The 121,896-nt window shown below is 43.6% G+C and overlaps 2 protein-coding genes across 10 annotated transcripts; both read left to right on the top strand.

Moving 5' to 3' along the window:
* Positions 1-700: 700 nt before the first annotated feature.
* On the top strand, positions 701-18,664 carry sec63 (SEC63 homolog, protein translocation regulator). 2 transcript variants are annotated; one of them, XM_023836846.2, is made up of 21 exons: positions 701-954; positions 6,980-7,079; positions 8,494-8,608; positions 8,796-8,908; positions 9,001-9,062; positions 9,946-10,004; positions 10,296-10,346; positions 10,522-10,630; positions 10,747-10,841; positions 10,928-11,060; positions 11,190-11,282; positions 12,412-12,557; positions 12,651-12,798; positions 12,978-13,060; positions 13,845-13,907; positions 14,102-14,263; positions 14,451-14,612; positions 14,699-14,800; positions 14,914-15,012; positions 16,286-16,390; positions 16,489-18,664. In XM_023836846.2, exons 1-21 carry the CDS (start codon positions 834-836, stop codon positions 16,624-16,626), a joined length of 2,259 nt encoding a protein of 752 aa, XP_023692614.1. In that variant the 5' UTR covers positions 701-833; the 3' UTR covers positions 16,627-18,664. The 2 variants fall into 2 exon arrangements, with proteins under 2 accessions (XP_023692614.1, XP_023692607.1); XM_023836839.2 differs by having other exon boundaries at positions 14,099-14,263.
* Positions 18,665-20,426: 1,762 nt separating this feature from the next.
* On the top strand, positions 20,427-64,105 carry scml4 (Scm polycomb group protein like 4). Of its 8 annotated transcripts, none has more exons than XM_072702708.1 (10): positions 20,427-20,695; positions 26,469-26,556; positions 31,335-31,569; positions 46,349-46,578; positions 47,943-48,072; positions 53,155-53,355; positions 55,367-55,540; positions 60,405-60,623; positions 61,407-61,552; positions 61,888-64,105. In XM_072702708.1, the coding sequence occupies exons 3-10, from the start codon at positions 31,371-31,373 to the stop codon at positions 62,011-62,013; spliced, it is 1,425 nt and encodes a 474-aa protein (XP_072558809.1). In that variant the 5' UTR covers positions 20,427-20,695; positions 26,469-26,556; positions 31,335-31,370; the 3' UTR covers positions 62,014-64,105. The 8 variants fall into 8 exon arrangements, with proteins under 8 accessions (XP_072558809.1, XP_072558807.1, XP_072558811.1 ...); XM_072702706.1 differs by lacking the exon at positions 20,427-20,695 and adding an exon at positions 20,853-20,980 and having other exon boundaries at positions 26,469-26,552; XM_072702710.1 differs by lacking the exon at positions 20,427-20,695 and adding an exon at positions 20,853-20,980 and having other exon boundaries at positions 60,408-60,623.
* Positions 64,106-121,896: the final 57,791 nt, after the last annotated feature.

Here is a 121,896-nt window from a genome sequence, read left to right as displayed (position 1 = left end):
GAAGCCGGGTATGATAGAAAACCTACTGGACGGTAGCTGTCCAGGAGCGGAGTTGGACACCCCTGCTCTAGGTGATAGATAAAGCAAATACTCTCCTGGGATTGCTGTCTGTCATTTAAATCACCGATTTTCTGATGAAAATCCCAGTTCAGTTTCCCGTAGGCAACCAGTTCCAAAGTAATAATTCGCTTTATACCAATCTAAGTACACAACATATTAATATAATGCAACTACAAAAAAAACTACAATTTAATTAGGGTTTATTTATAAACCTATGTATTTGTCTACTTGATATGAACCGGGTTGTAATTGCCTTCATTTAGGAAAACTCCCAAAAGCCGCACAAGAAAGCCGGATGTTTTATTGTTAACATATAGCGGAGTAATGTTTAATTGCACCAGGAAGCACAAATCGATTACTTAATAAGATCTCGCTGAACTTTATGGGAAGTGAAGTTCTACACAGTCAACAGTGAATACGAAAACATTCAACGGTAGACTTCACAGCACAAGAAATGTACCTCTGTGAAACGTCATGAAAAAAACGTTGACACCTGCAATTGTACAGATGAGCATTAAACTCCAAACATATTTATTGTTCTGTGTTTCGTCTACCTCTATAACTGTAACTGACCTTCGACAATTTAGTGTGCTGTTAATAAAGTTTTTTTCAATTCGATGCTTAAGCGCGAGCACAACGCGCATGCGTAGAACACGTACTCCGATTTGCGGGGTTCGTTTGGCTGTGTCTGGAGGTTTAGACCACCGAGGCTGCCAGGGGGGAGCGAGTAGCTAAGCGGCGGAGACGACGGGGCACCTCAGCGCCGCCTCGAAATGGGGCAACAGTTCCAGTATGATGACAGTGGCAACACGTTCTTCTACTTTCTTACGTCCTTCGTCGGACTTATCGTTATCCCAGCCACCTATTACCTCTGGCCCCGGGATCAGAATGCGGGTAAGGCCTGAGATGAGAGAGCCGTGTGTCTGCGGGGAAGCTAACCAGTATACCGAGCGACCAGCGGCGCTGGCGAACCGGAGGGCCAGAGTTTTTGTGGGCCGAAACTTTGCTGCGCGTATGCTGCTGTTTTTGGGATTGTCGCTAAACAATTTAGGAGAATATTCAGCGGAAAATGTAAAGACTGACAGGTGCTTTTTGGGGGGCTGGTGCGTGAGGGCTCCCTGGGATGGCATTAGCTGCTAACTCTGGTAGTCACCCTCTGTGTACGTCGATGTCCTGATTACTGCTGCATTATCTTCGAAATTGGAGTGATAAACGTGCGGTAAGAGTTTTAAAAGTACCTTCTGCTTAGCTTTCTAGTTGCACGCCACGGGTGCCCCGGCGGCTGAAGCCCTATAGCCCTCACAGCTTGCAGCATCGCGGCGGGGCAACGCCGGGTGACTGACGCCAGGTCTTACAGAGCAGAAAGCCGTGCGGCTGCACATCGGGGAGGTTTTCTGTGTTACTGACATACCTGAGGTATCACGCGGCTGAGTATTTGTTCAGCATCCACTAAGTAGCCGGTTAAATCTGACAGGCTGCCTAAAACGTGCCATCCTTTCGTTTTATCTCAGCATTGAGTAAACTTTTGAAGTTATTGGCAGGCAGTGATGGTTAGAATTTGGCGTTTAGTTGTTTCGCCATGCACGGTGAGTCTCATAATTGGCAGTTAGGGAGATTTGAAAACCACGAAAAAGTTACTAACAATGTAACGTTCTGTGAAGTGGTTGGTTACTTGATTTGTGGTCAAGGTACAAGTGGCTAGTTTCAGTATTCTTGAAGAATCAAAAAAGTGTCAGTTGTAAAGCAAAGCAAAGATGGGTGTGAAAGAATGCGGATTGGTGCTGGACTTGGCCCACTGTACAACTGGTGGCTTCCTTATTTAATCGGAGCTGGAGATTGCAGCGTCCTCAAATATGAGCCGTGGCCTGAAATCATTTACAACCTCACAAAACACCGGTGATTTTTGTTAAGTTAAACTAGAGACTGTGTGGAATGAGCCTTTTGCCAAACTTGTCGTAGTGAATCTTTTTTATGTTGTAGTATATATTGCGTTGTTGCAACTTTTATTATGTTGAACTTGAAATTTTATCCATTCTGGGATGATGGTCATATTTTAGTTCCGGCTCCAGGTCGGAGTCAGTTTACAAGTCGTAAGTTGCAGAGTATTGTGCCGGGTAATGCACCATTGTTTCAGGCCAAGGGTACTGCATTGATTTAATTTAAGTTTAAAATGGGTAGAAATAATCTATGGACATTGATAGGGTTGTAATAGATGGTTGGATTTATCAGAAATTGATTTGCTTGTGGTTATTTCCCCACATCGAAATTCAGATTGTTTCTTGACGTCCATTGTTTCTTAAACTTGTTTGTTCTAGAGTGGCAGACTGTCAAAAATAAACAAAGGACTAAAATTATATTTTACACTTGGAAAATCTTCACCACCTCAGGACATTCTATTCAGGTCCTTGTAAGTAATATTGGGTCTAGTCACCAAAATAAAATGTGATTTCTCTGCTTTGTCTAGTTCCAAAAATGAATTGTATACAACTTGGAATATAGAATTGCTTTTTATATTTCTGCAACGTTTTCGCTTTGTGACCTGGTTGATGTGCCGCACCATCTTTGCAAGCCGCCAGTGTAAGCTATAATGAGGCCCCTGTTTGTCAAAAACGAAGGACATTGACCTGGGAACTGGATGAATGCGACTGTGTTTGGACCACCTGGTGGGATTTGATGGCACAGTAAAGACTGATGCATTGTATCTCCAGGACGGAATAATTAACCAGTAAGTCACACCCGAAAATGGCTTCCAGCTACTGGTAGTATTTATTTTCCACCTGAAGAAACAAAGCAATATATTCTCTCCCGATTCCTTTTAAATAATGAAATGGGCACTGCAGAAAGCCGCAGGCTTTGCAATCATCCTTGGGTTCTATATGCACCCCAGCAGTGCAGGTCATTTCTGTAAGCCATGTAGGTTCTGTGAAGCCCTGGTGACTCCCTGTGGAAGTTTCTGGCTCCAAGCACTTTGTTTGGGAAGTGAGTCATTCCTTGATGATTTTCATCTTGTAATGGAGCCGTCAAGTACACCTGTACTAGGTTTGTTTGTCCTGACTCCCTGTTCCATGCCTCATGGCCGAGTCTGTGCACCCAGGAAAGAATTGAAGAGTGTCAGCAGCACTCACTGGAGAAGGTCAGCCAGTCACAGGCAGGAGAATGTGAACTGTTTATTTAAGATTAGGTTTATTGTCAATACAACAATATTTCAATACACTGTATACTGTGTATGTCATTCCACACAGATCCCTCATGGTGCATTATAAAGATAAAAAATATACCAAAAAAATATAAAACAGAAATTTCACATAAATAAATCTAACTACATTTTTAAGAATAGAAACTAGTTCTATCTATCTGTGTACAGTAAACAGGACAGAGACATTACGTGAACCAAATTTAAAATGCTTAAATCCATCCCTCTTCTAGCCGGCTATCCTGGACAGGGTTGTAGGGGGACCTAGAGTCAGTCACAGGGAGAATGGGGTACAATGTCAGCCCATACCAAGGGCCATTTAGAAACAGCAGTGAGAATACCTGCAGAATAACTCCACACACAGAGCAGTGGTGGCTTTGAAACACCCATCCCTGGAGGTGTGAGACAGCAGTGAGAATACCTGCAGAATAACTCCACACACAGAGCAGTGATGGCTTTGAAACTCCCATCCCTGAAGGTGTGAGGCAGCAGTGAGAATACCTGCAGAATAACTCCACACACAGAGCAGTGGTGGCTTTGAAACTCCCATCCCTGGAGGTGTGAGGCAGCAGTGAGAATACCTGCAGAATAACTCCACACACAGAGCAGTGGTGGCTTTGAAACTCCCATCCCTGGAGGTGTGAGGCAGCAGTGAGAATACCTGCAGAATAACTCCACACACAGAGCAGTGGTGGCTTTGAAACTCCCATCCCTGGAGGTGTGAGGCAGCAGTGAGAATACCTGCAGAATAACTCCACACACAGCAGTGGTGGCTTTGAAACTCCCATCCCTGGAGGTGTGAGGCAGCAGTGAGAATACCTGCAGAATAACTCCACACACAGAGCAGTGGTGGCTTTGAAACTCCCATCCCTGGAGGTGTGAGGCAGCAGTGAGAATACCTGCAGAATAACTCCACACACAGCAGTGGTGGCTTTGAAACTCCCATCCCTGGAGGTGTGAGGCAGCAGTGAGAATACCTGCAGAATAACTCCACACACAGAGCAGTGGTGGCTTTGAAACTCCCATCCCTGGAGGTGTGAGGCAGCAGTGAGAATACCTGCAGAATAACTCCACACACAGAGCAGTGGTGGCTTTGAAACTCCCATCCCTGGAGGTGTGAGGCAGCAGTGAGAATACCTGCAGAATAACTCCACACACAGCAGTGGTGGCTTTGAAACTCCCATCCCTGGAGGTGTGAGGCAGCAGTGCCACGCGCCTAAAGGTGGCCGTATACTTCAAACGACGTCTGCACAGAATGTTTGCTCCAATCTGTTCAATTTCAATCTGTCGCCTACTTAAAACGCGGCCGCCACCTTGTTATGTCACACCCACTACCTTATGGGCAGAGGATGTTTTTGATGCAGCCGACCCACATACCAAGGGCAAACAAACACATTGTAGGGAGTGCGAGTCATTTTATAAAGGAGACAATAGCTCTTTAAAATGGAAGTTGCTCTCTCTCTTAACAGCCACTGTTAATTTAATGGTAGCAGCAGCACAGACAGGGAACACAACGATTTACACGACATTCACGGTTGCACGCTAACAACATACACCTTCTACGGCAAAATGAGTTACATCATTTACTGTCAACATAAATACGCACATTAATTTGCACTGTTTACAGTTGCGTGCGCAGTGTGGTCCAAAGCATGCCGCCAGCTGCATAATTGGTCCTGCTGACCAACCTTGTGATGTCACATTTATGTCAGCCAATTGTGGACAGCAGGTTGGATTAGAACAAACGAAAGTTTCTCAGGGGGCCCTACACAGACGGTGCACCGAAACGGTGATCATCACAATTCATACGATGACGTATCGCCAAGATAACATCGATTCCATTGTTTTTTTTTTTTCTTCTCTAGAACGATACGGTCGCCTTTACTACGCTGAGTCAGACTAATATGGTTGAGTCCGTACAGTATAATGTCTGGTTATTGTTAATGAGTAACAATGGAGTAGTTCGGATGGCAGTGTGATTGGAGTGTTTGTGTGATGAACTGAAATGTTTGTTGGTTCCCTCATACTGTCAGTGACCACAGGACTGTGAGGAATGCCCACTTCAATGTCAGGCTAATAAGGTCGAGAAGCAGCTCCTAGATCCCTCAAAAAGATCTGTCCCTCAATGTACTGCTTCCCTCTTTGTCCCTTTTTCGCCACGTGGTTGTTTGTTTGAGTCACGTAGATCATGTCAAGATGGTCTTGCCGCTGTGGTTTATACTCCACAATTATTTAAATTTAATTTTATTTGGTGCTGCACTGGTTCTCCAAGCTATCCAGGGATTTGTTTACACCTTCACTCTGTACAGTATTGTACATTCAACCCTTATTTTCTCTAGCAGTTAAATTTTTTTTTTTTGCATTTTATTTTGAACTTTGAGCCTGAATATATCATGCTGTATCTATGCTGTCTTGACACCTGTCAAGTGGATTGGTGATGGAGGTGAAATGATTACTGTATGGGAAGTACCTTGACAACGAAAACCCGTTTTACTGTCGTCAAGTCTTGCTTGGCTTGGATTGGTGTCAAACTCTATGTGTAGCAGAGCAGAACTGACAGCAGTAGTTTTATGCATATTTTTCCAACACGGTGGATTCTGACCCAAGTTCTTATCAGAGAGATGCTTCGTTCCGTATTTTTTTGCGTGCTTTCTGATAAATGTTTCCAAGTTAGTCCTGGGGGATTTAAGCAGCATTCTGTCTGATTGTCTGTCTGAGCAGCTGAGAATCTCTTGACGGCTGCTATTTGTGGAATGGGTTTGGTGAACTGTAACTCAGCATGCATGAGGCATCTGTGTAGATTCTTCTCTCCCCCCCTTTTTTTTTTTTTGTCCCCTCATCTTGCTCTGCATTTCGACAGCTCCAACAGCGCTGCAGCGTCGTTGCCGTAGAGACCAGGCATGGGTTCACACGCGTTAATAGCCGAACATGCGCTGTGCGGCCGCCTGCACACCATTCTGGGTTGGCACAGGGTGCCGATGAGACGAGTTGTAGCATTTGAGAGAAGATTTTGCGGCACCGAGGGGGTGATTTGAAGTCTCTGAATCACATTATTGAGTGGAGTTATGATGCAGTCACTGACTGTTGGAAGCCAATAGTTGCCAACTTCAAAAAATCCTTAGAAGTTAACTCTCTTTTTTTTTAAATTTTTTTTTATAGCACGCTGTTACTTGACTAGGTCAACATTAGTAAAGGTTGGGTAGAAATGGGGTGGCATCATGTTCGCTCAGCTAATACAGAGTTGTTGTATTTTTATTTCACAAGAACCCTAGCATAAGTATGTTTGAAAGTGTGGCATTTCAGTTTGTAAATCAGCAAATGGGGAGTCCGCAAATTATTCAGAAATTTGGGGCTTTGGATTTATTTTCTGTGAGTTCCAGAAGACCAGCTTTTCTGGCTAACATGACCTGGTTGACAGTTTGGTAATTGGGGGGGGGGGGGGTCGTTCTTTGTTTATGAGTGCTCTTCCTGCTGGCTCTGTAAGCTGGAGTCCTAGCCCTTTCCGAATGGTTCTGTTCCCAAGCGAGCAGAACCTAGGCAGACCAGAGCTCCTCATCTGGCTGCCGTCCATGTGAGCCCCGCGGTCAAATCTTGCCCAACACGGGAGACGTGAAACTTTGGTGGCCAGCGGCAGCGTTCCCGCGCCTGGCCCCGAGGCGTCCCAGAGAAGCCTGTGAGTGTGCGAACAGCAGCACTCATTTCCCATCTTCTGTTCCATTTCTCCAGAGCAACTGCGTTTGAAGTCCCTGAGGAGGGTGCATGGAAGATGCCTCTGGTATCGCTTGCGGTTGATAAAATCGCAACAGAGCATCATTCCCCTGTTAAAGTAAGTCTCTCATTTTTCACGTTAAATGTGTGATGTTATTTTTCCCTATTGTGGAGTGATTTGGAGGGGGGGGGGGTAGCAGGTACTGTAATGGTTAAGACTCCCCTGCTTACCTTAAGCTCCACAACTGAACTGACTGTGCTGTCTGAGTCTTTTGATCTGACGCAACTTAAAGGAAAAAAAAATACACTCGGTTGCAATGTTTAAGCTTTGCTGGCTGTGGAATGGAAACAATTCAAGTTGTTCTGCTGTCTCTGCATGCAGCGGTGGGGCCCCCAAGGCTTGGGCCCTGTTGGCCAGAAATATTCATTACACTAGTGGTGTAGGAGGCCCCAAAGTAACTCTTTGAGTAGGCTCCCAGAAACGACAAACCTACCCCTGTCTGCATGTCGGACTGTTTCACATCTCGCAGCTCACAATCTCCTGGCTTCCCCTCATTCCTGTTCCTCTCAGTCCTCCATGTGTCTTATTCCTGCCTGTTCATGGCTTATTTGCTCATAAGATTTTGGCTGTTCAGAAAATGTGCATCGCTGGAGTGAGCAGGTTACTGTTCACTTTGCTCGCCTATGTGGCACCAAGCCTCCGTCGGACGTGTAGCTGAAGCTGCACTTTCGACGCTTGTTTATCAACACAGCACCTGCTGTCCGTAAGTTGCATGAATATTTGGGAGGCCTTTGGTCTGAAATGTGAAAGGACAGAACTTTCTGTCCCCTCCATTTTGTTGCAAATCCATTTAGGCTTTTAATGAATACACGAAGGCACTTTTTGGGAAATCAATAATTTCTCCTCCTTGCCCCAGCACGCAGGGAGGTGAGCTGGTTGCCATGGCGATGTTTTCTACGCAGTGTGGCTTTTCAGCTTGCGGACTGCCTTCCCATACGGGGGAATGTTAATCGAGACTGTCGTTCTTAAGACGGCATGTTAAGGAAATGAGCCTCAGTCTTCAGCAGGCTGCTTGTCTGCTCCTTTCTTTGGCTAATCACTGGTTTTTGGTGGATTTTCAGCTGTCAGCCTTAGCTCAGTCCACACCTCTCTTGACACGTGCCACTGCGGTCCAACGAGCTATAGAGCGCTCAAGGTGTTGCCCTCCATCCCTCCCAGCTGACCACTTAAGCACTCTGCTCTAAGTATTAATTAAACCGGAGCCTTCTGAGGCTCGTTGAAGACTAGCTGCAAGCATGTGCCTCATGTTGCCTGCATGTGCCTCAGCTGCCAGAGTCCAGACTGGATTCAGGAAGGCAATAAGGAACAGTCCTGTGTCAGTCAATGAAAGTTCATTAGACTGGGTGGAGGATTGAGTTTTAAACTTGGACCATGTAACAAGAAACATTTCAGTCTCTGAGCTTTCATCCTTGTCTTCAATGTCTTAGCCTTGCGCTTCAAAATCAAATGTTTTTTTTTTCCCCTCTCACAGAAAAGCTGCCTTGCTCTTTGGATGGGCAGTGTTTCTCTTCCTTGCCTACAAGGTTTCAAAACTAGACAGGGAGTACCAAGAATACAATCCATACGAGGTTCTCAATTTAGATCCGGTAAGCCCTTCTGCACAGCCGAGTCTCGTTGCATGGCCTTCGTGTTTGTTTATGTTGAGGACGGGGTTCGGCAGCAGGCTTCCTGTTGTTTTCGGGGGTTGATGCTATTGTGACATTGATAATTAAAATGATTTATGGATAATGAATATATGACGGACAGCATTTTTGTCCTCCTGCTCGATTGTAGGGTGCGTCCATGACGGAGATCAAGAAACAGTACCGTCTGCTGTCTCTGAAGTACCACCCCGACAAAGGAGGGGATGAGGCCACGTTCATGAAGATCTCCAAGGCCTACTCGGCGTAAGAGGGCTTTGGCCAGCCAGATCTCACTACCTTGGAGCTTCTAATGGGTCCTTGTTCTTACTGAATGCCATGCTCATGTGTGTTCGCAGATTAACTGATGAGGAATCTCGCCGAAATTGGGAGACTTATGGCAACCCAGATGGCCCGAGAGGTAGGATGACATTAGCTGGGTAGTCAGTGGAACTGAGGATGTCTCGCAGTGTTTAATTGCTCTTTTAGCTTTGTATCCTCCTTTTTTAATTTACTCCTTTACTTTAAAAGGGTCATCCGGTCTTCTAGTGGCTAACAAACACCTGTAATAGCAGTCGTCTGATTGGGCCTGTGCTTGGATGCAGAATAATATCATGGAGGGATTCCATTTAAGGACAATCAGCAAAATTCATATTCAAATTAATGTTGATGTCATTAAACTTAGGGCAGCACAGTGGTGCAGTGGTTAGCACTGTCACCTCACACCTTAAAACTCTTAACATGTAACACTTCTAAAAGTCTTTATAACATAAAGGTTGCCCATTATATTGGCAAGTACCACAGAAAATTCAAGACTAATGTTTCACTTCTCAAATGAAAGATGTGCTTGACGTTATGACCTGTGATTATGGTTTACCATAACATAAATCAAATTGGTTGCAAGAGTTGTCATTTTGATGCACAATATTTTTTCAGTAACGTCTAAATTCATATTTAAACGTGCAGCTCACTGGTTTAATACACTTTGTTGTTCTCTCAGGAGACTGAAACTGAAGTCCGTTTATACCAGCCGGTTATAATTTATGGCAGTAACATCTGCCAAATCCCTAAATGCTCCTAAATACTGAGTCTTAAGCAACACTGGTGTAAAATGAGCTTAAATCGTTGACAATTTGAACACATGTAATCCTTAGCGCTGCTATGATAGAGCAGTAAATGAGCAACGACAGTGTTTTTTGTGAATCATGGTTAAAATTAATATAGAATTCGTAACCATGACCACCGTTTTGACTGGAGCGAAACTGAGTCCGCAAACATGGTGTGTGTGTCTGTCGCCCATGCAGCCACGAGCTTTGGCATCGCGCTGCCCGCTTGGATCGTGGACCAGAAAAACTCCATGCTGGTATGTTCCTCTGTGCGCCATTGAAGAGGATGCTAACTTTTTGGGCTGCGTACCCTTGCTGGGCGCTGGCAGGATAACTGACTGACAAGTGCATGGGCACCCAGCTGCTACCTATTCTCTAAATAGAAATGATGTTTTTAATTATGTGCTTAAGTTTGGAGAGCTAAAACTCTGCGGTGGCTCATCGTTGTGCTGGGTCCAGAGTTCTTTCCACGTGCGTTTCAGAGGCGACGGCAGCAAGCAGAGTCAAGCGAATGAGCCTCCGCTGGTCTTTTTTGTGTGTTTTCCCAGGTGCTGCTTGTCTATGGCTTGGCCTTCATGGTCATCCTACCCGTTGTGGTGGTACGTTACCTTTCACTTCTGCTTCCGATATGGAAAGGCTGTCCGCAGCTACAGTGACGTTTTAACTGGCGGTTTAAAACTTCCGAGGTGGTTTAATGTCAGGGTTGTGAACCTGTACCCGTAGTTACCTGTGGCAGTGATGTCCTGCCCGTTTTGTTTTTAATCTGATCTTCAGGGAACTTGGTGGTATCGATCCATACGGTACAGCGGCGATCAGATCCTCATCAACACCACTCAGCTCTTCATGCATTTTATGTACAAAACTCCCAATATGAACATGAAGAGTATGTATCCTCTGCCTTCCTGAGGTCTTGTTTAAGGAAGATTTCATAGCTGTGATTGGTGTCTCAGGTCAAGTGATCTATTTGGTCACATGGGCAGTCTCCTCCTCTCGTCCTAGGACTGACGATGGTGTTGACGGCCGCTTTTGAGTTCGACCCGCGCAGCAACAAGGAGGCCACGATCAGACCCACAGACAACATAGAAGTGCCACAGGTATGGAGAGCATGTCTTCAGCAATCCCGTGTTACCTTGTCCCGTGATCTTGCCGGCCTTTGATCACTGCACACTCGTCCTCAAAGCTGATCCGTGAGCTGGGCAACATCAACGTGAAGAAGAAGGAGCCGCCGTTCTGCTACCCGTACAGCCTGAAGGCCCGTGTGCTGCTGCTGTCACACCTCGCGCGCATGGAGGTTTCCGAGGACATCGAGGAAGGCGAGTCTGGTTCCTCTGCTCAAGTCTTTCTTTTTATCGTGACTCTTCCCCTGAGTCAATGCACTCAAGCTGTTGGTCTGAGAGCTCCCGGGATGTCTGACCGACCCTGCTTCCATTTCATCCAATCAGATCGACGATTTGTGGTGAGAAAGAGCCCAGCGCTGCTCCAGGAGATGGTGAACGTGGGCTGTCAACTCACCATGATGGCTAACAGCCGTGGAGGTGAGCCCCGCCCACCCCGCTGCCTCCACGCCCCCTGAGCCCCGCCCACCCCGCTGCCTCCACACCCCCTGAGCCCCGCCCACCCCGCTGTCTCCACGCCCCCTGAGCCCCGCCCACCCCGCTGTCTCCACGCCTCCTGAGCCCCGCCCACCCCGCTGTCTCCACGCCCCCTGAGCCCCGCCCACCCCGCTGTCTCCACACCCCCTGAGCCCCGCCCACCCCGCTGTCTCCACGCCCCCTGAGCCCCGCCCACCCCTCTGCCTCCTTGGCCCCCTGAGCCCCGCCCACCCCACCATCTCTGTGGCCCTCAAACATCTCACTTAGAATTATGGACAACTGGATCATCACCTGTGATACTTAAACTCAGGTTGTTCGATGTGTTCTGGCTTACAGACCCACTGTACAATTACCTGCTACGTTCTAGGTCTAGGTCAGGCCGGAAAGGAACGGGGCTCACGACGCAGTAGTACAGGCAGCAGGCTTGTTTTACAGGTGGTAGTGCACAGGAGGGAGGGGTACCTTCAGGAACAGCCCAGGCCAAGATAACTACACCTCACTCCATAACTATGTACACCGTTTACGACATTCCTTGGTGGTGTTAATCTGCTCTGACTGTCCAAGTCTTTAATTCTGCACCACTTCCAAATTCGTTTTTGTTGGACTTCCTAGTTACCCAGTGTATGTACCCAGTGTATGTACCCAGTGTATGTACCCAGTGTATGTACCCAGTGTATGTACCCAGTGTATGTACCCTGTTCCTTAACTGACTATAGACAAAAACCTCATCATAGTTTTCTGATCATCTAGAACAGGGTTCCCTAATTCCAGTCCTGGAGGGCCAGAATCCAATACGGTTTGCAGATTTCTCTGTCCAAACACACCTACTAAACCTGGTAGTTAGCTGGCAAAGATGTGTTTGAGCAGGGACATCTGCTAACTGTGATGGGTTCTGGTCCCTCAGGGCTGGAACTGGGGAACCCTGAAGAGTCGACCTTGAATGCACTGACCTTAAGTCAGAGAGATTGTGTGTAACGTTTTTCAGTAGTGGCGAGTTCATTTTCTATTATCTGGTTCAGTACTTGCACAACTTCAGTACTTAACTATTTCTGACCCCCCCGCCCCCACCCAGGGTTCCACGCTCCTCGGCTGATATCCATAGAGAACTGCATGAAGCTGAGCCAGATGGTGGTTCAGGGCCTCCAGGAGACCAAGTCACCTCTGCTGCAGCTCCCGCACTTTGAGGAGGAGCATCTCCGCTACTGTATCTCCAAGAAGGTAAATCAGGTTCTCTGCACCTTCGAGTCGAGTCTTTCTGGGCCGTTTTGTCCCGGCCCAAGGCCGTAACCACGCTCCCCCCCCATCGGCCAGTATAAGGTGAGGAGCATCCAAGACCTGGTGAGCCTGAAGGACTCGGATCGCAGGAGCATGCTTCGCTTCCTGGGCGAGGAGAAATACGATGAGGTCATGGGCGTGCTGGGCAGCTTCCCGCACATCACCATGGATACCAAGCTGCAAGGTAGACCTCATGCGCTGGAGTTTCTATCCTTATAGCAGTGTTTCCGATCTGCTCCTCAGGGGACCCACAGACGGTCCATGTTTTTGTTCCCTGCTGCATTCATTCAAACCCCTTCACATGATTAACCTAAATTAGAGTAGATGTTTGGAGACCATCTAAATTTTTTTTTCTTCCCCCAGTGCTTGATGACGAAGACAGCAATAACATCACAGCTGGGTCCATAGTAACAGTCACTGTAACACTGACCAGGAAAAGAATGGCGGTAAGCTGGTGTAATATGAGCGTGTGCAGCGATTTTGACATTACTGGTTAGCCTTCAGTCAACCTCAACATGCTTCCTCAACAAGGAAGTGCCTTACAGCTTGTGGGTCTCTGTACATGCAGCTGCAGATATGCCCACTAGAGGGCGATAGCTCTTTGCAAAACCATGCTCTGAAGGTCAAACCACTTAGCCTCCTGGTCATGTTTTTAGGCATGTGCGGAAGTGTTGTGCATACTTCCAGCACTAATCAGTTTTAAAGCAGAACTATGATTCACAAGTCTTTTCTAGACAGATCAGGTGGTTATCTGAAGTAAATTTTAGATCCAGTACCAAGATGGCAAACATAGCTGCATTTAACAATTATCAATTGGAAGATGTAGGAACGCTGTCTTGTTTATAAAGCCTTCCATGATTAGCTCTGTCTATGTATGCCAACACCCTTGTGTCCACACACGGTTTGTTTATGCTAATCCAGATTAATTCACCGCGTCTAGCTACAGTGTTTGATCATATGCCTAAGCGCGGCTTGTATGTGCTAGTGCAGGAAGGCTTTTCCCTTTCAGCTATCTAGCTCTATTGTTAAGGTGTGATGTCTTGTGAAGGCAAGGGCTACGAATCGCAGGAGCCCGTCGTGCTCGTTTATAGCTCAGGATCCTTCGCACCTGCAGCTGTCTGCACGCACGACGGGCTCCTGCGATTCGTAGCCCTTAAGTCTTCCTCTCCAGCCAAAGGCTAATGAGTTTTCAGGCTCCTGCTCTTTCTTTTCCATTTCCGGTGGCAAAAGGAGGTGTTTGAGAAGGAGCAGGATCCACAATGCACCGGGGAGGAGCAGCCTGCCGAAGAAGTGGTGAGACGCTATCAGATTATTGCGATCATCCTCAGACCCTGCAGGTTATATTTAAACTTTTCTGGCCACTTTGGTCCAGGTGATGCATTCGTTTGCCGTTTTGTTTACCGTTCGTTCACTGATTGATCTGAAAATATCCAAAGCATCTGAAAGGGATTCCCATGCTCCCGTTTCGCCCGGTGTCGTCAAAGCAGGGCGATGCCAGCAAGGCCAAGACTAAGGTTTGGCAGAACAAGAATAAAGGGCCCAAGAAGGCAGCCAAGTCCAAAAAGAAGAAGCTTATAAAGAAGAAGCCCGTCGTACAGCAGACCAAGGCCGAGAAGCAGAAGCAGGCCAACGGGAATGTCGCCGGGAATGTAAGCAGAACTATCAAGTAGTTGCTTATTGTGACGTGTGGCCTTGTGTGAACTGTCGTTACGTTTTATAGCTGCTTTTTTGACAATGTCTATTAATAATGTGATTACGAGCTCTCTGCTGTTAGCAGACGGTCAGTAATGTAGCTTAGGAGCGCCACGTGTTGGGTATCTTGTCCCCGTCCCTTAGGAGGCCACGCCCACGCTGAAGGAGGACGAGGATAACGCCTCTGATAGAGGCAGCGAGTCGGACGAAGCCGAAGCCAGCAAGGACACTCCCAGCGAGCGGGACGAGGAGAGCGACAAGCAGAGTGACACAGAGGTGGATGAGATGGCCGCCGATGATGAGGAGGTGAGAGCGGGTCGCTGGCGAGGGGTGGACCTGCCTGGCAGTCCTCGCACAGAGCACGCCTCTCACCGACGGCCATATCTCTGCAGGAATGGAAAGCTTTGCAGCAAAGCATCCAGCGCAGAGACCGGGCTCTTCTGGAAACCAAGTCCAAGATCACGCATCCCGTGTACAGCCTGTACTTCCCTGAGGTGGGCTGGCGTACAGCCTGAGCTGGGAGGGGGAAGTGTCACGTGGGGAGTGGTAATACTGTGATGGCAATTCTGTGCCCCCCACCCCCCCCCCCCCGCCCCCGCGCTTGCAGGAGAAGCAAGAGTGGTGGTGGCTGTACATCGCGGACAGGAAGGACCAGACGCTGGTGTCCATGCCCTACCATGTCTGCACACTCAAAGACAGCGAGGAGGTCAGTCCACTTCATCTCATTGGCCAGAACGTAGAGGACAGAGACCCTTTGCTGGTATTGCATGTCTGCACAGCCCTTAATTTTAAAGTTGAAAGCTGGGGTGGGGAACCTGATCCATGGAGGGCCGGTGCAGGTTTTTGGGATGACCTCTCAATCAGCCAGTAATAAAGCAGTGGTTCCCAACTCCAGTCCTGAGGACCCACTGTTACTGGCTGAGAGATCATCCCAGAAACCTGCCCCCGCACACCAGCTCTCCATGGAACAGGTTCCCCACCCCTTGTTTAAAAGTGCATCCGCCCTTTAATTTCTCCGTCTACAGAAGCATGTTGCCTGTATGTTGTCAGGACACGTGTCCATACGAGGAAGCCTGCATACCTGGTGATTCCCCCATCTCCCCATCTGAGTTTAGTGTGTCTGTACTAGACGGGGGAGAAGAGGCGAGACGGCTTTCCTCTTCTGTGGCACCCTTCCATAATTAGTTGCTAGGCAACCCCCGAGTTGCTGCGTAAAACTCTTAAAGGGGCGGCTGGCCTTCGGCGCAGATTTGTTTTGATTGCCACTCCAGCCTCGACCCGCGATTGCCGGCCCATGCGGGCGCACGCCGGCACCCTGACGCCGCACCATCCTTCAGCTTTCATCCACAGCGGCGCTTCAGCAAATAAACAGTTTAAATTGTCCACAGCCATTGCCATTAAAAGGGGGGAATGCACAGCTAGGAGAGTAGTGTCTCGAGGGTAAATTGCGGTTGCAGCTAATTGGCAATAAACCATCAGTAGCAGTAATCTGTTATTTTGAATGTGGATGCGCACTGACATGCTGCTCTAATTGAATCTGTAACGGACGTCGTTTTGGAGACAGCAATGCAATCGCTGGCTTTTCTTTTTTATTGTTGAGTCCTCACATTTTCTCTTGGATAAGGCAGTCTGTCTGTCTAAGGGTCTGGGGGAGCAGGACCCAGAGGGGTTTTGAAGCTGTGCTCAACAGTCCTGAGCTCCAGTGGCTAATTAGCTAAAGCTCGCTTTATGTGGATCAGTGGGAAATTTGCTGGTTTATGATGTTTAAGAAGTGATGTGTAGCCTTTCTTTTTTTTTTTTTTTCCCTCCATTGATTGATTGGGGTTCAGTATTTATGTAGCTCTGCGTTCTTATCGGGTAAATATGTGTTTGATGACTTAGCATTTTAGTATAGTACAGCAGTATTTTATTAATTTGCTAAATCTGCAATAATGCTATAGGTTAACCTGCATGTTGACTGTTGCTTTTCTTTAATACAGGTGGAACTGAAATTCCCAGCCCCATCGAAAACTGGGAACTATCAGTATTCTGTAATTCTGCGATCAGATTCCTACCTGGGCTTGGATCAGATAAAGCCGTTGAAGGCAAGTAGTTGAATCCATGTAAACCGTTTGCTCGTAAATGGTGCGGTCTGTGATTTACTGGTGTGGTCACATGATCTTCTGTCGTCATGGTGATGCAGCTGGAGGTCCTAGAGGCAAAACAGGTACTGGACAACCACCCGCAGTGGGACATCCCGGAGACGGAGGAGGAAGAGGAGGACCAGGAGGACAGCGATGGCATCGAGGAGAGCGAGGACGAGGAGGAGGACAACGACTAGCTTCCAGCATCATGGATTCACACTTCTCCACCACCACCCCCTGGCAGCCACTGAGGAGAAACCAACTGGTTTTCAGAGGTCCAGACTGACCTCTCCCACCTATTCTGTTTTTTTTATAAAATAAAAAAGTGAAACGTTTTAAAATCCAGGCCACAGTTGGTCTGAAAGTCTTGCTTATTAGTTTTGTCAGGAGCTTTAGGGTGCGACACTATTGCAGAATCCCCCCCCCCCCTTACCTCTGAGACACGGTGGGGAGAACGCATGACTTGTGGGTCTTCTGTGTGAGCAATAAAGAGCCCCCCTCCATCTCAACACAAAAAAAAACCTGGAAACTAAAACTCAAGACTCATGTGACACTATTTAAGTTATAGCTTTTTGTGCAGGGTAAGTCCGTTAATCCTGGGGGGGAAAATAGCTAATCACCAAAAAGACGCCCGAGTAAAATGAGCCCTGTCTGAACTGTAGGCGTGCACTGGATGTTGACTTTTTTTTTTTTTTTGCTGTCAGCTCCTCTGTTGCGTTTGCAGTCCTTGGGGCGGTTGGGCTGTAATTTGAAGCTGACTCCCTCAGCCTTGTAAAGTCTTAGTCCAGCAAGGCTGTGTTCGGTGAAGATTTACAGACAACAACTGGTTGCTCTTATTTTTGATGTAACGTGTCCCCAGTTACTGGCCCTAGTGAAACATCGAGATTAAATATGCCGTCATTCCTGTTGGTGGATTTGACTTTGGGTTCTGGGTCAAGCCAACATGGTCCTCATTCAGGCCCAGCGGTATAGCGATTCAAAGGGGTGATTGAATTTGCGGTTTCATAAGTAGTATTTGTATGATTTCCTCAAATAAATTGGGAATTTTTATGTTTAAAAGTTGCTTTTTTGAGTAATTATGCTGAAGCGGTGTTGTCGGCTGCCTAGCTGTTGCCACGCCGTGTTTTTGAGAGGTGTGTCTGTGTGTACTGATACATTCCTATTGGCCCTTTTCAGCTGAAGCGCCTTATAAAATTACAGACTCTCAAAATGACACTGATGTAATCTCTTCCCATATTAGTTTTATTTTTCTTTTTCCTCCTTAAAATCTGAATTATTTGGTCTCTGAAGTAAATATCTGGTGATTGTTGCCCATGCGGTAGACATAGTTGGTACCCCCAAGGATGCAGAGAGGAATGATCCACTAAACCTCACCGTAAGATGATTAGAGGTATGGAGAAGGCCCCAGGAGGATAAAGTATGGTGGTTGGTGTACAGTATGCTGGGGAGGTTTTGCAGGAGACTGAAGTCACCCCCCCTCCCCCATATGCAGCTTCATATGCAAGGCTTCTCCAATAATGTAGACCCCCCCCCCCCCCCCGCCTTGGCTTCTTGGAACATTCTTCAGATCCAAGCGGCCTATGGGAATGGAGGTAGTCTGACAAGGGTTACATTTCCACCCTATAAGAGTAAAAAGGAATTATGGGTGTGTTTGTCAACAGCTTCCAGCTGCCTCACCTGACTAATGGAAATTTGCTATTCAAAGTGATTGATTGGATGTTGTTGGGGAAAAAAAAGTATACCTAGTTGTGTGCTGTTTATAATGTTTTTAAAACGAACTGTACATTGTTTCCCTATAGATCAAGCTGACCATGTATGTATTTTCTATTTAGAAAATACTAAACTTTTGTAGTGATAATAAGGATAGTTCTTTTTATTTAGACTAAAATTGTGCTTTTGGGTGAAAAGGTTCTAGAAAGGCTGCATGTTCTATTCAGCAAGAACCAAACTGTACATCAAATTTGAAACAGGACCAGCATCTAGAATATTATACTCAAGTATTATTGATCTACGGAAGTGTAGCCTTAGTTGACACGCTGTTTAAACCGCAGTACATTCAATATATCATCTATATAAATACAATCTTTAAATCCTCACTGGCCAAATAGAAGAAAAAAAACAAATACCCGATATTAGTATTTGCAACATTTGTTTACAAGAAACTGTCATTGTAAATTGAAAATATATTATTTGTATTTAAATCATTTCAAATAAAATAATACCTTTTAAATTTGATTTTTTTTAAACTTATTTCCCAAAGTGTCTCTAACCGGTAGGAAACAACATGAAAGCTTATCGGAGAATACAAAAAGAATAAATCTCCTTGCCATTGTTTCTTATGCTTTTGGTTAATTTTGGAAAGTCCTTAAAACTCCTTATTCTGTAAGGCTTTTCCACATGTCGTGCTTACCCAGTGGTTTACCCGTCACCATCGCCCTAGGCGGCGCCGTACGTCCGGCGTTTCCGCCGTGAATCCTACATCTGCATGGTTACTACACAATTGTACACCAATATTAATCTTAGATCGTTCATTTCGCTTTTCATTGTCGTAAATACATGTAAATATATCGGACACGCGGTCGGAAGATAGATTTTTGTTCTTATATTTTATCTATTTATATGAAATACAAATTTTGTGCATGACACAGACGAGCTGCAAGCGCATATGTTAAGGATTCGCGATAACATATAGGCCTAAAATGTTAGGGAGTATGTGGTAAACAAATGGTTTTACTTAAACAGTTTCAGTTTTTTATTATAAAACCAGAGCTGAGCCATTAATGATGTCCAGTTACATCGGCAGGCAATTTAGCCCGTATTACGAAAATGCTCATTTTTGCCATTTATGTAGGCAACGATGGGCACTTTTCGGGGGAAAATCCCCCTAAAGACCACCTGAACTTCTTGACATATTGCTGCCATTGCATCAACACCAATTTCCCTTTTAATTTTTAGAAACCTTACTAAAGTAATCCAATTAGTTCATTATTATTTTAATCTCGGTAGGTTTACTGTGCATCATAATAACACTCTTCCAATAAATTTGTCCCTAATGAAGCTACTGGAAATTGCGGACGAAGAAACTTAATAGACCATGAAAATGTTCAAGGGTACACTGCATATATTTACTCTGAGATCAACTGCTCATTAAAACTACGATTTGTGCATTTTTGCACACATCAATCCCCCGTTTCTTCGAGCCTGTGTCTAAAATATTTCTACATTTTAATAAAGATACGGTGAACCTTTTAAATAAACCTTTTTTAAAAGGCGGCCAGTGCCAAAAAGGACTGAACTAGGCCTAAACAGGTTCAGTGGCTTTTAACGATATATTTCAGAGGCCGAGCATGTCTGAGCGCGCGTATTAACTTACACAAACAGTTCATATTTCTGAAAGGGATTGTATTTGGGAGATGTGATAACCTAATTAAATCTTATTAATTATTATATATTTTGGTATGGATACATCTGTATAATCGTCTTCCATACGAAACTTAAGACAAATAATTATATAAGGTTTAAATTTCCAGTCTTCCTGTTATCATCTTTATGTGTATTGCTATACTATATGTCTCAAATTAATCTCTTGTACTGAATGAAACCTGTTGTGTACACGTTGTAGGGCCTATAATCAAAAACAGATTTTTAAAATTGTGTGGGATATTTAACTGTTTAGATGTCTGTGTACCTAATTATAGAACAACGATTGCACTGACTGTTCTTCCTACTGATTACCTATATTATAGTAGTATAGTGGGAACGTCACATGAATCTTTTTCCCTGTTTATTTTGCGCCGCGAATCTCAGGTTATAAAAAAAGACGGATTGAAATTTTGTTTTACATTTCAGTTAGGCTGCCACTGCTGAAAGGATTCTGGGAGGTAGAGGAGCCGCAACATTAAAATTTTTAAGGGAAAATTTACAATGAAACATTTCTTATTTTTCCAATGTCTACCTATCGGTCTCCGTCTTGCGGCAGCCACGTAAAAAACTTATGGGATCAGCATTAATAACTATCACGTTCAATGGCGCCACAACATCCACATTCCGCACTGGGAAGCCTAAGCTGTACATTGTTTGTAGGGAAATAGGTTGCACTATTGATCGTCGCTGGTCAGACGCGCTTGTGGCCCCCGCCCTCCTGCCTCCCCCCCGCACACGGCGTTTCTTCTGAGCCACGCAGGTGCGCCGCAAATAGTTTTAGACACTTGGAAAAATCCATGAGTTCATTGATAAGGTATATTTGCATCTCAGGAACATCAAAATGTGAGTGTTTTTTACACCCCTCAAAGCACCGCCGTCTAATTAGCTCCCCCGAGTGCCAGGCAACTTGGAGACACATCCTGTCGCATCTGAACTCCGCTGCATTTCAGCCGGGCCGCTTGTGCTCCGCCGCGGCATCTGCTTTTCGGGGATACGGGCAAAATCGAGCCCGCAGTCCAGCTGCAGCTCCGGGAGATAGACGGGGTCTGCAGGTAAAGGAGCGGAATAATAATAAAAATAGAAGCAATCAAGGAAACGTCTTTTCGCGATCAACCTACCGCGGCACAGGTAATACCTCACATTCAGTCCATGCTTCATCAGTCTTCTGTTCCTAATCTTTTTAATTATTAGCGTCAGGCTGCACAACTTGAGTGCAAAACGCGGCAGTGCAAAGCAGTCATGTTTCAGATCTAAGGCATTAAACCATATTAAGCCGTATTAATTCAGAGCAGATCGTTATTTTTAAATGCATGCGCATTTTGTTCAGGTGCCGTTGCTGGTTCATCCATATAATGTTCATCCAAGCCGAACCTTAGGTTATTTTCTCTCCACACGTCCAGTATAGTCATGCTTTGGGTAAATTCTTTTAACATTATCCTAATGGTCTAAGGCATCCAGGACATGTGTACTTAATCTTGATTAAACGAAGTGCGCTGTTACCCGCACAGTGTCGAGGTATCACTTTCCTTATGCTGTTTACCAGTCACGGATAGATGGGCTCCTTAACGGGGTCGGGTTACGGGCTTAAATAATAATTTGCTGCGATAATATACGGTCCGATCGGACGTGTTATGTAGCCTTGGATCGATTTCATGGTCATGTAACAGTTGGCTCTCAAACATTGCACGATTTCTACTTGGGGTTCTTCTCCTCCTGCGGGATCCTGGCACCACACCTTACTGAGACCCATCGGAATAGCTGCTGCGATTACCTGACACATGTTTTGGGAAACGCCTGCGTCATTTATTCATACATTTATTGTTTTAAACGAGATACGTCGTTTTTAAAAAATCATATCAGTGCAACTTCATTAATTGCTATAGAAGCCTTTAAATCAACGGTAACGTTCCCAAAGACACACTAATCTAAGCCTCAATTTATTATTTTCGACCCGACGGTTTTTTTTTAATTAAGGAGTGATAAGGCAAATAATGTTTTTTTTCCTTAGCTTGGTTGATATTTGTAATGCCTTAATTGTTTTGTTGATTAAATATAGATGAGGAAAGTGCTTCGCAAACATTTTTTACTGATGGATATGGGCCATTATTCATATGAAAACAAGACAATATGTCTAATGTTCATAACGTTTTATTTTACCTTAGGGAGAAGATTGGGATTAGCTGTCAATATTTTAAAGCGTTTTCATTTATTTTTAATCCATTATGGAGAAGAATGTAGGCCTAACCTATCAAGTAATGATAGGGTAGTACTTAAATGCAGGCTAATTTCTGATAAGTTAATAGAAGAAAATAAAGGTAGGGTGGTTTTATTATTTTTAAGAATCAGTTGCTGTTCTGAAGGATGCTTTCACCTACACAGTTAAAGCCATAAATAAGACACGTATATTTAGGTTTTCGGTGATCGGTTTTCTGGAATAAACCCCTGTCGTTATCCAAATAAAGGATTATGAAACACGTTACTGAATGTTAAAATGTGTAGTTACTGAATGTGTAGTTTATATGATCTAATAGCCAATGTTAATATTCAGCCGTTATATTACATCGGCCGGGTTGCTAACTTTGGTCAGCTTTCTGGAGTGAGATTTTCAACTCGAGACCAGTCTGCACACACATGCACGTGCATTTACATGTGTGTAACAGTTTTTTTTTTTACCTTATTAATAGTCTGTAGGGTTTGATGTAGCTAATTTTAGGTTTATAATGGAATATAAAGATTTGCCGAAAGATTTCTTGCGTGAGTCTGAAAGCGTAAGAGTCACGCCAGATGAGAGTTAGCAGCCCTGTTGCCTCCTGCCTCAAAAGTCGAGGGTTCGAATCCCTGCTATGGGTGGGTGTGAGTTTGCGTGTTTCCTGACGTCAAGAAGTTAGGTCAGTTGTTATATGTAAATGGTGTGTGGTTGTGTTTTTATATGCCTTGCTGCCTTTTCTCTTATCTTGTTTTGCTGTAATCCCCCCCCTCCCTTATTTTTTGCAGTACTCTGTTTCAGTTGTAGTTTTAGTTCTTGCATATATCTGCCTTTTTTTCAGATAAGTTTCTTTGGGCATCCATTTAAACGTCTCGTTTTGGGCGTCCATTTAATCGTGTCGTTTTAGTTTACTCCCCTGAAAATGACCTCTCTTATACATATGCATTTATTTTAGGGAGACTAATATGGTTATATACGATTATGGTTTAATACTCTGATCGTCTCCGTATATTGCAGAAGGATACGGCCATAGCGCTCTCCCCTCCCCTCGCCTGCAATGGCGAGAATGTCTTTCAGTAGCTGCTCTAATGGCGATGCAGCTGTAATAATTGTTATTTATACTCTAACGTTTATTTCCAGTGATGCAAATTTTAAAATCTTATCGTCACAAACGGGTCTCGCTTAGTACAGATACGTGTTTCAGTCTGCATCTAAGCGCGTGACACCCGAGACGCCGATGTGCGCTTTTTGCGGATGTCCGCAGTTTGCGGAATTGAGTTGTTTTTAAAGGAAAGATGGAGGTGATGGATGCGTTGGTTGCATTAGCAAAAAAACTAACCTTACATCGTTTCAAGTAAACGTTAACAGAATAATAGTACTTTTCTGTACATGCTATAATTAAAGACAAAAGAAGATAATATTGCAATGATTGAAATAAGACGTATTGAACATGTGTTGTTTTTTAATATTTAATGTCTCTTTTTCGAGCACAGTTTTTTTCCTTACTAAGAATGCCATCGTTGCATTGCTTTTAGACACTTTGACCCAGGTGATCAATAGGCGTCAGCAATTCCGTGTATCTGACACTGCCTATTTCTAACGCCACCGAGCCCCGTCTCGGATTTCATAGTTATCATCTGGGCAATATGGTTTTCAGTAGCATGTATTGCTGAATACGTTTCTGCTAAGTGTATAGTGTATATAAAAGAATTAATAAAGCTTATTATTCTCACTGTGAACCTTATTGTGGTTAAATCTCTAGAGATAATTCCCATGACTGTTCTCAATATGTTATTATTTGAATTTGAGTTCATTGGTAATAGTGACATTTGAAAGAAAGTAATTTTTATTGTTTTTTTTTTATTCTGCACGTATTTATGTAAATTGGGCTGAAGTGTCGTGTGTTGCATAATACCTGCATGTAATGTCACCATTCCATACTCTATTATGTTTACCGCTACTGGAGAGACGTAAGCATGTCACACGGTGACATGGGAACAGTGACCCCGCTCCAGTGTTTCTCCGAACTGAACTTCTCTGGCTTCAACCTGTGTACCACATTAAATCTATTTTGAAAGGGGCAATCGAAATCACAGCCGATGATGAGTGTTTTAATAATTCAGTAAGTGCTGGTGCATGCAGCGTTTGGGAACACTTTGCCAGAGGTTTTAGGAAATGGCCGCAATACCACAATGCATTGCTGTCTTATCCGAGATTGCTGGTATATTGCCAGACCATTGTAAATGTAGCTTTTTCTTGAATACGTTGATATATTATCAATGAAAGAGACAAAAGATTTAAAAACTATACTGTGTAGATTTTGTCAAAATAAAGTTTTAACTTAAGCAATTTCAGTGCCAAATGAACTGCGTAATGTATAATTCGTCTTTCCAGTGTCCTATTCGGTCAGTTTTTTTTTTTTTTGCATTTCTGTTCTTTTATGCAACCCCTGTTAGTTTAATTTCCTGTATCTTATTCCACTGAATAATGAAAAGTATGTTTTTGAGGACACTGTGACCCTGTATGGGATGAGCCATTATGGTGTATTCATGGACAGATGTTTTTTTGAGGATTTTTTTTTCCCTTCAAGGGTTAATCTTGGCTGTGACGTGACAGATCTTGGGACGGAGGTGTGCTATGGGTCCTTTGTGTGTCCTTCGAAGGGGGAACCCAGCACTTTTCAGATTCTGCAGAATCACTTGTCTCCTCTGTCGGTTCCCTAGCCGCTGTCTTCAGCCAGAGTGACTTATGCGGCTTACAGTTTCGCAGTTTTTGTTTATTCAGCTGGATATATTTACTGAAGCTGTTAAGAACCTTTCGATATGGCAGCCGTTCTGTTCCTGGAATTAAAACTGCCAGTCTGGGAATCGCAGTTGTAAGTCCATCTTCATAGCTGCCTGTTGACCTGCTGCCCCCCTATGAAATCCGTGGTCCCCACCTTCCGTGCCTCTCGCTTAAGGAGTGACCCACACGTGCCTTATCCTCTTCAGCTGTGTGTGTGTGTGTGTGGGGGGGGGGGGGCTTCCTGGACTTTCTCTGAAGCGAGAACTTTAGCCAGGATCTGTGTCACCCGCCGTGTGATTAGAAGGTGAGATTTGGATTCGGAGCCCCTCAGCCAGGGCTCAAATGTGTATTTCCAGCAGAATTGCAAATAAACCGTTTCTGCCCATTTTGGGAAAGGTGGATTCAGGGGCAGCAGGGGAAGGTCTCAATCTATACTCAGGTAATGACACTCTAAACACTTCTGTGTTAATCTCCTGGCTCCAGTGGAAAAAAAAATTGGCCTGACGTGAATTTTAACTAAAATAAATGTTTAATAAATGTAGTGTGGTGTGGCTTTCAGGGTCAGGGCTGTGTGCCTGTGACCGCTAGGTTGCCGGTTTGAATCCCATGGCCGGCGGAGTGATTCCCCAGTTGGGTCCTTGAGCGAGGCCCTTCACCTCAGTTGGTCCAGGGGCTGGTTGGCCCTGCTGTCACAACATTGCTGTGGGTAAATGTCTCTGCTAAATACACAAGAGCTTGTTATCTAGCAAAGCATCTATTTAATAAAAAAAAAACAAAAAAAAAAAACAATTGTCCAGTTGGTGACCTGTTCAAGTCTTTTCTTGTGGATGCTGCTGTTGTACCTTTGAGCCAAACATTTAACCCTTTATCTCCCTAAATATGTGGCTCTGTGTTTGAATTGTTTAATATTTGAAAGTGTTATAAGTTAGAGGCAAATAAATAGGGATTAATGATAATTGAATTATAAAAGGCTCTTCTGTGCACTGGCTCCATCGAGTTTTTAAGATAGTTTTGGAATGTGGAATTTTTAATTGTGGGTGCAGTAAATTTGACAGCTTTCTCTGTGCTACATGCCTCTTCCTGATACATCTTCCCATGATGCTGTTAGATTCATCTTGGCATTTTCTTTATGACTCGTTTGCATGCCGATAAGCCCAGCATGTATAATCTCTCAAACAGCACCATGAAATTAGCATGAAAAGCTTCACCTCTTTTTGTAAAAGGCTCCAGATGTTTCAGAGAAGCATGTCAAAATAGGCCCTTTGATACCCAATCATGGTTGGCAGTGATAAATATTTATCATTTTTGCATTCGGTTACTTTAAGCAGTAGGAAAAACTACAGGCATCCATCGATGTTCCATGTTCTTATCCAGTTCAGGATCAGATTGAGTCTGTAACCTATTCAGAGGAACGCAGTCCATCACAGGACTGTCCTCACAATGTAATATATACATAAGTTACACACACACACACACACACACACACACACACACACAAGATAACTGTTATTGATTATAGATTATTTCTAAAGCAAGCACTTGTGTCTTTGTGTATAATTTGCGAGTGTCCAGCAGATCGCAGTATTTTTGCAGACTAAATTTTGACGTCCTAATTCTGTCCTGCAGGCATGAAGAGATGTATGAAAATGGCCAGTCCTCATTGACGGAGGAGCCACGTTTGCTGCAGTCTGAGACCCCTGAAACGACACAGTAGGTATTTAACTCGTCGCTTCCTTTAACCGTAGAAAGAATTAGAGGCACCGAGTAAATAAACACGGCGGGTCATTGTCACAGGGCGTTACAGTGTCACGGGGGCTGTTTTTCTCTCTCCCCTTTTTGTTCAGTGCTGTTTGAAGACTTAGCTGTCATTCAAAGCTGTTGCTATGGCAAAGGAGGAGGGACTTCATGGGAGGGTACACGGGGGCACCAGCCCAAGTGCATGTCTAATTGCATCACCCCTGGGGGCCCAGTTCCTGTTAGGGGGTATTACCATGACATCATATGGTGAAAAGGAAAAGCATAAGAAAAAAAACTGACAAGATGCCAAGTGACAATGTTTATAAAAACCTCGGGGTTAAAGATGACTCCGTCCGCCCTCAGGTCAGGGGGACAGCGGCTCCTCTTTCTTGTGGCTGGGAGCAGCGGGAATTTCAGTCCCCAAATGGCCAGGCGGGATGGGGCCTGGCGTTTTCATCTGTGTGAATCTGTATGCATCTAATATGACTGACAGAGCTCACAGTTTTCTGCCATTGTCTGTTTTCATTCGTCGCGGGATGAGCACAGAGGGCCGAAAGCATTTCAAATTCAAATATCTAAAAGCTGAAAATGCATTTCATTTAGCTAACAAGATTCACCCCCTTATCTGAGTACTTCACGGAAAGGGTCGCATTAAAATATAATTTAATAAATCTATATTAATCTAGAGATTAGAATTCATGGGGTATATTTTAATTAAAATGGTGATTAAACATTTTATTTTACAAATATAGAATGGATTTGAAAACAATGAAATACAAACCAATAAACCAAAACATTTTCTGCACTGTAAAGCCAAAGTAATAATATTACAACTGTGAGGTTATTTTTTTCTCCTTTACCTGCAGTTACAGTCTTGGGAGTGAAATAATCATTATTCCTGGAAATTTGTTGCAGATGGTTTACTGTGTGAAACATCATCATTGTTGATTGTTGTTGTTGTTATCATTGTTATTATGGCATTCCTGCCATGTTCTCTCAGTGTTAATTCTGCATTTCTCCTATCAGTTTCTTTGCTCAATTTAAATCACAAAATGTGGTGAATTGATGTTTATAAACTGGCTGTGATGTGTACCTCTGCCTTCCTTGGGGGGGGGGGGGCTGCAATGGATTAGCTTTTCCGGAAAATGGACGGATTATTGTCCACGTTAAGCTAAATTGTTCAAGTAAATTCTCGGAAATACTTGAATTCAAAGTCACCGTCCTGTATTTACTGTGCTGTTCCTTTTGATTCGCACGTTTTCCCTTTTGAGCTATAGGAAGCCAGTGGATTTTACTCCTTCAGCGCTTGGTGATAAACAATAAATGCTTAATTACACTTTCACGGCTGTGGTTGAAAGCCCCTGATCCAGAACCCGCGGCCGTACTTGAATGCTACATGCGGTGGATTTTATATTATTTACGTGAATATTTTAAAAGCCTGAACACCTTCTTTGTTGCCTGAGCCTCCCTGTTTGCCTTTTCTTTCTGTTTAACACGGTGATCCTACAGACAGCTCACCAAGAGTTTATAAACGTTTCACCACGTTGAAATACTGTAACTTTTCTTCAGCTTGCTATACATATCTGCCACATCACTCGACATAGATACGTGAACCGTCTAACCAGACGGAAGTGATTGAATTGATTTCTGTCACACTCATTCTTGTGTTACTCTGTCAGTCTCCTGCACTATGCTGTGAATATCCTTGTGCTAAATTTTGGAGGTACATACTTGGCATCCCAGAAATACTTTCAGATTTTACAGAAATGTCTTTCTGCATTCCAGTTCATATTTTGTGAGCAGTATTCCCACATTACTAATAATGATGGATGGCCAGACAGCTACGGCGCCTCAGGTTAATCTCGTTGTACCTCTTTTTTAGCATCATGAAATTGGGTTTGCACAGGTGACTTTTATATTTTCATGCTTTTAGGAATTATTGTGCTTAAACCTTTAAAATAGGCTTTCATATTTTAGCTGTTAATTTTCTATTCATATGTCTAATTTGTATTTTTGCTTCTCTGTTTTGTGTACTGTGCAGTGTTGTCTAACGCTAATTTCATGTGCCGAACAGTCACCATTGAAAATGATGAAAATAAGATTGTGTAGCATTTTTCTTTCCTACACGCCCTGTCCAATTAAATCGTGGATGATGGTGTTGATGAAAGCTGAGGGTTGATTGGTCTGCCAATTATTCTACTCAGTGTATGAGGAATACATGTGGTGGTGGTTGCGCTGGAGTGCAAGAAGGATGCAGCGTTCCTGTCAGACCTGCCCCCCCCCCAAACAGACTGAAAACTGTGTTTTGTTACCTTAGAATGATCTCCAAGCTAGAGACACACGAAAGGATATAGCAATGTGTTTGTGAATCAGGATGAGTAAAGAAGGTAGAAGTGGCCACAACTAGCCCAAAAACAGGAAGTATCAGCGGCTTAGAATGGCTTTGCACCTGGTAGCTATATTATAAACAGGAAGTTGTGGAGTCGCTTCAGACCACCATGTCATCGACATACGTGTGTTACGGAGAATGTTGTTAACTGGCTAACAGTCAGGGCTTTTAAGCAAGAATCAACACCATGGTTGAATACTTACTGACATTTTGATTTGCAGTTTTTACCACAGACATAGTATTAAAAAACAAAGCCTACACAGTTTTTTTTTTCTCAATCAAAACACGTGGTTTACATGTCTTTAGAAAAAGTGCTGAAAATGCTATTTTCATGCAATTATGGTGATAAAATTGTCTGTGCCTTAGTCTGTCTTTTTGATCAGTTTTTCATAGGAATGTTGCAAATCTGGTAGAACAAAATATATTATGAAAATGACCAAAAGCTGAACCACTGAAGCTTGAGACCTGATCACTCCAGTGCCATTAAAGACTAGTTTGTCTGAACGCTGATTTAGTTCATTGCAGAAATCAAACCTTGATGGTTTTTGTTTCTGGTAATTGCTGATCGAGAAACTGGTATCACTTGATTGGGATGGTGAGCTGAGTTGAGGTCTGTAAAGGTAAAATCTGTTCAAATAAATTGAAAGAGGAATTATCCACGTTGTATGAAAAACATCTGTTCTTTGATAGTTTTGTTAAATATAATGTTGTTTAATACATTTTTCTCCTCCCCAGCTCTTGGTAGATCGCTGCGCTGGTGGCCGTCTTTAGAATGTCACTCTGTATGATGTAATGACCCTTCAATGCTTGGACAGTCTCTGGTAACTTCGGGGATCTGTCAGGATCTTCCAGGATCCCCTGGGATCTGCTGCCATCCACTGAGACCTGTGTGTCCAGACCACAAGACACCGGAAGATGGTGACACACCAGGACTCCACCCCCCCCACCGAGCTTCTTTATCTGGCTCCAAGTACTAAAAAAAAAAAGTGGCTTTGCTTTTTTTCTGAGTTGTGTGTAATTTATGAACGTGACAAAATCTGTTGTGGGATTTCTAAGCCACAGAGGTATCACATTCGTATTATATTTAAAGTGGCTGAGCCCTGTGACTGACTGAAATGGGAACATGCCAACCAGTTTGGATTATTTCAGCTGGAATCATAAAAGGACTCGCTGGGAAATTTATTTTACAGAACGTCTGTAGTTTCTTTGTTCAGACAAGAGCGACGTGAAAGGCTTGCAAATCGAAAGAACGCTAAACTGAAATGATTGAGGATGCCTCACTTGATTTGTTTCCCCAGGAAAATTTGAGCAATTTTCCCCCTTTAATCTTTTCATTTATTATTTGTATAATTATTGAGCTTTCTTGGCTATAACGGGCCTTTTAATGGTGAGAGATGTGGTTTTATTCATATTGTGAAAACACCCTGTTGGAAACATATCCTGTTTGCCTGTTGCTTTGAAGGGCTGTATGGGCATTTTCATTTAGTATGGTATAGTATAGTGCAGTATGGTATAGTATAGTGCAGTATTGCATCACATTCTATTGTATTTTATTGTAATGTATCGCACAACATAGTTTAGTATACTACCTCGTTTTAAAAAATGCGGTGTAAACTAAATAAAAATGTAATGCAATCATTTTTAAATCATATCATTCCACAACAATAGAACAAAGAACGTATCAAATGTTAAAATTGAGAAATTTTATTGTTTTATGACAAATATATGCTCAATCTGAATTTGATGCCAGCAACACATTTCAAAAAAGTTGGGACAGAGGTTTGTTTACCACTGTGTGGCATCAGCTCTTCTTTTAACAACCCTGTAAACGTTTGGGAACTGAGGAGCCCAGTTGCTGGAGTTTTGAAAGTGGAATGTTCTCCCATTCTTGCCTGATTTCAACTGCTCAGCCAATCGGGGTCTCCTTTGTTGTATTTTTTGTTTCATGACGTGCCAAATGTTTTCAACGGGTGACGTTCACATCATATCGAATAGGCCCTGTAAGAGTGTCTTGACAGACACCTGCTTGTTGGAGTCTTTTCAGCACAGACAGATTGTTCTGGATTCATTCTGAAGGATCCAGATGAGCACCGAGTGTTTTGGACTGTGGAATTTCACAACGATGAAATCACAAAATAATCTCATTTAGTTTGAATTTGGGCCCAGATTTGCATGCACAGGTGGACAGCTAAAATACGGCATGTCTGCTTAGGTTTTTGTAGCTTGATTAATATAGTTTTTTTTTTAAAGTTTATCTTGCTTGAGCACGCTATCTGAATAGAGTCTGTGTACTTTATCTGCGGCCTTCCCCAGCGATTTCCCCAGATAAGGGCTTGGCTCCCTCTCTCTCACCGTCTGTGTTGCAGTGGAATGCTTCACTCTCCATACGACACGCCGTTGGAATGAGACTCAGAGGCCGGGACATTCAAGACCCCACAGTGTCCTGGATATCCAGCATCCTGGGCGTGCAGAGCGTCAGGCTCCGCTTGAGGCTGGACCGCCGTGACGACAAGGGCCGGGGGTGCTGGCAGCTGGTGGACCTGGGCGGCGATGAGGACGGGAGGAAGCCATGCGGGGAGGCGACGGAGGCGTTCTCGCAGAGTAAGAAAGAGCGCTTCCTCTCTCTTCACAGCTAGTTTTATTTCTCTCCAAAACGCGTTTTTTTTTTTTTTTTTTTTTTTTTGTGTGCCCGTTCTTCTGCAGACCCGAGGGAGTAAACACACTTTACGCTTTAATCCGTTTGGGACGCTGCTGCAGACGCAGTAACGCCACTGCATGTTGCGTTTTCCCGGGAGATCAAACGGCGGGAGATGAAACCAAAACACCAAGCAGACAAATTCGCCGTCATAAGTCAAGTACAGGTGCAGGAGGAGATTTGCTGTCAGATGAAAGATGAATGCCTTTATCTAATGTAATTCTGAATGAGCAGTAAACCCCCCCCCCCCCCCCCCCACATCGAACCTGGGTTTCTTGTATTTAAAATATGATTCATATGGTAATCTGGAGATGACAGGCATTAAGGAACAGCGTGGAGCCCCAGTGTGGGAGCAGCTTGAACGTTACAGACATGGCTGAAGTCGATGGGATTCACTGCACTCTGCTGCTCTTGCCTTTAATACTTTTATCAGCTTCAGGAATTTGTGATATCAGCAAAGGGGCTTTTTGAAGCTTTTTGCGGCTTTCTTGAAGCTCTTTGAAGCTTTGCGTGCGCACCTTGCCACCTCATACAATGACAGGCTGTAGTATCTTCTGTTCCGATAACACAGGCCCAGAATTCCAGTTCCGATTCATTTCACTGCGGCCCATGCATGGCCAGTCCACTCCTGTGCCGTGGGGATCTGTTTAGTCTTACTGCCTAGTGTTTCTCTCTCTTCATTTTAACCCCATTCACAAAAATAAGCTTTACGGAAACACATCGCTACAATGCACTCACCGTTTCATGTTTCTCGATGTGCTGTGCAATTGTTTTCATGTTTGGTGGTCTTTTTTTGTGATGAGCAGTTGTCATTTTTTAATTGCATGGTTGGCATAATTTTTATATAACCAATTAGGTTTGCTGGAAGATTTGTGAACCCTCAAGACAACTTTTTCCCTATGAAATAGCCAGTATTTGTGAAGATACAACAAGCGTAAGGAACTTTAAGTCACTTTGGGCTTCTAGGTTACCAAACAATACCTGCCAAGACCGCAGAGGGACACAGGAAGAGTGCTGAGAATGCTTATTGAACTGCAGAGGGTTTTTAAGTATTGCAGGATGTTGGTGTTTGTCAGTTGACTTTAAAATGAATATTCTACTAATGGAGGGAATTTAACACCGTGAAAACTTGGAATTAATCCACTGAGAGAAATGGCCCTAGTCATTCTAAGGAAACACCGGTCCCCATCTAAGAAGCACTTTGAATTGCACTGGTGAATTACAGCTGATCAGTGTACATAACTCAGCATGTATTGTGGTGCGTGCATCGTTCTGTGGGGCTGATCTTCTGCGTTTGGACCTGGAAGATGATTACCATGACATCACTCTCATCTATAATGTACTATACATACCTTTATAATGCATTATAATGGTCAGTATACGCATTAAGGATGCTTTTATACTGCATCATAAAGGTATCTATAGTGCATTATACATGAGTGCTTCATAAGGCAGTCATAATGCATAATAAACATGGCTATAATGTGTTATGCCTTTTTTATAAATATTTATAGCCATGATTATAATGCCTTATGAGGCTCTCATTAATAATGCACTAGATACCTTTATAATGCAGTATAAAAGCATGCATCCATGTTTATAATGCTTAATGAATGTATTATTATTTGTTATGAATTTGTTTATGAATGACTAAAAACATAGCTTCACTTTACACATCAAAGATCATGGGTTCAAGGCTGGGTGATGTATTCACAATGCACATATATTGCACTTAAATAAAATAATAGTGTTTTATTATAAAACGATATTTTTAAACAAACTGCATCTAAAGGATGTTCAGGTAATAATGTTACCGTGTTGACATTGACAGCACCTTTTTTAAAATGTAAAATGTGGCAATAACGTTCCATTAATGTTACCGTAACAACGTCAGCTGAAGTACTGGGAACCTGCCCTGTTAGCTGGGTATGCAAAACATATTTGTGTTGCATACATGCTCTGCTCCTCGTCAGTCTTGTTTTCGGGGAGAAGTTCTGCTGTTTTATCAATGAACTTTTTTGTCTTTGACTTTTAGCCATTAGAAGCAGAAAACAGTCTGTTGCATAAACGCTCGGCCTTCAGTGAAGAACGCTGAGGCCAGAAGAGAAGTTCTAATTGTGACTCAGTTTGAGTTGTGAGGGCCTGGGGAAGCGTGATGAGCAGTCTGTGGAAAGAGAGCCGCAGGCATTTTAAGAAAACACAGAACATGCATTGGAGTGCAAGTAGCGACACCTCGTTTGGTGTAAATGGGCCGACGTTTCGCACGTCCTTCACCACGATATCCACCACAAGCAGGAGCCTCACAAACAGACCTTTCACCTATTAAGCAACATGGTTCCATTAGTGGAAGCGCACAACTAATGCAATATGACGGCTGAATTATAGTGCCCCATGTCTGCAGACGCACAGAATGTCCGTTAACAGCAAACAAACGAATCAAATTAGAGCTGTTAACAATGCCCTTTAAAGCACTTTTTATCCAAGTGGAGAGTAATTCTTCACACAGCAAACTAAGAGGAATAATTTCAGATAAATTCATGCTATTCTTTGTGGTTTAAAAGACTTATCTGTCCCTGGGGTCCACAGACGTCCGTTTGCGTTGCGTGACACATGGATCAATGCAGGAGCGAGCACTGAAGGCCTCTGCTGCAAGACTCAGAGCGTGGTGACGGACAGGTGCGATCTTCTCTTGGTGCACGCTTAACACGATCATGCAAGGGAAAATTTCATTTGGGTAACGTCTCCGGGTTCTCTGCTTATGCTGAATCTTCCAACTCAGAAATTACCGGTTTCTAGGCGGAAATTTCAACTGGCACTGGAAGATAAAGGCCATTTAAACTGGGGTAAGTTAAATCTGACAAGTTGTTCGGACAATCTGAGAAGTTGCCCTAAGCAAGAAACAGCTTTTTGAAACAGGTCCCTGGTATTGCTGCATGGCTTTCTGACTTGGACTGGAACGTGTTTAGCTCGGGTGTGACGTCATTCCGGACTTCCAGCCCCCAGGGTAAATGAAATGCAAAGTGTAGCCCCTTTAGGTAGAAATTCGCTGTAGTGTCTTCAGATGCAATTGCGTTGCCGGGGTAAAGGAAACTCCCTTGTTAAATCTGCTGGCAGTTTGCCTCTGAAAAAGGAGGGAATTGCACAGAAGAGAAAGTCCAGGGCTGGTTCAGCAAATAAATGGTATATTACACTGGCATTCAGAGCCAGATGCCCGGAAAGCCCTTATGTAAACTGACATGACGGACATTTCTGACATGGGATGAATCTTGTCCTCTTCCCTGTTTGGCTTTATTAGATTGTAGGATCCTGGGCCTGCAATTACTGACTGTCATTAAGGTAACAGCAGTGACTAGAACAGAGTATTCATGGATTCCCGGCCTGCGTGATGCTAGCTGCCTCAATATTTTATATCCCTGCCCCCCCCCCCCCCCCCCCCGTCCCTTTTGAGGTCAGTATTTAGTTTGCCTCATTACTGTAGCACTTTGTTCTTGTTGTAGATAAGCTTGTGTTACTAAAATGTTTTTAAAAGAAGTGAGCTTCTTTTTGGTTTTCTTTCTTCACCGATTGCATGTTTTCATGACATAATCAAAGCACCTACTTCAGATAATCGAGACGTTTATAAACCTGTTTTGCGGGAAGCAGTCTCAGAGGATCTGCAGATACATTTGGAGGGATCATAGGCAGTCGGGTGTAATCAGATATAATCTTAGGCTGCATGTGTTATGTGTGCAGTCTGTCTTTGTAGGAGTCTGGTACTCTGGGAGAAGGTCACGGGTGTCTTTAGTTTGGCTTTGTACTGCCATAATGCTTCCAGCTTGCACTTTGCTGCCTGCATGGTGTGTTTTCTGCTCTGGACACCGGGAATATCCCTAATCCTGCTTTTGCTGTAAAAGCAAAGATCATGTGTGAGAGTTTATCTGCATGGGGTATAATTAAGTTTCTCTGAATGATTAATTCAGTAAAGTGAATTATTCAGTAGGGATTCAAAAAAAATAAATAATGAATCGCATATAATACAAGTGAGAGATAGGGGATTCCCTCAGAGGTGAATTTTCATGCATGTAATGAATGGATTATCAGAATTAATGCATTAAAATACAGGTGAATTAGGGCACCTGTGTTACAAAATAGAAAAGATGACCACAATACCGTTTCACAAAAATGTCTAAAATTGCTGGGAGTGGTCTTTGAAGTAAACCTACCTGTTTTTGGCATTTCATTAACTGGGGTCAAATTTATTGTATGTTCAGTCATATCTCATCGCAAATCTGAAAATCGAATGTGACAGGCAGCAGACGATGTAATGAAGTTCAGGATTTCTGAGAAAAAGCTTCTCTTCGATCCATGTGATTTGAGTCCACACACGGTGCGTTTTTCTATCACCTGGCAGTGCGGTCTGTTGCTGTATTGGATTATCTGTCTGTTGCCATGGTGACACGATCTGAGTTGTAAATATGTTCTTTTTATTCTTCAGAGTATTATTCTTACGTTACTTCTGGGTTTTATTCTATTCTATTCTATTTTTTTTTTAAAAGGCCAAACAAACAATGCACTTGGGATATTGGCGGTTTGATGCGCATGTTTACTTTTAACGACTCATCTGGTGATAAAATTTAAGGTTTAAACTTAAAAAAAAAAAACATCCACAGAGCTGAGGACTTGCATCAGCCAGACGCGATGTGTTCAGAGGACTGAAATTAGAACATTTTAGTAATGTGAACTGTTTGTTGTTCTCTTTAAAAATTCAGTCTGGGGATAGATGTCTTTTCCAAAAACAGGATTAAGAAAAAACAGACATGGAACGGGGCTGCGGATTTGACATTTACCGCTCGTTATGGATCAGCCTGCACATTAAATGAAATATTGACCTTTTGTGGATACTCCAAATGCAGTTGTATTGGTGGTTTTAAACCAATACAGCGGATACTAAAGTCTTATCTCTAAAACATTGTCCCTTGAAGAGGGAATTAGATTGTGTGAGGCAAACCTTTGTATGTGTGACTTTCTGAGTAATTTACGCTCATGTCGTGTCTGAACGAATACAGCTTGAATTCATCAACGGCATTATCAAATATGTGAATATATTTTTGGCTATTGCATGTTAATCGGAATACCCTCCGTTCCCCCCCCCCGTCCCCCCCGGGACGCTCTCTGAGCCGGCAGCTCCAGAGCGCTCTGCTCTAAAGTGCTACGCAACCCCAGTGTCAGTCAACATTAAGGGGGGGGGGGGGGGGTGCGGCCCCCACACCAAATGCCAAAATGCCTCCTTGCGATGGAGCCAGTGGAGATAGCCGTGAGGCTGTGTTCCTCTGGAGCCTTGGCGATTGACGGTGCATTTGGGGGGGGGGTTGTGCAATTAAATGTACAGCAATGACTGCCCCTCTGAAATAAATTAGCATGGAAAATGGGCAGAAATAATCATTTTCATTGTGATGGGAGGAGAAAAGACACCAGAAGAGTCCAGAATGCAGCTGAGAATGGAGCACAATGCAAGCCGATAGCAGGCAGCCCATTACCCAGGCTGTGCTTGTTCAGTAAACACTCTCTTAAGGGCAGCTGTCTTAATATTTCATGTGCCTTTTACCCCTTTGAGCTGCCTGTTTTTTTAGGCCTTTGTGTGAGGTCCAGCAGTAGCTATGGCTCTTTATGCCTCCCTGCTGAGCAGGTGATCAGGCTGAACCATACTAGTACAGCAAGCACAGGTATAAAGATGGAGAAGTGCCAGCCAATCGTGGGGTGGGAACCGGCAGGAAGAGACCACTTTGGCGAAGGGGGGGGGGGGGTATCTTTTTTGTCTATGTTTTTGCAGTAGAAGAAATGCAAATATGGCTCTGTACCTGGCAACCTGGTTTTAGAATAACAAGATGAAAAACCTTGCTTCTGGGATTCTGTGTGTATTTTGCTTGGTTTGTATGTGTGAGCTGCTGATGCTAACAAGGCTATGCATTGAATTTTAATTTAGTCAATTATTAGAATCATGCCATTATTCATCATTTATATATTTATAGAACTGAGCAGTCAAAGCCAAACTTAAACCTCCACTGTAAATGCCCACTTAAACTCATAGGGAAAAGAATATTAGCCTGGTAGAAGGATTGGGAGGGGGAAAATTATTTGAATTATTGATTTGAAATATTGAATATAATTTGAAATATAATTTTTTGGTTTTATAGTCCAGCATAAAAAGGTCTCTGTTTTTAGTTGGGCATCTTCTGCTTCCCTGACTTCAAAAGAATTATAAATAATAAAACTTGATATCTGACCATTTCTCTACTGTACACTATATCTTGTTAGTGGGCCTATTGATTAGCTGAAAAATAATACATGGTGATATATACAGTTGATGGGGGGTGGGGGGGGGGGCGGGGGGATCATCAATTAACTGTGTAGATATTTATTTTATTAATATTTTTATCTGCAGCTTTCCTGCCCCTTCTTCCAATGGCTTAGGAGAGAGTTTGTTACTATGGGGGGGGGGGGGGGGTTACACAACCTAACAATGTAAACAAAAAGGTCTATATAATGGGTGAGTAAAGCCAAATTAAATACTGGGGGGGTACACGACACCCATCTCCCCCAGATCCTGCCCTCTGGCACCTGCCATTTTCTGTACCTATTTGCATGCTTCCTGTAATTAGTGCTTAATGACCACTTAATGGGAATTTTCATAATTTACATGATTGTAATCGAGTAAGAAAGGGAATTAAAGACGGCGAGATACATGATGAGTCCGTTACGGTGTCCGTGTGGAGCGTACGTAAAGGTGTGCTGTGTGTTGAGGTGAGAGGCGCGGTTCTGCAGAGCCGGCCTGAGCCCGTTACGGTGACCGTGTGGAGCGTACGTAAAGGTGTGCTGTGTGTTCAGGTGAGAGGCGTGGTTCTGCAGAGCCGGCCTGAGCCCGTTACGGTGACCGTGTGGAGCGTACGTAAAGGTGTGCTGTGTGTTCAGGTGAGAGGCGTGGTTCTGCAGAGCCGGCCTGAGCCCGTTACGCTGATCACGCGGAGCGTACGTAAAGGTCTCCTTCTCCTACTAGTTTTGGTGGGATTTCAGAGTGCATATTTGCATATTCAATTTCCATATCAAGGCCATAACGAAGTGCTCCTTACAGCACCTTAGGTAATCTCTAAAATCAGAGGCCTAATGTCCAAGCATGACCTTGCAATACTTATTCATGCCTTCATCTCCAGTCACTTGGATATTTACAACACTATCCCGTATGGACTTCCCAAAAAAATCCATTAGACAGCTCAAGCTTATTCAAAATGCTACTGCTAGAATGTTAACTAGGAACAAGAAGAGTGGACACATTATTCCATTGCTTTAATCGTTATACTGGCTTCCAGTTGCCTTTATAATCTGCTTCACGCTGCTGTTGCAGGGGTGGTGCAGTGGTTAGCACTGTTTCCTCACACCGCTGGGACCTGGGTTTGAGTCTCTGCCATGGATCCATGTGTGGAGTTTGCATGTCCTCCCCGTGTCATCATGGGGTTTCGTCCAGTTTCCAAACATATTACAGCTAATTCGAGTTCCCAAATTGCCCATAGGTGTGAGTGAATGGTGCGAGAGTGAATGGCGTGTGAGTGTATGGTGCGTGAGTGAATGGCGTGTGAGTGTATGGTGCGTGAGTGAATGGCGTGTGAGTGTATGGTGCGTGTGAGTGTATGGTGCGTGAGTGAATGGCGCGTGAGTGTATGGTGCGTGAGTGAATGGCGTGTGAGTGTATGGTGCATGAGTGAATGGCGTGTGAGTGTATGGTGCGTGTGAGTGTATGGTGCGTGAGTGAATGGCGCGTGAGTGTATGGTGCGTGAGTGAATGGCGTGTGAGTGTATGGTGCGTGAGTGAATGGCGTGTGAGTGTATGGTGCGTGAGTGAATGGCGCGTGAGTGTATGGTGCGTGTGAGTGTATGGTGCGTGAGTGAATGGCGCGTGAGTGTATGGTGCGTGAGTGAATGGCGCGTGAGTGTATGGTGCATGAGTGAATGGCGTGTGAGTGTATGGTGCGTGTGAGTGTATGGTGCGTGAGTGAATGGCGCGTGAGTGTATGGTGCGTGAGTGAATGGCGCGTGAGTGTATGGTGCGTGAGTGAATGGCGCGTGAGTGTATGGTGCGTGAGTGAATGGCGCGTGAGTGTATGGTGCGTGAGTGAATGGCGCGTGAGTGTATGGTGCGTGAGTGAATGGCGCGTGAGTGTATGGTGCGTGAGTGAATGGCGCGTGAGTGTATGGTGCGTGAGTGAATGGCGCGTGAGTGTATGGCGCATGAGTGTATGGCGCGTGAGTGAATGGCGTGTGAGTGTATGGTGCGTGAGTGAATGGCGTGTGAGTGTATGGTGCATGAGTGAATGGCGTGTGAGTGTGCCCTACGATGGGTTGGTGCCCCATCCTGGGTCCTTCCCTATCTTATGCCCATACCTTCTGGGACAGGCTGCGAACCCCCTGTGACCCCGAATTGGCCAAGCAGTCACAGAAAATGGATGGTGCTGCTGATTGTTTACAAGCCACTCAATGTTTTCAGTCCAATTTACAGACCTTCTGACTGAATATGAACCTAACATACCGCTAAGATCCTCAGGAGCTGGTTAGCTGAGGGTGCCACTCATGACTGGATCCGACTCCCTGAGGAGGTTAGACAGGCACCCCATCTCGCCACCTTTAAAACCAGGCATAAAACATATTTATTTCACAGAGCCTTTGATTAGCACTGCTAATCAGTGTTGATGCTTTTTCTTTTACTCTTGTTTTAATTGTCTTTTTTATTTTTAGTTTTAATTACTCTTTTTTTGACATTCACTTCACTCTACTCCATTTAATGATTGCTTATATTTGATAGTATTAAGTAAAGCACTCTGAATGACCTCTATGTTTGAAAATGGGCGATATAAATAAACTTGCCTTGCCTACTACTTTTTTTTTTTTTAAACCTTACTTTGCTCGTCTAATACCTCAGAGAGCATGATCTTTCCCCTCACCTTGGTTACATCTGGTCATGCAGACTGCAGTAGTATCTGCCACGAAATACATATTTTAAAATAGCATCGATTTGTTGGCAGATGTTTATATTTAAATGAGTTTGAATGGATGTCCCTGTTATTAAATTTTTGCCTCTTTTGTGTTTTTTTTCTAGGTTACTGTCAGTGGGTGAATATGATTGTCTAATTTCGTTAGCTGTGCACTGCACATGGGACTAATAGTAATTTGTTTTTTTCTACCTGCTATTTTGGGTAATTTATCGTTGGAGGTTCCTAGGCAACACTTATCATTGAGTTGCAGGGTTTCCCATTAATGACGTTGAAATTAGAGTGTGTAATTGTTTGGTTTTTGAATCTCTTTTGTTTTGTTTTTATTTTGTTTGGAATAGGTTTGTTATATTCAGTTATAAAACTGTGTCTTCGTGGTGAAGATGAAGCTAGTCAGTGAAACCCTTTAAAGCTGTTCCCAGATACTTCGTCCTTCCCAGACAAACGGCTGACCAGCACTCGATTGTTGTTGAACCCCCCCCCCCCCCCCCAACCTCAACAGGAGGAGGTCTTTACTTATTAAGGACTAAAGTAACCTTGTAGTAACTTTCAATGGAATTTTATTTTATTGTTTATGTATTATTTAGGGGGCATGCTTACATTGTGATTATTATACTCGGTCCATGTCGCCACTCAGATTATACAATGTGACTCCTTCACCTCTCCTCATTTCCCTTTTCTGGTTACTGTTCGCATGTCAGGTTGGCGTCACCGTCCTCCTGCTTATCTCGGTCATCCTAACTGCTCCTTGGTCTCACTTTTGCCAATACCATTAAACTGACTCTTTGTATCTCCCACCAGTTACCAACCGTTCTGGATTTTGTTTGTATTTTGAACCCCTTTCGTTTCATGCTTTATACTTTTCTGTTTTGATTCTTTTGCAGTTCGGCTCTGCATCCTCATCTGTTCCCTGGGGGAGTCATGGATGTTTTGAAAGGCACTTTAAAAGGAACATTTATCTATCATTAATGGTGGAGCCGGGTGTTTCACGAATGGAGTTTAGGTGTGTGCTGTTGTCTAAAGTACAAAATCAGGAGCCCCCCCCCCGGGATGTGGCACTGTGACCTGTTCCTTTATAGTCCAGTCTCGTAATTCTGAGTGGTTTTGATAGTAGAAAACTCTCCTGTTTAAAATGGCAATGACAGCAGTCCTTGATGAAGAAGAATTATATAGAAGATGGGAGTTGATGAGGTTGAAGTGGGAAATTATTTGTGTTCACTTACTCCAGAAGAAGCGAGACACATACGAGTTCATGCAAAACTACTCAATTAGCATGAAGGGAGTGACATTTTCATTATGATCGCACAGCTGAGTAAACTGTGATGTTTCCATCACTGGTAATTAGACAGATATTTGGGAAGGAGGGGTGTCTGTTAAAGTAAACAGAGATTCATCTGTGGAACACGGACTGAACGTCAGTTGTGATCCATTCAGTTGAGGACATCTGGTTCTGGAATATGTGGATATGGTATTCTGAAAGATCTGTCTTAATCAGATCAGAGAAAAACACAATAGACGATATATATAGAGAGAGATACATATTGTGAGTAATCTATAAATCTTTTAATTTATTTTTTTTTCGTTTCAAGTAACTGAATGCTACATAGATCTTACAGCAACCTGAATAGATTAAACAGACAAATAAGCAAAAGGCAAAGTTAATTTAACATGATAATCTTAAGCAGAGACATTATTTCCCCTGGCTGTTGTCAGCACCCTTCAGACAGGAGGATTTTGACGCTATTTCGTGAAATCTAATCTTTATAATTTAATTTCACGTTATCCTATCCTTAGAACTTGATGCCTTCCCATGTGTAGCTGTTTTTATGAAGAATGCACACATGCCTTTATAAACAGCTTCAGCGAGGGTTTCAACCAGAATCCCCTATCAAATTAAACTAATACTGTCCCCAGCATGTTTGTTCAGCACTTTGTTTTACATATATCCATTTAATGAGTTAAACTAAATTGGAATATTTTATTTAGTGAATAGGCTTTTAAAATAAATTAGCCACAATCTTTATAAGGGCTACAGGACAAAAAGAGCTAAAAGAAATGTTTTCTTAGAGCATTGACTCTGCAGTATCATTACATGTGTTAGTCGAAATAGTGTTATTGGTAAATGTGCAGAAAAAAAAAAAATCTTAATTTCCTACTTGGTTAATTAATGAAAAGCTTCCAGAAGCAACTGATCTCTAGACAGGTCATTTAAAACAGGTTTTATGTTTGATGCAGAAAATGGTTCTGTGCTTCAAGCCATTAGCAGTGTAAGGAGATCCCAGGTGTATGATTTTACTGGGTGACAGAGGGAGAGTAAATTGGGGTAATCAACCAGAATGAGGGTCACTCTAAATATCCGTAAGCCTGGATGGGGCTGCTTGTGGATGTCCTGGGGCAAGACGGAGTCAAGTAATCAGCACGTTCATTTTCTCCACCTGTGCCTTATCATCCGTCCTGTAAGACTGAGTTCTGCTGTGGCCCTAGAAAATGTACCCAGAGAGTACTGGATAGGCAAGTGCCCCATTGTGTCCTAGAAAATGTACCCAGAGAGTACTGGATAGGCAAGTGGCCCATTGTAGTCCTAGAAAATGTACCCAGAGAGTACTGGATAGGCGAATGCCCCATTGTAGTCCTAGAAAATGTACCCAGAGAGTACTGGATAGGCGAGTGCCCCATTGTAGTCCTAGAAAATGTACCCAGAACCTAGCCCTTCCCAAGATACAGCATTCGTTTTCATGTCACGTGTGTGTGGTTTTCCTGATCACTTTATTTAAACAAATCACAACTGTGAGATTCCCATTCCTTTCCTGTTTTGCCATACCACCTGAAACAAGGACAGAATCACTAAAATCAAAATTTGCATGCTCCCGCAATGCTTGACGTATACTTTATTTTTGGTCTGTCACGTGTGCTAAATTCTCCAGATGGCAGATGTGGTCTGACTCTTCCTTCCTTCCACACTTTACTCGAATCACTGATTCTGAATTGCCTCTTATTTATAAAGGTTTTGTTTTGCTGCTTAGTGTTTACAGATAAAGTCAAATGACACTTCAAAAAACACACAGACATTCTAATCTGAAAACGACACCATGTGTGCCAATGAATAGGCACAGACCGTGTATGTTCCGGGGCACAATTTGGCAAGGATGTTGAAAGGGGTTTAGTGACCAGCTGACCTGGAGTTAAATTTTATTGTTTGGCAGAAACTGCCTTATTTTTTCACCAGACATGTGCCTGCTTTGAAGAATCATTGTGATTATTTTCCCATCCTTCAAAGTTGTATAAATAGACATAAGGAAAAATACGGCCAAAAATATGTATGCACTTATAGTTTACATGAAAATTGATTTTTAAATGAATTTTAGTCTAACATAGTATACAGTCATAACATTATCTTTGATTTTAGGGTAATTCCCTCAAAATTGTCTAATCTGTGCTTCAGATAATGACAGCATTTGTAGAAATTGCCTGCAAAAGGTTTTTTGTTTTGTTTAAAGGTCTTGTTTCGGCCATCTTGTCTCGACAGAGATTCACTGTTGTCGAAGAGCAGACGCTTTGTCATTTTGCTGTCATTTGCTGCATAAGCTGTCATGCAAAAATTATTTTGTGAATATGGAGTGCAGAGAGGGTTAGGGTTGGTGAATCTGTGTGATTTTTTTTTTCGTTAGTGGTTTACAGGGGGGAATTAATCATCGATTTGAGTGATATCCTTTCTCTTTTTTTCCCCCCTCATCCGAACAACTGATCGTTATCTGAGCCGCAACAAAAGAAGATGGATTGTGGCAGGAGTGCGCCGAGCGTGTCGGGCTGGAAGGATGCTGCCTCTGCTCCTGACAATAGTAGCATTCCCACCCTCGTTCAGCGCACAGAAAGGCAGCGGAAGCCGGCGATGTAGACATTTTGTTTTATTAACATCGCTCCTCTGCCCGTTCCGTCAGCTGAGGACAGAAGCCTCCTAGTGGCTCATATAAATATGAAATAAATATGTGCATTTTATAGGACTCCTCTGGTCAAATGCCACCGGAGGCTTTACAGCTAATCATAACCCATGCAGATCATCTGGAAATTTATTGACAAAAAAAACTTAAAAAAAAAAAACATTCTTGATTTTCTTGATTGATCCTGTGTTGTTGAGCTGGACCTGGACCTCGTCTCCGAGTGTAATTATTTCCTCAGTGCTGTGTGTGAAATTGCATACGAGACCACACTATAGCGGGAGACGAGCGGCAGTAGGATGTTGGAGGCTTGTTGCCATGACGACGGAAGAGGGACAGCTCTCAGAACGCTCGCGGCGGCGACAGAGGAAGCTGGCTTGCTATAGACCCCACTGTGCAGAGCTGAGGCCGGGACGAGCATCGACGTGCGCTCCGTGGCGATCGTCAAGGGATTCACGCGGAAGGGACCTGAAGCGGGATTTACGGTCCTCCTTTTCTCCTCGGGCTCTCGTTTTTAAATGGTATGTGTTTGTTTTTGCTTTCCATTTTAAGATCTAGAATTTAGGCTTTTCTCCAGCACATTTAAAGGGAAGGAAATGGCCTCATATTATGCAGCGCCGCATGTAAACATTCTTTCTCACGCACATGCACAGGCACACGCGCACGTATATACACACACACACACACACACACACATGCACGTACTCACACACACATAGGCTTTCTTTCATGTAGGCACTTTTATTAAAATTGCTCCGTCGACGTCGCGCATCGGGTCGCCAAGAGCCAGCTGTTGGCCGCCTTTCCGGACGCGATGCGGTCAAAGCTGTCGCCGTAATGGAAATTCATGGATGTAACTATGGTAAATGGAGTCCCCCCCCCACCCCCACCCCATCCCCCCTCCTCCTGTGCTGAATGCATTAGCCTAATGAGAGCTGCAGGAAGCCGGGGAGGGGGTTGGGTTTAGAGTCACGGGCCTGGTGGGGGTGGGGGGGGGTTTCAGGGTTGGCTAACGGGAGACCATGCTTGGGTTTGGGAGAGCCCCCCCCGAGTGCAGGCATCAGAAGGGGAAGGCGAAGGTCTGCTGTGGCGGCGCGGCGCGGCGGTAAGGAGCCCGAGACGAGCCCTCACTCAGCCCCCTGCTGGGGGGTGGGGGGGGTGGGGTTGCCTTTACACACCAGCTTGGACAGTGACAGCGGTGGGGGGTGGTCAGATTTTGGCAGGTGGCTTCTATATTTAGAGATTTTAGTCTGGCTAAGGGGGTCGCCTTTGGTGGGTTAGTCTGCAAACCTCTTTTTGTGACTCTGGGATGCCTCTATGCTCTGTGCCACATCACTGTATCGGCTGCTTTCAGACTGATTCACGGTGAAACGCGCGGTTTTGCCGAAACGTGGTTATGGCATGATTAGGGTTTGTGTTTCTGTGTGTGTTTCTGTGTGTTTCGGACGGCGTCCTCTCACCCCTGCCTGCTTGGTCCTTGTTTTGGTGTCTCTCTCGGCATTTTCTTTGAAGCTCTCTGCAGACCTGAATGCTGCCGTTTCTCCCCCCAGTAAGGCTGTGAAACGCATGGGGGGGCGGTACGTCGATGCAGCCGCTTCCCTGGCTGCCGCTGGATGTTTGTCACTCTCCTGCCTCAACCCATAGGGCCTGCGTTTTGATGTCAGCCCCCCCGTCCCTCCCCCCGCGCTCCGGGTTCACTTACGCAGGTGTCCCGCCCCTGCCTCTCTCTCCAGGTTCGATGAGCATTCCCGCAGCCTCCGTGCAGAAAGCTGACGGCGGTGACATGCAGGAGCCGGTGGTGGGTCCCTCCTTCATCCCCGGCCAGAGGGGGAAGATACCAGGCAGGAAGCGGGGGAGGCCCCCCCTACGCAATGTCCCCAAAATGGATTTTCCCAACCGGTACACAGAGTCGCTGTCACCCCTAAAAGTGCCGAAGAAGAGGGGACGCAAGCCCGGATTTAAGGTCAGTGTGAGGCTGGGGGGGCTTATGACCGGGGGCACTGGGGGGGCTGGAGTGTTGTGTTTCCCCTGGGCTGGCGGCAGGCAGACACCGATCGCAGTGTTGTTTATTTTTCTTTTTTTATGACATCATCGTATTTAGAATCTCCATTCCTGTTTACGTCGTTGGGCACATTTATCATTGAATCATTCGCAGTGTGTGTTTGTGTTTCTCCAGCCAAAGGCCATTTAGACGACATTAATCGATGGTCCGATATGCAGGGAAACACTTGGCCTGCTGATGTAGAGGATACTCTTTATGAAACCCAGTAAAACTGGGTACAATTACAACCCCCTAGTAACCTAGGCAGGGTGGAAGCGCCATAGCAACTGCTACCTGGAAACCACTGTCAGTTTCCCAGCGCTTGGTTCCTGAGAAACCCTGACAGTATGGTGTTGTGTGGTACCTGTAGATACAAGGCGAATTGAAATAGTTTTGGTAGTTTTGGTCTGCCGCATTTTTATACTATATATTAAAATTGATTCCTTTGGTTGACCAAACTTGGTAATGTTATTCATAAACAGCACGCACACCTTAGGATTCTGGATTGCACTCCTTTGTCTGTGGTGGTCTGTATCGCCCTGAACGGGCATTTTTAGGCACGCAGACGGCAGTGCGTGCACTTTCTCTGTGTTTATTCATTTCCCTCTTCGAGTTAATTGGTGGGGCACACAGAAACGAAAGCTCTTTTCTCCACACCGTCGTCTGGCAGCTCATTACTCGCAGCAAAAGGTTGACACATCCTGAAACAGTGCGGGTTCATCGTCACCCCCCCCCAACCCCCACCCTGGCGGTCGACCAAAAGGAAGCAGGCGGGGTGCGCTGGAGCGGAAAGGCGCTGGAGCGGAAAGGCGCTGAGGGCACGCGACCATCGTGTGCCTTCCAGTTTTGCTTTTACTTTGCCGTCGATCTGCAGCCGGGGAGGGATGTCTGTGCCGGCTACCCCCCCACCACCCCTCCCCCACCCCCCCAGCTGTTAGAGAGCGGCTTCTCCTGGTCCACACAAGCTCGTGCCGTTTCTGACAAAAGTCAAGAATGGCTGCTAGCTTTTTTCCATTTTTTTCCTTTTCTTTAAATGAGGGAAGTTGAGATGCGGCAGCGAAACGTTCTAATTAGTCTCTCAACTCATTGTCCTACTTTCGATGCCCAGATTTAGCGGACTCACTAATTCAGCTCTGGATGAACGGTCTCCTGCATCAATCCCCTCTTTAATCTCCCAGCCTCACTGTCCAGCCTTTAATTCCTACACGGGCAGTTTCCATCGCCATCACCGGTTCCACTGGTGGTACTGGTTTGACCAGGCAGCCCCTGTGTGCCCCCACCTGCAGCTGAAGTCCCGCATGGTGATGACCCCGCTGGCCATTTCCCCGCCCAGCAGCACGCCGGAGCCCGACATGAGCTCCATCCCCCAGGATGCCGCCACGGTGCCCCACTCAGCCACACCCCAGGTGCTCACAGGTAGGATAGGCTGCCGATCGCCTGACTCCGCCCACCCAGGGACTCGTGGAGGCCCTGTGACTTCAGTGTGATGTCAGCGTGACCCCGCCTCTGTCTTTAAAAACCCTTAGCGGGGGGTTTTGAACTCACCCCCTTATTGGATTTGTCCGCCATCAATCTCCTGCAGAGGACTCTGTATTCAAACTGCGTCCTGTCGTCCGGCATGGAGATTAAATTTAATCGCCTGACCTTCAACCCAGTTTTATATTTGGAAAATGAAGGGTGCTGAGAAGAACTGCAAAAAAACACACACATTTATCAGGCCTGTCATTTTCCAGGGTCAGAAATAGACGGTAGAAGTTGGCTGTCATGTTCTGTCAAGTCACAGTGTGCTTCACTAGCTTATTCCTGCCTGTAGCGGAAAGATGCTTAAACTATGCAGTATATACAGTAAATGCAGATATTGAGTTAGCTGGTCATTTACCGCGAACCTTTTAGCGCTCATACCGTCCTCCTTCACCTGCCATTTCCTCTCTTGCGACTGTGCAGTCATTGAAGCTCGGACTGTGTGTTTTCAGACTGTAGATTTAGCACAACTCCCCGAATAGAAGTCACAGACCGCAAAAATCTCATTTCAAAATCATTCCAAAACAAACACTGCTAGTGTTATGAGACATTCTTTCTAGTTATTACTTCTAGGGAAAAAATATGGACATCAGTGCTTCTCTGTTTCATTTGCGTTCATTGGGTAAAAAATGATATTGTGATGACTGACTTTGGACTTGGTGCGGGACCAACGATTATGACACCAAGTCTTAAATCCGAGATTAAGAGAGACGTGAAGTAATGCATTAAGCTGAAAGTGGCGCCGACTCCTGACCTCAGTGACAGGTGAATGCGTGCCCCCCCCCCCTTTGATGCTTATTTTCTGTTTTCTCAAGTGTCTCATCACACTGAGATCTAGACGGGGGCCCTTTTCTGTCTCGGCGTGACACCGGATTCCCTTCACTAGGCGTGGCTGCTGTTCGCTCTGCTCGTGCCTTACACGGTTCCGGAAAAGTCTGGCCCCTGCAGACACGGAAGGCGTCGCGTGTTAAGAGTTACATTGGCTTTTTTTTTTTCTTCCAGAATTTTGGCAGGGGTGGGGTGTTACGTGTTATTGTCCATCCGTTTGATAAAATGAAGGAGAGCCAGAGGGTGTCAGCTTAATTAAAGCTCAACCAAACGATTACAAGAGACTTCCTCAACCTCAAGGTCAGAGTGGCTGTCGCTCCCCTCCACTGTGATCAGTCATATTGAAGGAGGCTGAGTGCCCACCCCCCTCCCCAGGAGGATATAATTAAGTTTTTAGGATGAATTACCATCAAGGGCACCAAGGTCCTTTCAGAGATCAGCAGCAGTAGCGCTGCTCAGTAATTAAAACACGGAGCTAAACAACGATGGCGAGCGATCTCTGTCCATGACTGAGAGGCGTCTCCTGACGCAACTATTACTGCAGAGCTGTAACTCTGGAGATGGCGTCAAGGTGGAGGAAGTGAAGTGCTGCATGGCTGCTTGTGGCAAGGGGATCGCGTCTGCTGCCGTCCCGTGACTGAGTGAGGAGGGCAACGGCGTCTGATACCGAGGGAGCGTGTTTCCTGTCTTCACGCTCTGCCCCTCGTGTTTCTGCTGCCGTGGGCCCGTGACCCGACCGCGTCGTGTATGCTGAGCTCCGGGCTGGTCCTGGGTTTTAACACCTGGCCGCTTAGCTCTGTAGAGCAATGGCAGAAAATATCACCAACAAAAAGCGTCAGTAAAACAATTTGTCTGTCTTTGTCTCATGGGAGCAGCTAAGCTCCTCCCAGTCCCAGAACAGGAACGTGTGCGTATACTCAGGAAGGTGTACACACACACACACACACACACGCACACACACACAGGTTTGTAATTATATCTTTGTGGGGACTCTCCATTCATTTCTATGAGGAAAACCCTAATCCCAACATGATGACCTTAACCCCCTACCCAGCCCTAAACTTAACCATAAGTAATCAAACTTTTGGCATTTTTACTTTTTTGATTACATGCACAGATCTTTGTGGGAACGTGACAAATGGTCAAAATAACAGGTTTTTATCACACTGTGGGGAACATTTGGTCTCCACAATGTAATATAAACATAATCCACACACACAGCGGCCCTGTCACTCTGTAAACGCAGTGACAGTCGTCTGTTATGTGTCTTGAGGACGTCTGCTTGTGTAGCCGCTAGGCACAGCGCCACCTGTGGTCACGTGCGTAACTGCTGCACGCATCAGTACAGGCAGGAGGAAATCCTGCTGAATGAACAGCAGTACAGGAGGGACAAAGCAACGTTGCTGCGGGGGAGGGGGGGGGGCTGACGGGGGAGGGGCAGCCTGTCGCCCTTATTCTCGTCTTCCTGCTCTCCATCTCCTGAGCTTCCCAGTCCAGTACCGGCGTGCCAGATGTATGCAGGAACTGGCATTTGGGTGCAAGCGGGAATTTTCCGCCGTAGGATTGATTCAGTCGCTCCAGGTGGTTTGTCCTGGGGGAGGGGCCGTGCTTGTGTTCCTAACAAAAGGCCTGTTTTCTTGTCTGAATACTAATAAATCAGATGTCTGCATTTTCCTCCACGGGGGTTGCAGTTTAATTGTCTTTGTTTCCTGGGAATATGTGCTTGAATTCAAAATTAAGAGTCCCGGTGCTTTCATAAAAACGCACATACTGGGTAGCGGCGGTACGCCATGGGCACGGCCCCCCAGCAGCCCCTAGCTTGCCGATATGCTGTGCTTTCCGCTCCCGGATTGGGCCCATAATGTTCCATCCTCTATTCGCTTTCACATCTGTCTGTTTGCCTCCTTCTCTCATGGGCTGCAAGCTGCAAAACCAGAATTCATCTTTGCGCTCTGGACATGAAAAATGCATTTTCTGAGCACCGGTCATGAATGCTCAAATATTTGAATGTCCATCACAAATATTTGAAGCTGGAAATGAATTTAAAATAACAGCTGGGGAATTTCCAGCATTCGCAAATTAATTACGAGCCTTTGGAATAATGCGGAAGATTCCCTTTTGGCTCTTATTAAGGCAGGCCGGACTGAAATATAAAAGAATTTGGCAGAATCGCAGTATGTTTGAAGATTGTATAAATGTAGCCGGTGCGGGAATACTCTCTCTGTCCTACAGATTCTGCCTCAGGTTTTTTTCCCCCCCCGTTTCATTTTACATGTCATGTTTGAAGTGCATTTCTGAAATTTACACCATTTTTTAAAAAAAGCTGGAGATCAGCCTGAGGGATCGAATGGCTTTTCGCAAATTGACAGCGTCTCGTTTCTTGGATGAAGGTCGTAACCTTTTGACCTTGTCCAAGTTAAAGATGATGTGTCGTTATGATGTCGTGCTGTATCCAGCAGGTTGTTATGCAGAACCATCATATTCACGTTGAATTGTTGGGTGTCTGCTTTGAACCTATAAGCCTTAGTCAGTGTGGGACTGTTTCAAAAGATGATAAAAGATGATCGGTTTCACTGATTGTGGTATCAGCAAGTCATATACAAATATAAATATATAATGTGTGTGTGTGTGTGTGTGTGTGTGTATATATATATATATAAATACCAGCAGTGCACATTTTTAGATCTTTGTGTCACACTGACTCCAAACACGGCAACGTAATCTCTGTAATACAATGCATGTTCTTTAAACGTGATTTTCCCGCAAAGCAAAGTGTTCACAGGGCACAAGGTCGCCATATCCCATCCCAGGGGGGCCATTAAAGGCAGCTGATCTGTGCCTTGGGGAGGCCACTCTGCGGGGGGGGGGGGGTTCTGTAACCACGGGTAACCGTTTAAAGGGACAGCATGTGGCAGTGGCAGGAGCACGCTGGGTAGACATAGGTTTGTTAGGATCCTTCCCACGCTTGCCATGCCGCTCATTCTGGTACACGCGTCTGGGGGGGGGGGGGGGGTCTGCGCTCTCCTGAGCTTTCACCGCTTATGGGCTGCCGGGTCTCGGCTCATCGACAGCCCTCCCATCTACCCTCTCATCTCGCTCTGATGTCGCGTATGGCTGTGAGTGTTCTCTGTTGGAGGGCACCAAGGCGCCTCTCTGGAACATTCTGTTAAAGCCTTCTTTAGTCTTTATAGTTAGTCTGTCTGTATGAAAGGCAATTTGTACCCAAGGAGGTTTGTGGAAATACAAAGAGCTTCATCTCTAGTCCTCACAGGCTGATGGTCCATGTTTTCAGCTCCACTGAGGTCTTCCCCTGATAACCATTTTTTTCCCTTCCTGCACTCTTGTACACTTTCTTAGTTATATTTTCGCTACTCTGCACCCACTGCAATAATTAAGCCTTTTGGTTTGATTGAGCTGCTGATTGAACTAATCACCTGGATTCTGGATCCTGAATCGGACTTTGATCAGGCTAGTAAACCTTTTGAACTTTATTTAAGAATGACCGAGGACCCCTTATTAGCTGAGATGATGCATTCATATTTTCATCATTACACACATTTGATTTTTGCATTATTGAGAAATCACATTGCAGAGTTAAGCAGGATTTTCTCTGTTTGGTTTAGTCAGCAGTTTTAACAAAACAAATGGTTAATTACTTAAGAGGCCAGTTGGAGCACAAGGCAGTACCCTGCTGTCTGTGGGAATCTCTGTAAAACTTATTTAATCGTTTTATTTCTGTCCTGCTTGTGAGAGCAGTTCCTACGTTGCTGAAGTAAAATGCAGAGGCGATTTAAAATAAGCGCTGGCGTATACTTATAGATGACGACTTAATTGTGAAAATTAGTGAATTTCTGGTGTAAAGCTCATAACGCTGTAAACACAAGACAAGCCCAGTGGAATTGCACTAATTTTTCATTCTTATTGCATTCTGTCCCTTTGTAAACCCTAGTATGGCTGCTGTTAAACTTTGGTGATGTTTGTTAGTGGTAATCCAGTAAATCTGTAAATTACCGTGTGTGATTTTTCATGCACAAGCAAGGTAGCACGTTTATGATTCTTAAGTATTTTTGCTGCAACTTGTGGCCTCTTGTCCAATGCCTGACCTCTAATATCTCTGCGTTCTCTCCCCTCCTTGTATTGTGTCCGCAGTCTGCATTTATATAAACAAGCAAGCCAACACAGGTCCTAATCTTGACAGGAAAAAAGTGCAGCAGCTCCCAGACCACTTTGGGCCGGACCGCCCCTCCGTGGTTCTGCAGCAGGCAGTGCAGGGCTGCATTGACAGTGCTTTCCAGCAGAAAGCCGTGTTCTCGCTGCTCACGCAGGGCTACGGCGGCGAGAAAATTTCAGGTACGCACCCCCCCTGCCACTCCACCAAGGCACAATCGCCTCTTTTTACATGCACTTTTTAAAAATATTTTTTTATGTGTTTTTCATGTTAGGCTATTTTTCTTACCCTAGTAAAAAGGGGGTGTAACGGTACATAAAATTCACAGTTCAGTACAAACCTCAGTTTTGGGTTCCTGCTTCGGTGCAGTTTCAGTACAGCAGGGAAACCAGATGTGTTTTGAAATTTATTGGTAAAACTGCAAACACAATGAAAAACAGTTGTATACGGCAGTGCGTCTATCGACGTGCCTGAATTAAAAAAAAATTGTACACCATTAAAATTATACATATATATATACACACACACACTGTATATAACATAAACACAGTGAACTACTATTGAGTATAGTTACATATCTTTAGCAATATACAGCCCCATAGGCGTAATTTAATTTAATTTAATTAATTTATTTATTTGCCCAGTCTGAATTTCCTGGCACATGTGCATTAGATGCCACCGGGACATGAACTTGTCTCTGCCTTGCTCTGGTCGTACACACACTTGGATGTTCTCGTCTCAGAAGGACATTGGATGTGCTTCCAGCAACATATCTGAGTTCGGTGTAACAGAGCCGACAGACAGTCTCGGTCTTATCAACTACTCTCTCTCCAGTGTTGGTGTAATTTATTTGGAAACCAGTGCGTTTCCAAATCAACGACTTCTGACTGACTGTAAACAAACATCAGCTGTAGCCAACTCATATCAACTAATTGTGAATTTAGGTTTCACCTATGTCAATAAACATTAATTTCATAGTGTGTACTGAATCAAAAATGAGGTACTGAATGCTACACAACGAATATGTGTAACGTTACAGCCCTACTTGTAGTTAAACAAAACTCATTGGTTGCAGTGATGGAGGCCATTATTAAACAACCATTAAACTAGAATCCCGTATGCAAGGCCGTCTGCAGGAGGCATGGGAGAGCTGTGTGTTTTTATATTTCTATCCCAAAGGATCTTTCCTGCGTCCTGCAGGTCCGCTGGGTTTGCTAGGCACCTAGATGCCAACTGGTAGCTACGCTAAAAACAATCCACCCATGTAACGCAAGAATTCCGTCGCAAATCCGCGAGTCTTAAGAGTCAGGCAGCAGTCTTATCCTGTAGCTGTTGGGTTGTAAGATTAGCTTCATGGGAATCTTACAACAATAAGCATAGACCCTTGCTAACTTAAGCCTCGATGTTAACATTTTCTCATTAAGAACTTCCAGTCCTTCCTGACGTAATTATGAATAATTCTATATTTATTTAAAGTGATGTATTTGTTAATGTTTCAGTACGGGGGATTTGTTATGAATATTTACAGGAATGATAGCTACCTCCTGATAATTCAGTATTGATGGACACCTGACATTAAAAGTTCAGTCAATACTGACATTCTGTAACTGCCAATATTTTTGAAAATAAATATGAGTAGATTTATTTATATATAAAATGCTAACTTGAATTGATTTGAGTTCTTATTAATAGTTGAATTATTTATTAAAATAAAGCTGAAAGTTGCAAATCATTGACCTTGATGGACCCAATCTCACGCCCAGTGCTTCTTGGGGGGGGCTGTGGGCCGCCGTGTAGATAGCTGGGCTGTTCGCGGTTACTCAGCATGAATGGGTGCCTGAATATCACCCTCTCTGAACCTTGGGAAGTCTTCCGTTCTTAACAGTGTTTTGTGTTCGATTAAATGCTTTTTGTCACAATATTGAATTCCATGCTTAATCACCGATCTCACAGCTGACATTTCAGTCCGCTGGAGAGATGAATTTGCAATATACAGTCTGCAGCTCCAGTCCATAACTACTACACCACCTGTTGACCAAGAAACAAGTTGTATTGTTTACCAGATCGGGGGGAGGGACGCGTACATAAATCATGTTTTTGCAAAACTGTTCAATTTTCTGTGCGTATTTTCCAGTAACGCCCCCCCCCTCCCCGAGACTCACTTCATCATTTATTTTGTCGTTCTGCTTCCAGCCACATTTGATGGGAAGCAACACCTTCTCAGTCTGCCCGTGGTGAACAGTGTTGGCTATGTGCTACGCTTCCTGAAGAAGCTGTGCCGCAGTTTGCACTGCGAGAACCTCTTCAGCGACCAGCAGTTCGTGCGGCACCATGCCGACAAGGGCTGTGAGGGCAACGCGGCCTCCAGTACGTGCTCCGGCCTCCTGCTCCCCTTCGCACGTTCACCTGCGGGGGAAAAATAAAGACATAACCACATGTACATACATATACAGACGCTCCCCGGGTTACGATGGTCCTTGTTACGATATTTTGACTTTACGATGGATATTCCAATTCCATTCTGTTTTTCACTGTACATTATTCGATAAATTACATGAGATACTCAGCACTTTATTATAAATTAGGCTTTGTGTTACGGATTCTGCTCAACTGCAGGCTAATGTAAGTGTTGTAAGCATGTTTATGCTAGGCTAGGCTATGATGCTTGTTAGGTGTACTGTATTAAAATACATTTTCGCCTTACGATAGGTGTATCGGGACGTAGCCCAGGGAGCGTCTGTATACACATTGATATATACACATTAAAAAATACAACTATACTTTATAACATACGTAATTTCAGAGTATAAATACTTTTTGGCTGTAACGGTCCATAAGTTAGTACTGTATTATGTATCTATTGTAGATGTTTTCCTGCAAAAAAAGACATTAACTGTAGCTGGAGAGTTTTTGGTTACTGTGCCCTGTAAGTCGTATTAGCTCTCTGAGCGTAGTGACAGTGCCGTAGGATGATGTAGGACTGGTCATAGCTGTGATGCTGTAGCTTTGTGTACAGAGTGGTCCTACTAGCCTTGCTGACATCAGCCGTTTTGCTGCGTTTCACCGGAGTTGATCATTTGTCAGGAGTAAAAAATGCTGCCAGTTTGGTTCTTAGGCTTTGCACCCTGTGATTATTTCTCATCATGTTTTCTTGGTTGAGGTTGAATTGGGTGAATTACGGCCCTTGACATTAAGATGTTCATATGCTTGGGTGTATGACTGTCACGGTGCCTTTATTTATCTATTTTTTTTTAACCGTCCAGGTTATGAGTCTGTGAGGATCCTGGGGGGGAATGAAAACTGTTTCCAGGAGAGTGACATGGTAGCTTGGTGGTTCGGAGTCCAGGAACTAGGGTTCGATTCCCACCAGCAATCGCACATGTGGAGTTTTCATATTCTTCTTGCATTTATTGTGGGTTCCTCCAGGTTCTCTAGTTTCCTCCCTCAGTCCAAAAATATATTCTTGGGTGAACTAGTGTCTATAAATTGTACATAGAGTCCAGGTGTCTCCTGCCTTGTACCCTGTGCCCTTGCACTGCATAAGAGGCTCCTGAAGTTGAATGGAGATCTGAAGCAGAGTACTGAGATTAAACGTGTACTGTTCATCACGGTACACCCTGACCTGAGATTCAGCCTTGCTACCATGCTTTTTCCTTACAAAGTAACTAAAATAAAACTTCCTGGGCTTCCATAAGTTTAATCTGAAACCGTAATTAATGCAATGAGGAATGGTGAACCCTGTGGTCTCTTTAGCACGTCAGCGAGACACCACGACGAGAAGGGGCTGCATGCCATGGCTGAAATGCGGCGTGGCTGAAATGCGGCGTGGCTGAAATGCGGCGTGGCTGAAATGCGGCGTGGCTGAAATGCGCCGTGCCCTGCACGCGGCTTGCTGCACTCTATGATCAGTTTGCCGATCGCCGGCTCTCTGTGGATGTTGAAATCATGATGTGAAACTCGGTGGGCCATAAGACCTGCCACTCCATAAGTCAGAAAATTGCTGTCTCATGCTGTTTGGCTCACAGCAGGCTCACATGCGGGATGGAGCTCTGTGCTCCAGATCAGCACATGCAGCTGCATGTTTCCGCTTGTGCCTCCTGGCTTTTGTCTGAAAGATTCATAGTGGGAATTAATTTATTGTATTTTGATAGAGCTACGTAATGTTTGACGACAGAGCCGTGCCCTTAAAGTTCATGTTTGTTTGGGTAGACAGCACCCAGGCATGACCCTGAATGACTGCAGCCTGTTGCTGTTTCGTTGCCGTGGCAGCAGTTTCCATGGAGATCAAGTCTGGCTTGTGCAGCAGCGATGTTCCCATGGGGGAGGACCTTAGTGACTGCAGCCTGTGTTCTCTTCTGTGTGTATGTGGGGTTAATAGAGGCATGGAGGCAACATCCTTAAATAAAACAAATTATTCAGCATCATTTCCATAGCACAGAGCAATTTCCTGTTATTTTTTTATTTTTCTGCTGAGATAGTGATTCTCTCATTGGTGCAATACTGAGATACATTCCAAAAATGATAATTAATGAAAAATCAAGCTTGCTACTTTGTTCCTTGGAATAAAATGGACTGAGTTAGTAAATATTTGACAAAGACTGTCTGAGCTCAGAGACACATGGAGGTTATGTTGCATGTGTTATAGACTGACTATGGGACCCTGCTTTGAGGTTTTCACTTATAGGTCACATGTTTGATCTTTGGTTTCTGCTGGAAATTCTACCAAACAATTTTCTTAACCACAAGTGTTTCTGTGCACCCGTGATTAACTGCACCCAGCATAGTGTGAAGCTGACAAATGGTTACTTCCGTTCCAAGCAGCGGTGGGCTAAATAAGAAGGTTTAAGGGTTAGGAGAGCAAAGGTGTGTTTAATACGTTCTAAGATTCTTTTTCAGTAACGCAGATCCCTTCAGCTCCAGTAAATGAGATACACAAAATGCTACAGTTTCCAAATACAGTGCATGAAATAATTGCCACTGCGTTTACCAGATCGTTGAACAAAGATGGCTTCCTTGTTGCACACAGGAATAAGGTAACACTTCGTAATTAAGTACGGGAACAACGTTTGGAATTCAGTGCTGTAGTCAATATGCATTTGTGAATACATTTAATAATACAAAAATAAGGTGAAAATTAAGAGTGGCTCACATACTTGAAACCTGATTTAAAAAAGTAAAACACACAAAACAGAAATTATGAGTGAGTGACTGATTTTGGTTGAGGAAAATTCTCAGTGACAGTCACAGATAACGATTTTTCTCATATGCTCATCATTAAAATTGAGAACAATGTTTTCCCCCACAATTTAAATGTGATTCAGAATAAGGCTACGTGTCATAAACAGATCAAACAGAATGCAGAATAGATCCCCAACATGAAATGCACAGTAGTATGGTTCAAATGTGCAACAAAAAGTCAAATATTGGTTATGGAATAAGTTGTGGAGTAGGTGCTCAGTAAATGCAAAAATAGAGATAAAGCAGTGCAAATGAATTCTACCACAAGACAAGGCACAGAAGGAGGGCTGCTCTTAATTTTGGACATGAATGATCTAAAAGGTCTACCAGAAGGTAGTAGCTGAAAGAGGCCTTTGCATGTGTCTGTGGTCAATCCTATTGGCACATTTGGGGATCCAGCTGAGGAAAGGACAGTACCAGTTATCTTAGAGGCCTTTGTTACGATGCTCTGTCATAGTCATTGATAAGCCTTCGTGATGAAGTGATCTGTGTTAATGTGTCATTTTAGAGATCTGCAGATATTGGTTCCCAGGAATTTAAAAGAGTAATTTATGATTGTTTGTTGGTCATTGATGTAGATATTTTAACTGCACTGAACTAGAGGTCACTGTTAGCATACCAGGTCACTGCTCTGTCTACTTCCAGATGGCATTATGCTTCTTCATTACCAGAGATGAGCCCCATGATGGCGTCATCTACATATTCTGGGATTTTAATGGCGCTGAGATGTCAAACTATTTGTGATGCAGGGAGAGCAGACAGCCCTGTGCGCCACCTGTGCTGATGGCCTGACATCTGCGTGACAGGAAGTCCAGCGGCCAGGAGTATCAAACTGAGCTGATTCCCATAACCATTCGTTTGTTTATTGGGTCGAGGGGGGCAGTGGGATTAAAAGCAGAGCTCCTGCCCATGCAGTCCATGTCCGTCACATATGTGAAATGCTTAAAACACTTCATAGTGTTGAGTTCAGTAACATTGGCTTCTGTTGCAAATTGTACCTTATAAGACCAGACTTGTAGGGAGGTCATGTGACCTTTGTCGTGCCTTTAAGTACCTGAACTGCACAGTCTGCCTGCCTTAATGTGCTTAATATAGAAACTTTCTTGCTCATGCATGTTTTTAAAATTAACCGCAAACACTGCCCCCATTTACATGATTCATTTAATTTTAAATGAGTTTAGAAAAGAAAGGTTAAGTAGGTTAAGCATAAATTATTTAAATATGGTGAGGAGAATAGTAGTTACAAAACTATCATTAGTTCTCGTACACCTATGCTTCTATTTACTGGAAAATGTAATAAGCGAAACCGTTCTATGAGGCCAAAAGGGGTTTAGTGCCGCAAATGGTTTATGTTAATTAAGACACATCTGCTTGGTTAATAATTGCTTAAAACGTTGTCAAGGTCATCATCACAAAATACGGTTATTTAAATATGGGAAGCACATTGAAAAGATTAGCAACTAAAAGGTAAATCGAAGATTATTAGTGAAATTAAATGAATCAGCACACACATGACCTGATTGATGAGTTCTAATATCCATTCAAGAAAACAAAACAAAAAAACAAACAAATGCGGTATCATGACCGATGTCGGCAAACCCATTGATCGCTTGGGCTCTATCATTCTTTGTCTCCTTTATCCTGTAACAGCTAAAATCTAATTATATGGCTAAAAAGCTAATAGCATTTTGAGTCCTCTGGCTAAACCATCAGCTTTAATGGCAGCTCTTCTCAGCAGGACCAGGCCTTTATGTATGTTAGACTAGTGCTTCCCAGCCCAGTCCTCAGGGACCCCTAGACGGTCCATGTTTTTGCTCCCTCCCAGCTCTCAGCCAGACGGTCCACGTTTTTGCTCCCTCCGAGCTCTCAGCCAGACAGTCCACGTTTTAGCTCTGTCTGGGGGTCCCCGAGGACCGGCTTAGGAAACACTGTCAGACCATACAGACCCCACCTCATACCTGCTCTTCCCTCCCACCTTCCGTTTCACACACAGCAGACACCTCCATGCCTGAGGACTACCTTGTTGACCCGATTGACTCCAAGCGGTATTCGGTGGACCCCAGCGACTCTGCTTTCAACACCATGAATTCACCCTATCCGCCCAAGCCGTACGGCTACCGTGTGTGCCAGCCATTTCCAGGAGGCTCCGCCCCCCCAGGCCTGTGCAGACAGACGGCCAGCCCCAGCACCTTCCAGGAAGGAAACAGAAGTGGTGAGATGGACAGGCCAATCGAGCCATTGTGTCTCATAGTGACCCCTGCTGGACAATAAAATTTTATATTTTATAAAATACAACATATTGTTTCTCTTGCTATACACACAACTTTAATAGATTACAGCTTTGTGTGTGTGTGTGGACACACCCAATACCAGTCAAAGGCTTGAACACGTCAAGCCACCTACAAAGGAGAGTGAGAGAGAGTTGCATCACATGACCTGCCCAACTGGCCTAGACACTGTAGAAATGGTTTTGGAGACGTTTGACTAGAAACTGAAGGAATAGCAGCCAAAGCATGCTCAGCATATATGGACCTCCTTCAGGACTGCTGGAAAAGCATCCCAGGAGGCCACCTCATGAAACTGGCTGCCCGGCCCCTGGAGTAATTGTGGTTATGGGTGGGATCAATCTGCCAACCACAGGATTTGAAACAGCAACCTTCTGAGTGAGAACCCACAGACCCAACAAATTAATTTTTTAAAATACTTTTTTTGGTAAGGGCATAATTCCATATATGTTATGTTATAGTTTTATTGATTATAAAACTATATGAGAGAATAGTACAGTTAAACCTTTCCATGGGTAACTTTTGACTGCTTGTGTGTTTGTAAATCATATTTATTGAATAAACTGTCCATCTCTATCACATTAAGAAATTAAGGTACAAAAGCACTTCTGTTCTCCTGAGATTGAACACACCAGCCAAGCTCATCTCGGGTCCTAGGAATTCTTTCATGACCCTGAATGACTCAATGGGCTCATTTCTCTTCTCTGCAGCCTACAGTCCCTCCCCGGAGTCCCAGGAGTCCAAGCCCCCTCCCAGTAAAGACCCTTCCACCTGGACGGTGGAGGACGTGGTGTGGTTCGTCAAGGACGCCGACCCGCTCGCCCTAGGCCCACATGTGGAGGTCTTCAGGAAACACGTATGTCACCATGACACCAAATCTGTGATTCTAAACTATAATGCATGGACAGCATCTCTATCCTAGTTCCCGTCACAATTAATCATAATAATAATGATCAAAAACATATTATGTTTTAATCCATTGATATAGCTAGATCTTCTGCTAGACCCATCTATATTAAGCACATCACCCTGGGGAGGGCCCCTTCTAACCACCTTTTACGAGTCCTTGAGCCCCCCCCGCCCCATTTCCATCTGCTCCTGCTTGCTCACCTGGATGTTCCTCCTCCGTGTTCCTGGCCTGCCGCCGACTTCCTCCTTCTGCCCGGTGACCCGCCTTTGCATCTCTGGCAGGAGATCGACGGCTACGCACTGCTGCTCCTGAAGAGCGACATGATCATGAAGTACCTGGGGCTGAAGCTGGGCCCGGCGCTGAAGCTGTGCTACCACATCGACAAGTTAAAACAGGCCAAGTTCTGAGTCTCCTTTGGTGCTGGAGGAATCCTCAATCGTTAGCATTAATTCACGGTGCGGTAAATGCATATGTACTGTTTTTTTTATGTTTTATGGAAGGACAAAATTTTAAAAGTACTTTTTATTTATAGAATCTGCAGATGTTAAATTCAGTGGCTGTCACACAACACACAGAATTTTACAAACATTCTCTCGCCAGCCTAGTGAGACGTCTTGGGGTGCCTGTGTGTTAGCGGTGAAGAACCATGCCCACAATGGGATCATAGTATGATAAAAGGCTGGTTTTAAAAAGGGGGTAAGAGCGAATGGCAACTTTCAGAGGAAGTTACAATATAGAGAAGAAACTGTTTGTCAAATATACACAAAACTAACATAATGACCTCCTGCCTGAATCCAGAGGAGGTTCACACAGATGTTCCTTGCCCTTGTATCTGGGATGTTTTCCAAGAGGCTTCCCACTCTGCCTCTCTGCTACCCCCTACTGGCTCAGTAAGCCATAACTGCTCAGGCTCACTGTCCCTATCTCACCAGCAGCAGGTCACCTCTCTTATTCACCAGCAGGGACCACTGTCGTAGGGCAGCTAGACTTGTAACAGGGCGGCACGCGGCCTACCAGGAGATCTGCCCAACAGATCAGTTAGCCTCAGCCCAGCAGTAGCAGAAATGGGTAAATACAGTATATTCACAGCCGCTGGAATCAGCCGGGAAGCTCACAAAGCCGACGCAGGAGCAACACACCTGATCTGATATGTACATGTGGTTATTCTCAGCTGCTTGGTTTACGACAGGCGACCTCACTTGGATACAGGAAGATAGAGACGCGAAAGATAACGAATCGCAAAGCCAGTGTGAGATGCGGTTTATGACATCAAAGTCGTCGCTGCAGTCATCGTTAGGACCTCGTGCCGTTTCTCTGGCTATAGATGTATGTGAGAAGCTTCTGAAGGCTTGCCACAGACTCCACAGTGTCCAGCTACGCCAGCCCATTTCAAGAAAACAATCACTCAAGTGGATGATTTTATTTGTAAGATAAGTAGTTTTTAGACACAAAAATGTTCTGGTACCTGTTTATTATTATTATTATTATTATCAATTATTATTATTATTACTACTATATTTAGAATTTTGAAAATGGTATACATTTGAAGAAAAAAATGATTAAGTATTTCGTGTTTGAGTATTCCTTGTCTTTCAGGTGACAAGGAAGATGGCGAGGGAAGCATTTTTAACGTACTTTGGTTTTTTTTATAACATATGCAGTATATATGAGGTTAATGTTTCCTTTGTATCCAAGCACACTTGTATATACCACCATTTTAAAGTGACAATGTATAATCATAAAGATATGGTACAAGCCTAACTTTAAACAAAACAGGTACTGTTACTAAACTGTTAGATGTTTCCGTGCGATATCTGCATTCGCCTACGTGAACTGCATTTTTTAAAATAAATTTATCGCGGGCCATTCCGGTACACCTGGGGCACCTACGTAGCTACTTTGACATCCTCCATACTTCTCCAAAAACAATCATAATAACTCACAGGGTTCAACACTATCAACACTTCAACAGTAGCAATGTTTGTTTCCCCCCCCCCCCTTTTTTTATGTACGGTTTTGGAGGATTTTTCAGCTATGAGCTGCCATGTGATTTTTCAAAATTCTTCCAGCTAGCTTTAAACGCGAACAATGCTTCGCCATTTTACCGGAGACGCCTCAGTCCTCCACGGCCTCTCCATCCATACGATGCTAGTCTGTGCGGAGGCGTTCGGCTTTGCTTGTGTGTTGCTGTGTATTGCATTTCTGTGTTTATCATCAGTGTATCCTGATGCTGCTTTCTAAGATGAATAAATGTAAGCCAGGACTGGAGGAAAACCAAGCGAAGAGTGTATGTAGCTACAGTGGAGTTTTGAGGTATGTTACCTGGAAGGCTGCTACATGAATCATTCATGTTGGTGCTAAATTTTAAAGTGTGCTTATTCCTTTGGTTTGCTTTAGTGCTGTGCAATTTCGTGTGATTTTACAAAAAAACCAGACCTGCATATCCTATGTAAGTTATAAACAGAGCGTTATAGTGTATGAATAAAGCATTACACTCTATTTTTTGATCCTGTTCTTTTATACCCAGACTGGCTGCCTCCACTATTCACTTCTAGTAATATTGTGCAGAGTAATCCCCCTATTATTATTCATTTTTATTTCTTAGCAGTTCACCAGTAGGCACAGATAGCTACAGAGATGCCCACCGCATTTGATTTTATAGTTTTACATATTTTGGTAACAATGTACACAAGCAAATAGGTTTAAGGGCCTCATAGCTTTGAACCAGAAAACATTACAGTGCTGATGCTGAACCAGTATTTCATGCTGTGAAACAGTATTAATGTCCTGAGTCTAACGACTTATTAGAGCAATGTTACAAATACAAGTGGTTCCCTTTATAGGTCATCACACAACCAATGACCCCCACCCTTGTGCCATTTATTTTCTGTGATCAGGACATTCTTACAGTGAGTTTAAAGCACAGTGAGGTGATGGCACTGGTAGTAAACATCAATTAAAGTCTACTGGGATCATACTGTACACAAAGTTAGCTTTGCTAACAACTAATGGTGAGCAGCCAGCTGAAATTTCTTACCACTCAGAACTATTGACCCTAACAAGTAATTCAGATTGTTTGAAAAAGGAACAGATGAAGAACACTGGAAAACAAAACTGGTTTGAGGAGTGACCCCCCCCAGAGAAGCAGGAAGAGCAAACTAATCCAGCCCTGCCAGTGGATGGCGCTGTTGCGGATAACCTGGGTTTGGAAGGAAACCAATGAGGAATGGAAACTGAGGCTCTGTGCAGAAACAATGCAGAAAGATAAGAGTGTCCCTGCAAGGCATGGAAGACGTTTTTTGGAGAAGGTGTGGTGATGGTTCTGTTCCTGAAAGAAGAACATTTTTGGAGGGAGGTATAGGCTTGACAAAGTTTGTGTACACTTGCCTTTATATATATATATATAGTGATAAATTCATAGTTTTGTTTTTTTTCTTCTTTTTTCTATGCATTCATCACTATATACAAATCTGTGCCAATATACAAAATTGTGCCTAAATGGTTGTCTAGGAAGATTTACCTTGTTCACAGTCTGGAAACTCTGCAGCAATTCTCATAGCTGAAGAGTGATTGTGGGATGCTTCACTTCACCTCTTCTGTCCAATCTGTCTCACACAAGTTCTGTGGGACCAAGCAGACTGGACAGACTGGTTATTAGAGCAAAGGATCAGTCACATTCCTTCTTTGCAAGGTAGTTCTTGTACAATTTTTGAGGTTGTGGTCATTTTCGTACTTAAGAAGCAGCAATGGATGGAGTGGTTTGCCTTTTCACCAGCAAAACGACCCTAATAGATGACAGGAGACGAGGCCTCTGAGGACGTCAGTACTTCAAATGCTGTGCTCATGGACGACACTGCCTGTGACCTCAGGCTCCTTATAGACTTGGTGGTGAAATCCATACCCTGAAGGAATTCACAGGTTTAAAGCATTCGATGCAGAGGCTTCGAACTGGGGCACAAGGTGAAAACATGAGCACCGGGGATGTGAAGGCTTCACACTGTGACTGGTTCTGCAGGCGGCCTAGCCGAGAGGGAGGGGCCCTAAACTCCTAAAAGTCTGGGTTTTGAGTATACTGAAAGAGCAGAGTATACTGCAGTAAGAAAAACCCGTGATGTCACGTATTTAGGACATGCATGTGACCCTCCCACTCTTTCACAAGATGCATGACTAGAGGACAAGCAGGACCCAAGAGGGCAGCGATGTGGAACTAGATGATCTTCATATTTCTGTCTCAGTGTCTTTCTCCTCCAGCAAATTAAGAATAATACAGATGAATGGACACTGCCTTGTGAGCCGATTTCATGCATAAAAAGCAGTACTGCAATAAGGTAAGCAGAGATGGCATAACAAAGGTTTCAGGTGCAAGTCAAGCTGAGGAAAGCGCTTAACCTGAAACCGATTCATCCGGATGGACAACTCAAAATATATTTAATACTGTAAAACTTGCCCTGAGTAAGGACACCAGGAATAAAAAAGTACATTTTAAATATTTAAACATGGACTTAATCCCTATAACAAAACGAATATGTCCAGTGCAAGTGGCAGGCAAGGATAGAGGTCAGTGACCAGAATAAGAATATCCATACATGGAAGTGGTGTGGATTACATCAACTGTGGACAAAGTAGAACCTGGAGGTGAGGAACCATTAGAGAAATGCATCTGAACCCTTATTTAGAATGGAGTATTCCTACCATGGAATTCCACTCCCCACAGGTTCCCCAAATAAATTAATTTAAAATGTTTATAAATGTATAATCATACATATTTTTATTAATAAATTATATAGGCTATCCAACCCTTGGCTGCTCTTATACCCAATTATATTTCCAAAGGGCAATAGGTACAGTTTAATGTCAACACATTGTCTCTGCTGTATTTTTTATGGCAATGTAAAATGTATATTTTAATACTTAATACTTTTATTTTATGAAAAATATGCTAACCAAGATGGAGGCCAAAGGTTCTTTTCATTTATGCACGGATTTATTTAAATAATATCGTTATGTCGCTATTTGCAGTGTCTGCCAGAAGATGGCGATCTTTCCTCACGTTATGGCTAAATGGTCACCTTTCTGTAATAGTACTGCATTGTAGAGAGATGGAAAGACAGCATTAGCTTCAGGTTGCAGACAATATTAATCACAGAGGTGCATTAACAGTATCAGAGGTCCCTGGGCTGTTTGAGCTGTCAGGGGGCCCTGTACTATAGGGTAGCTGTTGATGGGGGGGTGGGGGGGGGGTTGGTCTCCCGGATGAAAAGATTTTGAAAAATGCTTGGGGGTGAGTTGATTGCACTATCTGGATTAAACTGTTTTTCTGTCTGGACTAAAAAGGACAAATCGCACCCTGTATTGGTTCAAAACAGGACACGCTTTATTTTTCCCGTAAAATACGTTTTAAACACTCTTAGCTGAGGCCTCTGAGCTCCCCTGGTAATCAACCCTGTTAAAGAAACTTATATTAATCTTTTACAAAGCAACTTTATATACTTCCAATTTTTATAAACCAAACTGCATTGAGAGAAGCAGAGCTAGTATGTTATGGTAAATATCCTGTATCACAATAATAAAGACAGTTATAAAATCATAACGATGAATATAAAACAAGAAAGCTATTAAAGAGACATTATGGTTTTAGGAATTTCAGTTCAACAAACTCATTGCTGACACTAATATGTGTGGGAAAATGTGCTTCACGAGGAACTGAAAACAGGTTAAGGCAGCTATCACACATATAGATTTTTCAAGGTTACGTATATATTTTCTGACCTGTTCACCAAGAATATGGTTGTACTCAAATTTAATTTTCATGATGGCATTGAGTGTATCTATGGAATTTGAACTTCGGTAATCATCCTCCAGTAGATGATTCGAGGAGAAGTATCACCCATAGGTGGTGCTCATGCTTCAAATTACAAAGCACAATAATAATAATAACCATCACAGCACAGCTGGCTGTGTCATTTAGAAGCTAAATGGTGTACATTACGGTGCTTGCTTACAATTCGTCCCCCAGATACTCTCATCAGATGCTTATATTTAAAGGGGTAAAAATAAAATGAGCCTTTTATGGGATTCCATCTGCTCAATTGGAGACGGTCATACAGCTTTGATTAAAATGGCATGGTCAGTCATGTTGTACAGAAATTATTAAATCTAGGAATTAACACTCCCCTTATGTTTGTGCTGGTGTATGTATTCTGGACTAAAAAAGTCAACAGAATATTTTGAATGTTTTTTTTGTGCCACAATGAATGCAGCGGCCGATGGGACCATCCCGGTGTATATACACCAATAAACAAATGAAACCTCAGAAGGTCAGTAGATCAATCAATCATCTTGAGTGAAGCCTTGTAAACTCTTCACCCAGCTCAGAGCGTGAATAATCACAAATCACTGTTTTGTCTGTTCGCTTCCTGATATCAAGGACGTAAATTGCCAGTGAACCTCACAGAAACTAACGCATATATTTGAATAGTTAAGAAAAATACCTGAGCCCCCCCCCGTAGCACATCTACCACTTTGTCAGATGTCCTGCAGTCCAATATAATACAATGAGAGCTCAGCTGATTTTGTGACGTTAAATTATTTTTGGTCTGGGTGGATGTATGGAAGCACTGAAATGACTGCTGGGTCCAGCTTCAGATCCCCTCAATGTTCGTAAGCAGTCGGTAAAAATGTTGACGCAGGACGAGCTTCCTTCAGTCACGAGCCCAAAGATCCTGAAACTGGCAGATATTTCCCAGCCAGGCACTCATACCCTCCCCAGCTTTACAGCAGCGACGGTCTTCTGCTGAGGAATAAAAAAATAATAACAAAAGAGAATCGCCGGGCAGCCACAGGGTGGTGCTTACCTGGGGTGGGGGTGGGAGGGTTTGAGGTCAGCCTCCCCCCCTCCGTTTACAGACTTACAACACGTGTTCTGCTGGAGATGTGAGGACGGTACATGACAGAACATGACAGGTCTGGAGGACTTGCCAGCGTTTGACTGGAGGCTGAGAGAAGGCACAGTGGGCCCACAGTCTGAGGATGAGTGTAGACAAGAAATAGGGGAAATAGGAGGCATCTCAGAGCCAAAACACCTATTTGTGTGATGGTTTTATTTGGACTGCATTATTAAGACAAAAATCATAACTTAATATATAACTAAGAAAGCTGTTTTTTTTTAGAAGAAAAAAGCTTTCTGCATATTTTACAGGAGATATTCATATTAAAAATCAATCTCAAGGAAAGAACAACAGCTCCTCCTTTGGATTGGAATGTGAACACACAATGGTTACCCACGGTTCATGCCCTTTCCACAGTTACACCCTGATAAGACCTTGAAAAAGGCTAATGAAGGAGAACAACAAAGCCGCCCCCCCCCACCCCTGCACCACCCCCACCTGTGGCAAACTCAGCTCAGCAGGAGTTGTGTATCCTAGCAGGACAGGACCATCAGCAGAGCTCCCTCTACTACGGTCCCGGCGTGTCCGTCACTAACGGCTCTGGAAAGATTCATGGTCATCGACTCATCAAGACACAAAACACACAGATCTTTCACCCCCCCCACCCCCTCCCAAAAAAAGAGTCATTCATTCTGGTTTATTATGCCCATCAAAATTGTTCAGCAGAGGATGGGGCTTACCAAACAAGATGGGTAAAGTGAAACAAGAAAATGTCAGGATTTGCCCTAGGAATCCCTAAACTGCTCTTTGGGCAATGTTTTAAGATCAGACGTTTGTCTAATGCAGCGGTCACCATGAGGACTCCAGGTCAACGCTGTTTCATTGACATGCATTACACCCGAATACAGGATGTGGAAAACAACAGATATAGTCAGAAGCTGAGCAAAAAACTGGGTATTAAAACAAGTCAATACTGGAAGGGATTTCGATTCCAAGACCTTCAAATGTGGCTTTGAGGATGTCATTTGAAAGAGAAAAACAAGTGTATCAAACTTTAAGCCTGAACAGTTTTGTGATTTGTTTTAAAGCCTCACAAGGAAATCTAATGGGATTTGGAAAGAAGAACAGACCAGTCACTCATGACTCTACTCATTTTTACTTTACGGAAACAATCTGCTACTGCCTCTGAAATAAAATGTTCATGATCAGGACAGCAGGGGCACTGTGGTTAAGGCAACAGGAAAGACCACTGGATACAGTATACCCTGAAAATAGACCGTCTCTGGGAAATGGTATAATAGATGAATCTTCCTATACTGTAACTATCAGAACTGAAGCATTGTTTAAAGATTATAAATACTAATCACCATCTACAAGATATGGGATAAAGGTATTCAAGACTGAATCAAAATCATTAAACCAAAGATGGAATTGCGCAAGGACTCATGTGTGGTTTCTTGTCTTTTTTCCTTACTTGAATAATTGTTTTATTATTTAGCTTCAACCTGGATAATGATTCTGGCAAGGTCAGAGCGACTAGGATCATGACTAACATCACAACTTGTATAAAGCTGTGGCTGAAAACAAATCCAGGCCCCAGACCATGAGAGGCACCCTGAGATGCGATCCCTTAACCTCCCAATAAACCCAGGTTCTTAACCATTCTGCCATCTGCTCACTCAGCCGTAAACTGACAGCGCGCATTACTTATAAGGCAGCAGTGCAGTGTAATGTGGCCTTGGCACAGAATTTCTTACGAATAAATCCAAAGACCTTCACACTTCCCACAGCAGTTTCATTCGTGACACCAAAGCAACTCTTCCTTGTTCTTTTCTATCTCTACATTTCCTAACAGACACCTACACTCAAAGTGACTTTTGCCAGCTGAAAACACTTCTTGCTGCTACAGCATCTGGGTTCGCACCTAAAGGTTCTCCATCTTATAGGCCTCCCAGAACTTCTTCCCTCCACGTTCCTTAACTTTAGGTTTGTCCATGTTCCTCACTCCTGTCAGAACCCAACAGTTGCTACAGACATGGCCGTTTGTGGGTGGGACTGAGGAATCTTCAGGAGCACTACAGGTTCCCCAATAGACGTGCACCTCCAACTAGATAGTCGGTTCTGAGACAATCACCTGATCCTCGGTTCTGAGACAGCAAAAGACCACTGTGCTGCCCCCTGATTAACTAATAACAGACTCATAGACATAATTATTACCCTGTTGTTAGAGGACATCATAAGGTCATAATAGAATTCAGAAAAATTAAGACATTACTTCAACAACAATACAGTGAACAACTTTGGCAAAGTCATAGAATCACAGTTCACCTAAATAACGAAAATAATGAAAAATGAAATACCATACCCCCGTGCTTTTTAAAGTTTTTACTGGTGTTTTTGCAACAGATTATTCAAATCTCTAGCTTAAAATATCTGCATTATAATGTATTCTAAAAATGCCAATAGCCAAACATTGCTATAATTTATTTATTCGCGTTTGTGTTCCTTTGCTATATATAACTGCAGTTTATCATGTAACTGTTAATATTTAATCTATTTTAAGAACCGTTATTAAGAACATAAGAAATTTACAAACGAGAGGATTTAAAGGAACCCAGGGTTTTAGCTTCTGCTACACTAGCAGGAAGACTATTCCATACTCAAACTACACGCTGTGTAAAGAAGTCCCTAGAGCTAGCTTCTGCAGCCGAGGATCAGACCGCCAAGGTCCACGCCTTCGGCCAATGCCTAACTCACACTGCACCCGACCCCTATGGCCCCTCCTACAGGTGGTGAGCCCAATGGGGGGGGGACCCACGTGCCTTGTTCGAGCTGTGCCCGACCAGGCCCCATGGGTGCAGGCCTGGCCACCAGGCGCTCGCCATCGAGCCCCACCCCCAGGCCTGGCTCCAGGGGGGGGGCCCTGGTAGCAAGGGAAATCGTGGATCCATGTTATAACTCATCATAAGGGGTCTTGTGAGCCGCACTTCGTCTGGTTCCTCACCCAGGCCCTGTTTGCCTTGGGTGACCCTACCAGGGGCATAAAGCCCCGGGCAACTTAGCTCCTGGGATCACTGGAACACGCAAACCCCCCCACCACGATAAGGTGTCGGCTCCAGGAGGGGGCGTAAAGAAGTGCTTCCTCAAATTTGTTTTAAAATGTTCTCCTGCTAATTTCCACTTATGGCCACGAGTTCTCAACTTACTGGCGAGTGTGCTTTTTATTTGGTTAACCCTTAGTCTTGCATCAGTTAAAGTTAACTGGCATTGATTTAGACTTAACCCTGGTACTGAGACTGCGGGTTAACCCAGAATTTGAGTTCACTTAGGATTGAAAATTGGTATTGGTTAATTTAGGGTTAACTGGTAGTCTTATGTAACTGAGCTAAACTGTTGTCTTGGTCACAAAATCCACACTGGAATCCTGGTCTGGTCTAAGGGTTTCTTGTGAAGAAACATGAGTTTGTCCTGTTCAATATTTCCTCCATTTTATTATCTCCACTCATCCGCCAAAGATGACTTATTGACTCTGAGATTGGCACTCAAAGACCTCATGTCCTAAAATGCTCCACCGCATTTGTTTGAGTCGTGGGTTGTTTATTAGCGTTGTGAGCCCCATTCCAAGGATATTGCAACTGGATGAAATCAATACTGCACTAAATTGCCTACAATGACCGTTGTTTTAAGGAGGCGCAATTTGCTTCTCGTTTAGCGAGATGCTTTCTTTACATGCGTTGATGTGGCTATTTAAAATTCACAGCGAAACTGTGGCTCTGGGGAGTCACTTAGACAGTCAAGGTTCTCTTTTGGTTCCTGAGGGCCATCCCTCCATCTCCAGTCATAGGGAATGGAACAGAAACCGTGGCAGTGTCAGTGCTCTGCTCTGGGATGGTATAAATCATACAGGGTGTCCTGGCTGTTCCCTGGACATGTCCCTCACAAGTTGGTGGTGACCAACGCTGGAGTTCACCGGGTTCCTTGATCGATGCTAAGCTCTCCTGAAGATGTTGTGTCGGCAGCATTTGTTAAGGGAGCAGTTCAGCGAAGCCGTGAACCAGACTGTCTCCCGCTTCCTTGCAGATATGGAGGTGTGGGTGATTGCTGAATCTGAAAATTGAAAATGACAAAACACTGGAATGAAATTCTGCAGGGACTGCTATATATTTTTTTTATTAAGAAAGAAAACAGGCCATTCCAGTGCACACAAGCTAAACCAGTTTCATCCAGGGCAATAACCTTTTCATTTGAGGACTGAGAGCTTTCCCCTGACAGATAAATACATAAAATTCATGTAGCTAATTTGTGTGATTGGGTGCCCATCCTAGTCATTAATGACTGGTTCATGTCAAGTGAGAAATGTTATTTGGGAGAGGGGGGTGGTTCTGCAGCAGAATGACAAAACAACAGTCTTGACTGGATCTGAAGCCATTAACTTTTTTAAACCATCTACTTAACATAGCCTTAGGCATGTACAACTTCCAGAGATTTCAGAAAGGGCCAGATGAAGTTTCAAGAAAGACACTAAGAAAATAAAATAACAGGGAAGTCCATTGAATATCGCCCTATTTCAGTCAATCTATTACAAACCCCTTACAGTTTACATTACATATATATTTCACGGTTCCGAGCATAACTAAATATATGGCTCAACTCGACGGATTCGGTCAACGTGCTAATGTAGCTGTTTGGCCGGTCTGTGATCTCCATGTGAAGTTCTACCTTAACGTGCACATGTGGGGGATGTGAGCAGACAGGAACGATTTCGTGATCTGCATCCTAAAAAATCTCTACAGTATTCCCAAATTGGCTCGTACGCTGTGCAAAGAGAAATTCTCTCCGGTAATGTGTGTCTATAATACCGCGGCTGTTCAGTACAATCCCAGGGTGACCCAGCTGCCATTAGGATATTTTCTATGGCATGGGAGCTGAATGGGATTGATACATCGCTCTGTCTCTATATCATATAGTATACGGCACACACACCACAGCATCTACAGTCCGTTTTATGAATTATATCGATGTCCTCAATGTAAATAATACCAAATAAATCGACGAGTTAGATTGCTGCTATTTCCATTAACACATTCCCTAAAAAGCTGGCCGAATGTTACCCAAATGGCGTTCACGCGACCGTAATTTCCCAGCGCGCGTTTTGTGTTACTTTAGTGTTTCTTCACGGTCAGGATTCTCCAATGTCTCATTGACCACAGCTAGATAACATTAACACATGCGAAAAGGTTAGCGTTTATGATCTGCGGAGATGGCGGGGCTGAAGGTCTGGCAACACAGTTAATGTCCCGGGTAGTGAACAGAACTAATTAACAATTCTCATCTGTGGGCATAATTTATGTAGCTGTGTTAATAGAATTTCTATCCAGAGACATTTGCAATGCATAAAAAATGTGGTCGCGTTGGTTCCTTGCGGTACCCAACTAATACTCTGTTATGCTGTCAAACATGTGATGCATCTGTTTATCTGAGGCGACACGGCATTCGTCATGTGGAGAGACAGTACTCTAATAAAACAGCTGTTTGATTATCAACCACATCTAGCCCGATCCATCAGGATGGAAGCGGTACGGTGAAGTACAATATACAAAAGCACGGGACCCTACTTTACAGAATTTTTTTGTCGTTCAAAACCGCCAAAACTCGATCCTAACCCTAATGATAATAAAATGCATATTTACTAGGAAGTGCAAAAGAACGAATTTGCGAAATTACTCAAAAGGCGTGTAAAATGTTTACATGTATGTAAACTGCAATGAAAACGCAAATACACGAGTACTTCAGAAAAAGTTTACTGAACCGTGGTTTCAGAAAATCCTCCTCTTAGAACCCTTAACGATTCTAATAAAAAGTAATTTTTGATTAACGAGCGTATATTTAACTTTACTTATCTTAAAAGCTCACACAGCAATGCGAAAAGCAGTGTATGTCTTAAAATGCAGTGTGAGGAGGATGGGCCCGGACATCGTTAACTGACCATACCCTATACGCCTGTTAGTACACCCGAGTGCCTTCCAGATGGGAAGGGGAACGGTGCTCAGAGCTGCAACATTCGGCATGTGTGTTCCTGGGCCTCTGGGACATTTACACACACGATTGCGGGTGGACGCCGGAAAGTCAAAAAGGCGCTTTGCAGTCCGCTGCTTCGGAGCCAGATCGTGAGACGTTTAATCAGTTGGAACGACAGCACTTAATCCCGAAATTCAGTTAAATACCGTTACCCCACTGAAACGTGCCCGTCTTTCCCATGCCCCGAATGCAGATTTTCGCATGAAACCAAACATGTTATTGATACGTCCAATCGAAAGGCAAAGCCCTAGACACTGACATAATATAACTGATTGTGTCTTTGCGTCTCTTCTCCTGATGTGCCATGTTTGCAGATGCCACGTAAAAAAAATACATTTAAAAATTATGCATGTAGGCCTACAGACAATATTGTATAAGTTAGTGAAGAGATCCCATGCATTTTATTTTTCCTACTTAATTATTCTTGCAGGAGCACCAAAAGCCACAATTACCAAAGGCTAAAATCGGCGGAAAGAGCAATACAAATACATTTGTGGAGTAATACCTATCTTCAGCTCGATTTGATTGCTACTTGATATCACGATTCAAACGTAAACTATGGTTTTACTGTGGTCGAAGGGCACATATGATTTACATTCCTCACAGTCGAGTTTCTGGAAACTGCATATGGAATAAATTCGTGTTTATAACAGTGTTGTCCAAACGCGTCTCCAAGGGTGCTGAGAAATAAGTGTTTGCTGGATACAGGGAAGTTACCTCACGTCGCCACTGGTGGGACTGCGCAAGCAATGCATATTTGAGCTTGACATTTTATGCTATCGGGTCATAAAATCAATGTATGCTATATAAGCAAACCGAGATCAATTCAATACCAAACTAATAACGTACGTATAAAATCAACATATAAGTGGGCCAAATCATCTCACTGTGAATAAAGTTTCAAATAATCCTTCAAACTCTGTAATCATTGTTTGACATTTAAACAAATATACAGACAAACATCTGTTCAGATACATCTAATTTGGCACTCTTATTAAAGTGTTTACCTAAATTGTATGTAAATTTCTAGGCATACACACTACTGGACATCCCACCGGAGCAATTTGCTCCAGAGTACTACAGCGGCAAACGGGCTGGCCAACCAAGCTAGTAACTTGAGGTACGGGGCCCGTGTCCTTAAGCACAGTGCCACCTGCTGGCCTGTTCAAGCGGCTCCACGTGCCAGAAAAGGCCACCGAGGGAAAAGTCCTTCCATTTTATGACTTTATTCCAAGCGTCCCCTTCAATTCCACATCGGTTCATCACTTATAGTGGTGGGTGTCACTTCACCAGCACCCACTTTATTAAACCCTGATGGTCTTGATTGTTCCACGTGAATGCAGTCATGAATATAAAGATAATGATATCTTGCATTTTTTTTGTAAGTGATATTGAATTTCAAAGTCAATTAAGGTGTGATTTTCCAGCTGTAACGGTTTTGCATTCATCTGCAGACTCATAGTGCCTACTGTGGTCAGGGACGGATTACGGACCGGGCCAGCGGGGCCGCTGCCCAGGGGCCCTTGGGGTGCAGGAGGCCCGTGGGGCCCCTAGCCCAAAACAATTTGCAACGCTTATCAACAATGTATTTTCGTTTGTCTATTTTAGAGGGCCTACATTCTTTGATCCTCTGCCTGCAAGGGCCCCTGACCCTATAGGGCCTCTGATGGAAACAAGGAGGGAGGGCGTTTGGCTGCCAAGGGCCCTTGAATTGTGGTGGTTGTGGTGGTGGTGCTGGTGGTGGTGGTGGTGGGGGGGGGGCTCACGAACGTTTTGCCCAGGGGCCCACACAACCCATAATCCGTCCCTGACTGTGGTAATAACTGACCTGAGCAATTTCCAAACTACTGAAACACATTTTATAAACACAGTTGAACTGATTTTTTAAAAATATTTTTGTATAGGTCACTCTTTAAGGGGGTAGGCATATAATACAATCAGTTTTGTTGTGATGGAAAGTAAGTTCTGTACTTTGTGTGGTTTTAGACAGGAGTCGAGTAATTTTGGATTAGGTTCAGTTGGATGCATTAGTAGAGTTACCCTTTTATCAGATTACAGTATATGTCCAAATGTATACTTATGTAGAAACTAATTTTCACTATTTGAAAGTCCATATTACAAAACCCCCAAAAACTTAGTAATACCCAATGTTTAAGTGGTCTCTAGATTCTCATCATTATGATAATCGTCATCCAAGGTTGTGGGTTATTGATTAATGTTTAAACAAAGGCTGCTTCACGAAAAGAAAAGAAAAAACCTCCATCCTACTTTATGATTTCAAAGCAAAACACACAGTAAAGCATTTGCACAAAAAAATATATTAGCATTTATTTTACAGCAGCTAAATAACCATTGGATGTTTCCATGGTAACATGGTGGTCCGACAAATGCAGGGACTGAGAGGGAAGGTGTACGGAATCAGAAAGGGCCTGGCTGGAGCTATCCGAAAGCTTGCCTGCCTCATTCTCGCTGAGCGGCCGTACCACAGGCATGACTTCAAACAAATATGCGAAAGTATGAGGAGCATGGGGTGTGTGTGTGTGTGTGTGTGTGTGTGTGTGTGTGGGGGGGGGTAATTTAGAGATTGCGATTACGAGACAATGTTTAAATCAAGTAGAATTCAGCCAATGATTGCAGATACAACGGCAAACTGTGATTCATTTACATAGCTTGTTTTGGATAATTGCTATCATTTGCGCAACTGACAAAAATGTATAAAGGGAACATTCAGTCGAAGGTACGCTCCAGTTTACCTTTACTGCATGTTGAGTAACCCTTTACTTACGTCACTTGTGTATCCAAGAAGAAAACAAGAGAGAGGTTGTTTACAAAATAGCCCAGGCCTCTGGATGTTTCCTGTTCATGCAAAAGCTAAGATGCAAGTCCAATTTTTCATGGTATTTGAGTTCACGCTCCAGGCCGCAAAGGCCTTGGCTTCCATCGACCGCCAGCCTCCCTAGAAGGAGTGTCACATGGCAGGTGAACCTTCAGCAGTCCCTCACACCAAACGGCCTTCCAACTCAGATCCTAGGGTATTTAGTGGAGATTCTTGGAGGTGTTCACACAGTGCTTAGTTTCTCCTTTCCTCTGATTCTTATTCCAGTTTACTCGATATCCACAAAATGTACCCCCCCCCCCACACACACACACACACCTCCACAGCCGCCAGGAAGTCTCAGAGGCGAGGGGTGTCTGTTCCTCCCGTCAGTATCTCGCCAGGCCGATTGCTCTTTTTACACGCTTGCGGAGCTGAGCTTCTAATGCTGTGGACGTGTTGGTGATTTTTTTTCCCACTAAAACCCCCTCACAAACATATAATAAAGTGTTGTGAGATGATGTCATCCTACTGCAAAGCCAGCAGCACAAGACTTTGAACTCAGAAAACTAAATAACCTTCATAGATGTTTAGCTAATACTTAAATAAAGTAACAGTCGTTCTATTATATGTTATACATCATCACTATATATGAGATAGTGACAGAATTATTAATTATGTATCGTTGCTTCTGAAACATTCTTAGCTAATAAGACTTTTTTTAGACAAGATAGGTCAATATGACATGGATTGGGAAACCGGTCTGGCTCGGGGTTTTGGAGTTCCTTTCATGATGGTAGATCTGGTTCTCACCCATAGTTCTCTATATGTAGAATGTGTTTATTTTTCCAGTGTTTGCTCCTGCAATAATAATAAAAAAAAACACCCTGAACTGCCCATAATGTGTGAATGTGTATCCTGTGAGCAACTAACACAATATGATTTATTATTAGAATGGGGCTTGAAACATGACTCTAATACTCTGATTGCCCATTAACCACGTATTCAGATGCACAGTAAGGCAGTAAACAACGTTAGACTGACATTCATGAATGTGTCAGTGAAGAAGTAAACCCATACTTCTATGCTAGGAGTGCAGAGTGCAGAAAATGCAAAACATTGGCCAGCTGTTCACTATTCCCTTTAGCAGCCTAAAAAAATGTTGCGGCCAAATTCATTGTTCTGAAAATCAAGAACTCGATACACTGAAATGTAGCCAATAAGCTATAGCTGACACAGTAAGTCCACAACTTCTTACTAAGCAGCAAAAATTCCCTTAACGTAAAAGGATTCACAATGTATTTCTTTTATTCGGTACTTTGCATTCATGCATAGGAAGTATGACAAATTGCAGATAATACCTATAAAGAGCATCAGTGTCGTGTAGCTCCCCTGAAATTATCCATAATCATTTCACCACTTCACAGCACTTCAAGTTCATCACAGGAAACACATTATGGGAAGTTAAGGTACACAATGTCTTTGGCATGAACCACACATATTTGGACTGCAAGATGAAGCTAGAGGAAATCCACCCAAATACTGGGAGAACACACAGAACGCACAGGCACAGGAAAGGAAACAATCGCTTGGAAGTGTGAGGCCAATGCTGCCCACTGAGCCACCGTGCCACCCACGTGAAAACTCAGCTGCCCCAAGAAGCCCAGCACTGTCGTGTGGCATCTTTACAAGGTCAGCGAAGCTGTGTGAAGCTGTGTTGCATAAGGATATGTCATTTCTGTCATCCTTTCTACTGTGACGTGTAGTACAGGTGCCCTTGCAATAGAAGTCAGCAGAAGTGAAGATCCTGCACCCCATACAGATTACATCATAAGACCAGAAGCAAAACTGACCAAACACCAGCCACCTCTTTGTTTACGCCACACCAGCTCTTCATTACACACAACATTTCAGCTACCAGGAGGCAGAGACTGGCCATACGCTGCTGGACACACCAGTGCAGCACACATTGGGCAGACGGCATTTTTGCTGCATAGTGCCATTGACTCTGCTGAAAAGACCTTGGGGAATTTTAACTGGGAGCCAATTTTAATAGATTTTGACTGGACTTTCTGTTTAGCTGGACAAGACATGCAATGAAAGAATAATGCCTTCCATCAGATTAAACAGATCCGGGACCCTGCATCAGGGGTATTTAATATGCGTTTCCAAACAGATTTCACTCACACACATGAACAAGCTTTGGATCTGCACGTTCTCAAAGTATTAGTAGAAAGTCCATACGTCAGTAATACTCCACACTCGCCAGATCTTTTAAAGATTTGGACATTGTCTGGTACAGAACTTCTTACATGACACACACTGGCACTGAGGATTATGCACTAGACATTTGGGCTGCAGGCATGAGCTGCGCACCCCTTCCAGATAGGCCTCTTCCACAAAGGTCTCCATCCGCCATGGTATGAACAGCTTGGCAGAGAGGGAAAGTGTACTGGTAGCCAGAGCTGAAGCCAAGGCCCTTCCCAGCTGCCTCTGCAGCTCACCCCACATTTCCTGCAGCTTGGCCGGCCCCTGCCCGGCCATCACAGCCTACCGCAGTATCCCGCAATGTTGCTGGTAGTTTTATAATGTTCTCTGAGGGCACTTCATTGCCATTGTTTGCCTCTTACCACATAATCAGTAGTGAGATTTGTGAGCTACTTATGCACGATGAATATTAATATGGAGGTTGTTATGCCGAGATGTATCATAAATAACAGTTTGAAATTTCAATCGGCAATGCAACAACAAAGTAATGAGATATGCAGGCTTATCTGAGCCTAGGAGTGAGTCACAGAGTCTCACCGGCAACCAGTCCTGCAGCAACACTAGGCGTATATCCCTCTAAACTGAAGCAATAGTAGTGTGGCATACTTAAAATCAGGTTTATTTAGGGTTCATTCATTTTGTGGTTGCAAAGACAAGATACAACAGGTGTGTTTCTTGACTCGCTAAACAAGAGCGCAGAACCTCAAGAGGGAGCGGGTGACAAATTTAACAAAGAGAACGGCGATGATAAAAATGCAGCCAATCAATTCTCAGTAACTGCTCAAGCAGGCTGTGGTATTTCTGACCCCAATCTGATGAAGGATGGGATTACGGTAGGCATTATCGATAGATCCAAGTCTATAGCATAGTCATAAAATATGTCAAATAACCATTACAGATAAATACACCAATTACTTTTTTTAAAAAAGAAATCCACTGATAGTGTTATACTAAAACTTTGTTTTTAATCAACCTTATCTTTTAGAAATTAAAAGCCTCTCCCAATAATCTACACTCCCACATCCTACATTATATTCAACATGTTATTTTGATATCTCTCCCTTTCTCTCTATAAATTTATCAGCTGCTTTTTTTGTCCAAAAAGACCATTTAGGCTTCAAAGTAGGAGACAGAAGCTTCACTGGTCATCAGAAACAAAACGTCGACTTCAGTGAGCACACGTGCAGCTGCATCGTCTCCGCGGTATTACTGCGGCACTGATCAAGCTTATCGCTCATTCTCAGAAAAGTGCCGCGCTTCTCCACAGATCGCTTTGGGGGGAATTCTGAAAGCGACATCATAAAACTGTTCTGATGGCATTCCCAGAAAAACAGAACTCTAAAAAAAAATAAAGCACATAAATAAGTAGCGATGACTGCAGTGGGCAGTGAAGGACACAGACGGAGAAGCCTCGAGGTTACACTGCGGGCACATTGTCTGCGGTTACACTGCGGGCACATTGTCTGCGGTTACACTGCGGGCACATTGTCTGCGGTTACACTGCGGGCACACTGTCTGCGGTTACACTGCGGGCACATTGTCTGCGGTTACACTGCGGGCACACTGTCTGCGGTTACACTGCGGGCACACTGTCTGCGGTTACACTGCGGGCACACTGTCTGCGGTTACACTGCGGGCACACTGTCTGCGGTTACACTGCGGGCACACTGTCTGCGGTTACACTGCGGGCACACTGTCTGCGGTTACACTGCGGGCACACTGTCTGCGGTTACACTGCGGGCACACTGTCTGCGGTTACACTGCGGGCACATTGTCTGCGGTTACACTGCGGGCACACTGTCTGCGGTTACACTGCGGGCACATTGTCTGCGGTTACACTGCGGGCACACTGTCTGCGGTTACACTGCGGGCACACTGTCTGCGGTTACACTGCGGGCACATTGTCTGCGGTTACACTGCGGGCACATTGTCTGCGGTTACACTGCGGGCACATTGTCTGCGGTTACACTGCGGGCACACTGTCTGCGGTTACACTGCGGGCACACTGTCTGCGGTTACACTGCGGGCACATTGTCTGCGGTTACACTGCGGGCACACTGTCTGCGGTTACACTGCGGGCACACTGTCTGCGGTTACACTGCGGGCACATTGTCTGCGGTTACACTGCGGGCACATTGTCTGCGGTTACACTGCGGGCACACTGTCTGCGGTTACACTGCGGGCACATTGTCTGCGGTTACACTGCGGGCACACTGTCTGCGGTTACACTGCGGGCACACTGTCTGCGGTTACACTGCGGGCACACTGTCTGCGGTTACACTGCGGGCACACTGTCTGCGGTTACACTGCGGGCACACTGTCTGCGGTTACACTGCGGGCACACTGTCTGCGGTTACACTGCGGGCACACTGTCTGCGGTTACACTGCGGGCACACTGTCTGCGGTTACACTGCGGGCACACTGTCTGCGGTTACACTGCGGGCACATTGTCTGCGGTTACACTGCGGGCACATTGTCTGCGGTTACACTGCGGGCACACTGTCTGCGGTTACACTGCGGGCACACTGTCTGCGGTTACACTGCGGGCACATTGTCTGCGGTTACACTGCGGGCACACTGTCTGCGGTTACACTGCGGGCACATTGTCTGCGGTTACACTGCGGGCACACTGTCTGCGGTTACACTGCGGGCACACTGTCTGCGGTTACACTGCGGGCACACTGTCTGCGGTTACACTGCGGGCACATTGTCTGCGGTTACACTGCGGGCACATTGTCTGCGGTTACACTGCGGGCACACTGTCTGCGGTTACACTGCGGGCACATTGTCTGCGGTTACACTGCGGGCACACTGTCTGCGGTTACACTGCGGGCACACTGTCTGCGGTTACACTGCGGGCACACTGTCTGCGGTTACACTGCGGGCACACTGTCTGCGGTTACACTGCGGGCACACTGTCTGCGGTTACACTGCGGGCACACTGTCTGCGGTTACACTGCGGGCACACTGTCTGCGGTTACACTGCGGGCACACTGTCTGCGGTTACACTGCGGGCACACTGTCTGCGGTTACACTGCGGGCACACTGTCTGCGGTTACACTGCGGGCACACTGTCTGCGGTTACACTGCGGGCACACTGTCTGCGGTTACACTGCGGGCACACTGTCTGCTGCCTTTCCTGTAAATGTTGCCATCATCACCTGTCTGACCCACTGATATCTTGAGAGTGTATTTTTGACAGATAAAAGAGCAAATTACCTGACAGTTACTCTTCGATTACAGTACAAATCCCAGTTGTGAAAACAGACTGGATATTTCCAATGGATATATATTTTTAAATGCTTTAAAATATGCTTTAAAAATGAATTAACATGCAGTTATTATTAAGAAGCTATTATTTTAGTCATGACTGATTAAAAAGTGCAGCTTCCCATTCACAAAGACAGAAACTGAAGCCATGCTCTACCCTGTTTGAGGGAGGGGGAGGGGAGCCCGTATACTGTTCATTTTCCATTGCAGGTGCCTTCTGAAGTGTTTTTCCATCACTATGATTACAAGTGATGCCCATCCATGAGCTGAACAAACCCTGTAGTGGGCCTCTGCGATGAGATGGCTGGATGGAAGCATGCCTGGGATAAGGCAGCGGCGAGCAGAGGAAGGCCAGACAGAGGGCAAAGGGCAAAGGGCATGCCGACTCACTGTGCTGAATGGCTGATAAGATCAGTAGCTTATCATTCCAAGGCGTCTGAAGAAAGGCTGAAGTGTATATTTTTCTAAAATAATCACTTGCAATCTACATACTTGTTTTCTGGTGCATTCTACTAACAATAAAAATCACACTGGCCTCATTATTCATCATGGTTTTTGATATCTGTCATCACCTCCAGTTTTATACTTGAAATACCCTTTATTTACTGTAGCTAATAAATATGCCACATTAATACCACACCCTGCTCATGGTACAGTGCCAATAGGAGGTGATAAGGCTTGTGCACATCAGGGAGGTTAAGGGCTATATAGCTATATAAATGATCTCCTGTCAGGGTCACCCCTGGCATAAGGAGCATGCGATGATACAGCATGTTGCTGCACCCATCACACGGCAAATCATCTCAGGGAGGAGAACGCGAGTACAGCCACGCAGTGGATGATACCTCAGCACCACACTCGTTTGAATGGAGCGAAACAGAGAGAAGTTTTTTTTCCAGTGGCTAGAGTTTATTGTGACTTAAGGGCCTTGCTCAAGAGGCGCAATGGAGCAGAATCACTCCCGGGATTCAAACTGGCAACCTTCTGATGGCCAGCACAGATCCCTAGCCTCACAGCCACAGCATAGATAGAGCAGGAAAGGGATTACCTACAAGGTGACATCAATGAACATAAATGGACTGGACTAGAACACTTTCAGTCATGCAAAACACCATCTACTACTTAGATAATGGACAACAAAGAAGAAATGCTATGACTTTCATGGTCATGAAGAAACTGGACAGGCTGACTTGATACAACGCTGTGAACAGCCGACTAATATCAATTTGATTTTGCAGATCCCTTTCAATATGCTCGTACAATTGGTTCAGGCTGAAACTGACTGCAAACAAGATATACTCCTGGTGAGCGGAGACCGGAATGCCAAAGTTGGAAATGAGAAGGTGGGAAATACTGTTGGCCAGGATTGACTTGGAAGCAGAAACCAAGCTGGAGAGCAACCAAGCAGCTTCTCTAAATCCAATCATTATTCCACTGCCAATACATTGCTCAAGCAACCAGTGTCATCACCAGATGGAGGCCACAGAATCAAACACACCATATCCCCGGTGTCAAACGGTAGAAGACAAGCAGGAGTGGATGGACTCAGTCATGGTAGTGAATATGCCACCAGGAAGTCTAAAGTCCCAGAAGACAGGACAGAAATGCCATCCACATGGTTGCCAGGAGTTGACATCAACTAGAATGCACCTACTGTAAGAATAACAACACTGTACTCAATATTGAATGTATGTTGATTGCAAAGTACATTTTTCATTAGACTCTTTCTGAGGGCCTCTAAAAGCAGGCATATCTGTCCCAAACTGTATGATGAAGCAAAGACTGATTCCTCTCAATGGGAAAAGAAGACCTGTGAGGCAGAAATCCCTATCTCTTCAGTCGGCAGATAGCTATCCTAGAGGTTTACATACTCCCCACATGACCCCCACCACCACCAACACACCCAAAGATGAGAACATGCAAACTGCACACTAAGAGCTGGGGGTGGGAATCACTGGACATGTTAAGTACAGTATTACCCACCATCCATACAGGTAAATCTTATAGACATTTTCTGAGTGCAGTTCATTTCTGAACCAGAACCATGAACTTCCACTTAAGATCATACAAAATGTATCATCAAAAGCCAATGGCTTTCATAAAAAAAAAAAAAAATCCCAACGATTCTTATAATAACAATGATGGTAACTGCTTATCCAGTTGTGACCTGAAGTCCCTCTGGAACCGGAGGATACCAGATATCCTAGGTTAGTCACCAGTTCGTCAACAGGAGACTTCGCCCGTTTATAGGTTTATGAAACAAAGATGCACAGAAATGACAAGGTAAAGTTCAAATTATACTCTGTCAGGTTTCTTTTATCTTTCAGACGCAATAGTAAGCAAGGCAGAAAGAAAATGGTGGGAATGAGAAAGGACCACAACAGCGCAACATCAAGACCAAAGTCGGCTAAGTAATAAGGGCCGTGGAAGTGTTCGTTCCCCTGGATCCCAATGCGCAATATCCAATGCTGAAATATTGTCTGATGGGTGACCTAGCGATAGGGGTAATGGGAGATGTTGCTTAGAGACCAATCCTTTATTTTAATTAGGAGAATAATGGGACAAAACCAGGATAGATTGCGCTCTGATGTAGCCGCTAAATTGTCCGTCTCATTATAAAGAATGAACCTCATTATGCAGGGCTGATTCTAATAACTTACTATGCTGCGTATAGAAGAATTCCCGCATTGTGCTGAATGTCATAAGACAGTACCAAAAAAAAAAAGAAGACTGATGACTGTCTACAGACTATGGGGGGGGGGGGGGGGGGGATTGAAACTGTGGCTCAGCTGGTGATACAATGACAGGACACCCTCAGGGTTGAGTGCCTGAATGTGATCACTGGCTCTTTATGTGTGGAACCTCTTGTGTGCTTCCTTGAAGTCCCTGGTTTCCTCCCATAACCTAATAACATGCAGTTAGGTGGCCCTGTACTTGATCAATGGTTATGGATGGATTGAAACTGTCCACAGAAATATGTGAATGTGATGAATGTGTGATGCACTGCACGTTATGGATGGTAATGGATTTCGATGATATCCATAGAAACGGCGATGAACAGAGGGTCCATCTGAATGCCTGCCATCATTCTGCATTGTGCTTTCATCTCACGCGCGCTGCCTTGCGTTCATTACTTCCTGCCCTTTGTTCTTCAGTGGATCTGCACATGTTCCCGGTCACCACCGGTCACTCAGTGGTCCTTCTTTAAGCCCCTGGGGAACACGCACAGCGCACACACCTTAAAAATGTAAAGCTACACACCACTCTTTAAAATTAACCTGAAATAAAAATCCATTTCACCCCTGTGCCAAAAAAAACAATATGTCTCAGATGCTGATTGATCAATACACCCTGCCTTCAATTCAATCAGAGAGGATGAAAGACAATTCTCCATATAATTTAAAATGATACAGGTCCATTATAGTGCTAGAAATTCCATTATAAACAAATCCCACCTGTTCAACCCCTGTCCAGCCATTTTTAAAATTTTCCTGTCACTTTCTGCATCATCTCCCCTCCATATGGGGGTGGAGATCAAGTTAAATTCTCCGCTTTGGGTTCGTTAAATTCTACACAAGTATTCTACAGCTGAGGATGTCAAAACTTTCATTAATTCAGTCGTGGATTCAGTTAAAAGAAATATTTGAGTAATAACACTTTTTATAACTCATGCCATCTTATTGCTTTTTCATCAAACGTCTGCTCTTAAGAGAGACACATCATTAAAACACAAAGACTATAAATTGAAATGCCATTTTTTCCTGTAGTGAATTCAGAGCTAAATTAAACATATCTGGAACTCTCTTCAGCTGCAGCTTTGGCAGTCGTTCGGTCATGTTGGGCGTTGGCAGTTTCGGTGGACCGGCAGAATAATCTCCACAAAGCCACCAGGATGTCTAGAGCTAGTTAATATCAGCCAGTACACGAGGATAACAGAACCACGGGGTGGCCATTATTGGTTTCCACACACGTGCAATCCGTCAAACAGCAGAGGAGGGATGGAGGCCTGTATCACACAAAACACTGAACCATACCACAAGGTCTGACAGTCATATTCACAGAAACATCCAGCCTTATAATTCTATTATTACTATTCCATTATTTTTAAAGTACCCATTCAAAAGGCCACCAAAAGCACTAGATTAAACTGACAAGATGGCTTTCCCAAGTCATCCCTGCCTCTGGGAGAGGCCTTCTTACTGCCTTTATAGCTGAATGAATATGTGGAGATTACTGTACCACCTTTACTTATATGATTATTTTCTTTTACTTTCCATTTTAAAATCACTTCTCAAAACTGGCCAGTTTCATCAGTTACGTTAAAAGTCAGCAGAAGCACATTCACAGCAGTGGTCCTTGATTAATGTTTTTTTTCTAACTCAGAAGGACTATCAATTTCCCATTAACATCTACAATGGTTCAGAATCAGTTTTCAGAGTGCCAAGTGAAAATTAAGCTTGAGATTGTGTCCTTTTCAGAACGCTGAAGGGCTTGACTGGCCCTGCAGAGGGGAGCCGACTTTACTGCTCTCAAATGCATTCAAATTAGTTATTAGCTTTAAAAAAAAAATCTCTCATAGCTCAGAACAGTGGCTAGTGGTGTCACTGGCCCAGAGCTTTGGGGGCTGTCGGTTCAAATCTGATTATATGTCTGTGTGTCCCAGAACCTGAACACCAATCAGTGTCATTGTGCCTCTAAGCTTCTCCAGAGGGCTTCTGAGGATCCTATGATAGACTTGCTGTATACTTCCCCAGAGAGATTCCAGATCAATGAAACCCTGATTGGGTCTGCAGTTATTCATAAGAGACAGAAACGATGTCTCGTCTTGATGCAGATAGAGCATTCATTTAGGATGGAGAATGCTTTAAAGCATGCCAGTGTACATACGTCTTCAGGCAGGCCAGAGCTAAGCAGAGTTGGGACAGCGTTATGACACAAAAGTCCTCAAAGTGCCTTTTGCTATATTGCTATGCCCGGGGAAACGAAGGTGTGGCAACAAATCCTGTTATGGCTTCCCTTCACGATAGGCTGAATTTCAAATAAGCTGCCAGAGTAAAACTGACGGTATCATCATTGCACTGCAAACACAAAAACAACAGACCCCAAGGGAACGTATTTATCTGCAGTTTGTATAATGAATACTCATTCAAGTCCCGTTTTATCACAATACTCCTGTTTTAATGCATTCAAATGACACAAGTTCCTGCATCAGCTGGAGAGAATAAGTAGACAGAACATGAAAGGGAATTAAAGACAAACAGCCATGTGAAGGCCAGGGATGCAGCTGCTGTAGGCCTTCTCACACAAAATGTAGCTCTGTTTTGTAATGCAAGGTTTCACTGCCACAATGCATGCATATCATCTGCACCTTCCATTAATTCTCAAATGATAAATTTTGCATCGCTACAAAAAAAAATGTGCTTAGAGGCATTCAAGTGTGTGAAAGTCACATAAATCATTTCTTTTTTAGCGTGGGTCTTTTGGAGAGCTTGGGAAAAACCACACTGCGAAAACCACACTGCGAAAACCACACTGCGTTCTAAATTCAGATACTAAGACAAAATCGGTTTGCTTTCTTCCTAAGAAAAGTCAGCACTGTTAAGTACCCATGGAAATGGCACCTTTAAATCAAAGCAGTAATTTATATTTCGCATTAAACAAGGCAAAAGGTAACAAGCTGCTAGGATCCACATTACAGGAAACCAGCCTTATTTTCAATATCAGCGCATGACAAAATGCCACAGTCTAGGGGAGAAGCAGAGGAGACTGCAGTAGCTCATAAGAGCTCATTCTCATTATCATTACCAAACAAATGTCAATCCATATCACAGCTCGCTCATCTATTTCCCCAGAACCACATAACAGCCTATGTCCAGAAAGACAAGGTACACAGTAGGAGATATCCTGGATGGGATGCCAGTCCACTGCAGGGCACGTGTTCACTGATACACTGTGGGCAGTTTATTGCGGGCACTGAGGGACATATTTATGGAGAAACCCCATGCAACACTGGACAGGGACACAAGGACAAGACACAAACCCCCAAATAGGGAGGTGAGAGGCTGCAGGGTTACCTGATAAGCTGCTAGACAGCCTCTTCCAGGTGTTCACAAAAGTGTTCAGACCCTTGACAAAACTCACACATATTCTACATACATCTTCTAACCACCAATCCTGGTCCCAGTCACAGGGAGGTCTGAAATCTATACCAGGTCTGAAATCTATACCAGGTCTGAAATCTATACCAGACAACATAAGGTACCATGCTGGGGTATTTCTTGGGTAGGATGCAGTTCCATCATAGGGCACATATCTGTATACCTTATTAAAGCCACCAGTTTACCTAACTGCATGTCTTGGGACTTTGGGAGAAAACTGGAATACTGGAAGGAAACAACAACTGCGACGTTAATATGAATATCGCATGTTATGCACGTGCAATCGTCACATCGCAAGAACCGCGATAGTCAGCTGGGTTAAGATTATGCTTGAGCAGTATTTCATTTTTCATACCATCTATACATTATTATTGATTGTTCCAATATTATCCATTATTTTTGCATGAGCTCTGCATGTGTTTAAGCCAATTGTAAGCAGTTTCATCATTGCTGCTGGATTCACTCACAGACGGTGTGGCATGTTTGTGAGAAATTTAACAAAAATGACTGAGGAGGAGAAGAGCAAACAAGAACTGATCACAAAAAGACATTTGGCTTCTGCTGTATGGAAATATTTTGGATTCCATACCGGCAAAATTAGCCACTGTTTTGTCTGTTGTCACCACCAACATATCTGACTGACTCTGATGGTATGTTCTACTGTATGTGGACACAGTTAATTTTGGGTCATTTTTCGCATTATAAATATGACAACATTGATTGAAAAAAATTCACATTGCGATATTTGATATTTTTACAATAAAGTGCAGCCCGATAAATACCCCACACAGAGAAGGTGCTTGGTAACAGGGAGCCACAACTCAATCTCACACATGTTACTGGATTACAAAATAATGCTTTACTAACCTTAATCTTTCCAAGTATTTTGCAATTAAAAAGTAAAAATATTGAAAGCGAGTTAAGTCAACATGAAATATGCTGTTCGCTTAAGCATTTAGACTCTCACTGTAGCAAACCTTAAGTCAGGCAAAAAAAAATTAGGTTGCCTTAAAAGGTCACCCAATTAGATGAGCAGCCCATGTCAGTGTGAAATAATAGTAGTTCACAATAAATGATCACAGTAACCTGAAGCAAAGACATCATGAAGATCAAGGAGCTTTCAAAACAAGTCAGAGATCAAGTTATCACAAATCAGGGATTAATGGCAGGATAAAAAAGCGCAGTGCCTTAAAATACTTCCTCTATCAAGAAATAGAAGGAGCGTCATACAACATAGATACGGCCTAGACTAGTCTAGCCTTCCAAACTGAGCACCCAGGCAAGAAGAAAACTGACAAATAAGCCACTGAGACCAACTACAACTTTGAGAATAAATCGCAGAGGTCAATGACTGAAATGCCAGAGAATATGCATCGGTCAACCATTTCCAGAATGCTGCGTTAAAGTGGCCAGTAAGGCAGAGTGAAATGCAAGAAGGCACTGCTTAAGTAAATCCATGCCAAAGCTTGCCTAGAATTTGCATCAAAGCACTACTTCATGCAGCAAAAAATGCCAAAAGGTACTGTGGTCAGATGAAATAAAAATTTTCTTGGCCTTCATGTAAAGCGTTTATGTAAAGCGTTGTAAAGAGAAACTACTTCATCACATGGTTACACATGACATACCTAGAGAATGACACAGAAAGGGAGAGATTCAGCTAAATGAGGATTACGTGAAGAACTGAAGGTTGTCTGTCCATAATACCAATATCAGGGGCTGTTTTATCTTTCACGAGGCCTGCCGTGATTTTGAAGGCCTGGATCTCAAATGCCTGCAGGCAGTATGGCGGAATCAAAGCTTGGAAAAAAAAAAACACCGAGGCTATTCCCTTACCAACACCAAGATCCGTCTGAAACACAAATGAGACAAGTCTACCAACTGGAGCCCATGTGGCTTGTCCCACTATGTTCTGGATTTTTCATCAAAATGTTAATTATTAATAAGTTATGCTGTTAAAAACAGACCCCTGCCAAGGTCAACCAGCCATCAAAGAGTAAAAGAAGTTACTAAGTAACATAAATGCAATAAAAGAAAAATTGACCCCTCAATTAAATTTTTGAAAATTTTGATGCCATCATCATAAATGTATTAAAATCATGACATGAAATATCCTGATATTAAAACGTAAATAACATCGTAATATTTTTTGAGGTTTAATTAGCCATCACCCTAAATAAGCTGTTAATGTGATCCTAAATGAATTATTTGCCACACAAACATCGTGCGCTGGCTGGTTTGCCTTCCCGTCTGTCACGCTGTTAGGCTTTCCCACAGTAAAATTCATCACATTCATTTCTGCTTACAGGATTGTCTGCTGTGAATAGTAATGTGTGGCTGACCGACTGCCTGGACTCTCATGTTACGTATTTGTCTTTATTTAATTTGAACAAACCAGCTGTGTGATGGCTGACATATTGGCAGCGCTGCGATGCAGATAAGGCCCTTACGTGTTCCCCGGACCCCCATAGCTATTCGTACACACCTGAGGATAATTTACTCTTTATTCCTGCAGCCTGAATAATACACACTCATGCAACAGCATCAGATTCTAACCAACCTGCCCATTGTTCTTTTTAACACACACTCCCCAACTAATGTAAGGCAGTTAAGGTTGTGCACCTCTAACTTGGGTTCAATTCATCTGAAGGGTTCAGCTGTTCTACCCTCAAGCAAGGTAGTTAACCCAAATTGCTCCTGGTGCCATTTTCAGGCTGCAGTGCAGGGAGCATGACAGGGATTTCAGGAAAGGTAGAACACCTTTGGCACCAGAGTGGAGCATTACATGAAAAAGGGCTTTAGAAACGGCTTTGGGAAAAACATCTGTAATCGCACTCAGGGTAGAAAACAGCAATCTGTGTAGGACGTCATCCAAGGTTGTCATGGGTCTATAGTGCCAGCAGCCTGAAGCCTGCTGTTGGGGATCAGTTTAAATTACAACTGATATCGGTCTCAAGCTGCATTTTAAAATGCATGTCACTGGGCATTTCTCATGAGAAAAGATGAGAAAGAGTCAATGTGACATCAGAATCCAAGAAACACGCAGTGACATGTTCTGTTTGCCTCAGGTCCAAATTTGTGAGGGGACTGCATCAAGAAACAACTGATTATCTCACAAGCTAAAAAAAAAAATAAAAGCACACGCCCCTGGGAATCATGCAAAAAAACAGCATTTAGAAAGCCATATAACTTGCTGAACCCTCTTTTTTATCCTGACAGGGGAGACCAGGGGACATAGAAAAAGGTTTATAGTCTCTGTAGATAAATAATTAAGATGTGCCTTGCTGCTCCAGGACAGCATCCACATAGAATCACCCGCTCTGGCAGCACTCGGTCAAAACCTAACGAATAAACAGCAATCATAAAGCAGCTTTAATGACGGGAAGACAAGTTGCTGAGAAACTTCCATCGATCTTAGTCTAATTAAATCAATGCTCCAGCAAGAATTCCATCATTCCATTAACTCACAATGTTCTGACAAAAAAAAAAAAATTTGATTCAAAAAAAATTATATTACAAAGGAAAACAAGCAACATATTCTTTGTTAGAACATTAAGTTTGATTGCCTTCACTTTTAGCCACCAAATGCCACTTTATGATATCAATATCAATTACTCTGTGATATACTTACATGCCCAAAGGGCATTTGATACAGTTCTACACAAAAGACAGGTACTAAATATAAGGCAGTTTACTTGCATGCTGTCAGGTAGGAAGTCATTTCAAGAGGCTCTAATTGTGCTGGGCTAATCAGTCCAGTACTAGAGGGATTCATTTTGGGACTATTACATGCAATATATACGACTGTTACGGATCTGGACATATCTGACATGAGTCAACATGCAGATGACACACAATTCTGTTATGGAGCAGCCTGTGTGCAGCTATAGAGCTGTGAAAAGGCATTGGACAGCACTGAGAGATGAGCTGGTAGACGGCAGACATAGCTCACCAAGTGTAAATGCTAAGTGATCCATTTGAAAAGTAGAAATATATATCGACAGTCATGCTGTATATGGGGGACTCAGAGATAGCAGCAACCATTTTTCCAGAAAGATCAAACATTTATACAGTCACTTCCATGATTCCATCATGCCACTGTGTTAGAGGAGTCATAAAGGAACAGATGAGGTGTGGATATATAACTCCTGTCACAGTGAGGCTGTACAATACACTAAAAAGAAATAGAAATCTATGTGCAACTACAATCAGTTCACGTCAAAGCAATTTGCTACTCTACAATAAGTTCATCAACATGAAGCAAAAGAAAAATAATTCCCGGGCTTATAACACAGCTATGCAAGGCCAGGTTATCAGAACTGAATCCCTCTAGTTCCATGCAAAGATGACAAGTCAAACTAATTTGAAAACTTGAAAAGATACATTTATGGATTAAGAAAGTGCGCATTTCATAAATGGGAATGCTAAACCAAGTTCACTTATGATCTACATTAAACGTGTCCTACAGGCACCGATTTACGGAGTTTTGCAAAAGAATAGTTCTCTGTAAAGCAGCGTACACTTCCCTGGAATATAGTCCCTCCGATACACTCATGGCGTGCTGAACCTTAAGAAGACCACTGACAGCAAGTGTCACCTGCGGTCCTCTTCGTGGTGGACAGTGATTGGGGGCCCTGACATCCTGCGCTATAGGCCGGAAACCTCAGAACAGCACTTCCCTTTGCTGTCCCTGTCCTATATAAGATCGTTAGACCTCGATCCTTTCAGTTCAAACACCCAAGCTCCTTTTGCGTTCAGTCACAAATGAGTGAGAAAACAAAGAAATTAATGGTGTAACTTAGGAACAACTTGTCATTGCTGTTACCTACTCGCTTTATTTGCAAATGAAATATCCTGCATATTTCCCAGCTTAACCAGGTGTTTCACGATGTGTATTGTAGCAGAATAAACGTTAACAAATGTCAAAATCATTTGCGCGCCACGACTGAAATCGCATTTTTTCCCCTTTCATAGACAAGGAAACAGGATGGGTCAAGGAAGCGAGATGTAATATAAGAAATATAAACAGCACTAAAATGGCAGTTAAAATGAAGATAACAGCGATTACAATACCGTGATATTTAATTAAGACTACAGTGCTGCTTTATTTCCAAGGATATGAGGCTCAGTGACTAGGCGTTGAACTTTCAGCTAAAATTCATTACGCGGCATCCCGGGTTATAAACGCTGAAAATGAAGCAGAAAACCTCCGTGTTCCGAGCTGGTTAATAAGCCCGCGTCTAAGTGCCTCGTAATGTCATTGTAATTTCCGACTGTTGAATTAGAGAAAACTTTATACTCACAACCTGCCCGGCATCCCGCACATCTCTCCCCAGACCTGTAATTAGGCGCTCGGGAGCTGACGGGAAATGGGAGGCTCGTGCCCTATGAGGCATGGGAGCGCCGTGCAGCCTCGAGACGCTGACGTGAACGCTTGTGACTCTCTGTGCACACAGCTGGAGAGCATAGCCAAGTTGCATCAAGAGCGAGCGCTTTCTGCATGCCGTATAATTAACTAACAGGATTTTTCTTTGTTTCTATTTTTTTAGTTAGTATCTTATACTGCTGCGTGTGAAACTGTCATGTCTTTGTACAGTTGATCAATGTACGAAAAACTTAAATGAAAGTCAACTGACGACATGATTTTGAAACTTCTTGTTCTAAAACTATAGGAATGTCATGCCCCGATCATGCCGACCCTCCCGTGTCCCACGCCCCCCTTTCTACCTCGTGTGGAATCGCTGTGTTCCCAGCTGTTTCAAGTTCTGTTGATTGCTGTGGTGTAATTAAGTACGTGACAGAGTCTGTATCCCTCGTTCCGTGTTCCTGAATGTGGTCTCCCCTAATAAACCCTGCGTGCACCGTGACAAGGAATACCTCCTTTTGAATGTCCACCCATTGCTTATCCTGAGTGTATGCATTTACATTTACACGTATTTATTTTGTTTGTCCAAAGAGGTTTACCAGAGAAGCAGATAATACATTACAAGAATACAGCTGTCAAGGAGCCATCTAGTACCAAGTGCCAAATAGGCTATACAAACCCTGCTTAAAACCTTCCATCTAAAATGTAGACTCACATGCAACAACCAACACAGAAATATCTCCCATGCCTAGAAAGACAGTGAGCAGTTAGGGTCAGTGGTAGGGGATGAAATTAGTTCAGGGGATAAATGTTAAGGTTTTCCTACAAGTGATGAGTTTTAAGTAGGTAGTTGGGTATTTTGTTCCACCATTGAGGAATCACGCATGTATAACATTTAGTACGAGACCACATGCTGAAGGAATCAACAGGTGCCGTTTGCTTACTGATCATAGTGAGCCGGACAGGGTGCAAGTTCTGGTTGAAACACTTATCTTAAAAATGATCCCAAATCTAATTAATAATAGATATTTCATTGATCCCCATCGGGAAATTGCCCCAACTTGCTCTGTAGGTGAGAGCAAGCTGGCCACAGAAGGGCAGCCCCCCAGAGAGCTGGGGGTTCAGGGCCTTGCTCAAGGACCTGCAGATGTGCTGAGACTAGGCTCAACCTGGCAACCTTCTTATCACAGGCAGAGACTTAGCCCACTTGACAATTTCATAATTAATACTGAGGGTTACCTGGTTAGTTATTAGGAATTTCTGTTTTAGCTATTCTGTTTTACCTTGAGTTGGTGTCCATTTGATTTGATCCAGAAAGCTGCACATGGAGAATGGAGCATGAATTTAGATTTCAGCAGAGCAAAAGAGCTTGGAATCATAGTGTTGCGTGGTGACCATTAAATGCTAGACCAGGGGTCACCAACCTTTTTGAAAGTGAGAGCTACTTCACGGGTACTGAGCCATACGAAGGGCTACCAGTTTGAAATGCCCCCCTAAACTTATCTAAACTTCATACATAGTAAACATGTTTTAAATGCTTTTTTAAATATTGTCATTTTCAAATCTATATAAAAATGCAAATGTGATTAAAGAAGAATAGCAACAGGATAAGATTAAATCTTAAATGCTGCTCACGGGTGAGTTGTGCTATTTTTAGAACAGGTCCGTGGGCGACTCATGTGGTCCTTGGGGGCGTCCTGTTGCCCACGGGCACCATGTTGGTGACACCTGTGCTTGACTCTGCACCAGTGCATTACACAGCAAAGTTACAGTAGTTTAAGGTATGGGAATTAGTGACTATGTAAGTGCTGTAAATGTGCCCTAACCCAGGGAACTGTGTCCTCCTCCCCCAGAGACCCCTGCAGCATCACTATGCGAGGGTGATATCATGTGACAGCTGTGACAGGAGAAAGAATGTGAATCATATGCTTTACTGAAAAAAAAAATATTCAAATTTAGCAGAGTAATAAGGCCATGCAAATTTCACCTCATTTTAGCTCTCTCAAATCGTGAATCAGACCTCAGGTTATATATTTACAAATGAGCCTTCTGGTGATTCAGCATCTTTAATATTTTAGCATCATAAAGTATAATATGATACAGCTTCAATTTAGCTTTCGCGATAACAAATATACAGAAGGAGTGCAAAAAGCACCATTCTCTCACTTACACATACTCTTCACAGAGTGCCGGTGTTACCTGGCCGCCTCACACCTTGCGGGCACAGTCTTATCGACTAGCACCCTGCCTCATTAATTTTTATCATTTTTGGGAATTCTCTAACGATTTTGAACTGCTGGTATGGGCCAGCGAAATCTCACACAAAGAGGCCTAAACACTTGTTGCAATGAAAACAGGCAGGAAAACATTAAAAAGTGCCACAAAAACAAAGGACGCCGCTGCCCACACAGTGAAAAGATAAGGTTGCACAGTTTCCTTCTGTCGCCGAGAACATAGAGTCTCTCCCTTGCAGTTATGCTCTGTGGGGAATAGAAAGGGCACCTACGAACACCCAGCCCAGCTCCCAGGTGCTCTGATTTGCAAGTAGACGCTGTCCCTCAACATTCTTCAGTCAGAATCATGACAAATCACCCAGCACTAAGGACCCAGGACAACAGGCACAAGGTGACAGTTTAACCGAAGCTGCAATTTATCGCTAATGGACGCTTAAGAGTCTGCGTCAGTCTGCGTTACCGTGTCAGATAAAAAGATTTGCTCATCTATGGTAAATGCAGATGGGATTGGTTTGTGGCGTTCAAAAAGAGACCTGGCAGAGGTGACCGGGGAATTAATGGGGCAGCTTCCCGCTAATGCGGGAATGAGTCGAGGGTGACGGCACCTGCTGTAGCAGTGTTCGTTACAGGAGACTCGCGAGGCCTACGGGCTATCGACAGCGGCCTCCGTCAACACTGCAAGCCTGTGTTTCTGCCGCAGCCAAATCCCTTCATCCCCTTTTCTGGTCAAGGAGCGAAAACACCTGATTGGGATGAAAAGTGCGACTGTCTAAAAATACAGCAGATGTGCGTGGCTTAGACGTGCGTGAAGTCAGCCAAGGTAAATATTCAGAGCGCAGTGAAACAGGTTATGGGCAGCATGGCAGATTAGCGGGTAGAAATGCTATCTCGTGCCTCTGCCAGTTTTTCAGTCCTGCAAATTTTCTGTCTGTGGAGTTTGCATGTAACACTGGGATCTTCAACCTTATTTACAATTATTTCCAGAAAAAAAAGTCAAATGCTTTCAAATGTTTCTGTGTGGAATAATAATAATAAAATAAAAAAAAACATCTGTTTTCTCATACTCATTGGATCCTTGCTGGCTACTAGTAGCTCACAGACAAAATGTAAGTGATATCGATTGGGGGCTGTGTGTGAGTAAGATTTCACTACTGGAAAAACAAAAGAATAATCTCCCTTAATTTCAAACGATGAACAGTCAACCATCAACACTTAGTAATTATCGTTGAAAACATGCCACCCACAACATCGCAGTAATAAGACTCTTTTTTAAGTTAGCAAATGCTAACACGGCTAAGATAGCTATCAAGTACCCTGCCCTACAGGCCAGGGGTGTAGGGACTGAGGAGGGGCAAGTTGCATTTAAATTATTATGTTGTGCTCCCCCGAATCAAATTCTCTCCTACAGCCTTGCCTGCAGCCATAGTGATAGTCCAGCAAGTGTGAGAAAATGCCTCACATTTGGAAGCAGCAAGATTTGTGATGTCAAATCAGATAAGGACAAACCTCAATTGGAGTGTCTAAGTAATTATTGGCTTTGAACAACAGATTACTGAAAGTATTGAAATGGTGGCAATATAAAAGTTCTAAAGTTTGTTAAAATGTATTTTTTTTCGATTTTGTTGGTGAATAAAATACTTTGGACATTTGCTTTAGTAGTTTCAGTAATTATAATATCCCTGTAACAATATGAATGAAGAACTGACCTCATGAATTTTGGAAGAGAGCTACACACACACACACACACACACACACAGCAGGAATCAAACCCACAATGCTGGAGGAACACGGTCCCAGTGACACCTTCTGAACCCTGCACCATCCATCATCAGAATATGTGAAGTCATTACAAAGTTTGTGTGTCTCATACAATCTATAAAAATACAATTTATATTTTCAGAATTTAAAAAACAAGTTCCAGGTTTGTGACATTTATACCCGTGACACACTGCTTGTTAGGGATGGTCAGCTAATGAAATTTATGCTCTTTTTAAAACATCACCAAGCGCTTTGGGGGGGGGGGGGGGGATGTCTAGAAGAGGAGAAAGGGAAACAAAATAAATTTAAAATTCAGAGCCCTATTTTCTCTAGTACTTCATTAAAAGATGCGACGGCATCTGCATTTTTTTGGGCAGCATTGCAACCCCGCAGTGTGTGCATGCCGCTCGTCGGATCTCGTAAGCGGACCTCCCGGATTGGGACGCCACACTTCAGGATTCCGGACATGCTGTGTTCGGTGGCTGGAGAAGAGGAGACTCACCTCCACGAGTACAGAGACGCAGAGCTGTGGCTGGGGGGGGGGGTGCAGGTATCGATCCATCTCAGCTATGTGACTGACTTCAGCACACATACCCTTAAGACACAAAGCTGACTAGCTACCGTCATGTGTCTAGAGCGGCCCGCACCATCACAGGAGAGCCGCACCATCACAGGAGAGCCGCACCATCACAGGAGAGGCCCCCCAAAAGGCAGGCACCTCATGCACATGCTCTTTCAGCTCTATTAGCGCTGAAGCTAACAGCCCAGTCACACAAGGGGCAGTGTGATACCTGACCGGGGGGGGGACCAGCCGCGTCGTTGGCCCATAGCTTATTTGGTACCACACTGGGCTGTTACGTGGCATTAGCGCCACCTAGATCATGGATTCCGAAACTTTTCAGCTGTCGACTCCCGAAAAAAGTGATAGAATTTTAAATGTTTTGAGAAAAAGAAAAATATGCAGGTTATATTTTTTAAATATTGTGTCCAAGGTAAAAATTACATTTTGATCAAAATGTCTGTCAGAATTTGTCACGGTTTTCACCTCTAATTGATGGCACCATGTTCATAAAGCCAGAATGATTGTGATAGCTGTCCTTCGGAGTGGGACACAGAGGAAAAGAATATGGCGAAATTATAAACCATGCAGACTGAAAGGAGACAAGAGATGGTGGGTACAAATAAAGAACATTCACAGAGGGCTTTGCGTCTAAAAGGATCCAATCAGCCGCTTAATCACCGAATGGACGGCCTGCAGGAGGAAGCGAGGAGCCGTGAATCAGGCCCATTACAGCTTCGCTTCCCATCAGTAAGTCACATGACCGGCATACGGGGGGGCGCCGCCGCACGGAAAGCGGCGTGACCGAGCGCCGATCGAAATCCATCAGCAGTCTGGAGCAAGTCATTATTTTCAGGAACTTCGTTTTTTACCTGTCGCTCTTCTCGCTCGCTTCTTAAATAACTCACACCTCCCGCCGCTGTGCTGCTGCTCTGCCATACAGAGAGCAGACTGAAGGCTTCCCTGCTGGATCAGACCACCCACGGTCAGCTGAAACGCCAGCGCCCGTCGGTATAGAGGTGACTCTTTATTAACATGTGTGGGTGGCAGTGGAGGCGATTAATCCCAGCTCTCCCTGATTCTCCGTGTCCCTCTGTTATAGTTGTCACCTTGGAGCTCTGTTAGTGCTGGACCTGAATGTCAGAACTAGAGATGTGGACTGTTATTCTTTCTCTCCTTTCCTGGCAAAAAGGCAAACCGCTCCAACTGGAAAAAAAGCCAAAACAAAATAAAGCTCCTCATGGATGGCATGCTGGGTACCACCACACCGTGACCAGGATAAGTGCCTGGAACATGGACGGATTGATAAAGTTTCTTGTGACACATAGGGCTGCTCCAGGAACGGTCCCACAATGGGTTTGCTGGCTCTTCTGCTGTCTCCTCTCCAGTCAGATACGTTATGGTTACAGTGCGATCAAGGCTGCTCGAGCTCCGGGAGACCCTAGGGGTGCTTGTCGCGTGAGAACGGCATGGATCCACGCATTACTCCCGTAATGCTAGGTTCAAACAAATCACTGCTCCTCCACGAGATGTACACATCGGTCTCTAATGTGCTGCTTAATTAACTGTGGCCGGGAAGACCCCCGAAAGGGGGGGGGGGGGTGCAGGGGAGCACGGGAATTACAGTGATAGATGGAAGGATCCGGAAAACCTATAACTGCCACTGCAAATGTTTCTCTACGATATCTCAATGATTCACGAGGGTCATGCTTGTTAAATTAAGCTATCTGAAGATCTTATTGCAGTTTTTTTTTTTCTTCTCAATTTGCCACCTACAAGCTAAATTATTGACCAAGAAACTTCACTTTCTGTGAACCCATTCCCTGCTCCATCCAGACTTACTTATTTTTTAGGCAGAATGGAATAAAACGGTATGATTCAATTTCCTAGTAATAATTTTACTTTTGTTACTAAATAAAATCTGCGGTCCCAAGGGACATCAAGACTCTTGAAAAAGTACTATTCTGCTATTTTGCTAAATTACAAAATGAATCTAACACATTTCCTATGATTTTTCCAACACTGTACCAAAAACCTAAATGCTCAGACTATAGGTTTCTACGGGGAAAGCTTTCAATGTCAGTGAATTTAAATTCGGCTTTAAACGTAAGCATGACAGCTGGGATCCCTGAATGCAGTCACTAGGAAGGTACTTTTATTGGAAGTCTTTCCAGGTCTGGGTGTGCTTAATCTTTGCCTGTCCTTCTTACTGAAGGTTTCCATGTAGCCGGAGGAAACGCTTACGGACAGCCGGCCCAGAGGCCTCCATGGGCTGCCAGTGGGACATCGTTCACGGCCTCGATTGCACCACTCAGTCTTGTCTGCTTCTTATTCACTCCTTATCTCGAGACCTCTGTGGTAGTTATGGCCCTTGAAGTGTTACTTTCACAAATGCCTGTTTCACCACTTACAGTGAATGTGAGGAAAACTGTGATCTGACCCTGCATATGAAAAAAATGATACATTTATAAGCACCATTTGCATAACTTAGTATATTTATAAAAAGGGACTCTGTGTATTGTATCCAGATAATTTGGAAAGGTAATGAAAATGGTTACATTTAAAAAGTAACATAATACTTCCTGAATATATGGCAGTTTTTTTTTAACGCAGTAAATGTGAGAGAACATATATTCAGAAGATACACCAGCTTTGTAAAGTGCTTTATTCCATAATAAACTAAAGGATTAAAAATTGATTTTATAACTTTAAGCAGAATATAGTCAGGACAAAATCCTTTTGAAAATCCATTAAGAAAAAGAAAAAAAGAAAATCCAATTCACTGAGAATGCTCCAGTACAGCTGTATGTTTGATCAGCAAAGGGTGCGGAGGACAGAAGCACAGGCAGCACCTCTGCGGGTCACCCAGGGGCAGCGGGGACTGATCACACAGCAGACTGGCGAAGATCCACTGGCATCTCAGCTAATAGCTCATAATCCAGCAATTTCAAGTAGATACTCACACACTTTATTCTGCATCAGGTTCCCATTTGAAGAGGCACCTTAGTTTCCTCCGATCTCCTCCACTTCAGGTTATTTCTTTCACGTCAAAGATAATGCCGTCAAGTTCTTATGTCAATGCTGCATCAATGTTCAGCATTCTGGACCAACTATGTTATAAAGCAGTGTTTCTCAAGCCGGTCCTTGGGGACCCCCCTCCCCAGGCAGTCTACGGTGGGGAGCTGGGAGGGAGCAAAAAATGTAGACCATCTAGCGGTCCCCATGAGGACCGGACTGAGAAACCTTGGTGTAAAGAATGACCTATGAACATGAGCGAGGAGTGAATTCAGGATCTTTTACTAAAAGGGTGGGGGGGGGGGTGTTGCAGCAAAACATAACAACACTTCTGTGTTTTTTTAATTTTTGTGCAGCGCAGTGGCACAGAGGATAGAGCTGTCGTCTCACTCCTGCAGGGTTCCGAGTCCAGTGCTTCGGTCCAAAAATATGGTTTGGTGAACTGGCTTCGATAAAACGGCCCACGGTGTGTGAGTGTGTGTGATGCGCTGGCAGCCCATCTGCAGTGTCCTACGGAAACTAAAAAAAGTTTGGGGACACTGGGACCGACCTACAGTTGGATGAGCCTTCAAAATCCACCCATCTTTTCCCCACTGTGCTGGCTAGGTTTCATTCAGAATTGTTTAATCCATAAATTAGGATCAGCCTTAGAATTGCAGACTTGCATTCCTTCAGATTATGCTCGATTTACATAGCATAGCTAATAGCTGTTACAGTCTATACAGCGTAAGGCATGTTCACCTTGTCAGCATTTTCCGGAATGATGTTTTATTTTCTGGACTTCTTCAACCACCCCAATTGGCAGTATTGTTTACCATCAGCCTGTTGATTTGTCATGTCGCCATATCGCTTGGGTAGAAGCCGAGCATATACAGTCCTCTCGACTCACTTCCAAATATATTCAGGGTGGTGATCTATATTTATTTATTTATATATTTAATTGGTCAAACTTTATTTAATGTCGAAGTCGTTCGATCTTGCGAACGATTAACGTGAGAAGAGATTAGGTTACTGCTGAAAGATGAGTGTCAGTGTCATGCAACGCAGCGCAAGAAGGGTTCACCACCACCAGGACGATGCAACGACAGGAGAGAACCTGAGGTTTCCTGTCTCACACGTTACAGCCTTTAGCGTGACGTTATAATAACGTTACAATGGGGCAGCATGTGGCTCAGTGGGCTACGCCTCCGTACCTGTGAGCAGAAGGTTGCCGATTCAAGCCCAGCCCTGACACATCTGTGGGCCCTTGAAGGAGGCCCTTATAACCCCCAGCTCCCTGGGCACCACAACGGGTAGCTGCCCTGCACGACCAGCTGGGGGAGCCGTTGAGAGAATTTCCCCACGGGGATCGATAAAGTATTTATGATTATTAATCGAAATTCCACCTGCAAATCCAAAACATGGTTCAAGTAATTGGTCAAATTATTCAGGGAGTCCTGTTACACGTGTTCAATAGCCCATCACAGTCTCTTACTCTATGCAGAATAATACCTTTATGTATTTATCAGACCCTTTTGCCCTAAGTGAAGAAAGCTTGGTTGTAGATTAGGGTCATCCAGCACCCAGTAGCCCGGAGCTGGTTGGGGTTAAGGGCCTGGATAAAAGGTCCAATCGTGGTGCGATTATTTTGTCAGCAATAAGATTTCTGGGCATGGCACAGGGTCCCTGACCGAACCAATTGATTATCCATTTCTTATAGTGAATTATTTAACTAAACATCATAGACATGTGGAATGTTTTTTCAGTCTTTAAAAATAAGTAGGACTGGATAATTACTGGAGCCATTAACCTTGCTGGAGAGTAACATCACGCTGCACCTGAAGCCTAACCCATCATCCCTGATTATCTGCAGCTTCTGGCTCGTCCAGATAACAGCATCTGCTTCAGCCAAACGCACCTGCGTATGTGCCAGCTTCCAACAATTTAACAAAAGGCATTCGTTTTCCCCCAAAGTCTGGCCGCAGTAATTCAATTGTTCAGTCCAGATCCTTCCCAAAAGCTGCCTCAACATCAGATAGTCAAATATCGACAATCTGCAGCGGACGGCGATTGTTGGTCTCTACCAAGAATTATTATTATTATTGCTCATTTATTTCCTCTGATTTTACAAACCCATCAGGTCCCCTTGAATATTTGTTTTTCCTCATTTCTAACGCAGAATAATTCCCAACATCTTTACTCATTTGCCGTCTCCACTGCGGCATATTGAAGAGGAACCTTCAGCAGTTTTTGATGGAAGGGTTTAATATCTCAATCCTTAACCCCCCCCAGCACAGGGCTTAAAGTCTTGATACCCTTCTCACACAGAAACCAAAAAGACTTTCAAAACAGAACAAAGTGAGGAAGCACAGCGATCTTATTCTCTTTAAATTCATTAAAAAGAAAACTTAATATCATCTTTCAAACCATCAAATTAATTCAGACGACTGGAGCCAAAGACAGGCATTGATAAGCATAGGCTGTTTAAAAATGCAACACTCAGCCGTTTCCCTTTTGAAGCATTAATGTATGGGAAGCCATGTCAGTAGTAATTCCTCCATTTCGTCTTGTGTCTGTCTTTATTATTTCTCTCTCTTGTCCTGAGCTTCATTTGTATGAAAGACAGAGAGGTTTGGATTCATAAATACAAATAACACAAATATAAATAACAATGCAGCATTTGCGGCATTTAAATATGTGCAATAGCACAGACCCTGGCAATCTGTTTGCACATTATAAATGCAGATTGTATGTTATGTGCTATATATATGGATGTATGTTGTCTGTATTGTACCTGTGCCAACGTTCAGCATTGCACTACTTAATTTTGCACAAACATACCTTGCATTCACTCCTCTTTGTTGTGTATCTTGTGTCCTGTGTTTGTTCTGTCCCTGTTATGCCCTAATTGTTAATTATCTATTGTGTCATGGTGTCTCCAACAGTAGAAAGCTGTGCCAGCAAAAATTTCCACCAGCCTTGGTCGTGTGGCTCTAAAAGATTTACGCAAAGCAGTAATCATAATGCTTTATAGATAACTCTATAATGCATTATAATGCATTCGTAAAGTATTATAAACACAGCTACATTTATAAAAAGGCATAACACATTATAGCTGCATTTATTATGCATTATGAATGGTCTATGAAGCTCTCATTTATAATGCACTATAGATACCTTCATAATGAATTATAATGGTCAGAATTAAGTATGTTCTGTATTGCATTCTAATTGTGATATGTGGTGAAAAGAACTGCCTTGATGCGCAGCTCCCATTGCATTCTGGGAATGCTAGACTGACCGAGCAGTGATGGTACTGCAATGATAGAAACTGTCAATGGATGTGAGAGTCACTAAACAGATTCCGCCGTGGAGAAAGAAAGGGAGCCAGCCGCCTGTATCCCTGGCCAGGCCCTTGCCCCGCATTACTACACGTGAGTCGAACCCGACCTACTTTGTTATCCCCTTCCAAAACAAGGGGAAGGTTTCACAAATAAACACATATGGTGAGAAGAGTTAATTACACTCGCCGCTCATTTCCCACTACAGCAAGAGCAATAGGGAAGTGGAGGTCAATTTGAAATGGAGATAATTGTATTTCAGAGTAATTACCATGCGGCTGGAGAACTGAGTTATGAGGAAAGCCATATATCATTTAAAGGCAATGTTTAACATTTCACAGTGGCGTCTGCTTCGATGTTCCGGCCTTTATCTCCCCTTAATTTTAAGCGCGACGTGAACGACAGGAGGTCATTAATTTACCAGGCAGAGCGCATAAGGTGTTTAGGGCGACACGTGGAGGCAGGGTAAGGTGTGGCGGCTGTTTGTTTGGGTCACGGCGGAAATTAAAGAAGCGAGCAGGTTGATCAGAGCAGAAGCGTGAATGGATGGGACCTCATTTAATGTAGCGGCGCATTTTCCAAACTTAATGAAAATAATGAATCTGCTTGAAATGCTATTAGGTCGACACCTCCGGAATAAATACACACGTAGCGAAATGCTGCAGTAATAAGGCCTTGATCACCGCTACAGCTATGCTAATTTATAATTTTTGTCTTTTGTGGCAGTTGTGATGCCCCAGAACAGTGAGCTTATTGGCCGCTCGTTTGACGATGCCTACGACTGACATTCATCTTTACAGGCAGTCCCTACTGATGCCTGTCAAGGACATGCGTATCTCATGACCCCGACTGGGGCGTTGGTAGAGAATCACCGCCAGCCTGATGGGGACTGGATTGATTCCATCGTGGACCGCGAGTTAAACTGCCAAAAAACTTTTGAGGGGATGCGGGAGGGATGAAGCACAATTCTGGATGAATGACCATCTTATTCGGAGATACAGTCAAGCCCACAATATGCTGCATTTGCTATGGATACAGGGCTTGAGTCACCCTCCATCCATTAACTGAATGACTAATGCAACAATTTGTTCTTCTCAGTAGGGAATGAAAATATTAGGTGGGGGGGGGGGCTGTTTGATGCGACACACTGACCTATAGTTAACAATGCAGATCAATTTTTCTACAGGAAAGGGTAAAATTTGCATAAAACACAAATGTCACCAAATGTGACACTGATATCACCTAAAAAAAGCTGACAGCTTTGATTAACAACTTCCCCGAATCGTAGTTCAGTCTCTCCAAGTTTATGAATGATCCGAAGCATCTCTTCCCAGCTTCCATTAAACGTGCCGACGTCCGTGGATTGTCTATAGTAGCGTGTCCACCTGGTAGCATCCTGTCACAATAAGCTGTCAGCCAAGGCCACACAAGCGTTCCTTAAGAAAGCTGGCACATTTTTTAGTCCATGTTTGTTATTCTGCACCAGCACAGAGCGAGAAGCTCTGCCCAGGTTCTATCCAGTTATTTGTTTGGTTTTCTCAATATTTACGAGTGCCGTCAGCTTCAATTCACGAACGAAAGTAGTAAATAAATACACAGAAAGGAGGCTTCCGATTTGCCGTGAGGTCCATGCTGTCATCTTCAGAAAACCCCTGTCCCGCAATTCCTGCACGCAGAACTAGACGTGCATCGTCACTTTTGGGCCTGTCAAAAAATGGCCGCAAGGTGCATCCACTATTATGCATTCAGAGACACATGGGTGCCCTTAGGGGGAGAATGCAAAACTGAGTAAGCTAGCTTCAGATGTGCAATTGATTGAATCACTCATAAATATGGTATATTTCATTTGTTTAATCTTCACTCATGTCCCTGTCTGAGGTTAATTGCATCTGAGAAAAGCAGGTAACGTTTACTGAAGGACACATATAATATCCTGCGATATTTCCGTGATTTACAAGGAGGTGTGCCGATCGTGTTTGCGAGCCTCAGCTTTGGAAATGACACAATTCCGTGGGTGAGAAGTGATGGAGAACGGAACAGAGAGATGAGATGCCTGACAATTAAATGTAACCTTTGCAGGGTCCCCTGTAGCAGAATGAATGGAATGATAACAATTATTTGATTATCTTACTGAACGGAAGACAAATTTGGTACTCAGTGAGTAAATGAAGTGACCTGTGACACGGATCACAAGCATGGAACTTGTTTTCATTATACAGAAGGGATAGAATTTGCCAGGACGCTGAATGACAATAACAGCCCTAACATGGGATTGGAAAACTGCTGTTTGACATAAATCACATAGGGATTTTTTGCATATCTCTTCTTGCGCTCCTGTAGATATATACAGGGATGTACGAAGCTTGGGGTGATAGCTCAAGGTTAGCCATTTATCTAGCATACTGGCAGAATTTCTCATGACTAAGGGTCTTGCTGAAGGGCCCTGGAGTGATACAACTTGGATGAATTCAGCAGAGGAATCCCTGAGATGTGGTCCCAAAAACTGCTTGATGGCTGAAAGCACCACAGAATCTGCAGCTGTTTGTATGCTTCCAGGATGCTTCCTTCATCTTTGTGTGAACTGCTCTCCATGTGCCCTTTCCATTGACTAGTTTGCCATGGATTATTGAGGTTTTGTTGCTATCCGGAATGAATCCCTTACTCTCAAATCCAGCAACTCATTCATATTTATCTCCAATTTCTTCCTTAACAAGCTGACACAGATCTTGAGTCCCTTGGCATTCTGGGGGAAAAGGGGGCCACGATGGCATCAGGGATGAATAAACTACAAAAGCAAGAAAAGAGGAACTGTCCATCTCCTCCGTGACACCATTATTTTTCTTGGTTTCTTACCAACTCTAAGCCAGATGCAACTATGACCTCCTCACCTCACTTTTCACTTTCTCACTAACAATTCACTTTTTTTTAAACTCATTTCTCCAGAGCGCTGTTGAGCTAGTTGAATGATAAACCCCTGTAATATAAAATCTTTATTAGGTCATGCTCTGGAAGTCGATTTTTTCTTTCTGGAGTCTGGTCAAACAACACATCTCACCTGTACACGTGCAGGAGTGTCTTTGATGGAGCTCGTACGAACCTACCCCAAATCCCGAGGGCCCTGTAGCCTTTCAGCTTGCCGTCAAGCCTCTGAGTTGCAAATACAAGTACTACAATGGGGGGAGGGGCATCAATAAAATTGGTTATGGGTACGAGCTGTGTGAGTGACCCTCAGGGAACAGTCATTCCACCGTGAGTCGAGAAGGGTATGGCTGTCCACAGCCACAACTACACATTCTGTACAAAACCTTTGAGATGAATCACTTTCTGTGCACTCAAGAACAGTACGGTACAGGTTATTAATTGCTAAAGAATAACATTTCCGTTTATTCTCAGTGCTGGGCAACGTTCCCATCCGAGGGCAAATTAACTGGATGAGCAAAATGCAGACAGTGGAAAATTGGACCTCTGTTCATTCCCCGCATTCATCACCTATTTGCCTGGATGTCATTGTTTCAAATAGTTGCTTCACTAAACGTAACACACAGGTGAATGCCGGCCTCCATTCGACACTCCGTGCCAGCATGCCCAGCCTGACCACGCACCCCCTCAGGAGAAGCACCTGTCACATTACACTACACGAAGTGTAAGTCAAAGATCTCTCTGAAGTGAACCCAGTAGCGAATCTGGTTTTTAGACTCTCAGCCATCTTCTGGATTGCAATTTGTGTCTGGTACATGATTTCTCCTGGATTGTTTCGGGCCATTTTCCTGCAGTCTGAGCCGTGATCCTTGGGTTATGAATAGCTTGCGAACTCTACACTTGGCTGCCTCTGTTGTGATCTGAAATAGTCATGCTGAGTTATCAGTTTTTCCTCCCCGTGCAAACTGACAATTTCTGAAATACTTTAAAAAACACACACACACATACAGACCATCTGCGTTAATATATGTGGCAAGCAATGTCTTTTACTGCTAATAACGCAATCATTTCCTTCATTATAAGGATGCAAACTCCGCTGTACTTCCAGAAACAGCACTTCATGCTTTGAGAGAACAATGTTCTAGTCCTGTGAACGTTTTTATCCGGGTGAGTCATTTGCATGGTAAACCCGCACAAATTAGCAAACAAATTACCCGACTCATCAAAAGTCTTAATTAATCTAAAGCATCAAACTGTGCAGCAAAACTGAACGAGAAAAACACTTCAGGGCGCTTAATCTATTTTAGGTAAGGCTAACTTACTTATGCATTTGTTTAAGCATGCTTTTTATTTATAAAAATTCTGCATGTACAGTTAGAGACAGCTTCCTAACAGCACCTAACAGAAGGATGGAAAGAATGACTTTAGCATAGAGGAATGCATCGAAGGTATATTTTCAATAATAATTGATTTACCTTCTCTATGAAGTTCTTCTGCTGATGACCTTTACTTTAAAAGTCCTTCTCAAAGTTAGAAAAAAAACCTTCTAGCGCTTAGCATTGTGTCTGTTGTTTAATGTTAACAGCGACCAGCTGGTTTCTGTTGGACAAACTGGTTTACAATGAGGATAAAAAGGCACCAGTTTATATTCAGTTTATATTTGTTTATATTTGCTGTGTTGTATTGAGATCTCATCTTCAATGTGTATCAGGCGCTGTTTGTATTCGTACAATTCCTACAACTACAGCGACACAAGGGCAAAATGGACACATTTCTGATGAATAATGATACAGAACTCAATTTAAATGGATAGATTCTCAGGTAGCAAGTTAAATATGTCTAATTTTCAGGATGTGAAAACCGCTTGAGGGGAAAATCTTTTTTCCATCATCTTATTTAAAAACATTACAAAACATGCAAGGCTAGTCAGTCTAGCTGTCTAAATATGTAAATGTTTTTCAAAATTCTTCTCAAAATAGTAATTTAACTGTTTAGGTACTTGCGTAAAAATCCCCAAAGACTCAAATGAATAACAGCTTCATGACCCAAAATCTAACAGCTACTTTACGCCTGGTAGAGGAAGATCTCTCCATATCACCAAAACAACAAGAACAATATACACAGTTCAAACAAAGCGTGAAACATTGAAGCGGGGACCCAAAATAAGTTTTCCTGACTGTTTAAAAAAATAATAAACAAGCATAAACAAGCCGAATGATTTCATCATTCCTACTGCCACATAGCTGGAATGGAAATCAAAAGGATGAATAACGGTCCAACAGCGAAACAGATGCATGCGTCCTTTTGGAAAAGCACTTGGAATAAAACTGAAAATAAACCTCTTTCTGGAAACCACTTCAGAAAATAATGAAAACTCATGTTCTTTCAGGGTTGCTGCCCCATCCTGGATGATTCCCTGCCTTGTGTCGGGAGTTTCCGGAATGGGCTCCGCAGCCCTGCAACCCTGGAGAGGGCAATCTGGTATAGAAAATGGAGGTATGGATGTTCTTTCAGGCATCAAATAAACCAAAAAACCCACAACGGAATACCAACTACCAGATCTGAAAGAATGAACAACATATTGCAGATATGCAGTAATTTAAATATTGTGAAAACTGTGTCCGATTTTCCGTGTTGAACTGGCTATTGTATCAATAACAATGGCAACCGCCTAAACTGGATATTTTTTTTATATATATATATATATATATATATATATATATATATATATATATATATATATATATCCTCCTGAGACCCCACCCATTCATTTTGTTTTTGCATATATCTTTTCACTGATGTAAGAAAATGTATTTATTCCTGTTGTACACTAAATAGGACATGCTGTGAAATTAAAAATAAAGATAAATTTGAAAAAAGATGTCTTATTTCCTCCAAAGACATAGAAAATCACAATTAACCTAAAACTGAAGGACAATTTGTCTCAGGAGGAGAATGTTATATACCTACTAATAGAAAACAATGCCTAGTGTATGTGGCCAAACCGGACCTAAAATTAAAACTGACTTATCACTGTCTGACTCAAAGGAAGAAGAGATAGCTGTTAATGCTATCATTCATAACTGAAATTCCTTAATGGTCCCAAGTCAAGTGATTTTGTCCTTGGTCAGAAAACAAGTCTGCGGCTTTGGAAGGGAAGCATTGTAAGAAAACAGGGCAGCAGTTTGAAAGGATCAATTCAACCCTTCTGGAAACCAATGTCACCAATCGTAGGCTTAATTTAACTGCCCGCCCCCTTTTTAGAGACCAGAATGGATGTATGGATGTTCTTTCAGGTATTAGGCTAAAATTAACTGCGATGTATGTAAGTAAGGCGATGTGGGTTGATTATCCAACATGGAAGTAACTCAAGGTCACGAGCCACTGCATTGTCAAAACTGCATCTTGATGCCTGCATTTTTGGTGCACCCTTATGCGAGTTTGCATCAGTGCATGCTCCCCATCCTGACCTGACCTTATTTGAGTGTTTTTAATTCAGTGCACTTCAAACATAAAAGCCAGTGAGCCAGGCTGATATTTATGTAGTCAAAAATCTACAAATTCTGCATATACAATTAGAGACAACTTCGTGAGGTAGACACCTAACCAAGTCAAGCCACTGCAAGTCAGTACTGAAATCAGGAACACTGATGGCAGCAGAATAAGTCTTTGTTGACAGAAGACTCAGATATGTAACATCTTAGGTACGAAGCACAAGAAAGAGAAATGTTCAATCAAGAAGAAAGCACCTGCCCCCAAGTAGAGAAAGTTAAAAGGCTTTTAGATATGAAAGGTTTGACACAGCATATGTGACTGCCCCAGTGATTGGTCAGGGAAGTGAGTACTTGAGAAATGTCAAGTCTTCAAAGATGACACACATTTCTGTCTCAGGCTCTGATTCCTCGCTTCCCTCAGTATCTCACCAGGAGTCATGGGTAACAAGCACAGCTGGTAACATCTGTAAACCACACAACAAGGCCAACAAGAAACACCTGGTGGATACATCATAATATAACTGCAATCTACTAGCATATATCTCTAATTACATTTAAGCCCAAGATTCTAACAAATTAATCAAAATTTAGATACTGCTCAGACTTATGGGTAATAATTTAATCAACACTCAAAATCTCTGAGCCTGTACAACGCTGAAAGCGGGAAAAATTGCATAATACTCTGTTCAGTCTTTAATGCAGGTCCGTAAGAGGATTGCTGAGATACGACGCATTTTCCATATCATTTCATAATTAATCATTCAACAAGATGTTTCAAATCCACTGCCTTTGAAGCAAAATCCTCAACATGGGTAGAAGAGAGACTGGTGTCTCTGAGATGTGTAAGAATAAACCTTCGGGGTTATCTGCATTTAACTGGTGTGATGGATACAGCAGTCTTACTGACCAAGGAGCATGTAACCAAAAGTTGCTGGGTTCCAGTCCCTGAAAGGGACCTGCAATCCACATCCTCATTCTAAACCACTTCATGAACACATTTGTAAATCATTATTATGCATTCATAAAGAATTATAAACACAGCTATAACACAGTTATAGTCATGTTTATCATGCATTATGAATGCTTTATGAAGCTCTCATTTATAATGCACTATAGATACCTTTATGATGCAGTTCAAAGCATCCGTAACTATTCGACCGACCATAATAATGCATTGTACATGAGAACTTCACTGGAGCTTAATAAGTATTATGATTAACATTATAATGCCTAATGACAGACAATAGAAGATGCTGTAATGCTTTATTGATTCTTATACCAGCCATTATAATGCATTATAAATGTGTCTATAGTGCATTATAGATGAGAGGTTTGCATAAAGTGTCACCGAAATCTCAATTGGCTGCTTTGGCTGTAAGCCACAGCAAAGAGAACAGCCGAATGTTACAACCCCAGAGAAAACAATCGGATTTCCGCATGTCGGACGAAGAGCTTCTCGGTGGTTTACAGAGTGAGATGTCTTACTGGTATGGCACAGGCTGTATGTTTAAATCAGGGCTTGTAGCAAAAATGATGTCTTTATTTAGAGCGCCGCATATTCACAGATCCACTTTAGGGGATTTTACGGTGAACTAGCACAAACAGCATCCTGTGTTTTTTTCAGATTTTTTTGGGTGCGCTGCAGGATTTCCTGTTGGCTGCCAATCAGCATTTTAAGTTTCCACTGTAATGTAGCGCAGGCCTCTTCAAAGGGCCCACCACAGCAGCGAGGACACGCCAATGATTTATCTTCATAGCTTCTGGTCGATAAATTCCACATGTGGTTATATGAAAAATAATGTAAGAAAGCACACTTTTTCACAGTTATTTTGCAAGGTATGCAAGTAAAGCAACGTGGGTTGAAGATCCAACATGACAGTAACTCAAGGTCATGAGTCACCGCGTCACCAAAATTGCATTTTGATGTTTGCATTCTCGGTGCACCCTTATGCAAGTGTTTTTTAATTCAGTGCACTTCAAACATAAAAACCAGTGAGCCAGGCTGATATTTATGTAGTCAAAAATCTACATCCATTTGCTGGTATTACACAGAGGTAATTTCTACATAAATTCTGCATGAGACTCCGGTCCTTGATGTAGTAGCTTAAAGATTAGGGCCCAGTTCAGGGCCAGTGGGATCAAGAATGGATAGAAAAAAATAGAGTTAAAAAGATGGATAAAAACAAAAAAAAAAAGGGCCTAAGGAAAAAGAAAAAAGATGTAGGCTTAGAGCTACAACACCGTAGGAAACTTGGGACGTGTGGAAACTGATCACCATCCTAGACCTGAAGACGACTCCAGCTGCCCATTTTCGCAATTTGCTCCGGGATGGAAAGGGTGAAGGCCAACAAATGGAAAATGAGATTAAACATAAAACACGTTCAGTGATTACAGCTTTAAGTCGCGGCGACTGCACGGAACTAAAATTCATGAGACGGAGCATTTTTCATTCGAGATCGGAGTAATTTATTTCTCATGGGAGACTATATGTTGTGGGATTTAAATGACTTACGTATTCGAAACATGCATCACACAAGATGGACTCCATGTAACAAGGCGAATGTTAAGTGAATCTGAACCACCTGGAGAAGATAATAGGAAGATGTGTTCATTATAGGAGGGTTGCTAATTCTCACGCATCTGGCTTTAAACTGGCAAATCGATATTATTGTATTATAAATCTAAAATTAGCGACATCAGGAGCTTTTTGGCAGTTTGTAAACCCTACAGACTATTTACAAGGTAATAAAATGTTACATACATGTAAATGTGTGTGCAGGCTTGTCTCACAATGAAGATCTCACGACAGCCAGCTGACCAAAGTTGACAGCCATGTTGCACATAGTCACGCCATTCTGTATTCTATTGTTTCCCTTTACATTGAAATTAAAGATAATTTCATGCCTTTAGGGTTTTTAATTAGGTTTCATAACGATGAAGAAGCCTGCTTATTACCTCACTCGTTAATAGACACTTTCATCCACAATTTATCTCGAGACAAATCTCTGATCAAAAGACTCGGCTTAGCGTTACAATCTCAAGTCCTATCAGACAAAATTATGAACACACACGGTCCTAAATGTAGGATGTTTAATCACAATTCAGATTACTGGAAATGGAAAAGCTGTGTATTTAAATGGAAATAAGGTCAGTGACTGTTCCGTGGCTTTAAGAAGCAGGCTGCAGAAACGGATGGCGCAGAACGGTGGCCCATTTCGGAAGCATTAGCCCGGCCAGGCTTGGTTCTGTGTACCGAGGGATTTTTCAGTGTCACTCGGCTGAATATTGGATATAAAAGCTTCTTCTCGCAGGGAAATTTAATCACGACAGGTCACTGAACTAATGACTTTTTAAATTTATATTTCTCATCTGTTAATGGAAATATTGCAGCATCTCGCCCGTTTCACAACGCATGCCTGCTACTTAAAAAAACAAAAAAAAAACAAACAAAAGTAAATAAACGACATGCTCCAGTTTGTAACTACATAAATGGAAAATACAGAACTTTAACAAGCTTGAACAGAGAACAAAGACTGACTTGAAAGCTGAGTTCAATAATAAAAAAAACCTCAAGGTTAAAGCGGGATTTCAGCATTAGAGGCCCGGGTGAATGGAAATTTCATTTAACTCATCTTACTGTACAAAAAGGAGACGTTTCACTTAAATTACAGTCATTCATGCACCGAACGAATCAAGCATTATTGGAGAATGTGGCGCTGCGTTCCTGGAAATCACTTTATCTAATTTAATCCGGCAGGTAGGGCCTATATGCTGTGATTTAAAATGCCACACCTTTAAATATGATTAGATTCCCGGAATCTGAATTCGTGTAAGCTCCATCAGGCAGTACCCAAACGGGGAGCTGCACGGGAATGCATGGTAGGTGTCAGCAGCCATAGACGCTGTCTGGGGCATTATGGCAGCCGCAGTTCTGTCATCAAAACGGCAACAGATGAAAACATCTAATAGTACACGAAATGATGCAGGTAACATATCAAGCGGCACGGCTGGGGAGAGACTAAGGGATGCACGACTTCATCCCCCCTGGGGACCCCCTCGAAATATCCAGACGTGTAAATATTTAAAGGCGCTGAGTTGTGGGCGATAAGGGAAATGCTGGCCGGTTTCCCCCCGGGTTGCTGTGTTCTGCGGGGAAGCGGCACGAGCCGCAAGCCGTGCGGCGGCGGAAGACGCGCGACGGATCCCGTTAACTGGACCGCGATTCATGGGAATAGTGGGATTAAGCTGCGCAGCTCAGCATCAAAATTCAGCGGGTAGCTGCTGATTTTCTTCCCCGATTTGTCATATGGGACATAATCCCAGTGTTTACGTGTCCTCATTATGCTTGGCATGTACACCCGTGTAATTACACCCCCCCCCCCCCCCCAACATCCTTGGCTAAAAGAGATGCCCACGTATTTCACATTTCATGGTTAGAAAGAACAAAACAACGGATGATAGAAAGATGCTCACATTGATCCCCTGTCTTTTTGCCATAATAGCCAACAGAATTAGCGTTTCTGATTGGTCAAAAAGAATAAAATTGATGAAACATTTTATATGAGGGGCTGGATTGTGGCTTAGCAGTCGGCACTGCAGACTCACACCACAGTTTTGCAGGTTGTCAGTCCTGTGTGTCTGCAGTATTCATGTTCTCCTCTTACTTTGTGAGATTCCTCTAGGTACGGTTTCCTCCCTCAGTCCAAAAAAAAAACGAGGTTGTGTGTATCTTACGGTTCCTAGATTCTGTGACCTGTGCTGGACCGGTAGCTCATGCCAGGAGTCGCCTACCTTATGCTCTGCATTTCTGTGGGATAAACCCCAGGCTCCCTAAACCTGTGGCAATGCACTGCAATCAGAGCACGCTCCTTACCAACCTCCCTAACCCTGCCATGGATAAGTGGCTATGGAAAGACGGATGGATGACCTATATCGCACATAATTATCAAGCGGATGTTAACACCGGATAAAAATTAAAAAAAAATTACAAGCATGATATATGACTGGAAGCAGGCAACATGTCGCACCGGAAGAAAAAAAACAGGGTTTTGATAAAGGGGTCATTCCTGTGTCTGTGAGTGCAAGGCGGCGAGGTACCCGCATGAAAAACGACTCACCTTCCCCCAGCCACGTGGGCGGCTCAGGATGAGTGCGTCCATGATGAATGTTTCAAAGCGTAATTGCTCTCCTATCAGCTTTTTTTTTTCCCATAACAGCCTGGGGGGGAGGAGCAAAACATTGACTGAGTCCTCACTTAAATAAATATCGTATGCAGCCATGTTGGGATTCTGTTTTTGTCCCACGAGGGCCAGTCGCTGATTCACAATACCCCCCCAAATCTGAGGTGAAGATACTACGGGAGGCGGTTTGGGCCCCTAACTGGCCTTTAGGGAAAACTAGCCAAAGCTGCTGTGTGAGCTACAAAGACAACCTTTGCGGCACTCAGTAAAACTCATTTATGTCCCCGGGGAATGAGAACGTCGAAGGTGGGGGGGGGTGATGGCACTGCGAACGAATGACCTTAACCCCCCACCCTCATGTTTTTGCGGGAGCTAGACCGAGAAAACCCTGACGCACCATGTGTCACAGCACAGCACTTCAAACGCGGCCTCCTTTGACGGGCAACACCGGCCTTGATCTCGCCGCACATATTCCGCATTTGTGACAGCAGTACATCACCAATGCAATATACTGACAGCATTATTGTGCGTGTATTGTTTGTATAGCAGTTGAGGACAGAAAGCTTGCCTATTTAAAGCTAACTTCTTGACTGGTTTGGATGGAATACGATCAGAGGCGGATTGGTAGGTGGGGCAGCCAGGGCCCGGGGCCCCTCTTTGACGTCGGAGGCCCCTCTCTGCCTGCAAAAACTCACATCTGTGTAAAACATTCCTGATGATAAAAGCACTGATATCACACATATTACATAAACTTCTGACATGCTACTTTAATGGCTCTAATTTTTATGTATACGATCTCATTATGGTGGGAGTCATAACACAAAAAATATTTGGCACATTACTTAAGATAATTCTGAAATGTAACAGTTTGTATTGTTTTGTTGTCACGCTATGTTGTTGAGGAGCATCTTTAACAAAAAAAGCATGTTTACTGAATATGATAATGATTTGGGGACCACGGGTCCGGTTGTCACCATCCTTGTAGTGCGCTACAAAGACCAAGAACACCTATGATAAAGCAATGCTAAGGGGGGGGGGGGGGGTTTCAACAGAGGTGCTAAAAATACATTACAGGGATGTGAAGAGGGTCAAAGGTCAAAGCCACAGAATTCCAATGTCTCAAGACAGAAGATTCATAACTCCTGGGGTCCCGGTGTGGGCACACCAACCACTGGCAGTTAGCAAACACTTACACCGGTATCGATTCCGCATACATACATTAATCAAACAGTTGCCCTTGTTGTGTACTGAAAACACCAGCTAAGCCGTTATATTCTATTAATGGAAGTTAAATATTTGATCCGGCTGTTTTATTATAAAATAAAAGCACGGCTGTTGCATTTGAGACCCAGCAGCTAACCCTGTCTGACGTCTTCTGGGGCAGGGACCATGTTTTCTGCAATCCCACTCATGAAGCCAGGGCTCATTAACAAGCAGCCATGCACCTTGATGATGTGCTTAATAACGCCCCGGCCACACGTAGCCTGCAATGCTGGGCTCATTAGCATGTAGTGGCGCACCTTGATGACGTGCTCAATAACACCCTGGCCTGTGATGCTCGGCTCATTAGCATGTAGCGGCGCACTTTGATGACGTGCTCAATAACACCCTGGCCTGTGATGCTGGGCTCATTAGCATGTAGCGGCGCACTTTGATGACGTGCTCAATAACACCCTGGCCTGTGATACTGGGCTCATTAGCATGTAGCGGCGCACTTTGATGACGTGCTCAATAACACCCTGGCCTGTGATGCTCAGCTCATTAGCATGTAGCGGTGCACTTTGATGACGTGCTCGATAACACCCTGGCCTGTGATGCTCGGCTCATTAGCATGTAGCGGTGCACTTTGATGACGTGCTCGATAACACCCTGGCCTGTGATGCTGGGCTCATTAGCATGTAGCGGCGCACTTTGATGACGTGCTCAATAACACCCTCGCCTGTGATGCTGGGCTCATTAGCATGTAGCGGCGCACTTTCATGACGTGCTCGATAACACCCTGGCCTGTGATGCTGGGCTCATTAGCATGTAGCGGCGCACTTTGACGACGTGCTCAATAACACCCTGGCCTGTGATGCTCGGCTCATTAGCATGTAGCGGCGCACTTTGATGACGTGCTCGATAACACCCTCGCCTGTGATGCTGGGCTCATTAGCATGTAGCGGCGCACTTTGACGACGTGCTCGATAACACCCTGGCCTGTGATGCTCGGCTCATTAGCATGTAGCGGCGCACTTTGACGACGTGCTCGATAACACCCTCGCCTGTGATGCTGGGCTCATTAGCATGTAGCGGCGCACTTTGACGACGTGCTCGATAACACCCTGGCCTGTGATGCTGGGCTCATTAGCATGTAGCGGCGCACTTTGACGACGTGCTCGATAACACCCTGGCCTGTGATGCTCGGCTCATTAGCATGTAGCGGCGCACTTTGATGACGTGCTCGATAACACCCTGGCCTGTGATGCTCGGCTCATTAGCATGTAGCGACGCACTTTGATGACGTGCTCGATAACACCCTGGCCTGTGATGCTGGGCTCATTAGCATGTAGCGGCGCACTTTCATGACGTGCTCGATAACACCCTGGCCTGTGATGCTGGGCTCATTAGCATGTAGCGGCGCACTTTGACGACGTGCTCCATAACACCCTGGCCTGTGATGCTCGGCTCATTAGCATGTAGCGGCGCACTTTGATGACGTGCTCGATAACACCCTCGCCTGTGATGCTGGGCTCATTAGCATGTAGCGGCGCACTTTGATGACGTGCTCGATAACACCCTGGCCTGTGATGCTGGGCTCATTAGCATGTAGCGGCGCACTTTGATGACGGGCTCCATAACACCCTGGCCTGTGATGCTCGGCTCATTAGCATGTAGCGGCGCACTTTGATGACGTGCTCGATAACACCCTGGCCTGTGATTCTGGGCTCATTAGCATGTAGTGGCGCACTTTGATGACGTGCTCAATAACACCCTGGCTGCACATGGCCTGTTATGCAGGGACCAGGGTTGCCACCTGTCCCAGTTTTCCCGGGATTGTTCTCTATTTTGGGCAACTGTCCTGGAAAATTAATATTCTTTCCTGGGACAAGAATTGTCCTGGTTTTTTGTGAAAATGTACATATAATTTAGTATTTCGTAGTTTCAAATAAAATCTCACTTGGTTTCCTTCTACCGCTATTTCTTCCTGGATATGTTTATGCATCCAATTCTGTATCCGTAAACTTAAAAATGGGTGTAAAACACAGCGATGATTGGCCATGTTTATACTTTTACTGGATTGGTAGCAGAAATATGAAGCTAACCTTATTACCTAGCAACTGTGTGGGCTGTCGGTCTGCCGCATGCATCCACATCCACATCCACATCAAAGAAAAAGTGATTTACAATGTACAACTCAGAGGGCATGCGTGAGTGAATGGTGCGTGAGTGAATGGTGTGTGAGTGTGCCCTGTGATGGGTTGGCGCCCCATCCTGGGTTGTTCCCTGCCTTGCACCCGTAGCTTCCGGGATAGGCTCCGGACCCCCTGCCACCCTGTAAGCGGTTTCAGAAAATGGATGGATGGAACTCAGAAGGGATGAAAAGAGAAAAGAAATTCTGAATGGATATAGCACAACCAAAGAGACTTGGGGGATATTGCACAAAGCAGAATGTCCTTAGTCGGATACCTTAAACCAAATGTCTATATAGACACAGTTTCAGGCTGCGAACACACAAACATCTCCAAAAGGGTCCATTGAAAGCGGCCCAAAGAACCACCCGAAACACGAAGAGGTGTACATTATGCCCAAGAACGGTTGTCGAATGTATAAAAAACTTGCTATAGATGTATGTCTTTACTAGGTGAATTCAGGTATTGTGGGACAGTTAAGCTATGAAAAGTTTATTTCCCGGCTAAAGTAGAACCAATTAGAATAGTTCTTATTGGGAGCTGGTATAGATAGCACATGATCCGAAAAACACGATGTTATTGGTCTAAGGTCACAGTTGTGGACGAGGCAAGCATTTTGGGGGAATGTCCCTCAGAAATCACAGTCTAAGGTGAATGACATGTGCTTTTGATTGTATTGATATTAAGGTTGTAAATATGTTATAAAAAATGCAATGCACCGAATCTTTATGTAATTATGTCTATGATATACTACTGCAGTAAATTAAATACTTTAAATTGACAAAGTTCAATTTCATTTTTTAAACAGTTATTTTTCAGCTGTCCCACTTTACCAAACTAATTAGGGAAAGTGGGACAGTATGTTTCAGGTAATGTGGGACGATTGTATAGGCTCTCCCAAGAGGAGGGTAAGTACATATTTGACAGGACGGAGTCCCAACTCCTAAATATATTCAGTAACTATACATAATATATAAATCATAATATTTATTTATTTATGAAATGGGAAAAAATTGCCAACTTGAATTTATTAAATTGTTTTAGTGTATAATGGCACCAAGGCAGAGAGGCAGAAAAGAAGGTTAGAGAGGTGAAGAGGCAGGAGGACTAAATGATTACAAGCAACTGTTGTGTTTACTGTCAGTATAAACTTTACATGTATTGGTTTAGGTATTTTCTACAAAACAAAATCCAAAATGAAATTAAATCTAATGGATTTTGACTTTTTTCAATGACTATTTTTGATAAAAATTAATCAACAATTAATGTTCAACTGTTCCTTGAGCTGTTTTGTCTATTAAACAAGCAAAACCCTTTGCAAATTATTCAGTATTGATGTATTGCACCTATATCCAATATTGATGTATTAAATAGTGTGTGTGTGCACCCTTCCGGTGTGTTGGCGACTGCCCAGGGTTGGTTCCTGCCTGCGCCCCTTGTACCCGGGATAGGCTCCGGTCCCCCCTGCGACCCCAGTTGGGTTTAAGCAGTTTCAGACAATGGATGGATGGATATATGTATTAAATAAACGCCTGTCCCACATTATCAAACCACCTGTCCCACATTACCTGAAATGCGTCC

The sequence above is a fragment of the Paramormyrops kingsleyae genome, chromosome 19, assembly GCF_048594095.1.
Source record: "Paramormyrops kingsleyae isolate MSU_618 chromosome 19, PKINGS_0.4, whole genome shotgun sequence".
Classification (NCBI taxonomy): Eukaryota; Metazoa; Chordata; class Actinopteri; order Osteoglossiformes; family Mormyridae; genus Paramormyrops; species Paramormyrops kingsleyae.
The sequence above is the reverse complement of the archived record's forward strand: the minus strand, read 5'-3'. Positions and strand labels throughout refer to the sequence as shown.

Excerpts from the sequence above, each read along its gene's own strand:
- sec63 (XM_023836839.2), top strand. The coding sequence starts at position 834 with ATGGGGCAACAGTTCCAGTATGATGACAGTGGCAACACGTTCTTCTAC. Across the intron at positions 10,005-10,295 it reads ACCAGAAAAACTCCATGCTG|GTGCTGCTTGTCTATGGCTT; the intron begins GTATGTTCCTCT and ends GTGTTTTCCCAG. Across the intron at positions 15,013-16,285 it reads CACTCAAAGACAGCGAGGAG|GTGGAACTGAAATTCCCAGC; the intron begins GTCAGTCCACTT and ends TCTTTAATACAG.
- scml4 (XM_072702708.1), top strand. The coding sequence starts at position 31,371 with ATGAGACTCAGAGGCCGGGACATTCAAGACCCCACAGTGTCCTGGATA. Across the intron at positions 53,356-55,366 it reads CGGCGGCGAGAAAATTTCAG|CCACATTTGATGGGAAGCAA; the intron begins GTACGCACCCCC and ends TTCTGCTTCCAG. Across the intron at positions 61,553-61,887 it reads TGGAGGTCTTCAGGAAACAC|GAGATCGACGGCTACGCACT; the intron begins GTATGTCACCAT and ends CATCTCTGGCAG.